Source organism: Cornus florida, unplaced genomic scaffold (genome assembly GCF_030987335.1).
Source record: "Cornus florida cultivar Cherokee Brave unplaced genomic scaffold, ASM3098733v1 CherokeeBrave_3.0.0_Hap2_Chr10, whole genome shotgun sequence".
Lineage (NCBI taxonomy): Eukaryota > Viridiplantae > Streptophyta > Magnoliopsida > Cornales > Cornaceae > Cornus > Cornus florida.
The window spans coordinates 113,979,639-114,123,817 of NW_026775580.1; the positions used below are offsets into that span (position 1 = coordinate 113,979,639).

Sequence of the window (144,179 nt, forward strand, 5' to 3'; positions counted from 1 at the left end):
TGCAACTAAGAGAAGTGTCTCTACCAACTTAGCTACATAACTCATTCCCATTGATCAAAATTAATAGTGGGAAATTATGATCATATACTAATAATTTCGGCAAGTGAAAGCGGAGGTGCTTAATAGAAAAAGACTCAAAAAAGTAGTAATACTCACGATGGAAGAGTTGAAGTGAATTAAATGCTTTTGATTGTTATTGATACGAATATAACAAGTGAAAAACCTATTGTTGAAGTTATTATAGTTGAATAACAAGTTTTTCTTAATAAAACTGATTGATTGTTATCATATTTATCTTTTAGCTTTTTTTGAAATCTTTCTTTTATAATCATATTATTGTAAAGTAATAATATTTTTTACTATTCTTTGTTTATAATTTTTTTCTAACTCACTCACATATAAATAGAGGTGGGTGTTTATAAACATGACTAAGAGAATATAATAAAAAAGTGATGTAACCATTTGGGTTTTGTGTGCCGTAGATATAAACTCTAGTAGCTGAACCACTACGTTATATTCGTGTGTTGTTTTATCTTATTTATTTCTTCAATTTTTTTTATTTTTTATATATATTTTAACATGATATCAGAATAGGCTTATTGTACCCTATTATAGATCACGATGATTTTTTGAGACCATATGATCAAGGGTTCATCATGTTATCACTGCATAGTTATGTTTTGTATGCTTAAATGCATATTGTTGGCTATATGCCAATTTTATGATGAAATGCTCATAATTATGTTCTTCACTCTTGCCGACTTTATGTATGTACAAATTGAATGTTATTTTCATACATGTTCCACATTGAGGGGAGTGTTAAATTTAATATACTTAAGTAACAAGTTTTTCCTATGACTGATTGATTGTTATCATATTTGTCTTTTGACTTTTTTTGAAATGTTTACTTTATAATCTTGTTATCGTAAAACAATGATATTTTCTATTATTCTTTATTCATAACTCTTTTTAAACTAACCTAGAAATAAAGGTTGATATTTGTAAACACAATTAAAAGAGTATAATAAAAAAGTGATGTAGCCCCTCCCTTTGGGCTTTATGTATTGTTCATGTAAGTCCCTATGGCTTTTGTTCTATGTTATTATTCTCTTTAAATTTTGAGTAATGATAGAGGAATCGAAAAGGAATTCCCGAATAAGTTCTGAATTTGACGTGGTTGACTATACTTATCACATGCTAAACAATTATTTTTTAAAAATTTTTTAAGTAAATAAGGTAGACAAAAAACATATTAAATTCGATACTTATTCGGGGCAATCATTCGGTGATTCTATCATTTTTTTTTTTTAATTTTTATATATTTTAACATCTACCATCTTATATGTTATAGAAATAACCAATTAAAAATAGTAAATTTGACCATTTACTTTAATAATTCAGTGTTAAAATAATTTTTCAAAAGTAAAAAGAAAAAGAAAAAAAAGAGGTGGGGCCGTGATAAAGGCGGAGACAGCGCCGACGGACTATTAATCAGCAGCACGTGATAACATACGACGCCGTGGCTCCGTGACAAACACTCCAAAAAGATACACTCCAACTGTGTGTCTGTGGTACATGTATGTATATATGTATGTATGTAGGTATAGAGAGAGAAACTGATAGAGACAGCGATGAATCGAGGGCATCCATCTTAAAACATAGTTTTTAGGGTTTTCGCTGTAAAGACGCACGAGAATGAACACGCGATGTAACTAACCAACCGTAAACGTACTTTGATTTGACACTTGCGTAGTTGAAAAAAAAACATTACTATACTGGTTTAATTTCCAATGTTTGGCTATAAAGGAAATTTATTACTCGAATTATACAGAACACCAACAGTTTACAGGAAAAAACATTGGAAAATAGTACACCAATGTTTGACTCCTTTATTTATTTATTTATTTTTATCTTACTATAAAACAAAAGTGTGTCAGAGTAATTATTTTTCTAACAAGTGCCATGATGTTTTGGTTTCATAATCAACTTAATTAAGAAAAACATACTTCATGTTGTTGTTTCAGTGGATAGATGTTTATAAATACACCAAAAGAAAAATGATTGGAGAAGATTCTTTCCTACATTTTAGACTGGTTGTAGGGTTCTTAGCCAAAGTCAAAGCTTAGGTGATAGAACTTTCAAATCAAAAGTTTAGGACAATTCAACCTCCGAATTGACAAACTCAATTTGATCAGAATCATGAACTTGAGTTAAGCTGGGATTTGTAAGTTTCTGGTTTGATTATGACATGTGCATATAATTGAGTAATTTCATTAATGCTAAGTTTAGTTGTATGAAATGGTATTTTAAAATTGTAATTTTTTATTCTATAGACACTAATTTCATCCAATTAGATAGAACATAACAATATTAAAGTTGAGTATGTTCGAGATGTATGATATTTTTGCCTAATTGTAGGTTGGGTTAAATTAAATTCTACCCAAGTCTAATATGAGTTTAAAAATAAAAAAAAAAAGTCTGTCCTACAACATCCAAAAAATCGGGTGGGAATTGGATTGTTTTGACAATTAGGGTTGCACCATTAGTTGCATTTATGTGATTTAGTGTGCCTAATTTAGACCTTGAATCAGATAAGCTCTTGTAAACGCCTATAAATAAACATATTCACCTGATTAATTTGTTGAATTAAAAGGTATTTGGCCACAATTTACTTTAGTATTGAATATACAAATATTATTCAATTTTTATTTATTTTATATAAAAAATGTATTATTTATGAACTACGTATTCAGATTCATTTTTCTCATCTGTTATTTTAAAAATAAAAATCAATTAGGTGCAAACAATTTTTTTGGAGAGGAGTGTGCGTCATTGTGAGTATTAACTGAAAAAAAAAAAATAATAAAAAAAATAAAAATCAATTATAACCATTCAATCTAATTTCATTTAAATCTGTAATGTGATCAGTCACGTGTGACAGTAGTAGTATTTTCACTTTATGATGCCTCCAAGCAATCGCCATGTACAGGGTAAAATATATGTTAGTACTGTAAATTTTCTGCATGAAGGAGGGGTGGAGCAAACCTCTGACTTTGGCATCAGACGGTGGTTGTTAAAGCTGATAAAGTGACGTAAGAGTTAGGCTCTCTACAGATGCACACCACAGTGAACTTGTCCGTCTTTATATATATATTTGTATATATATATACACACAGACACAGGTAGATACACCCACTTGCGCCGAACACAAACAAAAACCAAACTGAAAATTAAACTGATAAATGCGAATGGCGGTGATGAGATGGAGCTGACAGTAACGGGTGCTTGTGAACATTTTAAATCATGAAGCCAATTGAGGGAAAGTGAAGTCCACGACCCACCATCACACCTCTCATGGGCCCACCCCACAACAGCAACAAATACGGGCTGTTGTGAGTTATTTCCCTGATTGGCCCATTCCTCTCTTCATTTTTGCTACATCAAATGACATTGATCATAATCATATCTTTATGTTATCCCCTTTCTTATTTTCGATCTATTTCTACTTGCATCATATCTTATCTCCCCCTTTTTTAATTAAGCTATTTTAATTTTTTAATTTCTTTTTAACAATTATTATTCGATTTGTTAAATTCTATATGAATTTTGATTAATATACCTTCACCACACTTCGAATTTATGATTTGTTATCTCTTTACACTGATTAGCTAAATTTTTTTTTATCTATTTTATCCTATTTGAACAACGTCACCTTAAACAAATTCCTTTCTCCAATCACATGCCGTTCACTTTGAAAGAAGAATGCATACCATTAAACCGCAAGCCTTAATAATTTATTTACAAGTTTAAAAAATTCCAAACAAACATATTGTGTTTATGATAACCCTCTCATTTTGTTTAATTTTTTTTTTTAGTTTATAATGGCTTTTACATTAAGCCTATATATTTTAAGATTTTCTTGGTGAAATTGCACTAAACTCATCTGTGCGGTAGAAATTTTGTAGGGAATTTTTTTACCGAAGTGGTCATGTGCAATGCATGTGATACATGGATTGATTTTGACAAAAATACCCTTATGGATGCTCATTTTACCCTTAACTAATGATTTCGTAAAAAAAATATATCAACGTTTGGTTGTCACATAGGAGTAATTTGTTATTTTGATAAATTGAGAGTATCTGTTGTTAAAAAATAATAAATGAGTTATTTTGTAACTTTTTGATAGTGCTTTAGGGTGCATTTGGATACATAGGTATAATAATTTTTATTCATATTTGAATTGATAAGGGTAGAAAGGTATTGAGAGGGATAGATATCCATACCTCCCTATCTTTCCATATCATCTCTTTTCTCTCCATTTAACTCATCCAAACACACTTGAACTGTATAATTTGTTTTATTTTCTCTCCCAATCCCTCAAAATCATCTCATCCAAACACACAAGGGTTTAAGTGCAATTTGAATTTTTTTTTCTTGAGCTAAATTTATTAATTATACACATCTGTTGAATTAGTTTTCTTGGATTCGACAACAATTTGCTCTGGCACTTGCTATCACAAAAAAGATACAATACAACTACACATTGCCTATTTAATATGAGTTGGAAAAGAGAAACTCCTACTCCTGCAGACTAAAGTCTCCTTATCAGAATTTGTGTGCACCTCTCTTTAGAATACATGGTCATGTATGGGGAAAAAAATTTATATTATGGGTTAGATAAATAAATAAATATGCGCGTGTGACGAGGAAGAAAACATAACGATTGGGGGACCATAGAAACACCCATACCTTTAATTTGCATTTTGCTATATAATATAAAGAAATCATGTTCACATGGTGGCATGTGATGGGCATGGGATGTTTTTCTATCATTCTTTTCCTTTTTTAATTTTCATTTATTTGTTGCATTTTTTGTTTATTTAATTAATTTTTTGACCCATCTGTTGTAGGCCTGTAGCTAAGCTACCCCACTGCGCACTCACAAGAAAAGCAGGCATTATGTGGGTAAAATGCGCCATGTGTGAGTGAAGTGAACCCTACTCACCCCCCTCCCCTCTCTATAAAGCTGGTAAGACATAGATTATACATGCTAGTGTGGTCCATGATCATTTGTTTGGGCATGGTTCATCTCAACTCCTCCATTGCTCTCTCTCTCTCTCTCTCTCTCTCTCTAAATGTCATTCTTGTACAGTATATATCAACAACCAAATCCACTCATCTAAGCTACATAGTGGAATTAAGATAAGAAGATGAGTTTGTGTGAGATCTGAAGTGAAAATTTAAAAGAATTTTGCAAATCCTGTCATGTTCTTCCACAGCTTTCTTGAACTTCTTCTACCAATTTGATCACTCTGGCTAGAGAGAGATCAACCATGGAAGTTCAAGAAAGCTGTGGGAAAACATGGCAATTCAGGATTTTTTCTGATCAGATGGTGCAGCTGACCATGTGCTTTATCTGCTGCACGCAAGCCAGGTAATTGTCGTATATATCTGTTATGTGTGTGTGTGTATTGTGTTTGTTCCGGTGTGTAATTCAAACCCATTTCATATATATATATGTATTTAGAAATAGAGATTTATATTATATAATTTTTGATAATTCAGTGGAATTACTGCATTTTCTTTTAGAGAAGATGGTTGTGATGTTGAATTGTGATGTAGGTCCGAATTTTTCTGTTAAATTCTCTAATTTGGGTTGAAGAATTGCCTGAATTACTCAAGAAAATTATACTATAATATAAAAACTGAGCTATATATATATACATATATGTTGCAGGGAAGATTCCCTACTTTTTCCCTTTATCAACAATAACTGATAGTAAATCTTATTTGGCTTTTGTTTTTGCTTCTGTTTGTAATGATCTCCTACATTTTTGTGAAAAAGGTCAAACTTTGTCCCTATGTGAAAACCAGCATTTTTTACCCCTATCTCTCTACACATATAGACATACGTATATAAGTTGTAGAAGATATTTATTATTTACCCTTCTCTAAAACAATCACAACCATCATCAGTTGAGGTAAATGAATATGGGAATTTATATCAATACATTACAAAAAAATTCATCTGTTGTGAATATGACAGACCTGTTTAGCTGTTGATCTTAATTAGCTGTCCAACGTTACCACAAACCACAGAATTATTTGTTCCTCCTTTTGTTTTTTTTCTTAGTGTGGGTAATTCGATCTCTGGGACTTATTGTTAATTAATTGTTTGTATTGCATAAAATTCTTTGAATCATTTAAAATCGACAAATTATTATTATTATTTTTTTCTGGAATGTGACAAATTATTCTTGTCCTTTTCATAATTGTACATTATGTTAATGCCCAAAGTTTACAGCTAAATTTGGGGTCAGAATGGTATTTAAGCTTCTTTATTTGCATTTTTTATAAATAGATTTAATTTTGATGATAAACCCTGAATTATATTTTGAATAATTTTTAAAATATTTTACTTACATAAATTTCAATTTTTAGTTTGCATATAATTTTTCACTGCCCTTTTGGATGGCATTCAAAGACCTCAAATATTGAAAGAGGATCATCAAAGGAATCAAAGAAAACATCCAAAAGTACTGAATTTTCAAATGAAATTTGTATATCTTATAAACAACACAAGCACATACATTATATTCAAAAACTTAAACAATCATATGATTACACTCAAAAGGAATGTGAAAATTGCAGGGTTTTTTTTTTTCCTCTCCCCCATTATATGCAAAAAATGTATAACTATGAAGAAATCTGTAAACAGGAAAGGCAAAGGCTAACAAAAAAGTAAATATGTACATGTGTTCTCTCTGAGATGCATGTACTCCTCGATCAGTTTCATTTGTGAATTCAATTCTATCTGTTTACCTTAATTTAATTCTGTTGATCATTTTTTTTTTTAACTATCAAACTTCAATTGTTAACCGCAGATCAATAATTTAGAAATTCGCTGCAATGCTCGGCAAATATTGATCAATTGGGATTTCCCCAGTTGAGCACACAATGAGTGAGCTAACCATATGTAGCTGAAAAAACTCAGAATTGAGCTGCCCACAGGCACACCTTAATTGTTCTTGTACTTTTCTGTTGTTTTCTAAGTTCTCTTTCAATCATCTTTGAAATGTAAGTAAGAAAAAAAAATAATAATAAATAAATAAATAACTCATTAGCTGAATGAATTAGCATGTCATCACCATATTTGGCTCCCCTGATCAGTTTTAATCATCATAGTTCACAATCTGCGCGCATTAAGAATTCCCAAAATTAAAGCACAGAAGGAAATGGGAGGTGAAGTGTTTGATATGTTTTGCCAAATGAATGCAACAATTTTGAATGGTAGGTCCACAAAAATGAGTCTAAATAGGGCAGACAATGAAGCATGGTAGTTCTGTTTACCATGATGCAAATGCTTAAAATAAGCCCCTATTATTATTTCTTTCAGGGTTTTAGGCTCTCTAACTTCTCTCTATGACTATCTAAGTGAACACATAATTTTAAGTAGTAGCTACCTCTTAAACTAGAAGTCTAGAGCACTTGATTGGTTGGGATTTTGAAATATCAGCCGAGCGCTACCCAACACTTGTTGTGCATTTCCAGTTAGATGTCATGCATGTTATTCTCTGCTTCTATGGTTGGTGACTGGCATATTAGATAATAATGAAGAGTGTGTCAAGACTGCAATGGAACTGAACAAATTACGGCTTTCATGTGGTATGAAATAATTATTGTGCTAGTAGGGTGAATTGCATAAATTATGTCAGCTACTGTATTTAATTCTCTCTTTTTTTTTTCTTTTTCTTTTTTTTTTCTTTTTTTATTTAATTTCCCCTCCAGTGGACAATTTTCTATATAAAATTTGGCTCTCTGTCCCTCAACCTAATTTTTTAAATTTTCCACCAAAAATATTTAACCAGATATAGTTTTCTGTCATTGCTTAACTTTGATTATCTCAATTGTCCTACTAGCCATGATTATTCAGTGAATGAAACAAACGTGGATTGGATTGGGAATATAGAGATCTAATTATGACGAAAAGGGTCTTACATAGTTGCCATGACAGGCGGAGGTAACATTCTCAGATTAATCTGGGCTGTGCCTGATTTGGAAGAGATTTTAGAAGACAACAAGTACTAGTGAATGTGCACTAACCAATTATATAAATTAGTACTCAGTTTCTGTGGGTTTCAATGAGACAGATAAAATGAGCCACTGGTAAAATAACTCTTCCTTGTAGAGAGGTTCAATTTTCCCTATTAGACTTCAATCTGTAAACATTTGGAAAAAGACTTCAATCTGTAAACACAATAAGGAATTGGTTGCTCTCTGTTAGGTTTCGATCAATTCAAAGTTGTCGCTACTCTATTCAACCATTGGCGCCTTCTGTTTTGAGTTTGACGTATAGTAGTCTGCGTTTAGGCTTTGTTTTCTGGTGTACCCTTTTTGGTGGGTTCAAAACCTTGTGGCTTGTTTGCTTGTATTCTGTACAGTTCTCTTTCAATAAATTTTTCCTTACAGACAAAAAACGAAAAAAAAAAAAGAAAGAAAAAAAAAAGGAAGAAACTATTTCCAAAGGCTGTCTGCCCTAAAAACTGAAAGAGGAGAACCAATGTATCTGTACCCTCCACAACTAATTGAGGTACCAATAGCTTTTTTTATCCCAGAATTCAAGCAAGTTTTTCGCCTTAATGTGTATCAGCCATGGCTGACCACTTGATATATGTATCACATCAATCCAAACTCTACAGCTAATGAAGTGTACGTTTTGGCCAAGTATCATCCTTTCTACTGTATATATGATGTATGAATTCATGAGAAAGTCAGTCAGTATATACAAGTATTATTGTCTCACAAATGACCTTACAAGCATGAGCTTGGTACCAAAATGCAAGGATTTGTTTAATTGCCTTAAAGAATGCAAATGTTTACATATAAATCCATAAATGCCAACGATACTTTGTGTGTGTGTGTGTGTGGGCGCGCGCATGTGCGTGTAAATAATATGAAAATAGATGGATTTAGAAGAAAACATGGTTGAGAATAGATCAATAGCAAGTGAAAGAGAGAAGGCATGGAGAGACAATAATGGCGTCCCAATATGTTGGAGGAATAGAAGAGTCACGTCACTATTGGGAATTTAAATATTAATATATTGCTTTAGTTGATTGAACAAGACATGATACGAATCTAAAGTGCCCAACAACCATTGATGGGAACTTTGTCTACCATGAAATGGACTTGAGAATAGAGGCAATTTAACTTCCCTTGAGTTCTGTTTTTGACACTATTAAGGTTATTAAAAGAACAATATCACTATATATAATAATATGAACCATCTATAACATTGTTTTTACTTCTCTTGCTTACCATGGCCAATTAAATTTCAAATTTCAAAGAATAGCTAGCTAAAAAAGAATAACTAAGAACTAAGAAATGTCCAACACTTGGCTTTTCAATCACAAAAGAAAAATAACAAAAACAAAACAGACAAACAATTCCGGACCTTTTGACTTGGCCAAGTGGTAGGTAAAAATATATCAGACATTATTTTAATCACACTGATCCCATATAATTAATTAACTTTAAACCTTCATTATTACTTATAATCAAGCAATTGACCCTCTAAAGTAAAGCAGATAAAAAAATTATTCCACCATACATAATACTAAAAAAACAATAGAAAAGGTGCTTTTAAACAACACTTGGTGCTTTCTCCATCATAACACAAGAACATAAACTCTAATTAAGGAATCTTACAGCGAAAAGAGGAGAAGTTCATTATATACATATACATATATATATATGTTTGTGTGTGTTATAGTAATGAGCTTAATGCTCCGTTTGATAGGAAGGAAAATTAGATGAAAGGGAGAGAAGAAAGGAAGGATGAGACATCCATACGAAAGAGAATATGAACTTTTATTGGTTACGAGAGAAAAGAGATAATTTTAAATTATTTTTACTATTATACCCATCCCTTTGAAAAAAAAAAAAAAAGGACAACATTCCTTAATCAATCATAGATTGTCAATTACAAATTGTTAAGAAAAAGATAAATTGAAATGATCATTGTAAATTTTAATAATTCTACACTCCATTAAAATGATTCTTGTAAATTAAAAGGGGCACAGAACAAGGTTAAGAAATAGCTTGTGTAAGAGCTACAATTGTTTCAGCCGGAGTAGCGGTATTGGAAACATCCTTGGGGAATTGAATCAAACAAATAATGCTCCAATTGAAAGGTCCTTACCGGAATACGTTGGCAGCCACTTTGATTCATTCGTTTCCAATTTTCTTCGACTCATATATATATATATATCACATGAATCAAATCAGTGTATAAAAACTGCGGACATTAATAAACTGATTGATCATATTTATATGTGTATATCACATGAATCAAATCAGTGTATAAAAACATCACATGAATCAAATCAGTGTATAAAAACTGCGGACATTAATAAACTGATTGATCATATTTATATGTGGATCGTATATGTATAGAGTGATAGCATAAATTCATCATATTTATATTTGATCATATTTATATGTGGATCTATGTATATGTATAGGGTGATAGCAAGACGCGGAGAGATTGGGAGTTCTTCTTGATAGGGTTTTGCGTTTGTTTTCTCTCATGTCTTCCGCACAAATTTGGGCGGATTGAGCGGATGAATATTTGTAAAGGAGGGATGAGTTATCCTTCCTATTTTCCCCTCTCTGTGTCTCTTTCTTACCGAATAAAGAAACTTTGTTCTTTCCCTCCTATTTTCCTTCCACCCTTCTTCTTATCAAAGGGAGGATAAAAGAAGATTAAGATGTAACATCTTCATATCTTCATAAAACAATAAACAGTGGCCCATGTATGGATTCTGATTGCTGCTGTTAGAGCTCTGCCAATCCAGCTAAGTTTACATCCCAGTCGCCTCTGTAAATACAGCTATACAAGTTTAAATATACAAACACCCAAACGGCCACTTAATGCAGAATACTTGTAATCAAACACAAAGCTTTCTATGGAAGTAACTTCTTTTTTTTCCCCTTTTTTGGGCACAGGTCTTGGTATGATTCTTAATAAAACCATGTTTTAAATAGAATCCAAACAGAAAAACCATGTTTTAAATAGAATCCAAACAGAAAAACCATGTTTACTGAGAAAAAAAAAAAAAAAAAGAACAAAACAAAGCCCATAATCTGATCTTAATGCATGCATCATAGTCATAACATGACAACCATATGTTTCTTGCAGTAATCTAGACCAGCAGTTTTTTCCAACATAGTTGTTGTTACTATGACTAAGAAAAACCCTAATTTTTCTTGTACTAGTTTCTCTTCTGCAAAACTTTTAAAGTTCAACTGGGTTTTTTTTTTATCCCGAGGTGAAAAGAACAATTAGTTTGTCAGACTAACCAGATAGTTATGTTATATTCTTTTTTCATAAAAAGCTTTACCTAAACTTTGTAGGTTTCATATGAATGGCTTTAAAATTTGGTTGAAATAAGTTGGTGGGGAGTTCCATAGGAGAAAAGGCAATGCCAGCCCTTGTTGTCCATGTAACATTCAATACAAGGAAATTGTTCATTCTTCTTGTGCCCACAAAAAATGCACAAAACTGGTAAATTAATATTAGTGAAAATTTCAGTCATGCTCACTTATGGAGTAACACATGCTTTGAGTTAAGCTTTCTTTCTTTTCTAAATTATAAATGACAGCTATAATTAATTGCTTCCTAGATGAAGGAGTTGGTGACATGTTATTTTGGAATATTTGATGGTAGTCATGCACATACCTGAGCCAGTTCATCTTTTGGCTGCAATGGAACCTAAAGAAAAACCTTGCATTAGAATATGAAAAGAAAGACAAAAATATATCATTTACAAAGGAATTAACCAATATTCCCTCTACAGTCATAGCCATTCACTGAATCCTTCCCATCATTTGGATTTGTATATATTCATGGAGGGGAGAGAAAATTTACCACATATATATATATATATATTTGAAGGGTAAATTTAATTTGTTAAGTGAGTAGATATTTTGTAGCTGGGTAGGGGTGTGTGTATGAGAGAATAAATTGCATCATAGACGGCATCTATAAAACAGATTATCACTCACTGATCATGGTAAAAAACAACTCCAATAATTCTTTTTGCTAGCATTGACAACATGAACACATTAAATCAACCAAAAAAAGGACTACATATGTAACTGATCATTGTTTACATTAATCACCAAACTTTAACTCAACCAATTCCAAGAATTCTGTTTACCTGATAAGATTAAATCAAATCAAATCAGTAGAAGTTTGGAGGAAAAAAAAATTATGTAACTCTTCATTGAAAATTAGACTGATAAAACAAAATAAAATTAAAAGTAAACATCCACAATATGTACCTGCAAAAAAATCTATTGGATCTCCCCCATATCAAACGCTATGGTGTACCATGAAGTACCAATAGAGATGACACAAATCAGCCCATCTTATAGTACTGTACATGAAGATTCTACCCACTGTCAGTATATTGTAATCAGAAAAACTGTGAATTATCAAGATTGCATCAGATGATTCAGAGAATAGTGAAAAAGAATTCTACAAGTTACCGATATATAGGACAGATCAGGAAACCATGCAAATAATACCAAATCTGATGTTGAAATTTTCATTTTTCTTTGATCCTCTCTGTATCTTCCCACAGCTTTATTGAACCGCAACTACTGAATCAGGTATGATATATTGATGATGCAGTTCAAGAAAGCTGTGGAAGAATACAAAGACAACCAATTCCTCTATCTTTGGGTATGATGGGTGAAAGCTGCCATACATATCTCACCCTCAAACCCTAACAGGGTTTCTAGAGAGAGAAACAGGGAGAGAGATATATTTGTATAGAGAGAGAAAATGGGGTGTAGTGTAGGTTTAGGGGAAGGGGAGTGGGGCAGTATTTATAGAACGATTGAGGTCTTTTACCACCAATCCCAAGAAGAATAAGAAAACTGAATCTTTACCCTTTTTTCCACCTATTAATTAAAAGCTGACTACAATTCATCCCATTAACCTAAAACACAATTGTATAATACTGACATACCTATAAAGTCCATCAAAATATGTGCGGCCGGGATGCAACCGGCCGGATCCGACGGTTAAAGTTACCCTAATGGGGGCACAGTAAGGGTCCCACCCCAGATCTGTCCATTTTATAAAGGACGAAATCCCACCCCCTACGCGCCTTAGCCCTAATTGCATTGCAAAGTTTCAATTTTTTCTTTTTTTACTGTGATAAAGTACGTACTCACACTCAACTGATCACATGCTTTAAATTGACTGTTGCTCTAAAAGAGAAAAACCAATTAGAGCAAAAGTTTCTATGGTGAAATATGTTTAGTTTTGAGCCTGATTTGTAGTTGTGATTACTGATGTAATGAATTCAGATAAATATTGATATAAATTAATGATTTAATATAGATAGGTAACGATTTAATATAGATAGGTAACGATGTCGAATTCTTAAAAAGTAATTACGAACCATCAATTAATACGCCGAACCATGATTTTGTATATGTTCTTTGTATGAGAACATAATTAAAATCACATCCCCAAGCACCAGCAGGAGTTGATCGGATATGAGTAAATTTTGGGTCTGTTCTTTGTTTTTTCTTTTTATTGCCTAATCATATCCAATCTGTAAAGTAATTGATGGGATTGAATTCAATTTTCACGGATCAAAAAGAATCTGATTGGATTAATTTTAATATATAATATTTAATATTCAATTGTATTTATGTTAATGAAAAATGATGTCATAATGACATCTGTCATTCCATATTTACATAGAACAGTAGAATATCTCGTATTTAGACCTAATAAGGTGAATGGTGTACTTTTGAGAATGATAGAAAAGGCAACTAGAGCCCTAAGTGCCCATGTTTGAGGGGAGGGAAAAGAGACAAACGGGAGAAAAGATTATGGACTTGTTTAGTTCAGTTGTTTTTCATAACAATTACAAATATCTATTTGGTTTATTTGTTTCTCAAAAATATTGATTGAAAGCTCAGTTCTAAAAAGTGTGATTTTTTTTTTTTTTTTATAGAATAATAAAAGATAATTTTTTAAAATACTTTTTTGTCTAAACAGACTTTATTATATTTTTCTTTAGTAAGGGGAGATAGTAATGCTCTGTTTGGTAAAAAAAGAAGGAAGAAGAGTGGATGGAAGAGGAGAAAAAAGAAACAAATTATCTTTGTTGGGTAGAAGGTAGACAAGAAAGAAGAAAAAAAAGGTAGACAAGAGATAAGAAAAAAGAGGACGGATGACTCCTCTACAATTTTTTATCCTCCAAAAATGGGCGAAGACACCAAAGAAGAAAGATAAGACTATTATAAATGTTTTTAAATTACAAAACTTTCCTTAAACTCTTTTCTTCTCTAGTAACAAACAAAATAAGACATTGTCTTATTCTTTTCTCTTCCATCTAACCAAACAGAAAGAAGGAATGACACAATATTTCTTAACCATGTTTTATTTATCTCTTTTTTGACACAATCTCTTCTCTGTAGATGTTTTTATTTATCTTTTTCTCTTTCCATTTCATCTAATTTTCTTCCATCCTATCAAACTAAGCATAAAAGAAGAATCAAATGATGAATGAGGCATTGTTTTTCACCGATCATTTTACTTCTATTTAACAGTGATCCTAAGGGGAATGAGAATAGGTGAAGGCGTATGCCAAACTCCTCAAATTTAAGTTAAATTCAAGTCCTATACAATATTGAAGAGGTGAAGTCAAGTAATAAATGTGAAAAAAATAATAATAATAATGAATATATTTTTTTAGAAGTAAAACAAGAAGAAATGAATATTTAAGTGTTGTGCGTGAAGTGAAAAGTGTGCACACATTCTGTCAATGCGAGTTGGAATGAGTTTTATTTGCTTAAATTAAAATGAAATTAGTCCTAAATGAAATGAAATTTTGTTCTTGTTCTCACATGGAGGCATGTGAGCGTAACCTACCGTGGATTCGTGTGTAAAAGTGACATGCACCCCGTTTTTCCCGGAAGGAGGTCGCCCTGTCGGGTATGGCTGTTGTAGCCATTGCCACTTCTAACTTCTAACTTCTCTCTCTATCCTCTACTCGATACTAGCAGACTCCCATACCCTCCATTTACACAAAAAAAAAAAAAAATTATATATATATATATATAAAGAGATAAATATAGATTTTTAATTCATCGTTTGTAATATATCACCGAATATACATACAAGTATTTAATTCCTCCGTATTAAAATATATTTATAATATTTCACCCAATACATGTAGTCCTCTCAATATAATTATATACAGAAACTATTTAATTAAGCATGGGCAATGAGTACGCATATGTATAAATACCAATGTCTATGTGGAAAAGAGAAAAGATGGACACGTTAAGAGCCATGGAAGTTGCTGTGTAAGTTAGCTGGCAATCACTGATTTAGGATGTCTTTTCCATTAACCTAATCATCATTTGATTTGAAAACACTAAAGACTTTTTTTTTTTTTGGTTCACCACTAAAGACTATTTGTTTTGAGGAGAAAAGTGATAAGAGGATACAGTACTTATCCTCATCAATGATTATCTTTAACAAATGAAAAGATAGAGAATATGATAATAATTTGAATTCTTGTAGTAATAGTTGTAATTACTAAATTATTTTTCTTTTATAACTTTTGCCACGAAAAAGTAAAACGGTTGTGACCGGGAGGAACAGAAAACATTTCCCCCACCCTCCCTAATGTTTTCTCTTGCCATCAGTTTCCTCCTCCACATACTTGGCACACGTATTATTAGTGCAGATTGTTGAAAAATAATAAAAATGTTTGTGGAGAAGTAGTGCTTAATATATTTTTTTATAAATATAGATTTTTTTGTAAACTCATACTCTAATTTTATATCTGTCTCTGTTTATCGAGACAATAATTACCTTGGAATTCTTATTTTAAAATATATAAAAAATACCATTAGATTACAACACTTATATTATATTTCTTTTACAAATATATATACATACATATATATATATTTATAAATTTTATTATTATTATTTTAGTTTTGAGTTAAGCAAGTACTCACAAGACTTACTTTATGAACGAAAATGATTCTCAAGCTAAAACAATTAACAGAGACTCTAACAGGTTCATTTTTAGCCATTGGATGTATTTTAATTAATTCATGTGAAATTAGTGTGGATTCCACATCGCGTGGCCACAAATGACTCGGTTAGAATCTTCAGCTAGTTATTTCTAACCATATATATTATGTTTTTTTTATAAGTCTCACCTGAAGAAGGTGAGACTTATGATCCATTCATATAGATTTTACATCTATCATCCAGAAAATATTTTAGTGAAATATCATGTACAGTCAAAATTAATCACTATTGTCAACTAATAGAAGGATGAGAGCCAAGCAATACCACTAATACTAAGAAAAAAAGGGAACATTAGTTGCTTCGTATAATGGTGAGGTGTTCAATCTTTCTTTCTTTCTTTCTTTTTTTCTTCTTCTTGTTAAACAAGAATGTCAGTATGTTGTTACAAGAGAGAGAGAGAGGGTGTAAGATTCGAATATAGATTCGTGAAAACGGAACAGGAGCAACGCAATCATTCAGGCAACAAAATATTTATAAGATGTTCAAACTTTAAAATAATACAGCTCAACTCATGAAAAAGATATTCACTATGCTATATGCATGCCCAACTAATAGAAATATACAATTTTATGAAATTGATCCCACTTATTTTTAAATACTAATCTCAAGTCTCAACTAATACGGAGCATAATTTTTGTTTTGAAACGTGTGAGGCACCTAATATATACTCCTAACTGGTGAATGAGGTGAGAGTTTAAAAATAGACAGTAAAAAGTAAGAGTGGGTTAGATAAGAGGTAAATACATATATACCTGTGGTATACCCAAAATACAAACAAGTTATGAATGAGAAGCAATTTTGTACGTGTACAAGTCGGGGGACAATCGTATGGAAATTCATGTACTCTTTTGTCAGTATATCACTGAAACTATCCAAACACAGACACACATGCCCGACATGATTGAAAGTGGCTTTGTCCGTTTGATTTAACCCACAACTTTGTCTTTCCCTTTCCCAATTACTAACCATGCTTTTTCAACAACTTTCTCAAAAATAATTTGCCATTTTCAGTGGGCAGATGGTTTAATATGCAAATTATGTGACCAAAATATTTTCAACACCGTGGGCCTTGGAGCCCAAAACACTCCATGATTTGCTCTAAGGCCCGTATATGGTGTTCTTAGTCAAACACAATACATATATATACGTGTATAATACGCATAAATATATATATACACACATATAGATAGGATTTCAATTTCTAACCAAAATTTGGGTAGTAATGGACTCGAGGAGACAGTTGATGAAATGTGTTGTTTGTGGACATTGGTACAACAATTTAATGCATATGCAACATGCGAGTTTGATTATGTCTGAAATTAGTATGGAAGTTGAATGAACTCCATTACAAGAAGAAAAGGTCGGTATGGTTAGGTAACTAACAGCTGATCATTTGCATTTTTAAAACTGAATGATTTCGAAATCATAACCATTTTACAAGTTGTCTTAAAAAGATATAACGAATTCAGCAAGTTGTGTCAAAAAAAAAAAAAAAAAAAAAAAGATTTATATAAATATTTATATAAAGGTAAGCTATAAATATGTACCTGTGATTGAAGTCAGATTGTGAATGTGTGTGTAGACAGTGTAAATGTTACAAGAAAAACAAAAAAAAAAAAATACTTCCTATAAGATATTTGTGAAACATGGATGACGGATTGCTCAAATTTTATAATTATATTTTTTTTTTGTGTGTGTGAAAAAGCCATGAGTTAAGCTTTCTAGTGTCATAAAAGTCACTACTTACATTACATCTGTTTTTTTAATAATAATAATAAAATAAAATAAAAAGTTTTAGGAACCATCCAAATAGTTTTGCCTCCCAATAGAAATAGGGTTGGCTCAACCTTAACTCGAAATCGGGTTGGGTTGGGCCAGTCCGAATTCTATAGGGGAAACTCTTATCTTCTGTACTAGAGCTAAGTCCTAGTCGTAGTCATACAAATGACATCCCAAGTTTTCAAAATCAACAAATTATACGACAAAAGTGTATATGTATGTATATACATACATACATATATATATATATATATATATATATATATATCCTCATGTATATACAAAACAATAAGTTATCTACCACACAATACATGCTCAAAGTTCTCAACTATAATGGCATGTAATATGTCAAATTCATAAAGCGTATCAACATAACTACATCTACGACATCGATGCATAAAGTCCAATTATGTAAACGTACAAACAAATCCACATCACATATCGATTTCATAATGTGAATAAACATAAATTACAACTATATTATCAATACATAAAGTTCTCTTATGTAATTATAAATCAAGTTCTAATTTCATGATTTAATTATCAAAACAACTTCAATTATACAATTAAAGTCACATCAACAAATAGAAGTTCACTAATCAAATTAATGTAAAATATAAGATTTCAAAACATGTCCAAATGAAGTAAGTTTAACATATGTTGAAGATTAAGTTAAGGCCTAATTTAATATCATGTCTTAGCCTAATTAAATCAATTGAATAATTACATAGAAATTAATTAAATAAAAATAATTAATTTCTCTAGATTTCAAACCTACTCCAAATGACTTCAATTAATTATATGTCAAAGATCATATCATGGTTATTACATACATCAAGTCAAAAACATAATCAAATAAGTAGAGCAATTAAATAGAATTTAATTAAACTAAAATAATTAAATCCCTAGATTATAAAACAACTCCAAATGATTCAAAGTAATTATATACTAAAGAACAAGTCGTGGTCATTACATATATCAAGTTAAATACGTAATTAGATCAATAGAATCATTAAATAAATATTAATTAATTCATTTAATTAAAATCTCTAAGTTTCAAAACTCATCCAAATATTCTAAAATTAATATATGTTAAAGATCGCATCAAGACCTAACTTACAAAACTTAATTTAAATCAAAGCAACACATAAATAAAAATTAATAAAATTAATTAATTAATTTCTCTAGATTTCAAAACAACTTTAAATGATTTCAAATTAATACAAGTTATAGATCAAGTCATGGTCATTCCAAATATCATGTCTTAGCTTAATTTCATGCTAAGTACTACTACCAACAAACTTTAAATTAAGTTAAAGACATGCATACAAATTATATTAAGCTACAAAAGTATTTAAAACACTAAGATTATAAACATATATCACCCCCTACCTCAAAAGAGGATTGTTCTTCTTGAATCTAAGGGAAGCAAATGAGTTTCAAGAATTCCTTCAAGGGTTATGTAGAGGAAGGTGAGACAAAGTTTTTGTATTTCAAGCTTTTAGGTCAAACGTGAGTGGAAAGAGATCAAAACCAAGGTTTTAAGCCTAGGTTAAGCTTTCCTTCAATGGTGGCTAAGGGTTTTTGTGAGGAAGAAGCTTAATTAGTGGAAAAAGATGTATTCCTCCACTAACTAAGCTTGTTGGTCAAACACACACACATACACTACCTCTCTCACACACACAAATTGTAAGACAAATTTTGGAGCCTACACTTGTCACTAATCCAACCATCCATTCCAGGCTTAATCTTAAGCCTACACTTGTCAACCATCCAAGCCAATAAGTGCACCTATCCTAGGTCAACAAGTGGGTGAATCCTAACCCTCCACATGTCATCATCCAAGGCTCCCAAGTGTGAACCAATGAGATGACAACAAGTAGACCAATGAGAGTGTGACATTTGTCACACCCTTTGAAAATTACAAAAAGGTCCTTCACCAAAATATCTTCCAAATTAAATTGTAAAATGATCCTTAAGACAAAAATTAATTACAAAATTTAATTACATTAAAACCCCAAAAATAAATAATATTTCCGAAGAAATCATGCATTCATGCCCTTTATAAAAAAGTAAGCAACTAGCATGCTTTTCTACAAAAGTAAAAAATACACTTGTCATGAAAATTAAATATCATGGATGCATGCAAAACCGTAACAAAATCCGAGCACAAAAAGTGAGGTTATGCGAAGAAAACCGAAATTGGGAAAAAAACGAAAAACCAAAAAAAATAAAAATGCCGAAAAAATGAAAGTGTGAAAATGACACGGTCCTCACAAGGATATTGTCAATTCAAAAGAAAGAATCTCGAAAACTATTACCAAGTACTCGAAACAACACAAGGTGACAAAACCCGAACTCGAAAAGGAAAAATCAACGAAAAAAGAAAATCCATATAATTTGAGAAAATGGAAAGGAAGAAAAATGACCGAGTCATTACAACCTACCCTCTTTAAAGAGATTTCGTCTCCGAAATCAGGAATGCCCTGAGGAAAACCAAACTGGGACCGAACACAAGGTCAGACCAAAGGACCGATCATAAAGTGGTAAAGGACAACTCCAAAAACCTTAAGATCAAAAGAAGGAACACGAAACCACGAACTGAGAGACACCTCTCAAAACGGACCGAGAACTAACCCAACTTCAAACACCAAAAGTATCCCCAAGACAACGACACGTCGAAACAAGAACCCTAGTCAAAAGTGACATGGCAGAAAGAGTAGTGACCAGAACCCGCCCACAACGTACTCAAGTGCGTGGTAACAACGATAACATCTAGTGCCCACCCACACTTACTCGTTAATAAGGTAGCTTAGACAGCAACTAGTACTCGCCTACAATACACAACTTGGTACGGTAGCATGACAGTATAAGGCACTAACTCACAACTTGCCCCAATTTTTCGATACAAATGACATCAATGTCGAAAATAATTATTACCATTACGGGAACCAGGCATTTTATGAGAGTTGGGATAGCTAATCCCAAAACTCTGATACCAATATCATAGGCACCGGGCCTAAGGCCTTAAATCCTTAATGCAAGTAGAACCAGTAACTCTTTCTCAAGACCAGCTCCTACCACAAATGGAATCCCAACACTACATGAAATAAGATAACAACGTAATGGATAGCCCCACTGTTACCCGTTATGAGACATTAACAAGAAGACCCTCTATCCAAGATACCGACGAGTTCGATGGGAACTCTACATGATTCTACCAGAACCCTAACACAATGCCCCAAGCCTCCAAGGACAAGGGAGAGTAATTAATTGCACCAACGCAATTAATTATACGGAACCGCTCACATCCCAACCGTAGCTCGTAATAGCTATCTAAGGAAACGCAAGAAGGATCCTAAGCAAACATACCTATCAAATCCTAAAATCATCACTCTAAGAAGACAAGACACGAGAACCTGGTCGTTGAGGCTCACAAAGCCAACTCCTAACTCCCCAAGGAAGGACTCGAGTCAACCCTGACTCATCGCCCCATGACGCTAGAAACAAAGACCTCAATGATGTCATCACGTCAAGGTTACCACAAAACCCCAAATTATGATACCAACACCTCAGACAACCTATGACCATGTCATGAAGCCACGAAGGAAAAGAAGATGAAACGGTGCCTCCACGGCCCAGGTCTCATTCCACCAGACAATGACTGTAACTTTATGCTCACCTAAGCCCTGATGAGAAGACTCTCTACGAGTCGAGACCATGACGTTATAACCGTGAAAAAAGAAATGAGGTCAATAATAACACAAGTTATCATGACCGAAAATAACTCACTCCGTGAGTACATGAAACATATAGCACGTCAATGTATGCATTATACAGTCATGTTAAAACAAATAAACATATACAACATGCTAAGACGAATAAGGTAAGCTTCTAAACAAATTGCCACATAAGCACTTAAATATGAATTCACATCAAACATGTTAAAAAGAGGCACCTAAACACATAGCATGATAACATATGTGAAAAAAAACCATAGGTATGAAGACGCATGTCACATACCATCATGTGAGGCAACTAAAGGGAAATGTTTAAAAGCTTCCAAACACACAAGCACGTAAACATATTATAATACCAAAACATGTTAACAAGTAGCATATAAACACGTAAAACATAGCAACAAAAACATAATATGCACCCAAAACCCGTCGTTCTAAGGTTTTTGAACCTAGGAGCTCTGATACCACTTATGACGACCCTGATTTTTCAAGCCAGTGCATCCTATGATGACCCGAAATTTGATCCGATAACGGATCCCAAATACGAAAGTGAAAAAAAAAAAAAAAAAACCAAGGTCTTTAGAGATGTAGATCACCTCTAAGATACCAAAGTGACCTTCCATGAAGTCACGGAACTCAAAGAGAACAAAAGAGGAAACGAGGGTCAAAACAGGAAAACTCCGTTAATCAAGGATAAAATGGTCAAATTACAAATAAAAAGGGAAAATTTAACTCCAAGAAAGTCGAATGAGGTCCATGCAACTTAATCTAATCATTTCATAACATTCTAAAAGTATCTAAGAATATTGTCCAACAATCCCACAAAATGCCCATTACGGGTTCAAGCAAAATCCGACACTATTTCACTAAAATATTAAGAACTCCCATTGTAATTTGAATCTAAGAATGGTATTGGTACCATTGGAAAGCTGACTCAAAATTCTTAAATTTAAGCTCAAAAATGACCCCATTTGGATCGGAAATGAAAAAAATATGACCGTTTGAAATCAGAGCAACAAAGCTGATACAGAAACTAAAAGGCAGGTGTGTCCGAGGCATTTAGGTTGACCGAAATGAACCCAGACTCACCAAAAATCTAGAATTTGAGGAAAAATCACTTCGATCATCTGAAATGAAGAAACAGTCAACCAGTTATGACCCAAACAGTACATTAGCTATTGGAAAATGAATTTTTACTGTTCAATTAATTTTAAAAAGCCACCGGTCGACTGAAATGGTATTTCGGTCATCCGAAACACCTCGGATACTGCAGAAAATTCTGCTAAACTTCAAAAATCTGCAATGTAACCTATAAGATTCATTCTACCCTCATGCATAGGTTAAAAATCGGAATTTAAAGAAGTATGAGCATGTCAAGAAGCGTAATTTCCATATTGAATTATGTTGCAATTACTTAAGGCCTCATTACCAATCAATTACAAAATATCATATATCAAACCTAAAAAATTTCACAATATTGCTTCCAAGGGCAATTTACAATACTAAAGTACACAAATGTAAACGAAGTGTTGTTTGACCATTAGCCACACCTCATACATATAAAATGAGTGCCAAAAAGTGTACCTAGGTACACGTTATATACTTCAAAGTAAAAACGACATATTGAACCTAACTAAGTATTACAACTTCATAAGTAAAACTTAAATATGCTAACACTTGCATATGAGCGAAAATACATTAGAAGTACTCCATATTAACAAAACAACCTAGGGATGTTGTACGTCCTGAAACCACGCCTTCTTGCCTGAAACAAATCGCATTCAGCGGGGTGAGTAACTTACATTACTCGTAGGAAATGGACATGCGTATAACATAAGTTTTACAAGTTTTGCAAGTTAATATAAATTGATCCATGTGGTTCATGCCACCTAACGTCTATATCCAAAATGAGACTAAGGGATCATCCTAAACTACTTTAGCACATCATCTACATAAATCACAAGGTTAACTTAATTAAACCACATTGGGATATCTAATACAACACAACAAGTTATGACTTCTTAATATTATCAACTTGGAAACAAAAGTACAAAATTAACTAAAGTGGTTCATACCACCTAATGTCTATATTCCAAATGAGTCAATAGGATCATTCATAAGCTACATTAGAACAATTCAACATAAATCACAATATTTATGCAAGTAAGTAACATTGCAACATCCAACAAAACGCAATAAGATATAAATTCTCAAGGCTAGCAACTTGAAATTTAAAATGTGAAAGCAACTAAAGTGGATATATTTAACAAAATTGAAAAGTCCAAAATATCGCAACAAAGTATAAATTCTCAAAGTTATCAACTTGATATTTGAAATGCGAAATCAATAAAGGTGGATATATTTAACAAAATTGGAAAGTCCAAAATATCGCAACAAGGTATAAATTCTCAAAGTTATCAATTTGAAATTTAAAATGCAAAATCAACAAAGGTGGATATATTTAACAAAATTAAAAAATCCAAAATATTGCAACAAGGTATAAATTCTCAAAGTTATCAACTTGAAATTTAAAATGCGAAATCCACAAAGGTGGATATATTTAAAAAAATTGGAAAGTCAAAAACATCGCAAAAAGGTATAAATTCTCAAAGTTATCAACTTGAAATTTAAAATGCGAAATCAACAAAAGTGGATATACTTGGACATCGAATCGAATCAAACCGATGCAGAGTTACTTTCGAGTTACTAGCCCATGGTTAACCTTACCTATGTGCGCACTAGACTGTAGGGGGAACTCTTATCCCCCGTACTAGAGCCAAGCCCTAGCCGTAGTCATACAAATGACATCCCAAGTTTTCAAAATCAACAAATTGTGCATCAAAAGTATATATATATATCTTCATGTATATACTAATCAATAAGCTATCTATCATGCACAACAAAATTTTGAAAACACACAATACATGTTCTAAGTTCTCAACTATAATGGCATGTAATATGTCAAATTCATAAAGCGTATCAACATGACTACATCTACGAGATCAATATATAAAGTCCAATTATGTAAACGTACAACAAGTCCAAATCACATATCGATTTCATAATGTGAATAAACATAAATTACAACTATAACATCAACAAATAGAAGTTTACAAATCAAATTAATGAAAAATACAATATTTTAAAACATATCCAAATGAAGTAAGCTTAACATATGTTGAAGATTAAGTTAAGGCCTAATTTAATATCATTTCTTAGCCTAATTAAATCAATTGAATAATTACATAGAAATTAATTCATACAAGTTATAGATCAAGTCATTGTCATTCCAAATATTATGTCTTAACTTAATTTCATTCTAGGTATTACTACCAACAAACTTTTAAATTAAGTTAAAGATATACATAAAAATTATATTAAGCTACAAAAATATTTAAAACACTAAGATTATAAACATATATCACCCCCTACCTCACAAGAGGATTGTTCCTCTTGAATCCAAGGGAAGTAAAGGAATTTCAAGAATTCCTTCAAGGGTTATGTAATGGAAGGTGAGGCAAAGTTTTTGTATTCCAAGCTTTTAGGTCATATGTGAGTGGAAGGAGATCAAAGCCAAGGTTTTAAGCCTAGGTTAACCTTCCTTCAATGGTGGCTAAGGGTTTTTTGTAAGGAAGAAGCTTAGTTAGTGAAAAAAAGATGTATTCCTCCACTAACTAAGCTTATTGGTCAAACACACACGCACATACACTACCTCTCTTACACACACAAATTGTAAGACAAATTTTAGAGTCTACATTTGTCACTAATGCAACCATCCAGTATAGGCTTAATCGTAAGCCTACACTTATCAACCATCCCAGCCAACAAGTGCACCTATCCTAGGTCAATAAGTGGGTGAATCATCACCCTCTACATGTCATCATCCAAGGCTCCCAAGTGTGAACCAGTGAGATGACAACAAGGGGACCAATGAAAATGCGACTCTTATCACACTTTTCAAAAATTACAAAAAGGTTGTTCACCAAAATATCTTCCAAATTGAATTACAAAATGGTCCCTAAGATAAAAATTAATTACAAAATTTAATTACACTAAAACCCCAAAAATTAAAAATGTTTCCGAAGAAACTATGCATTCATACCCTTTACAAAAAAATAAGCAACTAGCATACTTTTCTACAAAAGTAAAAAAATACACTTATTATAGAAATTAAATACCATGGATGCATGCAAAACTGGAACTAAATCCGAGCACAAAAGGTAAGGTTACACGAAGAAAACCAAAATCGGGAAAAAGATGAAAAACGAAAAAAAAAAAAAAAAAAATGTCGAAAAAATGACAGTGTGAAAATGACACGGTCTTCACAAGGATGTTGTCAATTCAAAAGAAAGAATCTCAAAAATTGTAATGTTACCGATTTTTCCTATTTTCTAATTTTTGGAATTTATTCGATTTTTCTGGATTATTTTAACTCTTGCCTTGTTTTGCGTGCCATACGGGTCCCGAAAGGCATTTTGGTCATTTTTTTAGCCGAGGGTTTTAGAAGTGTATTTTTAATCATTTTAAGTCAATTAGAAGTAACGGTATCATTTTTAGAATTTCTGGAGGTCGGGACGATTTCCGGACTTGAGAACTTCTCTCGGTTTTCTCATCTTAAGTGAGGGGCGTTATTAACATTGCACATGTGTATGTGTAATTATATACATGTATGTATGTTGTATAAGTGGTATTAAATGGAGGGTAATATTTTATGGCAAGGTTGAAGTTATAAATAAGTTTTAGGGGCATTTTCGTCATTTTGACTCATGGATCCAACTAGAAAATTCTAGGGACATGAGGGTGGCTTTATTTTTTTGACCCACTCTTTTCTTCTTTCAATTTTCGGACCACACACACACCACAAGCTCTTTCTTCCTCTATTTTCTTCTTCTCTCTATATTACTCTCTCCCTTCTCTTTAAAATTTCTTCATACTAAAGAGGATTTAGTTTAAGCCGGAGTTAGCAAAGTGTAGATCGTTGCAAGGGTTACGTTTTGGTACTGGTATTGCAAACTTTTGGTGGAATTTGAGTTTGGAGTTTGGAGCTTGGGTTGCTATCTTGAGATAGGGGAAGTTTAAATTATGAGTCATATGGTTTTAGTGAGCTTCTATGCATGTTCTTAAATGAAATCTTGTTGTTGTGTAGCTTGCTTAGTTTTGTAGAGTGTTGGGATGTGGTGTTCAAGCATGATATATGGTTGATTATGTAGTTTGAAATGTAGTTAATGTGTTTTTATGCTAATTGTGCATAATATGCTATTTTCCATGTTGAAATGTGAAAGTATAGCTTATATGTTTGTCTTATGTTTTGTATATCATGAGTGATGATATTGATTTAAATTCATGAATGATATTTTGATGATTAATGGAATAAGTTCATATATTTTTTCCTGGGGATTGTGAAATTGAACTCATGATGAGTGAATGAGGGATAAGAAATGAATTGATGTGGTGGTGTAAGTTGGGTTGAGAAGTGAGATGATGGTTGTGAAAGGTTTGATGAGATTTGAGTTGGAAAGAAAGACGTGGGCAATTGCATCTCATGTGTTGAAACGATTTATGAATTCATTGAAATTAATGTTTGATATTATGTTGACATTTTCATGATCCCTTCTTCTTATTCTCCTCTTCTTTGGTTGTGGTTCTCGGGATTTTTAGGAATATAATTTAAGCTTTCTCTACTGAGCTGTTGAGCTCACCCTATCATTATTAACATTTTTCAGGAAGTTAGAGACAAACCGGTAAATGATGTGCATCCATGGACATTGATGTAGTTAGGAATTCACTTCCATTTTGTTTATATTAAAGCCATGTAAATTTTGGCCATGGAGGTCTCATTCTTGTATTTAATTCTTTGAAAATTGTATAAACTGAGACTTATGTAATTCGGTCTTTAAATGATGTATTGGGCTTGTGTTTGGTTTATTCGAATGAATGAGAGTTTAATTATGTTTTTATACTATCAAATGAAAGATTTGGGGTAGGTTTGAGCTTTGAATAAGGTTACATAAGGACCAAAGTAGTGCAAATATGTAAAAATTCAAGATTTTAAGCTTCTGGGGTATTTTCAGGGTTCTAGGTGTTTTGAACCGGTTCAGCCCCAATTGAACCGGTTCAAGGGGTGGAAATGGTTCTCGAGTGGGCATACTGCCCATCTTGAACCGGTTCAGGAATCTTGAACCGGTTCAAGTCTTCCAGTGCGTATTTTTCCCTTATCAGCTTGTCAGTTTTGAGCACACAACTTTGAATAGTCATAACTTCTTCATTCCGAAACCAAATAGGGTCATTCTCAAGCCCATTTTCAAGGATTTTAAGTTATCTTTCCAATAAGATTAATCCCATCTCCAAATTCCACTCATGTTGAGAGTTATGGTTGTTTTAGTGGAACAGTGTCAGAATTTACCTTGAACCGGCAAGGGCATTTTTGGGAATTCGTATCTGCTAACCATAGAACCTCACCAAGCATCCTGGAATAACTAGAATAGTTGTTTTAAACCTCATTTTACTAGTTTAATGAGGGATTATCCTTTCATATTGTAAAATTATTCCCGAGTACTTAAAATAACACAAAGTGACAAAAACCCGAACTCGAAAAGGAAAAATTAACGGAAAAAAAAAAATCCGTAAAATTTGAGAAAATGGAAAGAAAATGAAATGACTGGATCATTACAAGAACACAGTGATATTGGAAAATTTTCGAACACGAAAATATACCATAAGACCCACCCAGCATTTCCCGGGCGCAAAAATCGAAAAATGTTAAAATGACCAACAATGCATTTTTTGGAGTTCCGAATTTGAAGTAATGCCCCAAACAACTCTCGGGATTCACCCGGCACCCCACGGTGCCCTACACATAAACGAGGTATGAAAAATAAATATAAAAAAAATATTCAAAAAAAATTCAAAAAATTTTGGGACATTACAGACCCGCTGCCGATCAAGGTGGCACTACCCCTAGGAGGAGACTACGATCGGTGAGTTCGGGCTATTGCAGCCGTTCCTCCTCACAAGGGGCACTAAATGAGGGTCCTGAGGGGTTTGTTGTTCCCATATCTGCTTAGAGTCTGAAATTCTTCAAGCCAGATGATCAGAGTGGTAATGTTATGATGACTGCCCTAGATTCCATGTTCAGGAACGTACCCATTGCCCCATCATACTACAAGAATCTATGGTCCCCTATAGATAAACATATTCAAGACAAGACGGATAGGAGGGAGATGTTCACTCGATTTCCAATAATGCCATGGAGGTAAATTTTCACTTCCACTTTGCTTTGATTGTCATTTTTAATCACTTTTATTCATGGATTTCATGATTATATGTTGTCTACGTATACGATATTTGGGATGGCGACCATGTAGAAGGCCATCGAATCTGGGGACTATAAGATTATATCCTTAGAAGACACACCCAAGATGTTCTCCACTGACCTGGGAAAGACGAAGTCTCAACTTGACAAATCTCAGAATGAGAGAGATTAGCTGGAAATGCCCTAGGGGTTAAAAGGGCAGCACGACTTGAAGTGGAGAAGCAGCTGCAGGAGGCCAGGGCCGAACTGGTTCAGCTAGTTGACCTTCTTGGCTGGGTCCCCGAGGGGGTTAAGGCAGTGGTGACCCACTTTTCGTGGATGACTGCTTTGAGGTATACGAAAGGCTATAAAGAGCGGTTCTTTGACTACCCTTTACCTGAGAGGCCTCAAAGGGCCTTTGTCAATCTAGACGCCTGTGGCTAGGAGCTGTCCGTTGATCCTCCCAGGACCTATGTTGATCCAGATAAAGACCCATAAGAGAGGGTCTTTGAAGATTGCGTTGCGACTCTAGCTGAATTCCTTCCACCTCTTCCTGTGCTTCCAACGATTCCTACTATAGAGGTTTCCAGCCTCCCCTCTCAGGATGAACAAGGAACAGCCAGTGTGGGTATCACAGACCTGACCGTGCCCCCACATTTTACTGCAACCAAGGGGAATCCCATTAGCCTTTATTCTCCTTCCTCCAACACAGAAAGCCAAGATTAAGCCATTTTGAAGATTTTATTTTATCTTTATTTTGCTTTTATTTTTATTTTTATTTATGCTTCATTTGTATACGGAAGCTTCATGATGTAAAACTTCCATCATTTATAAAAAGAGATTTTTGTCTTTGTTGTTTGTCTAAATTCTCCATGTTTCTTTATATTTATATTAAATGAATATTTTAACAAGTTGTAGATGATCGGTTGGACTTACCACCTGCCTCTTTTACCTTCGCTCTTTGTAAATTTTCCTAAATGCTAGGCGATTAACCAATAATGTCTTTTGCCTCTTGATCAATTTTATGAATGTTTGGCGATCGGTTCATATTGTTATTTATCATCGATTTGGTAAATTTTTAAAAGTGTTTGGCAATTGGCTCATTGTGTCATTTGCCATTTATTTGGTCAAACGTTTGGCTGTAACAACCCGTCAAGTGTTGAAATTCAATTTATTTCATGACATTTAAATTGTCATAGTTGATAATTTAATTTTTTATTTGAAGACTTACCCAATTTACATATTTATTGGGTTTAGATTATTGTCACAAGGTATGCACTTGTATATATATATTTTTGATATATATATTAAGTTTGATTGAACATTTATTTTAAATTGGAGATTTACCAATTAGAAATTGGGTCATTGATTATTGAATTGGAAACTAGAGTTTAAATTTAATTTTAATTTCATTTCATTGATTTTAGTTATCATGGGGGATGGCAGCCGAAAATTGGTAGAAGAAAGAAGATTGAATATTTTATTTTGATTGAATTTACCCACTTTAGATTTTTAGTGGGAATAGACTTGGTTTACAGCTTTTGTATATATATATATATATATATATATATTGTAGCATCAGTTTGTGATGAAGGAGCAAGTTGGTTCCAAAAGTGGGTTTTGATTATATATCTATTTTGGTGATGAAGGAAGCTTAATTGATGGGCTGGCCGAGATTTAGAAAGAAAAAGGGAAAATGGAATTGGTTGTCCGCAGGCCCCACTTGTTATTTAAAAGAGTTGAGAATGGTTTGATTTGGTTATGATATATATATATATATATATATATATATACATACTTTTTATGTGCTGTGAGGTGGAATGCACTTGGACGAGATTTGAAGAGAGAGGCTTTGATATTGTGAAAATTGTGAAGATATTTCTGCAGGACCCACTGGAGACTTGTTTGCCAATTTTCCTTGGCTTAGAAATGTTCACGTGGTCTGTTATAGTTGTTGGTTAAATGGTTTTTGGAAGGTGATAAGATGAAAAGGTGAAAATGGTGACAGCAAGTACAACCGTGGGAAATAAAAAAAAAAAAAAAAAAAAAAAAAAAAAAAAAAAGAGGAAAGAAAAATTGAAATTGTGAAGATGATTTTGCGGGTCCCATCAAAAACTTTTTGGCGTCAAATTCTTTGGCTTGAATTTTCTTCACGTGGGCTTAATTGTAACTAACCTTTTGCACTACTTTTGACTAACATAGAAATTGTGTCTACACATTATATTCTTATTAGAGTTTTATTGTCAGTGGAGTAAGAAGGAATAAAAGCGAGCAGCCAACATGATATAGAAGAAAGAGAAAGTGGCGGGTCCACTATTGACATTTTGATAATTGTTTTGATATTTTGAGTTGATATTTGTGGGCTGAGCTTTGTAGTGTCGATGGAAGATGTCTATTTATTGAAGGTGGTGTGCAATAAGTGGAAAAATACCAAGAGAGAGAAAATTAGAGGAAGCACAACACACAGCCGAGACACACACATACAGAGCCGAGAGGGCTGAGAATTTAATTCAAGCTTGATGCTTCATTGATGATTTAATTTACAGTGTAGGGATCATCATACCTTGAATGGCTTGGATGATTTGTTTCAAATATTTTATGATTGCTCTTTTGTTTAAATTGCATATACCTATTTTTGTTTAAATGTATATGTATATTTTTTTGTGAAATTAATTTTGCATGAAACTTCTTGAAATCCTTGTTATGGTTTTTCCTACTGTCTCACCCCCCTACAGTTTCAGGTACCAAGGATGAACTTGGATTGCTAGTAGCGGGCTTAGGTGGAAGAGTTGGAGTTGAGGAATTAAATTATTTTATTTAGAAATTTTTATGTATTTATTTGAGGAAATTGATTTAGTATCAATTTAATTAATTTGAGATGTTGTCTTATTTATTTGAGGAAATTTGATTGATTTTGCATCAATAAAGGGTATTTTATTTCTTTTGAGATCCTGGGTGTCTTTTATGAAGTATTTTGATTTAATGAAATCGATGATTTTATTTAGAAAAAATTCGGGGCGTGACATTGGCGGTTGACTAGTGATGCCACTTGCCATTAGTTTGAAAAATTTTACAAGTGTTTGGCAATCGGCTCATAGTGCCACTTACCATTGACTTGATCAAATACTTGGCGGTCGACTAATGACGTCATTTGCCACTGATTTGATAAATTTTCACAAGTGTTTGTCTATCAGCTCATAGTGCCACTTGCCATTAATTTGATTCAATACTTGGCGGTCGGCTAATTGATGCCATTGGCCACTAGTTTTATAAACTTTTACAAGTTTTTGGTGATCGACTCATTGTGTCACTCGCCACTAACTTAGTCAAACACTTGGCGATCAGCTAGTGATGCCATTGGCCACTAGTTTGATAAATTTTTACAAGTGTTTGGCGATAGGCTCATAGTGCCACTTGCCACCGACTTGATCAAATACTTGGCGGTCGGCTAATGACGCTATTTGCCATTGATTTGATAAATTTTCACCAGTGTTTAGCGATCGGCTCATAATGCCACTTGCCATTGACTTGATCAAATTTTTGGCAGTCAACTAATGACGCTAATTGCTACTGATTTGATAAATTTTCACAAGTGTTTGGCAATCAGCTTTTAGTGCCACTTGCCACTGACTTGATCAAATACTTGGTGATCGGCTAATTGATGCCACTGGCCACTCCAATCTGATATGTTCAAATTTTTTAAAAGACTTCTTTCTTTCAACATTTTTCTTTCTCTTTACAGATTTCTCGCTGCTCAATAATCTTACATTCATGCAAATATACCCTTGAAGGAAAAAGATTAGCCAACGAAAACTTAATTGATAAAGTCATTTTACTGGGATACTGACCTATGAAGAGCCCGAACCTTTCCACCTGATCCCCTCGATCGGTGCTTGACCTGATTGAGCGTTGATCTGATAAAACTCGCTGGGAAGATTCTGTATGTCTGGGCATCATCCTCAGTGTCCAACGTTATTTTCGGCTGAGGTTTGGTATAAGTGTTTGGTTAGACCCTTAGTTCCGTCGAACAGGGTGAACGTCAGCATTTAGAATTTTCTGGGCTTTGGGGATAACAGTATCTCTTCCGTGAAGGGAGAATCAATCGTTCTGGCGGACGACCGGGCGGTTTCGTTGTTCATCGAGGGTGCCCTCTGTTCAGGTTACTACTTGCCAGTGGCTTTTGGTTATGAGTGTTCACCTCTGATTGACTTAAATCGTTAAACACATTGTCTGCAGTCGATTCCTTCTACCGTGAAGGAATAGCCTTAACGTTTTTTATCTCCTCTCCCAGTTCGAGCCTGTTGAGTTGCGGGTCCATATGGATAGATCTTGCCTTTTCTGCCATCTGGTTGAAGTTTGCTGGCTCCACTCTCAGATCTGTTATGGATATGCGAGTCCTTTTATTCCATCCAGGATCCGAGCTCGGCGTTCTCCCATTGCAAAATTTTAGTGACCTGCATTAGTTTATCATGTGTTACCTGTTGGCCCTCTTTTTATTGGCGGGAGCCTTTTTCTCCGATCATGGTTTCCAATCGGAGTTGTGTTATTCGTTACTAGAATCGATTGATCTTTCTTTAGTTTGTGGAATCGATGGATCTTTCTTTAGTTCCCACAAACGACGCCAGATGACGATGCAAGAAATAGTTCTTTATATTAGGAAAGAATTTTCTTACATTCCAAAACAGCCCTCCTTCATTCTCTCTCTAACTTCTATTTATAGAAGTTTACAATTGCCCTTAAGTTCCTTTTTGGCTCTCAGGCTTGGGCCTTTTCTGAATTGGGTCTCCTTTTCGGGCCATGATGGGTGTAAGGCCCACATGGAATGCATGTGGAGTCAGGCCTGGCGTCGGCCTTACTGTGACTGAGGTTGAGTGGGCCGAGCCAATAGAGGACTGGTCTTACCCAAGGCATTTGGTTGGGCTTGCGGATCCCTCTGTTAGATTGTCCCTAAACTGAGAATACTCATTGGTTTTATTGGTCCAGTCCAAGGTCAGTCTAGCCCCTTTTCATCTGAGTTACTTAATTTAGAAGGTGGGATAGGCCACATTCAGCCCGGTGGATTTTCTGCCCCTTCAGAAGCATATTTGGTAACGTCTATTTGTTGCAAAAATTTTGGAAACAAAAATATGAAAACATGTTTGGTAAAAAACATATTGCAATTTTTAAAATTATAATGATTAGTTTAAAATTTTCATTTAAGAGTTTTTTTAATATATATATATATATATATATATATATATATATATATATATATATATATATATATATATATATATACTGTTCATTGTTATAGTACTAAATGTTAGAGTGCGAAAACATATAAAAATACCAAAAAACATATAAAAATACTAAATTTATGTTTCGATTTTTTGGCACTATTTAGGAAATGTTTCGGAACTGTGTAAGAAAAATAGTTTCTACCAAACACGTTTTTTTTTTTTCACTCTTTATAGCTACAATACCTGACAAAAACAAAAATAAGAACAAAACCCAAACCAAACAAAACAACCTCAAAATCGAGTTAAGCTCTAACCGAGATAAGGAGGTGTTTGTAGTCAAGATAGAGAAAAGAGTCGAAAAAATATAATTTGATATACTTACCAAAAAATATATATACAATTTGATTTTAAATGTTTACATTTTAATTCCCATCGAGTTCTATGATTTTTATTTTATTATTTGTTTTTTTTGTCATATCCAGTTCCATGATAAATTAATGTCAATATTAAGGTTGCATATAGTTCAGATGGAGTCGATTTAAAAGTATTTTGAAATCAAACTAGTTCTAACTCTTCTATAAAAATTTGAAATGACCGTGAAACTAATGAAATTGAATCGTGAAAAAACGATTCGGTTATACTATTATGGTTAGTGGCGGATCCAAAGGGGGGCTTGAGCCCCCCCCCCCCCCCCCCCCCCCTCCCTCCCTCCCTCCCTCCCTCCCTCCCAAAAAAAATAAAATAAAATAAAATAAAAAAATAGTATAGGTATATTTAGCCCAATGTTTTAAAAAAGAAAAAATTAGTAGTAATATTAGCCCCCAATTTTAATCCATCCAAACAAGCTCAATATCTAAGCCACAATTTTAAAACAAAGGCCCAACCAAATAGGCCCAAGCCAAACAAGTCCTAAACAATCACTAAGCCAAAGCAAAGAGAACTCCTAAATTCTTAATCTTGCACAAATCAGAGAGCTCACTCCTTCTCTCCCTCTAAAGTCTAACCCTATTTCCTTTAAAATTTTCTAACTCTTTAATCTTTCGATTCCTAATTCCCCCTTATTTAATATTAACCCCCCCCCCCCCAAATAACAATTCCTGGATTTGCCCTTGATTATGGTCTTTTTACAATTAATTCTAATAACTAGCTCAGCCCAATAAGCCCAATCAATCAGAATTTCTTTTCGGACAAATATACAATTTCATTAATATTGAAAATTAAACATTCACATCAACACGATCTATAGAAGCTTTCTCCAATAAATGTAGAAGAAGCTCATCGCCAAATATTTTTGTAATGCAATGCAATACTATCAGATAGTACATAAAAGGCTTAAAACAAACTATTAATTTTTAAGTTTATTATATATATATATATATTTCGGTTTGATTCTGTTACATCCAAAATTAAAACCCAACCATTTATAGAAGTTTTGTATTTTAGTTTGTTTGTTCCACTTATATTTTGTTTTTCATCCCTAGTCAATTTATGTGTGTAAATTGATGTATCAAAGTCTATAATTAACAATGTTTTCCTTCTCATATTTCTCTTACCAACCTACCCGTTAAATCATTAATAAAGTCAAAGCATGAAGAAAATCAATTTAAATTTTGGCCTAGTAAGTCCGTTTCTTTTTTCTATTTTATTTATACGAAAAAGTATAGGTTTAGCATGTAACACATCTCCAATGGACCATTAGAGTAATAAAGAGAAAAAGAAATTGACAAGGCATTGCGCGACTTGTACTTTATTGCTAATTGTAACTTAAATTTAAAGGCTTTTACAAATGTAGGGCTGCAATTCGGACAGGTTAGGCGGGCTTGGCACTCAACTCGGGCTAGGTCCATATACAAAATCTTCAGCCCAAGCCCAGCCCATACATAATTTGTCAAGCCCGAACCCACACTAAGCCCACCTCAGAAAAATTTGTGTGTATAAAATGAATCAATTAATGCTGCACCCATGACTTGAACCTGAAACCTTAAGCATAAATCCCAAGGACACTACCAACTTGGCTACTACACTCTTGTAACTTAAGTATAATTATAAATATATATAATATTTTCGAGCTCAAGTTGGGTTTCGGGCTTCATCAATATCAACCCAAACCCAGCCCGAATTGAATTCGGGTTCAAAATATATAACCCAGACCCAAACCGAAATTAGAAAAATATTATCCAAGCTCACAAAAGTTCGAGTTGGACTCGAGTTATTTCGAGTTGGGCAACCCAAGTTGCAGCCCTATACAAATGGACTACTCATGGTTGACTAAAGGGATACAATCAACTTTAGTGAAGAGGTGAAAAAAAATAAAAATAAAAATATATAATTTATATATATATATATATACTGATTTAAGAGAATTTTAAAATAGAACAAAATACAGAAAATCCCCCTTGACTTATAAAGTTTTTCAGTAAACCGTCATATAATTTTTTACCAATGAACCCTCTAGACTTGTTACCCTTTTCAATAAATCCCCCTCATCTAATTTTTACCAAAGAATCCTCCTCAACTATCTAAAGGGATAAAAAAGTTGATATTTGGACCAAAATGCCCTTGTATTTAAATCTTAATTTTTCTGAATTTCAAAAATTCATATATTACAAAACGTATATCGAAATATTGCAAATAATATATGCACGGAAAGCTTATAAAACAAGGGTTCCATAAATATAAGATTTGTTTAACAAAACTTCATAACCAGAGAGAAATAGACATTATAAAAATCTACTGTAACAATCTTATTTTATTTTATTTTTTATAAAATACTCGGGTTATTTGCAAGAAAATTTTCAGAATTATTCATTTTCATATGGAGTATAAAATATAAAAAAATTAACCTCCATAGAGAACGAATATTCATTCTCTATGTAAAACTATAAAATAATGAAAATATTTTGACGTAAAATATCTCATGAAATCGATTTCTATTGGGGCTAAATTTTTTATATATTCGGCTCCATATGTAAATGAATAATTATAAAAAAAATTTTGCGAATATGTCGAGTATTTTATTTTTAAAAAATAAAATAAGATTGTTGGAGTAGATTTTTAAATTGCCTATTTCTCTCTGGTTATGAAGATTTGTTGTACAAATCTTATATTTCTTAATCCTTATTTCATAAATTTTTCGTGCATATATTATTTACAATTTTTAAATGTATGGTTTGTGAGATAGAATTTTTGAAGTTCCGGAGAATTAAGATTTAAATAAAAAGGCATTTTGATCCAAATATTAACTATTTTATCTCTTTAGATAGTTAAGGGGGGTTTTTTAATAAAAAATTAGATAGAGGGATTTATTGAAAAAATGTTACAAGTTGAAGAAAATTATTTGATAAAAAAATAGACAAGAGTTTACTGAAAAATGTTACCTTATTAGAATGATATCTAACTCGTTTCAATAGGTGTGGAGTGGGATAGAGATCCCAAGGCCGCCAAACATGCAAAATTGACATTCCTATTGTATATTGATTAGGTTGATTTTACGAAAGAAAATCCTACTCAAAAATCATATACAAGTTAATTAAGTACAAAGCTATTTTTAAGTTTATAATTGATACAGTTTTGTTTAAATTAATTCACCTATAAAGCCCATTAGACAATGACGTTTAATGCATGATGATTTCAACACGTCTTGATTCTTCCATTTTAGTGAGAAATTATCACAAAATCAGGACAATTATTGGGTATTTTATTTATATTTCTGAATGCCTGAATGTGGTTATCGATTGTAATTACTAAAATACCCTTAAGACTTTTGAAAACCCATGAAAGAGGGGGTGGAGAGAAAAGTCGAACCCAAGTTGGACCATATGTCTGTTCCTAAGATTGAAATTACACAGACATCATTGGGCTAATTGGTATTGTACAAAGAAGCATCGATGTAGGCCCCTACCATACATAAATAGTCCACTGGCGTTCGTTCGGTGGGCTACACGTACCCATCTAAAAGTTTAATGAAGTAAAACCCTAGAGGTGGGCTGTGGTCTGTCCGTCTCTCCAAATATATCTACCCTATATATACATAATAAAGTGGACCTCAAAGTCCAATCCAATTCGCTTTATTTTTTATCTTCCCCAATCTTATCTCTTCCAGAGTCCCAAGAACCAACCCCAAAAAAGTCCAATTAGGTTTCTCGGGTTGAAGCCCAATTCTCTCTCTCTCTCTCTCTCCGTCTCCTCGCTCCCCCTCTCTCCTCCTCCCTGCGAAACCCTAGATCGCACACAGTTGCAGAGATCTGAAGGTCGTCGTAAACACACACAGATCGTGTTCGCCTCTGTGTCTCTCGCACAATCACCGGTGGTTCGCGTAAGAACCCTAACCCTAAACTTAACCCTAGTTTTCTATATTTGGCTAAAACTTGAGTCGTTCTTTGTTATTGTTTTTTTGTCCTGAAATTTTGTGTTCGTTTCGGTTTTATCGTGTTTTATACGAACCTGTGCAGTTTTATTTGATTATTTTTGCTGGGGAAGTGTTGTGTATTAACTCTTCCGCTTTTCGATTTTGTATTGAATTTTGGTGTTTGTTGATCATAGCCGTTTGGGGTTTTTGGTTTTATGTAAATTTGTTTTTAGATTTCCTTGAAGCCCAAATCGATCAATTCTTAGATCTATTTTGTGTTCTGTAATTGTTTTTAGCCCACTGAAGGGTCAAATGTCCATTTTAACCCTGACCCATGTGTCCGTTTATATGGGCTATGAAAGTGGGTCATTCACACAATTGACGGTAAGTAGCTTATGACTTGTGATCCATGGTGCACCTCATTAAGTGGTTGTCAGGTGATTCCGTCTAGTTGGATCAACCCTTCCGAAGATGAAGAAGTTGGGCCCAGCCTAACGCTGGGCCCAAGTCAGTTGCCTTGTCTTCTTGTTTTTATACTCTGGTGTTATCTGCTGAAGGTTTGTAGCCTGAGTGATCTCGATGGACCGGCTTACTCAACTCTTAGCTATTTGGCTCTGTGACACCTAATTTGCAACTAGTTAATTTTGTAAATTATTAATAAAGGCATTGTAGTTTAGTGGTATCTTCTTTCTCTCTCAAAGTGAAAGGTGAGAAGTCAGGGCCAAATGAGTGCTTGAATGTTCAAAATAATACTAGTACAATTTTAATTTAAATTAAGGACACAACATGAAGTGCTGGACATGTGTAAAGAAGTGTCCGTGAAGTGTTGATAGTATATTTGTCAGATCTCTGACACTAACACAAGACCTTCGTAGAATTGTTTATGCTTCTTAGGTACATCATAATTTTATTATTGTGATTACCACTACCTAGTGCCTATAGTTGAGAAAATGTGGTGAAAAACCTACATGTGTGGCATTTCTCGAGGCAGTCCTTTTATGCATTGGAGGGTCATGCGTGGAGTTGTAATTTGTGATAAATGGCTTATAGTAATTTATGTATGTATCCAGTCCTTTTAATGCAGGTCTATAAAGTAGTGAGTTTCCCATATGATTGATTTCCTGGTTTCTTAATTTGTATTTGTTAAAACTTTCACCTAATGTGCTGATTGGCCGACTGTATATCATTAAGTCTTTATTATAACATCACTACCTTTGTCGTTATTAGCATGCCAAGGTTTGAAATTCTGCGACAATTTTTGGAAAAGGAAGGTACATGATAATTCATCTTTTAACTTTTTATCAGTGTCTAGAATGATACGCATGATCAAGCTCGAATAAATTATTTGTTTAGTGAAGGTTTGTAAGTTTATTTTTGTTTGCACTTTTCAGCATTTTCAAGGACCTGAGTATTATAGTTAGCACTGACATTTCGTTCGTTTACCAACCATGCATGCCTCTATTTGTTGCATCTCTTAATACCTTGTATATTCGTTTAGGATTTATCTTTTTATTATTGAGATATAGATTCTGCATATGAATAACTAGCAAGATATTGTATTATTGGATGGGGTGAATGATATAGTTTATTATGCTTGATCCTGTTGCATGCTTATCTTATGGCTAGAATAGCACTTAACAGCTCTTTGAAACTTTCCCTGATTATTTCCTGCTGAGACAAGCAAATATATATATATATATATATATATATATATATATTCATTTATTAAAATCTTTTTGTATGCTATGTGCAATGGAGTCGTAATATTCACAGCACTACTTAGTCCCTGTTCAGATGGTTTTGTGTGATCCACTTGTGTGTGTGTGTGTGTGTGTTCTCTCTCTCTCTCTCTCTCTCTCTATATATATATATATACCCGTGATTTTCTATTATCTTTGGAGTAGGATACAATACTGTTTTTACTAATGATGAGAGAAGGTTTATCTTCTTGTCTAGTTTTGTTCTGTTGATTTCTTGCAAATCTATTTCTAATTTATTTTTATTTTTTTCTGATTTCATATTGAATATTGGCCCTTCAACTTTAGTTCCTGTCACTCTCAATCTGTTTGGGACCTCCTCCTTTTATCATTTAACGGGATTAGGTTCTCATTCAATCTTGTTTTTTATTGCAGGAATTTTATAATTTCATAAATTCCCACAATTGGCCTTGTTGCATAAAGGGAATTCATTTCTCGAAACATGATGGAAATTCATTCTGAGAACAATGAGCTGGTCCTCGCAGAAGCACAGCCCGACATCCCCACTGAGAATAATGAACTGGTCATCCCAGAGACGCAGCCCAATAAGCGTAGGAAAAAGAAGTCGATAGTTTGGGAACACTTCACTATTGAAACTGTAGGTGCTGGCTGTAGAAGAGCATGCTGTAAGAAGTGTAAGCAATCATTTGCTTACAGTACAGGTTCAAAAGTAGCAGGTACGAGTCATCTCAAACGCCACATTGCCAAAGGCACCTGCTTTCTCCTGCGTAACCAGGAGAAGAATCAATTAAGCCCATACAGTGCACCTTCAAAGATGGGTGGAATTATGGGTACTGATACTCCAAAACGGCGCTACAGAATGTCTGGTTCCCCTTACTTTGCATTTGATTCGGACCGTTGCCGCCACGAGATTTCTAGGATGATCATCATGCATGACTACCCCCTTCACATGGTTGAGCATCCTGGCTTTGTTGCTTTTGTGCAGAATCTTCAACCCCGATTTGATATGGTGAGCTTCAACACCGTTCAAGGTGATTGTGTGGCAACTTACCTTCGGGAAAAGCAAAGCCTTCAGAAAGTGATCGAGGCGATGCCAGGGCGAATCTCCCTTACACTGGAGTTGTGGACTTCAAGTCGAACTGTAGGCTATGTGTTTCTGACCGGTCACTTTATTGATAGTGATTGGAAGTTGCATAGGAAAATTCTCAATGTCGTAATGGAACCATATCCTGATTCAGATGCAGCTTTCAGTCATGCTGTTGCTGCTTGCCTCTCTGATTGGAGTATGGAGGGCAGGTTATTTTCCCTCACTATAAATCAAACACTGAGTGAAACTGCTATTGATAATCTTAGAGCTCTGCTCTCTGTCAAAAACCCACTCATGCTCAATGGTCAATTGTTGGTTGGGAATTGTCTTGCTCGTACTTTAAGCAGCATTGCCCTGGATGCATTAGGTGCAGCACATGGAACTGTCAAAAAAATCAGGGATAGCGTTAAGTATGTGAAAACTTCTGAGTCCCATGAAGAAAAATTTCTCGAGCTCAAGCATCAACTTCAAGTGCCTAGCACAAAGAGCCTAGCTCTGGATGACAAAAGCCAATGGAACACAACATACGAAATGTTGTTGGCTGCTTCTGAGTTGAAGGAAGTTTTTTCTTGCTTGGATACTTCTGATCCCGATTACAAAGAAGCTCCGTCCATGGAAGATTGGAAGCAAGTTGAGATTCTCTGCACATTCTTGAAGCTCCTTCTTGACACTGCTAACCTCCTAACCAGCACAACTAGTCCAACTACTAACACGTTCTTCCATGAAGCATGGAAGATTCAACTGGAACTGGCTCGTGCTGTCACAAGTGAAGATCCCTTTATCAGCAACTTTACTAAACCAATGCAAGAAAAATTTGACAAATACTGGAAGGACTGTTGCCTGGTTTTAGCAATTGCTGTTGTTATGGATCCCAGGTTCAAGATGAAGCTTGTAGAATTTAGTTTCTCGAAAATATATGGTGATGATGCTGCTACATACATTAAGATGGTTGACGAGGGAATACATGAGCTCTTCCTTGAATATGTGGCACTTCCTCTGCCGCTAACCCCAACTTATGTGGAAGAAGCAAATGGTGGAACTGTCAAGTCAGGGGATCCAGGTATCGGTGCTGATGGTCTTGGGCTCACCGACTTTGACGTCTACATCATGGAGACTACTAGCCAGCAATCCAGGTCAGAGTTGGATCAGTATTTGGAGGAATCCTTGTTGCCTCGGGTCCATGAGTTTGATGTCATAGGCTGGTGGAAACTGAACAAGCTCAAGTACCCGACGCTCTCAAAGATGGCTCGTGATATTTTGTCAGTTCCAGTATCTACTGTTGCCCCTGACTCGGTGTTCGATACCACTAACAAAGAGATGGACCGCTACCGGTGCTCTTTACGACCAGAGACTCTGGAGGCCCTTATATGTGCTAAAGATTGGCTTCATTGCGGTCCAGTAGAAATGTCAAATGCTCTTGTGAAAATGGAATTTCCTATCTAGGTTCAGTGTTCTTCATTTTCTTGTCATTTGTCTATTATTATGGTAGTTGTCTGTGATGGTAGTAGGTTGTCTTTTACTCCTAAAACTGTAACTCAATTCTCCTTATTGCATTCTGCCATTAGATGTTCTGTAGGCAGGCATTGTACCATTCTACGGATTTATTTTGATGCATGGACGTTAGAATTTACTTTCGTTGTTACTTGTCTTTTTGGTGTAAATGCTTCCTTAGGTGCTAAAGGAGTTCCACAGGTGAAAGGAACACGGAAGGGACCCGCGGATTGATTACGGTTTGATACTTGCTTCTATTTCTGACTAGATGTTTAAATTTAAAGGTGCATATTATGAATTGGCTTTGAATGGGGTTGTTTTTTCCTATTTTAATTTTAGAGGGTGTATGGTAATGTTATCCAGGCGTTGGAGGATACTGGGAGCTGGATTTCAGTTGTAGATTTGGTGTTAGGGTGATAAATTTTGATCTCTGCTCACCCAGTGGTCACTTGCAGGGAGAGATCTAATCTGTTTGGAACCGCGTCTATATATATATATATATATATATATTATATTAAAAGAAAAGAGTTTAGGTATTTCTGGAATTTGTGGTATAGAGGTGGTTGTGATATGTGCAAACGTGGCCTCTTCACACTTGTAGTTGCGATGGGTTGGTGGTATCTCTGGCCGGAGACATCCTCTCAAGGTACCTATTCGGTGCTCTCTTACTTAAACTTAAATATTTCTGTTCCTGAATTTTTCTAGTGTTGATAAGAGGGGTTGGCTGAAGTGTTATGGGGGTAAGTATGCTGATTAATGCATAAGACTTGACCACCCTACTTTTTGGAATGAATTTTGCCTAGACCCCGGTAATTTTTGGCAGCTAATTAGAGCAAGGCAGTTGTAGTATTGTGGTGGGTTGAATCTATCTATGCTCAATGAGCATTTTTCCATTTGTTATGATCATCATGAAGCTAGAATGTGGTTGGTTTGAACGACTGCTTCATCTGCCACCTACCAACTTCCTGTTTTCCTATTTTTCTTCCCTCTTTCAACCACGGTTATTTTTCCCAATTTGACAGGAGAGCTAAATGAAGGCTCTCAAGATGGAACCTTGAGCCATAAAAGTAGTATCTGCTTTGATAGAGAATATGGTGGAATGGAACGCCTGGCTGTTTGGCTTTGTGGACAAAAATTAAGTGATGGAACTAACATATATTCAGAATTCCCACATTGAAGTTGCAGCATATAAGTAGCATTTTGTCAACTCTTTTATTTATTTTTTGTTTTTTCACAAGTATTTGGCCAACTTACAGTTTATTTTCTGTTTCATTTTTGCTTAGTCACATAATATTTCGGCTTTTTAGTTCCTCACAGCCTTCCTTTTCAGTGAATAGGTCATTTGTGAATCCTCTCACCCACCTGGTAAGATATATTACGCAAAGCAAAGGAGTCTCTGCAACCCACGGGGCAGACATTCAAATAAAGCTAGAGTTTATTCAATTTATTTGGGGGTGAAACAGTCAATTGGAGTATTAACAAATAAATTAAAGCATAAATGAGACATAATAATCTTCGAAGACTTTCGTTGCCTCCACAAGGCTATTATTGATTCACAGGTACAAGCTTTACAAAAAAGGAAGGAAAAATGATTTGAATTTCTAGATTCTCTATTCCTAGCCATTATCATATAACAAGGGAATCATGATCCCAAAAATCAAAACAAATCGCCAAGAGGAATGTTCCTCTTCAACGTGCTTAATTTGCAATCCATTATAATTCGATCTCAACAATGTGAACTTTCTGGTCCTCCTCCTCCTTAGGCATGCCATCCATGTAGAAGGTCACCAACCCAGACTCTGAATCATATACAACATCAACCATTTTTGAGCCTATTGTGCATTTTCTTGGCTTGGCCGATGAGTAGGCACCAAACCTGCCACACCCTTTAACCTCAATGGAAACTATTGCTACAACTTCTGTGCTCAAGTTCTCAACCTTATGTGCAGCTACACCATTTCCTTCTCCTTTGCATTTGGCACCACCCTTGACTTCATATTTGAGCCCTTCAATTGCACCACCGGCATTGAACATGTCAATGAGCCCCAACGGAGCAAAGCTGAACCCGGGGGCTAAGACCTTGATGGGTGTAACTGTAAATATGTCGTGCTCTAGGACCTTGAGGGTTACGGGCTTGGCAGCATTGTAAGGAAGAGTGACAAGCTCACTACTTCGGTGGCAATAGGAAGCACAATCCCCATTCCATTCAGGATCCATAGCAACATCAGAGATGAGATGGACATCGCGGCCCTTGATGAAACCTGTTATAGCTTCAGATTGTGTCTGGTGAAATGTGTTCTTCCTTTCACTGCTGTTCCAGGCTGCACCTTGGCAATTGTAGACACCAAGAACTCCAGTGTACTTGTTCATGTTCCATATCTTCAGCAAACTAAAACCAAACAATTTTTGGTTACAAAATGTTTGTGTTTCACAAATATCTAAACTACATTATTAAATTAGGCCCAATTCAATTACTCTTTTTAATGTGTATATATATATATATACATATATATATAAGTGCTCACCTAACACCATCACGGGCCGGGTCGGAGAATAGGCAATCCTTGGTAGGCCGACCAGGCAATTTAGGTCGGAGAATAGAACCATCTGGTAAAACAAGCTTCTTTAAGATATCAAAGTTGTGGTTCCCAGGTTTGTCACTGTTCAAAAGTGGGACTCGACAATATTAGCCAATTGAGATGATCAAATAAGCAACAAAACAAAAATTGATCATAAATATTCTTACAATGTAAGTACTATTTATTTTGAGACTGGATAAAAAGTGATTAGGTGGTCAAGATTTCTCACCTGACATAAATGGGCCCACCACTTATGGCCCTGGCTGATGCATGGTACTCCGCGGCAGGATGAACAGAGTGGAACATATCCCAATCAGGCAGCATGAATTCACCCAGGAACACACTGTTGTATGCAACTGCTGCTACGTGGATGGTGTGTGATGCAGGATCACGTGGATAGAAATCATCCGAAGCTCTCACCACAGCCGTTTGTTGAGAGCTGTATCACAACATTCAGTAGGGCACCACACATTACAACACTTCAGTTCCAAAAACAAAAATTAAATAATCCTAAAAAACAACTTAGTGTAAATTAAAAATATATATATATAGAAATGTACCAGTAAAGTGCATCAGTATTGTGGCTCATGCAATCAATGCATCCATTATCAGGAAAATTCTTAGCAACAGAAGCATCAAGTGCCTGATGATAGAGCCTGGTCAACTCAACCCTACCACCCAACCCATCCCCAAGTGCCTCCAATATATTCTGCACGTCCACCTTAACACCATCTACACCCGCAGAGGCCAAGTTCTCATGAAGCTCATTATAGAACTTGTGCACATTCTTGGGGTTCACCAGCCCCACACCCCATTTCATCATCTCTTCCTCTGTCTTCCATCTGGGCTCATTCTCCATTATCCCTTTCGTCACCGTCGGATACTTGATCAACGCCCCATAATCCTCCACCCCTGGCCTGACCCCACCCCAGTACCCAACCAGCGCATGCCACGCGTACACGTACTTCAACCCATGTTTCTCCTTCACGATCTTCACTATGTTTTCAATCCCCACCGTCGGATCGTCCTTCTTTTGAAACTTAGCGTTTTCCTTTATCCCAATCAACCTATCCAATGATTGTTCTGGGTCCCGATCATAAGATTGCCACCCATCGTCGATGATCACAAATTTCGGATGGGTCCCACCAGCGCCGAGGCTCTCGATTCCGGCCTCTACCCCTTCCTGGGTTACTTCCCGGTAAAACGCGTCCCATGTGCACCACCCGAAATAGTCAACGAATCCGGGTAATTGCTTCTCGTGGCGTTGACGAAACGTCTTGAGGTGCAATTTAACGGCTCCGATAGCATCACCGACGGTCCTGAACGGGTCCGTACCAGTACTGACGAACACGGAATGAGTTAAATGCGACGACGTCGTATCGGGATCGCCACTCTCCAGACAAAGCTCGAGCTCGTCTTGCGGATTACCTTGAAGGCAAGCTCGAAACGGTCCATCAATCAGAGGGAGGAAAACGGTGTAAACAATCTGATTGTTTTCGTTACCGCCGTCTGATTCGAGGTGAGACCCATCTTTGGTTTCCATCATCAAAAACTGAGTCTCCAAAGGTATGTCACGCCCTTGATCGCCCATTGCCTGAGATAACCACCATAACTTGAACCTAAAGCAGGCGAAGAACCGGACGTCGCGTAACGTCCCGAGCGACACCACGTGACTGCTTTTCTCTCCGTCGAAAGACGCGCCGAGAAACACACCCTCCACCGGAACGGAGGTCGAACCGGACGTGGCTATCACATTGTCCGGTACGTTGGCGAGGATCGTCCGATCCTTCATGATCAGCTTCCTGTCAGCAATGCGTACCGCCGGCGTGATCGTCATGATCTCTCTTTCTCTCTCTAACTTTATCTCTCTTTCAATGTAGACTGACTGATTAAACTTGGAGGATAGAGAAATACGAGTATTAAAATTAGCTAATGGTTTCTTAATCGTCCGCTTTGTTATGCGAATTGGGTTCGTGAATGGGATTAATTGAGGCGGCAAATTTAAATTTATAGGGGTGATCCGAGAACTACTGTGGGTTGAAAGAGCCACCATTGCTAAAAAAAAAATTGGTGACTCAATCGGTTTCTTCTATATCTATATCTCGTTGTCTCTGCGAGCAATATTGGGATTTACAATTATCAGACGCTCCTAAATGTCAAACCCTTAGTTTGGTCGTTGGATCTGGCGGCGGATAGCATTGCCACGTCTGATCCACGTTTTACCACATCCGGACGCTTCTACACTCAACTAAACATCCGGGCGTGGACAATCAAACCCAAAAAAAAAAAAAATAGTAATCGTTATTTTTTTGACCAAAGTTCTCGTAACAGAAAACAGAAAAACTTAAGCATCATTGGAGGGGATAGAGTGGATGTGCCACCTGTTCACTAAGGTCCAATTTTTGTATACGGCAATAATTAAAGTGTTGATCTGTTTCCACGTCACCGTGCGCTGGCTTGGACCAATGAGAACATTGGGCACTCACGCCACTTGGGTGCTGACGTGTTTCTTCTGAGATCATAACACTTTTTTTATTTGGAAGATGCGTAGATCATGACAATCAGCTTAAGAACTCAATTATGTGATGCGCACATTAAAATAAAAAATATATCCAAATACATATATTATTTTAGTGCAGCTAAGCATTGCATTTTTTATTTATTACTGATCATATTAGCGGTAAATATATCTTGGCGTTCACGAAACTAGTTGGACAACGGACCCACCAATCTCAATGATTGCTTATATACAAGGAATTTGCGTAGGGCTCACTTGGTGTTTAATTTCCTAAATTAAGGGATTAAGATGGCCCTAAAACTAACTACACAACTTGAAGGGAGTAGTGATTCAATCACCCTTGCCATCTTTTCCCTGTGCCTCCATTTTTATTTTTATTTTCTTCGGACACAGAGAAATATTCATTGATTAAAATTTGAGATTTTAATTAGTTAGAACCTCCACATAATAATACTAAGGAGATTCACAATGCTTTCATCGATAATAAAATGAACTTTTATTACAAACTTAATCAAAAAAAAAAGTTGTGAAATTCAATAAATTTGATAGAGACAGATTAAAATATTCAAAATAATTGCAAAAACACGAAAAGGAGAAAACAAATATCCAGTTTTGAAGATTGTTGGGTAGTATGCTGCAACAATTGGATGGTTGAAGGAGATTTCGGTCAATTTAAAAAAAAAAAAAAAAAATTTAATATGTCAAAATTTAAAAATAGAAAGAGTTTTTAAGTAATTTGACATTAGAAACAACACGTAGTGCAATATATTGATTCAAATTTTTATTTAACAAATTTAAATAAAAATCAACTCATAAAAAATACAAGATATGGATGATGGGGTACATGCCTCTTGACCTATAATATTATTAAATTAAAAATATGCAGTATTACATTTATATTATTATTAATGTAACAGTAACATGGTGTCTAGCCATAATTAATTGCTTGCACGAAAAAGTAAACAAAAGCATGCTTAGAAGGACGTGGACGACAATAATGGAATCTTTTCCAGTTTTTACGGTGCGACATATGATAAATGAGAAACGTGTGCTGTAAACTAAATTTCTATTTCTCTACACAGATCCCTATGATGTGAAGCGTGTTGTATTTGTCTCGTCCCATAAACGATACCACCATCAGACGTTTTTTATTGCACAAGTCACGTGCTTTCGGCCGTATGATTCGCAAAAGACCACACAATCTGTGATAAAGACTGGTGAAGAAGCACAGACCAACGTGGATATTTTGAAACGAATAAGACTGGTGGTCGAGTTTTTTTTTCTTTTTTCTTCGTGTTTTTCAGGGTTGAAGCAAATTCACACGCTCTCTCTCCACATCAAGAGGTGGCAAGTAGGGTTGACCAGTCATATTGTTGTTGTATGGTCGTAGTAGATCTGTTTAATAATGGTTTCAAATATTTTAATAGCCTATTAGTTATTTAAATATAATTTGAGATAATAGAAAAAAAAATTTATAAAAATAAGAATAATTTGGACAATGCCATAATCTATTAAAATAACAAAAATGGTTATACTAACTTTATTAAAATAAATTCCGAATTAATCAAGTTCACCTGACACGCGACATAATTAATTAAACAAGTTTAATCGAATTAAACACGTTGTGTTTTAAAATACAAACATGACATTTTGATTAAACAGGTTAATATAATTATGAGTAAAGTACACAGACACCCCCTGAGGTTTGGGGTAAGGACAAGCAGATGAAAGTTTGGCTATTTTTGGACAATCACACCCCCTTGTTAAATTTGTCATCCAAACAAGGCCTTAAAACATGTGAAAAGTCCATTTTACCCTTTTCTATTTTATTAATTTAAATTATAAAATTTTAAAATACTTAACGGACAAAATTACCCTTATATATATATATATATATACCCCCACACAACAGTGACCACCAGCACCAACAATAGATCCACTGATCGTCAATCTATTCAAAACGACGCCATTGGGAGTCGATGACGGAGATTCTCCCGGAGCTGAAGAGAATGACGGAGGCACGGCAATACTGGAGGGAGACGAAGCAGGAGCGTCGGAGGTTGGGAGAGCAGGCGGAGAAGCAATCAAAGAGGTCGGGGCAGTACTGCCTGCGGCGGAGAAGACGACAGCGAGGACGACAAGCCGAAGCGCCACACCCGACCATTCGGTCTTGAATTAGTTCAGAGGTCCCGTTATTGATCAGGTGATAGATGTTGGGCGTCGAGGTCTTGAATTGGTACCCAAATCAAAACCCAATTGATGAAATCAGAAGAACAACTGGGTTGTTGGTGAGAGCAGGAGCAAAATTTTCAATTGATTCAGAGGTTTGATTGGGGTGGGATTGAGATTGATATTCACATCATCAAAACCCATCTTTCCAACCAGCCTATACTGGTGGGATTAAGATTGAGCCGCACCTTGTCGGCTCCCTTCGCCGGAACCTTTTATGCATAATGAAGAGCATGGACTGAACCGGTAAAATACTGCCCGGCGATGGCTTCACGGAGAGCATGGATTGAATATACCGGCGGTGAAGCTAGACTGACCGGCGAGGAGCGGGCCACGACTGTCGGCAGAGCTCTCTGCCATGGAAAAGCCGGAGCTCTGTGGAAGATCATGCGTAGGCGAGGAGTGGGCCACGGCCGTCGGCGGAGCTCTCCGCCATGGACTCGTCGAAGCTCTGTACAAGAATCATACGCCGGCGAGGAGCAGGCCACAAATTATTATGTGTATATACAGATTAGAGTCAAAACCATTATGTGTATAAGCTATATTTTGGCACCATAACTTCTCCAAATTCAATCCACAAGTCTGAAACTGCTCCGTCGGTCGGCGACACACAAGTCTGAAACTGCTCAAAACCCATCATCATGAAGCCAACGTCAAATTCAGATTATTATGTGTATACTCAAAACCATTAGAATCATCGGCAATTCCGGGAAAATTATTTAACAATTTGAATGCGAAATCAGAACCATTATTAGTAAAGAATGATATGGGCATCAAATCAATACCCATTATAAAGCAAAACTCTGTTTTTCTTCATTATTTATTTGAAATTCTTTCTTCTATAATTTAATTTTGCAATAGACAAAAAAAATAAGTTGATATATATTGGTTTATAATTGAGACCAGACCAATAATATATATACTCCGTATATATACACACACATTTTGGGTGTAATCCGAGAATGAATTATTCCAGAAGATTTACATATATACCAAAAAGGAAAGAAAGAAAATTAAAAAAGAAAAAATAAATAACAAATTATATTTGCTAATGAGAAATTTTAAAGATGGAAACAATTTTATTGACTATTAGTTTCAATGTGTAAAAATAAAAAATAATAATAAAAAAAAAGGATATGATAAATTTCGTTTAAAGAAAAAATAGAAAATTCTCTTTACTTTCTAATATATATTACTTATGATCATATTTTAGCAACCACCGAACAAACTGGGCACAAATTCTCATCCCGAATCAACTCATCGGTCGGAGACACACAAGTCTGAAACTGCTCCGCTGAAAAAAGCTATATTTTGGCACCATAACTCCTCCAAATTCAATCCACAATGGTCCCTCTTCTCCCCATAAGCGCACCAATCTGTCCCACCACCGCAACCCTTTCAAAAACATTAACCAGAGCCTCCTGAGATTGTGATACATAGCACTCCTCTTCTTGTGTGATCTTCTTGTAAATAGCTGGATAGCCGATGATGTTTACACGCTCAAGGCAACGGGTTATCATAACTTCGACTCTAATTTTGGCTCTAATTTCGCATTCAAATTGTTTATTATTTTCCCGGAATTGCCGATGACTCTAATCATACGTCGGCGGGTTCCTTTCCGTTGATTATATGTGTATATACAGATTATTGAGAGATAAATATATATATATATATATATAGGTTAAAAATGTAATTTCAACATTCAATTTGGTCAATATAAAAGTCAAAGGGCAGAAATGTCAACTCATTACCATTGGGGTGTCTTTGGTTATTATATCAAACTTGAGGGGGTGTGTTTGTCCCAAAATAGGCTAAGTTTCATCTGGCTGTCCTTATCCCAAACCTCAGGGGGTGTCAGTGTACTTTACCCTATAATTATAACACGAACACAATTAAGATAAAATCAATCTTATTAATTTGTCATGATTAAATCGTGTCAAGGAAGCGTGTCAATTTTGCCACCTTTATTATTTTGTATTTACAATCAATTCATCTCTCATTTGCGCATTTATTTACTTACAGTTTTGTCTTTTCTCATTTAATCTTATGATATATCATCTAATTCAACCCATTAGCATATTTTCACCTTGCAGCCCAATTGGATTTAGCTTTTGTTAGTTAAATTTACAAAACATCTTTGGTACGATGGTTGAACCTAGGATTGCAACTTGGGCTAGCTCAACCTAGCTCCGTCTCAATTTAACTTCAACCCGAATTGGGTTGGGTTCAAGGGCGGAGCCAGGATTTTGAGGTTGGGGGGGCCAACATTATAAACAATATTACCTAGCTAGAACTTTGGAAAAAATATATATATTACGTAGGCAAAAATATATTACTATTTATTATATTCATACAAAAATATATATATTTAAACTTTTTTCAATTTATTTAAATAAAAAAAACTAGTGATTTAAAGAAATTTTTTATCAAACTTTCTGAACAAACACAAATAAGATTTATGGCAAAATTATAAAAAAAATTCAATTAAATAACTCTCTTTATTTACCGAAAAGGAAAAAAAAAAAAACAAAAATAACTTAAAAAAAAATGTAACAATTGAAAATTTAACAAAAAAATAACAATGATAAAAAAAAAAAAAAAAAAAAAAAAAAAAAAAAAAAAACACAAACAAATTAATAAAATAAAAATTTAGATTCTTAAATCATCAATTTTTGTTGATATTCAAAACTTCAAATGAAATTTTTGTTCTTGATTTTGTAAAAATTAATTTCTTAAAGAATTCTTATAAAAGCATTTCAATCAAAATGAATAAAAAGAAGAAAAAAAAAAGTGATGGAAAGAATCATGTATGAGATGGAATTTTAGAATAATAAGGTTATGGAAAGAATTGTGTTTGTAGTCACATTATGGGAAAAACGGTATTTGAGTTGAAATTTTAAGATAGTCACATTAAATTTTTATGTGAATTAATTTTTATCAGGATTCTATAGTCGTTAATTAAACCACTATATAAACTATCTTTTGTTAAATTCTAATTAAAAAAATAATTTTTTTTTTTGGGGGGGGCTAAGTATAGATTTTATACTATATATACTATATTATTTTATTTTTAACTATACTACAAAAAAAAATTCAAAAAATTAGGGGGGGCCATGGCCCCCGCCGGCCCCCCCTTCCCTCCGCCCCTGGTTGGGTTGAGTCGGGTTGACGGGTTGATTTTTTTTTTTCTCCCCCCCTTCCCGAAAATTTATATATATTATATATATTTAATTATATTATTATAAAAAAACAAAATATTTTTAGGGCAAATCATTTCAGCCTCCCCTATCGCCTCCATCTCTATTCTCTGAACTTGCTCTCTTTCTCTCTCTTTCTCTTTCCAACTGCAAACTACAAAATTTACAAGAATCAGAAGTTCAAAACCCATATATTTCAGTTTTATCTATCTGTTTGCAAGAATCAAAAGTTCAAAGCCCATATCGGCATATCATTTCAGATTGTTCAAAAAATCAAAACCCAGATCGGCATATCATTTCAAATTGTTCAAAAAATCAAAACCTAGATCTTTCAGTTTCCATCGCTCGCTGTTCCAGTTCGGGTTCGCCATTCGCAAGCTTCAGCCGCTGTCTTTCAACTCTCAAGCTTGTCCCCCTCTCTCTGTGCACAGGCTAACTTGTATGTATGGGTTTTGTTTTAATTTTTTTTTTTTTTTATAAATCAATTAATCAACATCTGTAAAACTGTAATTCTTGTTTTACAAATCAATTGATCATGGTCTGTAAGAGGGGCGGCGGGGACGGTGGAGAGAGAAAGGAAAAAAAAAATTATTATTATTAATTTTTGTTTTGGGTTTTGGGTTGGGTTCAGGTTGATCCCAAGCCCGAGCCCGACCCGAATATGTATAGGTGTTGACAAAACCCAACCCAAATATGACCTTGATTTGTGAATTTAAAACCCAAATTTCAAAAATTCGAGTTGGGTTGGGTTAGCCCGCCCAAGCTGCAGCCCTAGTTGAATCACCCTTTTTGTTATTTCTCAATTGATCATTTTTATCTTGTTTATTTAAATAAAATAAATGAAATTATAGCAATTTCATCAATTATTTAGGCATGTAGAAATTATACATACAATAATTTAGGGGTTCTTTTTTGTGGTTATACGAAGTTAAAGTTTTTTTTTTCCGCCATCGGTCCTATACAAAAAGTAATACCTTAATGCACAAAAAGTGAAAAATGTAAAGGGTTTCAATAAAAAATAACTTGGTTCAAAGCCAAAAGATTGATTTATTCTCAAGCTAGTCAGAAAAATTATAGAGAGAAAAGAGACAAAGAGAAAAATGAGAGATTTGACTAAAACTTGATGATCAATCGCGTCAGGACACTGTGCCTTACTTATAGAGGTAGGGCACGTGTTAGTCATGAGATAATCATCGCTCATATTAATTAAGGCTCATCTCATACTAATATCCTTTTATGTGTGGAAGCGTGGATGTCTCGGTCCCATAAGTTTTTGTGTTGCAAGAGTTACTTATTTCCACCTCCATCCCACGTGGACGAACCTCTTGTTTAATCCTTTCATGCCACATTTTACCCTCTTTTTTTTTTGTTTTTCTTTTTTTTTTTTTTTTTGTTTTTTTTGCCATACTATGACAAAAGTGTGCTCATAAGATTCACCATAACCGCTTATGATGCCATAATTGCACCTGGATCTAAAATATTTTAAATATCTTTATCAAAATTAAACAAAGTAATAAACATTTGTAAAATGAATTTCATTAGAATTATATTATAACGACAAAAGATGATCAAAATTTAACTTACAAATTCATCAGCTCATTGCATAAAAAAATGGTACCTATGTGAGAAAATGTGATACATAAATATAAAAAAAGCCGTAAGTAACTACACACAAATAATAACTAGATCAATCTGTCACAACAGTAAAAAAGGCAAATTAATGCACAATGTTTTATTCCAGTCATAATTAATTTATTTAAAAACTTAAAACTTTGACTTCACGCGACCATAAAAAGGAGCTCTAAGCTAATGCATTTGTAAATTTTCCTTAAAAATTTGGGTTAAAATTATTAAACTCCCCTCTACTATAAAAATCATGCATAAGACCTTAGTAGAATTAAAAAAATAACCCAACAAAACTTATCAAAAGGAGCCCTAAGCGAATGCATTTGTAATTTTTCCTTAAAATTATAAAACTCCCATCTACTATCAAAATCATGCATAAAATTCCAGTAATATTTAAAAAAGAAAAAAAAAAAAAAAACAAAAAAAGAAGAAGAAACCTTTTAAATAACAAAACTTATCAAGTTACCTCAAAACCAGTGGCAAACTCGTTAAATTAATTATAAAACGTCAAATCTATTTAATATTAAATTAAAAGAGATAATTACTATTTAAAAAATGCAAAAATAATATTGGGGTCGAGAAATGAGTCAACGACTCATCAATTTATAGGGAGATGTCGATAACACCTCAATTAATATTTAATAATATTATGTATTAATTTCACTGACACCCCTTTAGGTTTGGTCAAATACACATTGAAACACCTTTCCAAAATTACTATCATTTAGATCCAATTTTACTTTTTCAATACCGTTAAAAGCATACGAAAAGACAAATTTACTCCTAAATTTTAATTCATATTAATTCAAAATATCAACAAACTTAAAAAACAAAATTGCCCCCGTTTATTTCCCTCTATAAAATTCACACTCTCTTCTTTCATCTCCTACCTTCTCCACACCCATCTTCCTTTCCAAAGTCTCAGACCCACTGACCACTCACCTCTCTTCTCCACAACTCATGTATATATGCGTATGTATACAATCTTATACATACAATCGAAGGTTGGTGGTTTTGTGGGTGTCCTGTGTCCACTCCCTCGTGTGACCCACTAACCCAATATTTTATAAGAGCATCTCCAATAGAGTTGCCATATGAGCTGCCAATTAAAAATATAGCAGGTGGGTTAAAATTGGGCTCTCCAATGGACTATTATATTGGCTGCCAAAATTTGTCTTTGCCATTTTTTTTGCCAAATCTAGCAAAATAAATAGCAATAGCTATTTATATATTTTGTGCCAAATCTAACAGAAATATATGGGTTTTGAACTTTTGATTACAAAACAAGAATTACAGACCTTGATATATATGTGTGTGTGTGTGTGTGTGTGTGTGTGTGTGTGTGCGCATACACGAAATCAAGCTTGAGAGTTAAGAGAGAAAAAGGGGGCAAGCTTGAGAGTTGAGAGACAGCGGCTGAAGCTTGCGAACGGCGAACCCGAATTGGAACAACGGGCGATGGAAACTGAACGATATGGGTTTTGATTTTTTGAACAATCTAAAATGATATATGGGTTTTGATATAGGTAATAGGTTTTGAACTTTGTATTCTTGCAGACAGATAGATAAACTGAAATATATGGGTTTTGAACTTCTGATTCTTGTAGATTTTGTAGTTTGCAGTTGCACAGAGAGAGAGAGGGGGGGCAAGTTCTCAGAGTTTAGAACGAGAATAGAGATGGAGGCGATTGGGGAGGCTGAAATGATTTGCCCTAAAAATATATATATTTTTAATAATAATATAATCAAATATATATAATATACATAGACATATATATATATATATATATATATATATATAAATTTCCAAAAAAGAAAAATATATATATTATATAAAAAAATTAATTCACAAATAGTGGTAAAAAAATAATAATAAATTTGTTTTTTTGTTTTTTTTTTTGTCCCTTTTTGACCAAATATTTTAGATTTTTGCTTCTTTTTAATTAGGTTTAATTTTAGTTTCCTTCTAATGTCTACAATTTGACTTGAAATGTGTATAATATTAATATTACTGATGCAAATATGAATGGTGGGAATGACAGTTGAAAAAGAATAGTTGTTGTGTCAAAAAATAGCATTTTGCATAAAATGTACCATTGGAGCAAAATTGCTAAAATGTAGAATTTTGACACTGTAGCGCATGTCAAAATATAGATTTGGCATGTGAAAATGACTTTTAGCATTGGAGATGGTCTAAGTAAGCAAAACTTGTTTTTGAATTGTGACCTGATGCTATGGAATTTCTCCTTCTTCTTTTTTTTTAGTATGAAATTATATTTTGTACAAATTCAATTTTTATGTTGTAAAAAATTATGCATACCCGGTCATTTGCCTCTAATGAGTTCTATGAGTTTTATATGCATTTATTTTTAAATTCTACATACTCGTTCAAATTTTATATTCTATATTTAAATTTATGTTCTTCAGTGGTCTGGTGATATATGTGTGTGATGGTGTTTGTGTGTGTATATGTGCGTGTGACTGGTGGGGTCATAATGGTGATGGGGATTGTGGTGGTTAAACGTGACCCATTTTTTGTTGTGCAAAAGGGCAAGATAAGTATCATATTATTATTATTATTATTATTTCAAGCTTCATAAATGAAGAATAATGGAGTTGGTGGTGTTGATGGGTGGAGACAAAAAGAGTTGTGAAAAGAGAAGCTTGGATAGCCATTTTATATATTAATTAATCATTTTATAATTCAAACAAAGTCAAAAGGGTAATAGTGTCATTTTACATGAAAAAGTGTTTTGATAACACTAAAAATAACTTTTGGGGTGCGAGTGAAAAACGGACTAAAAATTTGTAATATGAATGATAATAATTTTCGCAAGGTGTTTCAATAAAATATTTGACCAAACATAAAAGGGGTGTTGGTGAAATTAACTCTAATATTATTATAAAAAGTATTTAATTTTTTTTTTTAAAAAAATATTATAATTTTAAATTTAATATTAAATAATAATTATAAATCTGACATTTTACAACTCATTTAAATCACAAATTTTAGGGTTAACTTCAGTTACACCCCCTGAGGTATGTCCAAACTTCAAAGAGACCCCCCCATGTTTGCAAAAATTCAGTCAGACCCCCTACTTTTTCTGACACACATCAGTCACCCCCCTTAGTCAACGGTCAAAGCTAGTCAGAGTTACTATTTGCCAACATTAGCAAAAAATGAGCTTTTAATGCCCAAATTGGCCCTAAACGGTTCTGTTTGGCTATAAACATTAACGGTTATGTTTGGCTTCAAGTTACAAAGCAACTTAAATGTCCAGATTGCCCATGAAGTCCATGTTAATGCCCAGATTGCCATCAACTCTCCAACGGTCATGTTTGGCTTCTATAAATAGGAGATAGCTGGGCACAATGTTTGACACTTCCTCTCTTCCTCTCTTATATTCTCCTATTTATAGTGATGTCTCAATCAAGCGTAAATAGTCGTGAAGGTAGAGGCAGAGGTGGCAGAGGTTGTATACAGTATATGAACAAGATTTGTCACTGTGGGGATTTTGCTATAATAAAGGTCACAGAGAATGACAAAAATCACAACAAAAGAAGATTGTATTATATTTGTGAAAATCAAACATGTAGTTTTTGAGAATGGTGTAACCCTATAGATGGTTCTATTACTGCTGCTGTTACTAGTGTTGGTGCTATTGAGGAGTATTCACCTGCAAATCAACTTCTGCTTGAGGTTGTTGCTGAATTGAGGTTGCAGAGACAAGCTATGAATTCAAGGTTACAAGTTATTGAAACAACTATTTTGTATTTGAAGATAGTTGTATTTGTTTGCTTCTGGTTATCTATTTTTGCTATTTATTTCAAATAAAATGATGCAATAAATATTGACCTATATTGAGTACATTTACCATAAAAAGCATCATTAATTTATTACCACTGCACATGCATTACAACCACAAAGCAAACATCGCTATTACTGAGATCCTAAAACCATTAGAACATTCTGAATTAGTTAATATTTAACCAATGTCAACCACAACTTACAAGTTTCAAGTTTCAAACAAAGCTGGTCAATATTTAATACAGAAATCCTAAAACCATTAGAACATTGGAATCAAAAACATCAAAAACCAACTCACTGTTGTGTGGTGAATAAAACCCAAAGGAGTCCCCAACTGCTAACAGTCTGTGTTTCTTTCCTTAGTACTTCTTTTGCTACCCTCTCTATAATTAAATGCCAGGATTAGAATAGTAATGCAACAATAAATTAATATGTATAAGGATAAATATTAGGTAATTTATTGCTTACCCATGGTGGAGGATTAACACCAATACCACTCTGACTTAGCTGTCTTCCAACTCTGCTACCACTCTGAATTGGTTGTGAACAACTTCTCATATTCATATTTGGCTGAGAATCACTACCCATGCCACTCACAGTTGGTTGACAAACACCACCCATGCCACTTACAGTTGGTTGAGAAGCACCACCCGTGCCAGTTATAGCTGGTTAAGAAGCACCACCCATGCCATTCACATTTTGTTGAGAACCACCACCAATGCAACTCGCATTTGGTTAAGAAGTTCCTCTTGCACGTACATTTCTTCCACCTCTTGCACTTCCATTTCTTCCACCTCTCCTAGCAGTTTGGGACTGAAAAAAATTTAAACAAAAAAAAAAAATAGTTAAGTATAGTATTGGGTAATCATAGAATTGAAAATTTGTTATAGTGAACATAAATAAAGACTTATATTTGTTGTGTAACACCAGAAGTTCCTGCTCCTTCTGATCCGTGAGTTTGAGAACTTATGTTTCCCTAAATTAACAATTAGAAGGTATATAAATTAGTAATAAAAGAAAATTTTGAAAATATAGCAAGTTTAAAATTGACTGAAACACTCACTGTTGCTGTTTGAGCTCTTCCTCTTGCACTTGTAGCCCTCCCTCTTGCTGCTGCAGCTCTTTCTATTGCTGTTTGAGCTCTCTGGCAAGTCCTCCTATTATGATCAGTTTGTAGGCAATACTTGCATGTTACAACTGAAGATTTCTTAGGTATTGCATTTGCAGGGGCAGGTTCACCTTGTTCCTTTCTTCTATTTTTTCTTGATCTACCATGTAATCTTCTTGGTTTAGGAGGGTACAAGTCAATTGATGGAGTTTTTGGCCAGAACTTCTCATCCATCAAAGGATGAATCATCCCACTGTGGGCAAGTAGGTATGTGTCATTGGTGTAACAAGGATCACAAAAATGCTCAGAATCCTGCCTATTCCATGAAATAGCACCAGCTGCATGCCTACAAGGTATCTCTGATATCTGACATGCTTTACATGAGCAAGTCCTCAAGTTTAAATTAACCACACTTACTCCCACTACATCATGAACTTCAAACCCATCCCTCCCAACAGGACAACCTCTACACCCTATTGATTCTTGAATGGATTTGTTTAATTTTTTCAAAGCATTTGGAGTCAAATTTCCCTTCCAAGCTAAAGCTTTCTGATACCTTTTCTGGATTCTCACCATTAATTTTATCTTAATCCACTCAAGCATATTCAAGATTGGCTTACACCTATAATGACCAACCCAATTGTTGAAGGATTCAGTCAAATTGTTTGTGATATGGTCACTCTTTGATGTTTCACTATACCCTACCCTAGACTATCTTTCAAAAGGCCTATCCATTAGCCAATCATGAGTTTCTGTGGAAATCTCATTCATGTGATTCATTGCACCATTAAATTCAAGTTCATTGCATGATCTAGCAGCCTTCCAATAAATTTTTTTCAACAACAAGCCAGGATTATCCTTCCTAAAACTGTTAAACAAGTGCCTACAACATATCCTATGGCTTGCCTTAGGAAACAAGTTAGAAATTGCAACCTTAAGACCCTGAAATGCAAAATAAAATAAATTACAAGTAATAATGAACAATTTAATAATGAACTATATAATAATAAACAAGTTAAAGAAAAAAATTATACCTTTTGCATATTAGACATAATTGTCTAATGTCTGGCTTGTGCATCTGCACCAAGAATATCCTTCAAATTATCTAAGAAAAAAGTCCAGGTCTCCTTTCCTTCACTTTCTACCATAGCATAAGCAATGGGGAATAAACCATTATTGCCATCAAAGGCCACAGTTGACAAAAGCATTCCACCATGTGGGCCCTTTAAAAAACAGCCATCTTACCTAATGAATGGCCTGCAGCCTTTTATAAACCCAGACCTAAAAGCATCAAAAGCAATGAAAATCTTTCTGAATCTATTGGTTCCATTGAATTCAGCATCATAATAATCAAGTGTGACCAAACTGCCAGGGTTTGTCCTCCTAATTTCATTCCTATAAGAGGGCAGTAAACTGTATGACTTCCCATGGTTACCCTCAATCACATCCAATGCCTTTCTTTTTGCTCTATAGTATTGTTGTTTCTTTGCCCTAATGTCATATTTTTCATGCAGTGAAGTTCTCAGACGTTCAACTGTCATTTGTGGGTTTTGTTTGAGTTTCTTAAAAAACTTCTTTGCAATCCATGTAGAATTGACTAATAGATTTTTATCACCCCCCATACAATAATGATTATCATTGTATGTTTTTATCATATAAGTCTTACAAGGTTGTGGGGAGGCATGGATCCTCCGTGGACAACCTTTGGCTTTGCAAACACAAGTTATCCTTGAACTCTTATTTTTGGTCTTTCTAATTTGAAACCCTTCTTGGATTGTACAATCTGTCAACACCTCTTTGAAATGTTTCACATTTTGAAACAATAAATATTGTTCTAGTTTCATAGGTTGTCCTTTCACCTCTACATAGTCCTTCATTTTGAAAATTTTATCCCAATCCTTGCTCTTTGATCTATTTCTCTTTGGATATTTCACACCAATCTCTACACTTGAATTAGAATGTGCTTCATCATTTGACTCATAATCTGACAGGCCATCCTCACAGTCCACATTGTAATTTTCATTATTGTAGTCTTCATCATTGTATTAAAACCCTACGTATTCATCATCTGAGCTATCAGTGTCAGTTTCAACACAATCAGTATCACCTTCTCCATCCAATCTTGATTCTCTTTCCTAAAATCATACACACCATCTTTCTCCACATCACTATCCTTTTCCTCATTGTTTTCATCACCCACTTCCTCATCATATTCTTCACTCAGTCCCTCACTATTTTCAGCATCCACTCCACAATCTATATTCTCATAAGGGTCATCCATATCAGTTGATATATTTAAGGGTTCAACTTCTTCTATCTCAACATACACATTAATGTTAATTCTTTCACTATTTAAGTATAACATGTTTAACAAATCAGCTTCATTCTCAACCAACATCTTAGAATAAGGACCAGGAACATCACAGTATATAGAATAGGTAAACCCCAAACCCCCAGGATAATCCTCAAGAACAGTTCTACTTATATCTTCCAGGAAATCATACAAACCATACTTATCAGAGTCTACATGATTATTAGTTCTACATTTTGACTTGTAGTGTATGTGAAAATTATGATAAATATCTCTTATCACTGTCAATAATTCAAATAACAAGAAATATAAACAAAAATGGCATAAATAAGGCACTGGCCAATTGAAACAAAAAATTACAGACAAATCGAACAAATTCATGCATTTTCAAATTACAGACATTTTAACATAAATTAAACAAATTAATGCATTTTGAAATAAAACCCCCAAATCGACCAATTTACAGACATTTTAACATAAATTAAACAAATTCATGCATTTTGAAACAAAACCCCCAAATCGTACAATTTACAGACAAATTGAAAAAAAATTAAGATCCTAAATTTACAGACAATTTGCAGACAATCGAACAATTTAACAAACCCAACAAAGAAACTTAAAAACTAACCTTAAAGCCCCAAATCAAGATCCTAAATTACAGATATAAATTTAACAAACCCTAAACCCCTAAATCAAAACAACCGAACAAAGAAACACTAAAAAGAAACCCATTTTCCCAAACCCGAAACCCCCTATCAACTAAAACCAAAATCAAATTTTAAAAGACAAAATTCATACCTCCAAATCGCGAAATTTTCTCAACAGTTTCAAATCAAACAAATGCTTCCCCTTCAAACCCTCAACTATCTGTAGATTTGTTGTTTGATCAAGCATATTCGGTGCACGTATCAACCAAAATCGATGTCTTCACATACGAACCTAGGGTTATATCTTTCTGTTATCTCTTCTCTCAACCTCTCTATCTAGGGTTAGTTGACAAAATGAATTTTCAAAACTTAAGTTTGGATTAACGAAGTAAAGTGGATCCAAGTGTTTGGCCACTGTGATTACAAGGTGTTTGGTTCACAAGATAAAACAAAATTGGGTTAAAGTTATACAAACTTTGGTTTGGTTAGGTGTATAGAGAAAAACAACAAAAGGGTAATTTAGTCATTTATTATTTTTTGTCAGCCGACAATGTCTGATAGGGGTCTGACCGAATTTTTACAAATATAAAGGGGTTTCCTTGAAATTTGGACATACCAGGAGATGTAACCCAAATTTGAAGTCAACTTTAAATTTTGTTTACATACTTACAAGGACTTGAACAGTCGACTCCTGTGGCAAGGCATCTCCTTTTTATCTGTTTTTGGCGCGAAGACTGCACCCCAACTCATTACCCTCCAAAGTAGGGTTTTACTTCATTCAAAATCAGCGTCCCTTTACTCCATCCTCCAAACCCTAACAAAAAAATGGAGAAATTCTCAGGCCAGCTAGAAGAAATCAGAACCCTTTTGTCTTCAAACACCAAAGCACACAAACCCTTTGCTTACTCAACCCTCTTACACCTCCAAGAACAGTCCAGTACCGATCCTTCTTCGATTCAATTGCTCGCAGATTCATCACGCGCACTCCTCTCTCCCATTCTCACAGACATCTCGGATGCCGACGAAGAAATGTGAGTTTTACCCAAAATCTTTGATTTTATTTTTGATCATTTATAATGAATTTATTTTATTTTATTTTTTGAATTTCAGTGCTTCACAGGCTTTGAAGTGCCTGGGATTCATGATGTACCACTCCTCCCTCGTTGTTGCAATTCCGAGTAAGTTGGGTGGTTTTTCTTTTTCTTTTTTGGTTCTCTCTTTGTATGCTGTGGAGTTGATTTTGTTGGTGCTAAATTGGAAGACCAGTGTGTTGGGAATTGCTATATTTGTACTTAAAAACAAAAGTAGTGTTTTTGGATTCAAATTTCGAAATAACTACACACATTTTAAATCAAGTACAATGTAAATAATATTAATAACGAAATACACACAAATCAATTTTACAGACCAAGTAAAAAAGAATAGGGACTCCAGTTGTTGAGTAAAACTTCAAGAGGAACTCCCATCCCATCACACACACCTACATTCGCCAGGAGCTTTTATTATTGGCATTCAACAAGAGATGATTGCTAATGTCTAAAAATGCTGACATTATCTTGGGCTTTGAGACCTGAAATTACGAGCATTTTGGGTTTTCTACTACATTATTTTGTCATTCTATTCACCCAACAATGACAAAGGGAAGGTAGGATTCTAAATTAAACATTTGGTTTCTGGTTATCCAGGGAAGGATGCTAATATGATTGTGGATTTGTTGGTTAAAGTCATTCTAACTACCAAAATGAAGGTAAAGTGAAATTTTTAGTTTCTGATAGATTATTGTAGCTTTGGCTTTGATTAGGGGACATTAGAGGATTTGTAACATGTTTATCTTGTTGATCACAGTCCGTTTGTAACTTAGGAGTGTGGTGTATATCAATCCAACAGTTGAATCCATTGTTTTTGGCTGAACACTTCCATTCTTTGTTGGGGGCAGTTGTTCATGCACTTGACAATCCTATTGGTTCCTTGTCAACAACATTTGAAGCTATTCAGGTACAATTTGTGAACCATCTCATTGCATTTTTTATTTACTTAATAGGGTATGGTATGATCATTATATTGGTGACAGAGTAGTACCGCAGCTGCTAAGCTCATCTGGATGTTTATAGTCTGACATCATCAGATTTGTAGTGGGATATGCACGGTTCTTAAGTATTTCCAGTGGCAGTGGTGCCTTGCAAGGAGGTCTTTGTGTGTACAAACTGAATACATCCTCAACATAAGCTTCATAAATAGTTGAGAAACAAAAGGAATAAGCTAAAATTGTGCTCTCATATACTCATTGTTTAGCATTTTCAAAAAGAATCAAGCTAATATTTTCGTTTTAATAGTAAATTTGTCATGCATTCTTTTGCATAACAATTGCATATGTCAATGGACGTTGTAGCTTTGACACGAGATATAATTGTTAATTTCTTCTGTTTATGTCAATTAGCAGTCTATTAAATTCCCTGCCCACCTGGCTATAGTTTGATATTGAATCTCTTCACCAATGGAGCTTAAGTATTCACAAGTTTTACCACAGACAGTATTTTATTAATAGCATTTTACGTCATAATCTCTCTGGTCAGCTGAATTCTGCTCATTTCTTGCTATTCCTCGATTTTAAGACATGTTAAGAATGCAAATGTATGGCCTAATTTTTGTAGACTCACTCTTCATGCTACTGTTATAGGCTGTAATGAAGCTAGCAACTCAGTTAAGTGAGAGGATGAGAGACGTGTCAAATATATGGGCTCCTCCAATATATAGAAGATTTGTCAGCATTGATAAAAGGGAGAGAGATATGTCAGAAAGGTGTTTTCTGAAGATTAGCTCTACAATATTTCCTCCCACATTAGCTCTCTCCAAGGTACTACAGGCTATTGTAGTTTTCAAATTCTATCTGACCTATAACTCATTAATATGTTTAAAAATAAAAATTTATGTATAAAGAGGTGCATTCACGGCATGAAAGGCATATGTGAAATAATATGCTACCTGTAGTGCTACAGTTTAGATACTAAGAAACTGGATCTGTTTCATGTTATGGCTCATGTGATTAAATATGTTACCTATATCTATTTAGTCATCATAGTCTTTGCTAACACTTTAATTGTAGGTTCTATTATGAATATTTAGGCAATCAAGAGGGTTAATTTTAAAGTATACGTAAGTCACACTTATGCAGGATGTTGGGAAGGGAAGACCAATGGTGACCTAAGCTTTGATACTATTTTTGCACAAATTGACTGCTCTCAGAGTTGAACCTATGTCCTCAGAGTATCAGTATAGCCATTCTGACTAGATTTTTCCAAGTCATAGAACTATTGGATAGTAATACCAATTTACAACTATCCTTCTAACACACACAAACACCTTCTTTTTTTTTCCTTCATTTTTTAATTTTTTCATTTTTTAGGCCAAAGACCATTTGTAATGAATCATCATATAGCAGTACCGATATATTAATGAAGCTAGTACAACAAAGACTTTCTTTAAATGGCAACATTGAGACATTCATTTACTTGATCATCATATTTGCCACCTCAGGTACCTATTTTCACAATTGGCTTGGCTAGTGAAGTACTTGCTTAAGAAATGTTCCACTTTTTCCTTCTCCTGACATGCCATATTTTTTCTAGTTTTTTTTTGTTGGGCATGGTCTATGTTTAGAAAATCATATTCTTAGTTTTATTTTTTTGCATGCTCCTGTGTTTTTGTTATTTCTATATTCATGTGTGTATAAAGGTATAAGGTATCTTCTCTTCCCTTTTTACCTTGCATGTTTGGTAGTGATATGTGCTGCATTTTTGTGATATGTATGTTATGTTCTACTTGCTATAATATGTTCCTATATCTGATTTTTTTTTTTTTTTATCATGTCAATTTTTTTGTCATTGTATGTGATTTATATAAACATAAATATTGGACCTTGGGTGACGGATGGAGGACATTGTGGATGGGGTGAGAAGGGTGCTTTCCGCTCCCACCTTGTGCCGTAACCCCAAACTTAGTTATCAAGTGATGACGGAACCAGTCTTGACATTGAGTCAACTGAAGCTGTTTCTTGGTCCATAATCACTTGATGTCTCTTTAATTAATCAGGCATATACTGCTTCTATGTTGTTTATATATGTACACATATAATCTAAATAGTAATTTGCTAATGGATTTCTGTGATGGGATTCTCAATGTGGATTTTGAAAGAGTCAAGGGGATGAGCAAGTGGAAGCCCGTCAAGAACTGCTTCATAACCCACCAGTCACCACACACTTTTGTGGGCAGACCGTCTTCAGGATCATGGGTCCACAGACTCCACACACCATACAACGTGGTAAATTAACTGTTCATTGAACCAACCAATTTATTGGGTGGTTTAAGCAGTAGTTCGATCTTCTCCCACTTGAAAGGGTTGATGCATAGTCCTGGGTAGATGCTAGATACATTATAGACAGTCTTAGACCTTCCTCAAACTATAAATAATTTGGGGAGATGTACATGTCTGGTGGACTGGCAATTGAATAGTAAAAGAAATGCAAAACAAATAATTGTAAATATATGATTTTTTTTTTTTTTTTTTTTTTTTTTAATTTTTAAATTCTATTTATTTATTTTTTCACGAAGTCTTAATGTTTATCTGATGACATTTAGCAGTATACATCCTTGAAAATATGTGTGATGTTTACTAATAACATTTTCTTTAAAAAATTAGGTATGTCAACTTGGTTGCTCCTTAGATTAAGTATCTTAGACCCCAGTAGAAAAACTTTATTGACATTTCATAGTCTTGGTTTGGATTTGTACTATATGTTGGTTAGTAGTCGCTCATCTCTTAACATTAATAATGGAGATATTCCAATTCAACCAGCCTCCCAACTTCTATCTGAAATAGGAGAACAGAGAGGCTAAAAATTTTGAACATATTGACATTCAACTATTCAAGTATTGTAGTTCCAGTTGTAAAATAAAAATAATTATATCATAGTATCAAACACGTTGGTGATGCTATATGTTGGGGTTTTTTTTTTTTTTTTTTTTTTTTTTTTTTTTTTTTTGTGGTAAACAAAAAAACAAGATTGAAATTTGATGCTGCCCAGGTTGGTGAAACTATATATTGAGGTGAGTTTCAAGAAATATGCTGAATTGAAGCATTTTTTTTTTTTTCCTAGTTGGGATTCACACACACGGCCTCCACTGAGGTTCGAACCCCTGACCTCCCTTTGGGAAGTAGGAGCCTTGTACCGCTAGGCCACAGGCCTGTTGGTGAATTGAAGCATTTTGCAATATAATGTGGTGCTTATTATATTTAACTTTTCTAAAAGTGTAATATATATATATATATCTTAAACAGGCAGTCGCGATAGATATGAAGAAAAAAATGCTTCCTGGCATGAAGGAGCTGCTGAATAATGGTTTGAAGATTCAAACTATGAAAGCATGGGGATGGTTAATTCGCCTGCTAGGACCTTATGCTGTGAAGAATAGGCATTTGGTCAATGAAATTCTGAAAATTCCAGAGCACACATTTTCTGATATAGATCCACAAGTCCAGATTGCCTCACTGGTATTCCTTTCAGCTCTAATAAGTTGAGGATTTTGTTATAATTAAATCTATCACATGGGAAGATATGTTTTCAAACCTTTTCCCTATGTTAATAGTGCCATTCTCAGTCAACAACCTGATGGCTAAGTGGTGCTGAGTTGGCCTGGATACCTTAATTGGTCGAGGACTTGAGGGTTCGGGACTAGGATAAAGGGAATTATGGATTCTTCTATTGTGCATAAGCTGCTTAACCCAGTCTATGTCCATCTTATGGGGGTACCGGCATGGGATAATTAGAGGAAGAAGTAACGTTTGTTATTATTTTGAACAAAGTGGCTATCTTGATATTCATGTGAGTTTTCCTATTGCACTAAACTATGGTTGAAGGTATAAAATGAAATCAACTATGGCATATCTCCATAATCTAATTGAATGTATATCTGGGCCACCCTTACTTTACTCTTTTCATTTCCTCTTTTTTTTTTTCTTTCTTTTTTTCCCGGTTCGGAGGTAGGATATGGGTTTCTGGAAAATTACTATTATGTTACAAAATGTGATTATGGGCTTCTGGAAGATTCCCATTACTTTTGAAGATGCAAGAAATTCATTCTCCTTTCTCTCTCTAGAATTCTTACACTTCAATAGAAAAATCCCCCTTCTTATCCACCCGTAATGGTCTATTTATAGACCATTACAAATATTCTAACTAACTGATTACATAGGGCTCCTATTCAAGGGTTTTCTTCCTTTTGGGCCTGACTTTCCAATGGGCTTGATCTTCTTCAGTGGATCCTCCATGCTCGGCCCATTCCGTGGTGCTTTTGCATGGGCCATACTTCAATTGTTTGACCCGATCCCATGCCAGCGAGCTATAACCGGCCCATGCCACTTATTGGATCCTTAACTTTCTGTACCATGAGGTCAATCTCTTAAACGGGTGGGTATTGGCTGAGTTGATTTATCCAGCTGGAATGTTTTTGCCCAAATATTGGTAGTGAATGTCATCACAGACCCAAAAACTTGTACATTTCATTTTATTTTTTTTGGCTGTGGCTGTTGCTGTGCCCCAACACGGTCTGTTGAAGGGATTCTCTTACAACCCTGAAGTCAGCTAATCTGGGAAAGTATAACATTACTAAATACTAACAACTAGCCATTCTCTTACCCGATGCGTGTTTATATATTTATTCAAGATAATTCACTTTTCCACCTATTGGATATTTTGACCAGGTTCCCTTTCCAAAGAAAAAATAGAAATATGTCTTGGTTAGGATTTATTTTCTAAGTTAAAATATTATCAAATACTTCCTAATAACATTTTCAACCTCTTGGCCCGGTTATTTTGAAAAATAAATAACGCGCCTTCAAATTGCAGGTTGCCTGGGAAGGTTTGGTTGATGCTCTCATTTTCACTCCAGAACGAGTACCTGAGATAAATACAGCTCCAGAGCATTGCATTCAACAAGTGAAGAAATCTATGGGGAGCAATAGTGGAACCGAAGCAGATGGATTTTCGAAAAGCATAAAGCTCATAATGACACCCCTAATAGGAATCATTTCAAGTAAATGTGATGTGTCTGTTCACTCATCCTGCTTGAACACGTGGTCTTATCTACTACATAAACTTGATAACTTCGTGAACTGTCCTTCAGTGATAAAAACTGTATGGGAGCCTATTTTTGAAGCAGTCTTCCGAGTTGGACCTGAAAGTAGGAACATCTGGTCATGGAATTTCTGCCTAGATCTGCTCGATAACTTTATTTTAGCAAGAAGTAAAATTGTGGATGATGACTTGAATAACCAGGTAAATGGTCATTCATTAGACAAAACCCCTACCAACAGACCTCCAGTATCTGGCAAGTGCTCACAGATACATTATCCTATTAAATGTTTGCCATGGGGTCTTAGTCAGTTGGACTTCTATATAAAGATGATTTACATTATTGTCACTCAAGGATCAGCAGTGACTGTCCCCGCTGAAATCAGAAGCTTGACATGTGATGCTGCCTTAGCGATATTTGGATCTGTTCTGAAAGGAATTCAATCTGTCTTGAAGAATCCAGCCATTGATTATAATGAGGTTATGCAGTGTTTGAACGCAGTTTTAAGGTTCATAAAGAATATACATGAAAATGTGACTTCAAAAGACAGTGACATTGGTGACTTGCACCATCTTTCCCTTCAGTTTGTAGAAATTGTTGCTGAGGAGTTGGAACCTTCTATGCTGGGATCCCCTCTTTACAAAGTGGCATTAGACCTTAAGTACATTGACAACTTGCAATCAGTTATTGAAACTAAGAAAGCAAAGGTACTTGGTATCTGCTTTTCAGTTTACATGGATATGGTTTCACCAATTGTTTATTTAACCACACTCTATTTCTGTGGGGTGTTTACCTTAGCTTCCGGTACGTCCAAAGCAGAGTTCATATTGCAGGGAGTGCACAAATATGTAAAGTTCATATTGTCTTCCTATGATCCCTTGGAAAATCTCCACACCATTTTTGGTTTATTGTATAAACACATGGGATTCAACTGCTTAAAGATATGGATATCAATAGCAAAGAGTCTGAAAGACTACATAGACGGTGTAAAGGATTTTCCTCTATTGAAACCGGAGCCTGGAAGTACTGGTCGTCTTGCAATATGCCATCTCTTGTCCTACCCATTTGTTGTATGCTCTTGCCCTCAAAAGCAGTTGACCATGGTGGAATGTAAGGGCCCCCTCGAATCATATCTCGTTTCCTCACAATCACAAAGAAAGCTTGAGCTTGAAGATGTTGTAGACGTGTGGAAGTCGCTTTATGTCTCTGTTGATCAGGCTTTGCAGTTTGAGAGTTCAACCTCAAAAAGATTTGCTGAGGATCTGACTTCATTATTAAATGGGTGCCTAGTTGATACAAGCATGATTGAGTGTGGCACTGAGCTTGATCCAAGCATCAACCACCATGATTTTGATCTGCCTTCTTTATATGGCAATGCTGTGATATGTGTTTTTGAACATATTCTGGCTTCAGGTGTAAGTTCTAGTGGAAGTAAAGACAAAGATTGTGGTGACTATAAGAGATTCAGTGGCATCAACAATTGCTTGGAATTTGCTGCTAGGTTAGTGCAATATTTGATGTTGAATATTGAATAGTATATGCCAAACCCCAAATGGTAGTGAGGTGAGGCATCTTCCCCTCACTGTTGTGACAGGTTTGATGCATGCTGTCTTTGACGCTTGGTCCCCACTTGGGGAAGGCTCCTTTGAACTCTAAGTTGTATATACAAAAGAAAAGTGCTTTTTTTTTTAGTACACTCTTTAAAGCTCAATGGGTCCTCTAAATCAAGGATTGAGTTTCAAAAACGAAGAGAAGAATATAGTTTCTGGAAAATCAGTTCCAGAAGTTTAATGTTGAACTTTGTATTAGATAATTGTTGAGAGAATGTGAGAGGCTTGCTATTTTTCTTTTCTTGTTTTTTTTATTCCTTTTTGGGTGAGAGTGGGAATAAATTTTATTACACATTATTAGCCCATGTGAAAATTAAATAACTTGGAAAATGAAAGGAGATGATTACATTTTCTCCGGCATGTTTCCACCCTTTGTTGCTAATATTTCATCTGGCATTATACAGATTCATGATGCTGTCATGGACACTAGTAGAAACAAACCCACCAACTGTTCTTGTTCTGACTTCAAGGTAAGTCATATTTGTCAAGCTCTCTGTTAATAATTGTGTTGCGGTATGCTTCATTGAATGGGAGACTTGCAGGGTGTTCTCTGCATTGGTGCGCTTTGTGGGCTGCCTTTACTCAAAGGGAGAAATGCTTTCATTTATGCAGGTTTGTGTTTCTCACTTGTTATTTGCTGTATTGCCACATTGGCATTGTACCAGAACAATAATGTTTGCAACAGATATAAGAAGGAAAGTTCTAAAAAGATTTTGTACCAGTCTTTTGTTTCTAGATCTTTTTTTGGTTAATATTTTGAAGCATTGCATTCCTTGCATATAAATTCAAGCCATTCTGGATGTTGATGAAAATGTTACTCTAGAGCTTCATTCTCCACTTTTCATTGACTTTGCATTTTTTTTCTTTAAAAAAGGCATCTGAAGTAGGCCAGAATCAACAACATTCATTCTTTCTTAAATTGCTTTCAAGCATGTCAGTATATTGATTTTTTCTTTTCAATTACCCATTCCAGATAATATCTAGTCCTCTGCTTCAGTGGCTATCACAAAGTGATGTACCATACGGGAACATTAATCATCAACTTCAACTCTTATGGGCCAAAACCCTTAATTGCTTACAGAGGAGTCGGCCACCAATAATCTTTGATTCATCATTCCTTAAACTCCAAGCACCCCTCCTTGAAAAGACTCTAGATCACCCAAATCCCGCCGTCTCTGAGCCTACCATTACTTTCTGGAATTCCACGTACGGTGAGCAAATCAGGTTAGATTATCCTGAAAGCCTACTCCACGTCTTAGACAAGCTCTCCAGAACCAGAAGACTAAACCTCTGCAGCAGAAGCCCACCATTCTCTGATAAAGTTCACTCTAGCGTAGAAGTAATTACTGCTCCACAGAGATACAGGGTGATAGCAACACAGAACAGGAACTCAAAGAGAGTAGAATTGGTTGAGGATACAGTGAATGGTCTTGAGCGCAATGATAAGCTGCATTTGAGTTTAAAGAGAAAAAGACCGGAATTAACCGAGCATCAAAAGGAAGTTAGGCGAGCGCAGCAAGGAAGGGAGAGGGACTGTAATGGACATGGCCCTGGGATTCGAACTTACACTGGTGTTGATTTCTCTCAGGGGAATGAGTCACAAGAGAGCCAGGAAATCCGTAATGCGGAATCCATCTTGGAGATGCTAAGAAAAACCGGTTAACCTTTTGGATTTCCAGCGCTTGTTTTACATGTCACTTTCAGCTCACTGGGATGTGCAGCCAAGCTATTGAATGATGCTCATCATGCCTGTCTTTGTCAATTTTATGTGGTTAAAATGTAATTAAATATTTATTTCAATCTTTGTACGATATGTTGCATATAAAATGGTTGTACTGTTGTGCTAGGCACCGTCAGTGTTATTTAACATAACTGTGAAACTGTTGAATTAAGATGGTTTTTGTAAACTGGAAGGTGATGCAAGTGAACCATTTTCATTTCGCAAAGCAATTTATTGCAAGATCAATTGTCTAGTTACTTCTCTTTTCATTCAGCAGTTCGTTGTATCTCAATTTTTCTAGTTCAGTTACACTTATAACGAAAGTGTGTTACTAGAGCTCGTTCACGAACAATTTAGGATTCACTTGTTTAAAATTTTCCTTGATTTTGTTCATTAAGTATACAAGTCAAGTTTGTGTGTTTAACTTTTGAGGTTGTTTAATAAATGAGTCCATGTTAGGTTCATAAAAACTGGGTCCGTGAATAAGCTTCGTAGGCTTGTGTAATCTTGTCAAAGCCGGGCATGGACCTATTATATTGATTTTTATTTTATTTTAAATTTTAAACTACTGTTTTTTTTTTTGAATTATATACCTTTAAAATTTTAATATTGCCCCCACTAAAAATACAAAAAAAAAAAATAATAATAATAATAATAATAAAATATAAAATATAAACTACTATTGCTCCTCAGACAAAAAAAAAAAAAACTACTTTGTCTGTCCTTGGTCAAAGGACTTGAACACGGGCTCAAATCAATTTAAATGATATTGAAGTTTTTTTTATAACAAATTTGTGGGACCCATTTAACATCAGGCTACTTGCTATATGCTAATATCTATGGAACTAATAAAAAATTGTCAAAAACAGAAAGACCATGTAGCAATTTAATCCTTAGTTAGTAAGTTTTTTCACAATTTAATTATAATTACTAGAGTGATTGGATGTACGCTCTAAAGATTTATTTGTTTATTTATTATTATTATTTTTGTTAAAAACACACAACACTAGAAGAATTCAATAGTTCAATATTAATAGCTAGTGACATTGCTGTGGAACTACACTGTCTATTACAGGAAAACGTCAAATGAAAGTAGCAATCTTTACAAATTTACAACCGTTCATTACGAATTAACATTAATTCGACTCTACCTGACATCATTTTATAATAATCGTAATGCTTCTAAAGTAATGTCCATGTGACAGTGTTGATAGTCTTCTTTAGTAACTTAAGATCCTTTCTAATGCTCATGGTTTCCTTTTATCTAGTTTTGACATAGTCTACTTACAGAAACTTAAGATCATTCCTATCCAACATATCTGATTTTGTAAATTAGTTTTTGTTAGTTAGTTCAAAATTCAAACTATAAACAACAAAATCAAAGAGGTAGAAAATAGAAAAAAGAAAAAGAAAAAACCGCTAAAACCATTTTGTTCTTCATAATGAAAAAAAAAAAAAAGAAGAGAAAAGGAATCATTTTTAAATTTTCTCCCCAAATATTTATAAGCGCACATCAATGGTTTTTCATAAAATAAAATAAAATAATAATAATAAAAGAATCCACATCCACAATTATTATTTTTTGTACCATGAAATTGTGCTTGAAATTATAGCATGAAAAATGATATATAGTCCAATTAATTAGATTATTTTATGTGAATAAGGACTGACATCGATGTCAATAATGTAGCTGAGTTCAACATCATTTATTCATATTAAAAGAGTTGTGCTACTTTGTACTCCCTATCATAATTCTATTACTTTATGAATAATACTTAGGTCCTTATTAGGAGGATCTACAACATACTTACTGCTAATACTGTTGATGTTGACCGATAATAAATTGATAGGTAAAACTTTAATTACTAAATTATAGATGATAATCAAATTACTATCTCTGATTTGGTAAGTGAATATTTACCTACCATATTTGATTTGGTAATTAAAGATTACATGTTAATTTATTATTGGTCCATATCAGGGTGAGTATATTGTACAACATACTGCACCGTTGATGAGGATCTATAACATACTTTAATTAATTTATTTATTTTATATAGGACAAAGTAAGAAAAGCACCCTTATTAATGTTTAAAATTTGGAAATATATAACCCCTAAGGACTTTTTTAGTATATAAGTGCATTAAGTTTGAAAAAATTATCAAAGAAGGGCTTGAGTCACTGTTTGGTTACAAATTTAGTCAGGTGCATTGCACATGATAAATTATAAACCAATTAAATCCACCTAAGCATACACAGAATTAAAACAAATAAATCATATAAGCTATAATAAGAAGAAGAAAAAAAAAAGGGACACTTTAGTTTTTTCAATATTCAGACCCTTATTTGCTCAAAAGTTGACTGTTAGGGATTTTTTAGAATGTACAAGGATTATATATTTTATCTGTATACCATATGAGTGCTTTTGGTTCGCGACCCTTATATATATGTATATGTATTTGGATTTAGGGGTGAGAAATTTTTACTAGTGTGGGTGAGGTAGTTGACACTGAGGGATTGATTTAAATTTTAGATTCTAAATTTATTTTGGACAAGATTTGGGCAAATTTTTTACTAACACATAAACTTAAAGATCTCATAATGCAAGAAAAGTTTATAATTTTTATATTTTAAAGGCTGTACTTTATTTATGTAAAATAAAATTAAAATGAGATGATTTATAATATCATATATATTAATCTAACTCTGACACACTTGCATTAATTTTTTTTTTAATTCTCACAAGTTTTAATCACCCAGACTCCCCCCCCCCCCCCCCCCTAAAAAAAAAAACCTTCTTGTCAGATGGAATGGTTTTATCTCATGTCAAATGGATCCAAGTCCGTTTATTTATTAGTAGATTGATAAAAATTTGGACCACTTGCAGAATCGAAAAGACCCTAAAACCTGTGCCATATCAACGGGGATTAAGATGAAATAGATTATTCAAAGTTCAGAGTTGACCTCAGTTGTGTTAAAACTTGGATTTGGGGTGGGTGGATACCTTGGCCAACCCAAGTTCCACCCTAGTTGGATTTAAGATCATAAATAGAAAGGGTTTGGATGGAAACCCGACCCGAACCATATTATAATGGGTCTGATCCCCAAACTAGTTAAAACGAAGAAGGAAGAGTTCTTGCACTCCTAATGGAGTGCCAGCTCTCTTGCTTGTCAACCGTACGATCTGTTTTCTAACACCCATACAAACATTGAAGCTCAATATCAACGGTCTATATAATAAAGTATTGGTGGCCCGAATTTGTAGACTAGCATCGCTGACGCCGAATTTGCTTATCTCAGACCGAGTGCCCCCACTAAGGCGAGCAAATTCTTAAAAGTCGCATCTCTCTCGACTCTACATTCTCTCTCTACATTCTCTCTCTATCCGCGTTCTCTTTCAGTTCGATTTCTCTCTCTATCGACGCATTACAATCGACATATACACAAGTGCTGCTATTTTCTCTGCATCGAAAGCTTAGGGTATCGCAATCCCAATCTATTCGAATTTGCTCAAGTGATGAGAGATACAATCATCAGAGTATTTGTATCGTAGTGAACTTAGGGTTTTTGGTTTTACGTAGTTGTTTCTGTTAAATCCTTAAACCTGGTTGGTCGATCTGTGAATGGACTCGCGAGATTCGTCTTCGTCGTCTTCGGCGGCCGCTAACAGAGATGCCTCGTCGCCGGACGGTGACTGCGTTTTATCTGTCACTGCTGCGCTGGCGAAGGACGCCGGATCGTTGTTTCACTCAGGGAAGTTCGCCGAATGCGTTGACGTATTGAATCAGCTCTTGCAGAAGAAAGAAGATGATCCAAAGGTGATTCTTTCAAAATATTTTTGGGATTTCGAGTCTTTGAAGTTGTTTTTAGTTTTTTTAAACTAAATTATATTTTTCGAATAGGTTATAATCATATCATTGTTTGTTGCCGTAGTGCGTTTTAACATCCTAGTTGTAGTGAATACAGTTGATTAAATGTAAGATGAATCTCTGATTATGCGCGGTTGGATTTAATTTTTAGAAATGTTCAGTTATTCAGTATAAACGTATTAGTTTTGATTAATTTCTGATTACAGAAGAAGCATTTTTGTCCTTGCGTATCATGTACACTGTTGCATGACCATGTGTGGTATTTTCAGTTAAGCAGTTATTTGTGGTTATTGACTTGGAATTCTTAATTTTGAGGCCTTCTTGTGGAATGTTTAGAGATTGGTATGATTGAGGGATGCGAATTTACATAAAGTTTGTTTTACGGGTTTCCCTGAAGCAATGTTAAGATAAATGTGAAACTCAGGAGCTGTGAGAAATCCGGGCAAAGGTTTGAAAGGTGATTTGATTGCACCACGCTTCCTCCTGCCCACATGTAGATCCGACTTTCCGCAAGTATGTTCCAGTAGAGCTTAATTTGGAAAGTAAATTGAAATGGTTTAGGAATTGTTTGTTTTGTTATGAACTCTGAGAACAGTAAACAATATTTAGAGAGATAAAAGAAGAATGCCATCAAAAAATTGATTTTTTCAACTCTATTCATCGTAGTACTGTTGTTAGAAATCTGTCAATCCAATAAGTTTTCAAAACTGTCTGAGGATTAAAATCTACATAGCACTGAACCCAATAGGTTCTTAAATTTGTAGACTGTGGACATGCAATGCATTGATGATAGATTAGCTATACTCGAGTTAGTGGCTTTTAAATGGGGGGAACATGGAATGCTGGATCAAGTTAGCAACAGACGATAACTCTTTGAAATTATTTTTAGTGTATACCTAGTCTAAACGTATAAAAAAAACTTAAGAATATGCTTAATACAAGATGGTTTCATGAAGACGGTCTAGTGCAATCATGTTAGTATCATGAGTCAAGAGAAGTTCAAAGCAGTTTATTTTTGGAAATTATGATAACCTTATAGTCTCTCTCTCTAACAAACAAAGTCTAATTAAACATTTCAATAAATGGAATGGGCATTTTATAAAATTTATTCTTGATCCTTGGTGGAAGGGGAAGAATTTATTGCGAACATTTGATCACAGACTTATTAGAAGGATGGCTCTCAACAAGAACGATACCATCAGTGTTCTCATCAATAGTGGAAGCTGGTGCAAACTTTTGTAATTTTAATGAAGAAGTGGAATATGTATGGAATGTAATAACAACTCATCCAATTCAGCAAGGGAAGATCAAATAATTTGGCAACATGGTAGGTTCTGTTTTAAAACAGAGTGGAAACGATTCAGAATATCTTATCCTAAGAATGGAACTTTGGATGACCTGCAGCCTATTACAGTACTTGTTTAGTACTACAAAACAAAATTCCATCTCTCAAAGATCTTCAAATCAGAGTTATGAATTTAATTCCCATTTGCCTTAATTGTATGAAGGGTGGGGACTCAGTCGAACACCTCTTCTATCAATGTGAATTTTCTCAGACAATGGTTGGTAGAGATATTCAAGTGAAGTTGGGGGTCCTATCAATTATTTTACTTAGTTGAGGTTGGGGTTCCCAATAAATTTTAAAGGAAAACAATTGAAGCACAGATTATGCAGAATGATTTTCACTTTAGAAATTTGGAACATATGGAGGAACAAGAACCAAATTTTACAGAAGTACTGGATGCCTGTTAGAAGAGTAGTTTGGGAAGCTATTGAGTCCAAGGGAGTTTAGTTAATCATTGGTTGGAAGGGAGGAGTAATCACCAGATGGGGATTAGGGGGATAAAAGGGACTAACAGGGGGTGTTTTTTATCTTACTGGTGTCCTTTTGTTTGTAGAATTCTGTTGAATTTGTTGTTTATCGCTGCTAGTTTTTGGAAATGGGATTTTTTTGAGCATTTTGTACAGTAAGGGATGCCCTTGCTTTGTTCTTGTTGTTTTTGGTAATAAAATTGCACTTAGGAAATGTGTTTTCTATTTAGATTAGTGCTGATCTAAATGTGGAGATCTTGATATGGGAACTCATTGTATGTGTTATGCTCTATATTTGGAGCACATGTACAGCTTTTCAAATAATTACAAAACTGAAGCTAGCATTTATTAATTTGAATGGTTAATGGCATTTATTATGATCGCTCCTTTTGCTCCTGCATTTCATTTGTGGTATTGATTCATATGTTTTTTCTCTTCCCCAGATTCGTCACAATCTTGCTATTACGGAGTACTTTCAGGATGGTTGTTCAGATCCGAACAAGTTGATCGAAATGCTTAATAATGTTAAGGTATGCTTCAGTAGGGTGACTAATGCTCTGTAACAGATTTTGGTAATTAAAACCTTCTTCTTTATTCTCAAATGTTGTGTACATAATAGGAGTTTTATTTCTGAAGTTTATATGGAGATCAATGTAGTTTTTTTTAATAAAAATTTAAGATATAAGAGAAAGTTCTTGGAAAATGAGGAAATAAGATATAAGCTTTGGTATATAGGGCAGAGAAATTACAGGAATGGGTTAGGGATTATTGTAGGTGAATATTAAAAATGGATGCCTTGGAGTTTTTTTGATAAGGGGAGATGCAACAATATCAAATTATCGAGAGTCATTTACATGAGAAGTGACAATTAAAATAATGAATGGAAATGCACACTATGTAAGATTAGGTGAATCTATAAAATGGGAGCTTTGGGATGTTTTGGAAAAAATAGTAAAGTGACCCTTCCTTAGGAAACTTATTATTTATTTATTTAGCTTTGACAAGTATGACATGTGCATATAGATATAGCTGCATTTAAAAGCAGGGCTCGACCCTTGCACACAGTACATTACTTGAGCAAATTATGGCGTAACACATGGTCTGAGATTTAAGTGGCTACGTATAGAAAAATAGCGCAGGTGATGACAAAATACATAAAAAGTTGGATAAATTAGCACAAGGACAAGGACGTGATACAACATGTATATATTGACACGTGGAAGCCTAGAAGAGTAGGATACGGACATGGCGTGGGCACGATTATACATAAATAAAGTTGTTATTTATATGCATCTATTTTAGAATAACTTATTTCTAATTTCTATGTACATAATTTAGAAGATGAAACAACTGGGATATCATATTGATTAGGGTAAAATGCAAAATAAAAAACCCTTAACTATTGGCCTACTGCAACAAAGCCCCTGAACTATTAATTTGTTGCAACTAAGGACAATCCGGCAACAACTTGACTTGAAATAACAAAAGACAAATGTACCCTTTATTAAAATGACGTAGTTTTAGGAGTGTTGAAGTTAAATGGATGACTTGGAAAGGTCTAATCTCATAGACCAATGAAAATTGGACACCACAACAACACTTATCCCTAGGTCAAACAAAGTCATCTCTAACCTTTTGCAAGTCATCCCAACGCAAACCAGATTTATTGTTAAAAAAAAAAAAATTCCAAGATTTCTCTAATCTCTGTTACTTAGTTATAGAAACACATTAGTGCAATACTTTCTCTCAAGAAACGGACAGCGACGCTCCGGGCTAACGTCGTGATGGCTACTCTGAAGGATTCCAGTGAGTTAGGACAGTAATTGGGAGATTGAATCCCTGATATAGATTTTTAGAGAGAGAAATAATGAAAGAAGATAGAAAGATATCAGGGTAATTGATCTCGCATCAATTGCCTCTGCCGGTTCGTTCATGGTAGAGACAGACATTGTCAAAGTGGGTCTCTAAAAAAAAAAAAGAAAAAAAAAGCCCAATCTTGAATCTCAATCTCAATCCACAATGGAAAATGTTACAATGATATATATTGAAAGTGAAGTTTGTGCTACAAAATGAATAGATATTGATGATTTCTTGTGACCCATCTCAGCAGTTTGTACTGTGAATCAACTCCTCTTCTCATAAATTAAAGGTCAGATGGCACCATTCTTTAGCCCTGTGCTTTTTTTTTTTTTAAATCAGAAAGCATGAAGAAGATGAACAGTGATTGAGGGCATGAGGGTGTGTTTGGGTGTAACAGTATGTGTATGGGTGTAATGCTGACAATAAGGGGTATTAGTGTCTTTTCATTCTCATAAGGGCATTATGGTCATTAAATTGTATATTGTGTGCCACATCATCATTTAACAGTAAATTATGAAAGAAATCTTGCCGGAAGGGGCAATCTGCAACAAAATAGAATAGTTCAAGGGGTTTTATACAAGTTTTGTAGTTTAGGGGGTTTTCTGCTAAATTGCCAATAGTCCAGGGTTTTTTTTACACTTTACCCTATAGATTATTATATTAACTATATATGCTGCTTTGCTCCTACATTGTCATTATAATTATATTTTGTCCCATAGTGTCATTGCATGCTTGGCTTGTAGTGACCATGTGAATAATGTCAAATTGTTTTTTTTCAAAGATTAAATTGCTGGAACTTTGAGGTGTGTTCATATTGTTTTCAAGATTGTCGGATGTGGCTACTCTTAAACGTGGTAGTGTAACATGACTTATGTTGGGAGTTTCTGGAATGCCTCAGCCAACTGTCCGAGATGTGTACGTTAAATGTTCAAAATAATGAAATTTAATTCTAAAGTGTGGACGTGTTCATGAAGTGTTGGACACATGCCCATCCAGGATTGTCCATGAAGTGTTAGTGGTCAACACAACTATGACACCTTAAAAGTGTTCTTGCTTGTTAGGCTATGGATTTGGAGAACGAAATAAAGACAAATTTAGATTTTAGAGTTAGAAATCTTATGTGTTACCACTTACAAACACATGCTCTCTAAACAAAGATGAATATTTAAGAGAAAGTTAGAGAGTTAAATGAACTTATCTTGCTAGAGTAGTTAATTTTGTATTGTTAGAATGGCTAATTAAAGAGCATCTAAGGATTGTAAAGTAATAGTAGGAGAGGGTTTAAGCGCGCAGCTATGGGCTTAGCTCTGGTGGAATCTCCTCCTTTCAAATGGGAGGTTGAGGGTTTAAGTCCTAGTTGGACTAAAGAGGTGTGTGTAAAAATGAAAAATATATTCTAGTTCTTGTTGGCATGTTACACCAAATCTAGCTTGCTAGCAGATCTAAGAAATTAGAAATGCAATCTTTAACCTATCTTATACGGTTCAGATTGATTCGATTTAGGCGGCTTCGTTGGCTCGATTTTAATTTTAGATACAAAGATGTCAATAAGGAAGTTAAAAAAGTAGAGAGAGAAGCTAAATATAGAGCATACAATTATTTCTATTTTAGTTTAGGTACAAAATTTGTGAAGAACATATATAAACTTGCTAAACTGAGGGAGAAGAAAAGTAGAGATGTTAAATATATTTTAAAAATCAAGAGTGAATATCAAGCTTTTTAGTTGAAGACAACAAAAATAAAGATGAAAAAGTTACTTTGAAAAATAGTTAAATGAAATCATTTAGGAAATTTAGGTTTGAAGAATATGGTAACCTTAGGGATACCATATTTTTTCATAGGATTAAGGATTGCAAGGTTCAAAATGTATCAGTGAAGATGAAATTAGGAAGGGTTTTAGGACAAAATGACATTCCTATTGAGATTTGGAAGTGTTTAGGGGATAATGGCGTGCCTTGATTAAAAAAATTGTTTAATAAGATGTGATCGACTGAAAGAATGCTTGATGAGTGGCTCAAAAGTACCTATATGTAAAAATAAAGAGATAAACAAAGTTGTATTAGTTATCATGCTAACATAGACAGACTCCACATCAGAATCATACCTATGAATCAGCTTTATTGAGTAGAGTTGCATCTAATTGTCTGTTCCTTCTCTCTACTTCATCTTCTGTACCTAGGATCAAAATATTATTATCTCCTTGTGCAATTCTGTAAACTTTTTTGCATTAACAAATAAGTTGTAATTTTGAGGTCTTTATTTGTTATATTGGTGCATGTCATGTACTTTTTTTACCTTTACTATATTATGTTAAATTTATTGTGGAAGAAGATGATGCGTTTTTATTTTAGTTACTTCTTTTTCTTACATTTTGGTTAATTATCTTTTTTGATATAGAAAAGAAGCGATGAACTTGCTCATGTATCTGGAGAACATGTAGATGCTGTTAGCAACCTCGGAAACAAAGCTATATCAGGATCTAAAGGGACCAACAGTATGGCTCATCAAGTCCCTGCAGCAAATAGTTCCTCTGTGGTTTACGCTGACGAATTTGACACTTCTGTGACCATGTTAAACATAGTATGTTCACTTGATGTTGCCATAGTTAATTGATCAAATTGCAAGCATCTAGCCATTTACTAACTTATTTAAAGGGTTCAAATCCTTTTTCTTTTTTTCCTTCTCGTTAATTTGGATTACATGTCTGTTTAAAATTGATCTTACACAGGCAGTTATCTGGTTCCATCTTCATGAATATTCAAAGGCGTTCGCAATTCTTGAATCGTTATATCAGAAAATTGAACCAATAGATGAGGTACATAGACATTAGTGTTAATCATTTCGGTCTAATGTCTGAATTCCTCTGCTTATATTTTCTTTTTTCCTAATTGTTACATGCAGGCAACAGCTCTTCATATTTGCCTTCTGTTTCTGGATGTTGCATTGGCGTCCCGTGATCCATGGAAATTTGTAGTAAGTTTAACTTCCTGGATTTTGACTAGTTTTTTTTATTAAAAGTTTCCACTATGTCTTGAATTTTTTTTGTCAACGATGTGTCAGGGATGATAATTTATTGTTTTAAAAAGAATGGACCATGACGCTTAAGCCTCGTTTCTTTTTATGTGTTTAAGCTATTGCTTTTCCTTCTACTGGTACATCCATGTCTTGAGAAGAGACTTCTCTCATTGATTTGTTTTGAACAAAAAAATGTATCCATTTACTTTGGGGTCCCTTGCTTGGAGAATGGAGATATAGGATTAATATTGCCATTAGATGCTAGTCTCATTAATCTACAATCGATTCGAAATTTATCCAGCTTTTGCTTTATAATGTTAAGTTTAGTTTCTCATTTCCTATATAAAAAATATGTTATATATGGTCACAATAAATTTGTTTTATTTTTCTTTTATGGGTTTTTTCCCTTTATGGTTATGGCAAAATATAGGGGCCTAAGGGCCTTTGTTTATTTCTTAATGCATATTTGTTCCCTGGAGAATTGCATTTATACCTCATTGCCGCAACCAGTATCACCACCCATCATCGTCATCATCATCTTATTCTTCATTTTAAAATTAGATTTAGTTAATTATATTAATTGATATAATAGCTGAGAGCAGCCGCTTTGTGCAAAAAAATGCCGAATGTTAGTCCATCTTCTGCCTTCCCCTCACAACACCTTGCATAGGCACCACCACACTGGGTATTAACTTTTTACAATTCCTTACCTAATTCCTTACCATGTTTGTCTTCATCTATTGGAAACACTAGACAAAACTTGGGCTTTTATATTAATTTTACAAAAAACTCTTCCGTAGTTTAAAACTTACATACGTGCCCTCATTTTAAACTAGCTCATCACTTCATAACTAGGTGGTTTGAATCATGTAATCTTCATCATGCCATGTTTTTTTTCAGTAACTGGCATATTATGGTTATGCTTCCGAGTCAACATGCAAGTATTTATGCTGTATTTTAAATTGCTCATCTACTTACCAATTTTTTATATTTTGTTTTTGAAATTGATGTTCCTCCTTCCAGTGTCTTGACTTATAGAAAATTTCATCATCTGAGGTAAAATAATACTTGATAGTATGAAAGATATAATGCCTTTTTATTTAGCATTTAGTGTTTAATATTTTTACTCGTTTGTACTCTCTGTTAAGAGATTGGCAGATTTAATGCACCATTTTATTAACTAGTCTAAATTTCCAAATTGTGTTTTGATTTTTCTGTCAAGATACATGTATAATTATAGTAATTAGTATTTGCAGGTATGATAAACTAGTGTTGCATATTGGATAGTTGACGCATATGATTAGGAAGACTGCATATGATATTGGCCACATGATTAAAGCAAGAAAGATCAGGTGGATTGGCTTCCTGTAAAAGTTTTCAGATGGTAGTATGTAAGACTGTCCTTGTTAAATGGTGCAAGTGTCCCAAATTTGGATTTAGATTTTGGGGGGAGGGCACATGTTCCATTATATTGATCTGTATTTTTTATTATGATGTTATGTTGGTATATCTTGGATCCACCATTCATATGACGGAGCATTGAAGAGTGTGTTGCCAATACGTTCAAGGAAAATAGGACCTTGTCTCTGGCTTCGGCCTTTGTATAGCTCTTGGGACGCATTTCCTGTTTGAACTCTTTCTAATACATTTTACTTATAAAAAAAAAAGGTTCAAGGAAAAATGTTGCTTTTGGAGTGCTGAAGGTACCAACTGGTTTGCATATATTGTCTCTAGGTGATATAAGAGACATCAAATCGGATCCTTCCTTGTTGGGTGTTATAAGTAAGGGAAGCTGTTATCCCCCACCATTTTGCTTATATTGACTTTGAAACCTCCCCAAGAAATAGAATGAGTTAAATAAAAATATATGCTTTTAGAGCGTTATCAGTTGTGTGATGATACATGAATTGTATGTAATTGTAGCTTGGACGAAGATGTCGGGCAAAGAGTGGCAATTGGCAAAACCAGAATTCTGGTTGAGGCTGCATGGAAGGACGTGTTGACCTTGAATCTAGGCTCCATTTCTTTGCGTGTAAAATATTTTCTGTGTTTGGTTGTCGTTAAATATTTAAGAAGAAAATAAATATTAAAACCTAACAAAAATAACTTATTTATCAATTTTCGGCAAGCTATTTTACACGCCCTCGACTGACTTTTGCCAAACACCGAAAAATAAAAATAAAAGAAAATATTTTACCTGAAAAAAGAAAATATTTTCCTCGGAAAATATTTTATGTCGAAACAGACGGAGCCTAGAAATTACTTTTCTTTTATAAAGCAAAATGTTAGAAAAAATATATGAAATTCTTGAGTTCTTGAGTTCCTTTGCTTTCAAGTTTCAAGCATTAGTAACCTCCTTAAGACCCTCAGCTCTTATGCACTTTAACTCCTAAGGAACCTCCTTTTGCTAGATAACATATAGAGACTAGAGTTTGAAGGAAGGAATGAGAAGAATAATTCTACTGTTTGATTTAGTAAGGAATGAGAAGAATAATTCTACTGTTTGATTCAGTTTTCTCAATACAGTTCCCAAGAATTCAGAAAACAGACATTTTTAACTGTGGAAACTGTCAACCAATCAGATTTTTGTACAGTTTTCTAATTTTCAGTTCTTAGCTTAGAAAACTGAACCAAATAGGCTATATCATCTTGTCTTTGTGGTGAAATGTCAAGGTCATATAACTTATGATACTCAATAAGACCTTTGATTGAGGACAATAAAAATTTCTTGCTTTAGTGAGGTGCGATAGCCGATCCCTATTTCCCTCTTTTGTTTTTAAATTCAGCACATGTTCCATTCTGTCTCCTATCTTCATATTTTCTCATTCCCAAACTCAAATTCATATGTGAACAAACTCTTATTCACGAAGCAAGGCCACTGCCATAATCCTTAATCTTAAAGATTGTGCTGCATCAGCTTTGATATTAGAGAACTAGGATAATGGCAAAGCACAGCTGAACTTCTAGAGGAAGACTTATTTGTGCTTAGCAAGAACAACTTTTCTTCGAGCTTGTTGACATGTCGGAGAGCATTGAGATCCAACCGAAGGAAATCAGAGGGCAGTGGTAATGGTTCCATCCAAAGTTTTGGTGCTGAAGACACTAATCATGATTCTGAAACATCACAACCCAATGAAGATCTGAAACTTCAGTGAGTATTGAAAGGGGTGAGCAAGGTGGGCACCTATCTTAGGACCGATTCAAGGAATTAAAGAGACATGATCAAGCACTTCAAGGCACCATGAGTGATTTCTGCGTTAAGTGCTGAATAGGGACAGATTTGAGCAAAGAGTCCATGTGAATATCATCAAGAAGGTTCAAGTGACTGACTTTGGTGATGGGCTTGTAGACATGGAAAACACCCATTTCAGTTGGATTTATGATGAAGTTTGTTATAGGTTTGGTTTCATTATTTTTTCTCTTTAGCTGAAGGGGGGACATATTGTTGGCTATATAACTATAGTTCTTAGGACCTATCTGGATCTATAGTTCTTCACTCAAATATAACTTTATGAGGTTTTATTCTTAAGGCGGATGCAGTTTGCAACACAGTGGTTTGGTTGCCAGATTTGCCTCTCGTGGAGATCATTACTGTCCCTAGAAGTTCACTTTGCAATGTTTAGTAACTTTTGACCATTGTCTTTGAAGCATCAACCTATTCTTTGTGGGGATTCTTGGAATGATTCATTGCACTTCTACAAGCTACGTGATGGTCTTTGACATGTTCCCCGCCTGTCTTGGAATATTAACTTAATGTTTTCCTCCCTTCCCAATCATCTTGCAGATGTCTTATTTCCTAATTACATAAGCATTAGATGGTAGACTGTCGCAGCTGGCAATGAATATGCTAGTGAATATCTTCACCAATCCACCATTGTTGGTTCTAACAATCCTAATCTTCTTTCCCTTTCAATATTTGGAAGTCTTTAGTTCCTCACCACCAAAGTCAAAAGTTTGAATTGTTTGCAACCAATGGAAGGCCAACACCTCTTTCATGCTTAAAAAATGTCGTACATTGCATTCTGTGTTTTGTGCTATTGGATCCCGAATTCTCTTGTCTTGTCCGCGGACTTCTGCTTTGTGGAAAAGATGTTTGGCTCGGCTAAGGTAGGTTGGTGTGCCCCAGATCACACATCCCTCTTCTTATGTGTTTTTCTAGTTTTGGCATGGGAAAAGGAGTTCTGTGTCAGTGTACTACTTTGCTATTACTTGGTACATTGGGATGTAGTGGAATTGGAGAATCTTTGTATAGAAAATTGCAACATGGTTAAAAGTTGGGGGAAACGCAGAAAAAATCAAAGAGATAGGACAGCAACAGACAGCATAAAAAAATAGTGCAAAGGAAACCATATCTTTTCTTTGGGTGATAAATAGTTCAGAAATATGGAATGCGGTGGTGGTTGATATAGCTGATTTTGATCAACAAAGTACAAAAAATTGTTGTTGCCTGGGTGGAATGTCGGAGAATTATTGAATAACCTAGATTATGGTTATTGTGTCAAAAGGTCAGACAATTGGAAGAATTGTTTGAGGACTTCTTGGAATATATACTTTTTGAGCAAATTTGCTCTCTTCTGTAGTTCTAAATACCTTTTGCTTGTACAAGGTTTGGCATCTTCAATTTCTGAATTCATTTGTTGTTGTTATTCATTTGGTGCTTTTTTAGTGTGCCGATATTGAAATCAAATGTTTTGGTTAAGACGTGATGAGCACATGGATCTGAAATTATCTGCTTTCTTTTTCAGTTCCTATATTCTGGTTTATTTACTGAAGTGATTCCATTGTGATTTCTTATCATCCAGGATGTAATTAGCTATGTGGAGAAAGCTTATTGTGTCAACAGTTTGGTCAGTCAAGGTGACAATGGAAGCTCCATGCAGCAACAATCTTCAAATCTAGTGGGAAAATCTTCTTCATTTCCAAGCAATTCATCTGCCACCGATGCTTTTAATTCTGATTTGGTTGCTAGTGCAAATGCCTCTGAAAATTCTTTATCTAGAACTTTATCAGAGGAGACTGAATATGAAACCTTATTGTGGACACTAGCACGACCGTCTGGCCTCCAATCTTCGAATGATTTTTCAAGGATCCCAGCTGATCAGTGCATTTCAACCACTGATCTGAGGCTCAAGTTGCATCTTTACAGGGTTCGGTTTCTGCTTCTTACTAAGAACCTCAAGGCAGCTAAGCGTGAAGTTAAGATGGCTATGAACATAGCACGTGGGAAAGATTCTTCCATGGCTCTCCTCTTAAAGTCTCAGCTTGAATATGCTCGTGGGAACTATCGTAAAGCTATCAAGCTGTTAATGGCATCAAGCAATCGGACTGAATTGGGGAATTCGATCATTTACAACAACAATCTTGGGTGCATCTATTATCAACTTGGGAAGTATCACACATCAACTGTATTCTTTTCCAAGGCATTGAGCAACAGTTTGTCTCTACGGAAGGAAAAGCCCTTAAAGCTCTTGTCTTTCTCACAGAACAAATCTCTCCATATAATATATAATTGTGGTGTGCAGTACTTGGCTTGTGGGAAACCAATACTTGCTGCTCGCTGTTTTCACAAGGCTAGTTTAATTTTTAACAACCGGCCTCTCTTGTGGCTCCGAATAGCAGAATGTTGTCTAATGGCGCTAGAGAAGGGACTTCTGAAATCCAGTGCAGCTCCATCCAACAGATCAGAGATTAAAGTTCATGTTGTTGGAAAGGGGAAATGGAGACAACTTGTAATGGAAGATGGGACTCCAAGAAATGGGCATGTCGATATTGTTGGAAGGGGCGATTTGTTTTTGGGTGATGATAGACAGCCTAATCTCTCGATGTCCTTTGCAAAGCAGTGTCTTTCCAATGCCTTGTACTTGTTAGACTGTTATGAGTCTAAGTATTCAAAGTCAGTATTGTCTTCAAGTTCCACCTTGGAGGAAAATGAATCAAGAGAAACAGCATCATCTAAGAATACAAACTACAAGAGTGTCTCCAGTGGTGATGCAAAGGCATCTAGTCTGACAGCTGGCTCTGGTCAGGCTAATGCAAATGGGGATGTGAAAGAACAAAAGGTTGGAAATAGTCCTAATACTGCGTTACAGAACTCCATCTTGGATTATGAAAATAAATGTAGAAAAGAGAACCATATTATCAAACAAGCTCTTCTAGCTGACTTGGCATTTGTAGAGTTGGAACTGCGAAACCCTTTGAAGGCCCTGTCGGCAGCAAGGTCTCTCTTGAGCCTTCCAGAATGTTCCAGAATCTATATATTTCTGGGAAATGTATATGCAGCTGAGTCTCTCTGCCTGCTAAACCGTCCAAAGGAAGCTGCTGAGCATCTCTTTTTCTATTTGTCGAATGGTAGCAATGTTGAACTGCCGTATAACGAAGAGGACTGTGAACAATGGCGAGTGGAGAAAACCATGGATTGTGAGGAGTTGAATGGTGGGTCAGTGACTGCCAATAACTCTTCACTCAATGAATTACAAGGTTTTATGTTCCTTAAGCCTGAAGAGGCACGGGGAACTCTTTATGCAAACTTAGGTGCCATGTCTGCAATCCAGGGAGATCTTGAGCATGCTCACCAGTTTGTGATGCAAGCATTATCCACAATACCCAACAGTCCAGAAGCCATTCTTACTGCCATTTACTTGGATCTCATGTTTGGGAAAACTCAAGAAGCTCTTGCCAAGTTGAAACAGTGTAGTCACATTAGGTTCCTCCCTGACAGCTTACAATTAAATAGTTCTTGTTAATTATTGTATTGGTGGATTTTAATTGTTCATGTCCAGCCCACCCCTCACTCCGTGTTAGCAGGTAGATCCAACAATCCTTTTTATGAGGATCTGTAACATATATATAGTTCAATCAGGGAATAAGCCTTTTTTTTTTTCTTTTTTTTTTTTTTAAAGGAATTTCAATTTTAGGTTCAGTGATTGGAGGTGTGGCTGAGATTATTTTGGTTGTCACAGATGCTCAATTATAAGATCTGAGGTGTAGTTCTGATTCAGAATATTGTCTTTTAGTGGCTAACAGGTCGGGATTCAAGAATAGGGAGGTCATGTATTTTTCTCGAGAAAAAGAAACTTTATTCATCCTAGATGTCAAAGCGTGGTCATTTTTTCCTACTACATTTTATTTCTCTTATTTGTTTTTGTGTGTCAAAATGTACAATTGTACTAGTCAAGGTTGTACTGCTTCTGCCCATGTTAAAACGATTCAATGGGTAGGCAAAGTTAAATGTGTGATATGGCTTTCTCTGGAGTGGCCAAACCTTGCCCCCACTGCAGGGACGGAGTAATTTTGCGGAGGACTCGACTCTACCTATGGCTATTTTATATATATATATATATATATATATATATATTGTTTCTTGAAATCTTATAAGCTTTGCGTCTTGGCATGGTTCTGCGGCTTCTGCCTAATTTTGAGGTTAGCTTGAAAGAAGAGTAGGATTGTACCAATTGCGAATATACTTTAGATGCTTTGACTTGTGTATTGAGAAGGAAGTGAAATGTGTCTTCTTTAATATAGTTTTGATAATTTTGTTGGTTCAGTGGTTAAAGTTTGAGCTATCAGGTATGAGAATATAGTGGTTCTCAATATGAGAATGATTATTGTGTTTAACGTTGTCAATGGTTAGGTTTGTTTCAGTCAAATCCCTCATAAAAGACAGCTTTATTTTGTTTAGCATGTTACAGGTAGAAGCACATGAACTCAAGGGACAACCTCTCATTTAATTTCCAAATTTTGAAGATAAATCGCTGCCTAGGCATGACCTTACGAAGCTTGCCTCTCTTGTGTTCAAATGAAAAGCATCCTCTATTTTTTTTTCTTTTTATTTGCTGGGTGAAAAAGTATCTTAATATTTGCAAGTATTTCTTCAGATTGGCTAGGATTTCCTTGCAATATTGTTCAATTCACAACATTTGAAGTGATTCAATTGCGTACGATTTACAAATCATAAGCATATATATATATATACTGAGAGCGAACCAAAGCCCAGTGCCAGTCAGATGATAGCAACATCCCAACTTTTTGGTTCTTTCAACCCCGCTTGTCAGTCATTCATACTAACAAAATGGCAACGACGTAGTTTTCAAATTTTTATCTTTACAATAACCTTTAAGACGGTAGATTTCAAAATTTCATATTTTACCATGAGCGATTGGCCCATTCATTGGGGAGTTAGATTTGGAATGATTTCACTCTCACTACACTCTCCCAAGGGACTTGAACCAATGTTTGTTGATAATATTAATATATGTTCTTGCTCCAATAGGCTTTTCAGATTACATTATCTCTGGCAAAAATCACAGAAAGGAATCTTTAGATTTCAAGCAATAGGAGCCCAGCATCAGACCACCACATGTTTTTGTAGGCAGTAAAGACAAACAAAGTTCATGTGCCCAAAACTTGCAAGTGGTCCCTATAATACTCTTATAAGCTTTTGCAATGTCATGGTATATATATATATACATACATATATATATATGTCTTTTCCATTTTTCTTCTATATGGTTTCGAGAGACTTGGGTAAAAAACAGGTGTATGAGTCCCAATATTACCCCATTATAATCATAAGTTCAATATTACCCTATTATAATCATGGGAACTTATGTTAGATGAAAATTATTATAGCCTACCATTATTTAGACAATTGAAGCATGCATGCTTTTATATTAATAGTAAGTAGCAGGGCACCATCTTTTTTGGGATTGTCCTGTCAAAAACTTTTGGATGGTTCTGTCATGTCTTAGATTAGTAAAAATATATTTGCGTCGTTTTAAATTAAATATTTACATTTTTATTTTTGGTTGTCTCAAAATAAATGTTTTATTTGAAAGTCAAAGTACTATATTTTGTAACATTATCAATTTAACCTTCTTACATTGAATTTATAAAAAGTAAACCATACGAACATATTTGATAATTCATTTACTATCAATATAATAAAAAATATTAAAATCCATCATTTTAAAAAGTTAAATTCCTGAAAAGAGACATTTAATTTGAGGTGGAGAAAGTATATGAAAGGATAAGTAGACACATACCAATGCCCCCGCAAAGGCTCTAACACCCGTCCTCTCTTTTGGAGGAAAGGGTTTGTATCCACGTTTCCCATTTTCCATTTGGTGATTAGTAAATATCTTAACAAAGACTATGTCATTCCTTGGATATGACAAAATGTTATGATATACCTTCAATGCATATTGGTATTTAATTCATCTTCGTAACTTTGTTTTGTATGATGTCTGGCGTTGATATTAACCTCTCAAAAAGTTTAATTTACTTATCTGGAATTGATGACCACACACAAGAGGCAATCACTTCACTACTTGACATTGAAGTTGGTATTCTCCTAGTGAAGTATCTTGGGGTCCCATTGATCACTACCAACTTAAAATCATAAGATTGTAGCTTGTTGATTGACAAAATCACCCATAGAACTTTCCACTGGATATCTAGAACCTTCTCATATGTAGGATGACTGCAACTGATTAAAGTTGTGTTAGTCTCTACACAAAACTACTGGTGTAACATCTTCATCTTACCAAAAGGAGTTATTGATGAACTCAACAAGATTTTCAGATGTTTCCTTTGGTTAGGACCAAAAATGAAATCTTCTGGTGCAAAAGTTGCTCGGAGTAGGGTTTGTAGACCTAAAGTTTCAAGTGGATATATCGGGGATTCCTAACTTGGAGGTTGCAAATAGAGCAGGCCTTATAAGGTACATTTGGGATCTATAAACAGATGATTTAAATAGACTTTGGATCAATTGGTGCCAACCTCTCCTCGTTAAGTCTATAAATCTTTGGACCCTCAAGTACCCACAACCTTGTTCTTGGAGTTGGAGGAAAATCCTTCAACTTGGGCATTCTGCAAGGCTACCATCAAACGCACTATTGGGAATGGTGCTCACACATGCTTCTGATGGGACAACTGGGCTCCAGGAGGTCCTCTAAGCTCAAGATTCCCACACAATGATGGCACAATAGTGGATAATTTTATTGCAAACGACACCTAGTTATAATTCCCTGACAGTATCACCACTGTCATACCTTAATTGCTCTTTTTACCTCCACCATGCTCAAACCAGAATAAGACACAAAGAAGTGGACTACATCTCCATCTGGTTTGTACACCTTCAAGCACACAGCAACACACCTTGCAGGCGAGTTCCCATCTTTCCCTTGGCACAACTTGGTTTGGCAATCTCCCATAATCCCAAAAATGAAGTTCAATCTGTAGCTGGCTGTTCAATCCAGATTGCCAACTCTTGATAGCAAATCAATGGCCCAACATCAAAACATTTGTGCTTTGTGCCAAAATTCAACTTAATCACATTCTTTAATTATTTTTTCGTATCACCTATTTGAAGATTTATCATATACAAATGCCATATTCTACACTACAATTACAAATTGGGAAGCTCTGGTACTATGGATCAGCAACAAATGGAAAGCAAACACACCTTACAAATTTGCACCGCGAATTATGCTTATCTTCAGTGGTGTATCATGCCTGGGAAGAAAGGAATGCTCGGATTTACAGAGGAGAAAAGGCTACGCATAGGGTAGTTTGTGCCAAGATCTGTTCTACCATTGTCGTAACTCTAAAACTGGGGTTTCTAAGAAATTGTTCATCAAGTAGGTCGATCCTCAATGAATGGAACCTTTCTCCATAGTGTTGTCGTCCTCCACCGCGTCCACCGGATTAAGCTGTGTTTCACAGCTTCGCGAATCATGGCTGCTTCACCAGAATGATTTTCTAACAACTACCATTAACGGTTAATCATGCCGTTAATGGTGGTTATCTGCTTGAATTAGTGGCTCGGTTTTGTCCTTGGGTTGGGCTTTCCCTTATTTGCTTTTCGGCTTGTATTTCTTTATTTTCTCTGGCCTAAGGCCCACCTTGGTAAATTATCCACTTATTTATTGAAGTTGCTCAACTTTTCGAAAAAAAACAAAAAAAAGTTTGTTTTGTATGTGGTTGTATAATACTGTTGGTTAAATATGCTTTCAATCCTTTTCAGAGCGCTGAAAGGATGGACTACTTTATAATTACATGATGTTGATGATGCATGCTAAGATTCAATCACTGTAGGAAATGGGCCCCCTTTTTTTCTTTCAATTTAATTGTTTATCATTAAGTTCTCATTAAGTACATAGATCCCAAGTACGTCTCTGCCACATACAAGTATTTGTTTGGAAATGACCGAGTTGAGTTGAAAGGCTGTTGTCAGGAGTAAAGTTAGGGTGAAAGTTAAAACTTTATAAAAGTTCCTTATCACTTGCACTTAATTGAAAGAACAAAAAAAAAAAAAAAAAAAAAACACTCTGCATAGTTCACCACAAGAGAATTGTACGAAATGAAATGACTTTAAATAACAATAAAAATAGTAGGGGTATCATTAAAAATAATTTTTATGGGACAAAAGTGCCCTTTGGTAGTTGGAAATTAACTTAAAAATTAAATTTTTTATTAAAATCATATGCTCTATTTATTTGGATGAAAAATATTTTTTATAATATATTTTTTTATTTTTTAATATTTGGTTGTCCAAAATCTAAGTAAAATATTTTATCAAAACCTAACAAGAAATAATTTGTGCTTTTGTTCAATAATGTTTTTTCTAGACCTTTACCAAACACCTTAAAATAAAAGTAAAAAATATTTTACTTAAATTTTTTTTATATAAGACTATTTTTTGAAAAAAATATTTAACTTAACGGATATAAAATTCGGACAAACCAAAGTTGGCTTAAATAACATTTTTTATAAGCAAATTATGATTGATATTGTAGGAGTACTAGGAGATGTAGGCCTCACCACTAATGCACTTTGAAATTTTTTTTATACACACATGAATTTAATTATGAGTAATGATACAAAGTCCGAAAATAGACATATCTAATTTTATATAATTAAAGACTAATTATCATCATGACATAAGAGATATTAATAATATCACTAATCACTCACATAAATGAGTCAAAATTATTTAACTTTGGGATTTGAAATCTATCACCTTAAATTTATACGGAATTATCGGATGAAACACGAAAATCCGCACCAAAGAGAGAGAATATCCAGGAATACTAAAAATGAGTTAAAGGAAAGCATCATTGATTTCTTCCAAATGCTTACAACAACACACACATGAATTAATAATCTCTTAAAAATCATTTGTGTACAATAAAGCCAAACATCAGCAGTTCCAATCAAGAAAAGAAGAGAGAAAAAGAGAAATTGAAGATTCGACATCCTCTCATGTCGATTTCTTCCACGCGCCCATCAATCTAGGAACCTGCAAACCCATACATCATAGAGCAATGACTTCCATTATCTATAATTCAAATTAAAGCAGTATTTAAAAAAATCTGTTCAATTAAAGAAAACACACACTGACACACAGAGAAAGAGAGGGTACATCCAAAATACAAGTAGCACTGCACTATATGAAGTTAAAGTAAATTTAATACACATATTCCATAACCATATACTAATCTGGTTTTTAACCATTTCTATTCTTCTCTTTTTCTATTTTTAGTGTAAATATTGTAGCCTCATTAACTAAAACAAATTTAAAAGCTATAACGAGGGCGTTCTCATGCCCTCATGGTCCCAAACAATTGAAGATACACTCATTATAGACTTGTTCGAACTAAAATGGATATATATGAGCTAATGTTCAAAACTGACAACAAAAAGAGAAAAAAAAGAAAAGAAAAGAAAGGAAACCTCTGCATGCCTTTAGAAAAAGTAAGAACATTAAGGAATCTAAAAAAAACATTAATTAAGGTTAGGGTTTTAAGTGAAGTGAAGTACCTAGGTAACTGAGATCTAGATAGAGCAGGTGTAACCAGGAGGTGGTGTCTTCCCACAAGTGACAAGAAGCTGAAGAGCAATTGGGACAAAGATGCTAAGATTGAGAAGCTTGAGCTTGAGAGTAGTGCACAAGCACACTGCAGCTTCCAGCTCAACAAGTCCTTGTAGTACTGGGCAACACTCATTAACCACTGGATCACCAAGACCAATGTGCACCAACCCACCAAGAAGATCCACACAAGCTCCAAGCTTAAGTGTGTCAATTGGGCATGTAGCTGCTGGAGCTGGAGTTGGAGCTGCAGGTGGCGGCGGGCAAGGCGTCCCTGTCACCGGTGGCGTAGTCACCGGTGGGTTCAGGACCGGTGGTAGGGTAATGGGTGGCTTTACGATTGGTGGTAGGACAACCGGAGGTAGGGTAATGGGTGGCTTTACGATTGGTGGGAGGACAACCGGAGGTAGGGTTATGGGTGGCTTTACAATTGGTGGTAGGACAACCGGAGGTAGGGTTATGGGTGGCTTGACGACCGGAGGTAGGGTTATGGGTGGCTTGACGACCGGAGGTAGGGTAATGGGTGGCTTGACGACCGGAGGTAGGGTTATGGGTGGCTTGACGACCGGAGGTAGGGTAATGGGTGGCTTGACGACCGGAGGTAGGGTTATGGGTGGCTTGACGATCGGAGGTAGGGTTATGGGTGGTTTCACGATCGGAGGAAGGGTGATTGGAGGCTTGATAATGGGTGGGATATGTGCCTTAGGAGGCTTGACTTTGGGGGGCTTGTGCGTGGGAGGGGGCTTGGAACATGAGCCACAACCAAGAATGGGGGTTACTGAGGAGATGAATAGCATGGAAATGAGAAGGAGAGCTGAGATCTTAGAGGATTCCATTTTCAGGGTTCTTCTCTGCTTTGGTTTGTAACAAAGAGAGAGAAGAAATGAAGTGGTAGAGTTTCTGTAGATGTATAAGGTGTTATATAGAGCAAATGAGTGCGAAGTGCAATAAAAATAATTTTTTAAAAAAAATAAATTAAAAAAAACCCCTAGAAACCAATCACGTGAACATGGGGTGGGCTGATAGGCATCTGCCAAATTTTGCTAGTTGGCAACTACCTTGCAAATACATGGATCCATATGAATAATTATTCCTACTATATCATTGTGTTTTTATTGCAATTGACACTGTTTTGTCTCCTATATTTATCGGGAATATGTGCTTCTATTGCGCATTGAGTTTGATTAGAAACCTTATACTAGGAAGGTAAAAGCCGCACCAAAATACATACCCAATTGAACCCTTGCATATATATATATATATATATTACATTTCGTTTAAGAGTACTTACTGATGTAGGTCGCGTTTCCAACACAAAAAGTAAGAATATACGTACAATTTAGTTTAATGCTCAAATTATTCAGTTATCTTAAAACAGTTTTCAATTACTATAAGAATATAGAACAGATTTTAAAGAACAATAATAGAAAACTCTGTAAAGAGGTATTAATTTAACTCATTTTTAATAATATATACAATTTCAAACAAACGAATTTTCATACTGTATTCTGTTTTTTAGCTGTTTAAGAATAGAAAATTGCTTTAAAAAAAAAAAAAACTAAATAAGCAAGCCCTCTGCATATTTCACGTTACATACTTTATCCTAATTTTTCAACAGTACAACATATTAGTACTAAAATAAAAGTGATAAGCAGAACAGTAATAAGCAACCGCTGCATCAGTGGTTATTCCTCTAATTTGTAATTCTCATACAACCCGAGCCTAAATAATTAAGTTTTTTTTTAATATTGGAACAAGACAAATGAGTACGTAATCCAAATACAAATCCATAATTATAAGTAAATGTTAAGCTTGAAATGAAGTTGAATGGACAACCATGTTACTAGGGGTACGATTCATCCGTTGGTTGGAGGACGTACACCATGTCTCAGCTTAATTATTTAGGCCTTCCATTCTAAATTTTATGACACCGCACGTGCTCTGTATAAATCATCGATAATGATATTGTATTCTTAAATTAATATAAGATCATGAACTGAGATTGTTACACTAATAGTCCCTTAATTTGTATTAGTAATAATTATACATTATAAGATCTATAATTCCTTCACAGTACTAGCTACTTTCTTAATTATAATATTCTCACCTGCAAACTCAATCTGTGGAACATTATAGAAACAAAGGGAGATCAATACCATGAGTTAGAGAATTTTTTAATATATGTTAAAAACAATCACAATCTTTGGCCAGCGGAGTAATTAACTAGCTAGCTATATAGGAATGCATAAGTTTGAATCAGTTAGCTAGTGCATACTATATATAGAGTGCTCAGATGGCTTTTTCATTTCATCACTAATTTGAATAGTTATTGTGCATGTAGAAAATTCTTGATTTAAAATTTTTTTTTTTTTTAAAATGTTTCCATATGATCGATCATGTTAATTAGCTTTTATTATGTAAAGCTCAAATTTGATAGAATTATTTACATAAATTTGTAGCTAACTAGTAACTTTATTATGATGCGATTATCTTTCAGCATTTAAATAGTAAAATTGCTGTAATTTTTGTATAACTTTTGACTATTTCGCATTGTCATCCCAATTGTTACTTGTCACAAATGCCTTCACTTGAGCATATAAACATCATAGTCGATCATAACATTGATCACATATATAAATACATACAAACCATAAACCACCAGAGAGAGAGAGAGAGAGAGAGAGAGAGAGTTGTGTTTAGGTAGACAACACTAGACCTATACCAGGGCTAGCATGTCAAATGGTGAATATATCATTAATCCCGATCAATCACTAATTGATACATAAATAAAAAATTAAATAAAAGTAGAACAAAATTAACACAATTTCTTCTAGTGATTAGTGTGATAACTTCGCACAAGAGAGAGGTTAATTGGGCCGGAGGTCACAGTGGTATGTATAGTGTCCGTCCGTGAACGGTGCATGTTATCCTGAGGCTGGATCCATCGCTTTTGCCTTTTTGTAATGTTGTGGACCCGTGATTCTTCTTTTGCATCTCTCTCCCTCTCTCTCTCTCTCATCCATGTGACAAATAATTGTTCACCCCACACATTCATACATGTAGCATACTAATGTACAAACATTCATTTCGTCCATACTAGTAATGTGAAATTAAAATAGAGGAAAAAACATGGATCCAATATATGAGAATGTTAAGCATTGGGCATTCCATTTCTTCCATCTTGAATTCATATACATAATAAATAACACATAAATGAGACATTTAAAATGCACTCTCCAATTATTAATTGTTGTAATTAACTCCTTTCACTGTTAGGTTGACCGTTAAATAAGACAAAATGTTTCAATATCCTTCCTAAAGAGAGAATTTAGGTCATTAATTCTTTTAATTTTTATTATTATTATTATTATTTAATGTTAGTGCACGCTTTGCTTAACTTTCAAATTTGATTGTGGTGTGAACATGCACTTTTGAAAATTGGAGAGCTGAATTGCAATAATTGATGATTGAAGAGTATATTATGTAATACATCAATAGTTGAGAGGTGTTTAGTGTACTTCTGTCTATGTCAATAAAGGAACCTTTTTTGTCACTAGATTTTGATTTTGAAAGAACTTAATTTAGAGGATCCATCCATGTGTTTGTAGGGGGCAAGGAACGGAGACCTGTGGTAGAACGAACGGGAAGGGTACGGAGCATTTATCGACGGAGACTTGTGGTAGAACGGACGGGAAGGGTACGGAGCATTTAACCATAAACGGGTACGGGTACGAGAGAGTCCGGTAGCTGGCATTGCCATTTTTATCTTGACTTACCAAGGAGACGTTAACCCTTTAACCACCAACACCACGTATTGGGTGCAAGGACAAGAGAGCTGCTTAATGATGTGTGTCGTGTGTGATGGATCCATGCGGGTAACAGTTTGTGGACTCTTCTTCTTCTTCTTCTAGTCCACATTTTTCTCTCCTAAATGAATGGTTATAAAGTTTTTCTTCCATGAAAATGAGAGATCTTCATTGTGTTTCGTTCAATACCACTATGTGGTCAAATTAAGTACATCCCACAGATGCTAACAAATTCTTACCACGTTGATCAGTGTACTGAAGAATCTCACTACATTAAATGCATGAGGCGCATGATCGAAGAGAGAGAAAAAGTGTGTATGATCATATATGGTCATATGAATTGTGTTTTTTTATTTTTACCAGTGTAGCGAATAAAAAGCAAGAAGTACGTTTAATAATATTTGATGTGTTTTTTAATAATACTAAAGTCCTTCTAAAATTAAGGCTAAAATTGAAAGTATCAAAATTATGTTTTTGTTTGCTTCCGCACGGTATAAAAAAAAAATTCATTCTTTTAAAATAACATTTTTAACTAACCATTCAAATTTTCAAACTTGCAACAAATTTTACCAAATATGCTTTCATGTTTTTGCTTCTAAAAATCTTATAACAAATTTATATTACCAAACAAGCTTCTAAATAGTGTTAAATACACTCTAAAAATAAAAACATTACTTCTGCTTTGGGTCAAAGCAGAAACACAAAGCAACTGTGGTTGTCAAACGGACCCTTAGTGTAATACTCCTAGTTTTCAAAAGGATATAAAAGAGATTTAATTATTTATTTTATTGTATTTTATGTGCTTACGTGATTATGTGCTTATGTGGCTATATGATTATATTCTTATTTGTCATAATTGTTTATGTGATTTATTTGATTTAATTGGGTGCTTGTGTGGTGAATTAATTGGGTATTTTACTTGCTTAAATGATGTGTGATTTAATTGTAATTAATTGTTAGGATTAAATAATATAATTGCTTTAGGTTTTATTTTATTTTATTTTAATTTTTAAAAGGAGTTGAATTTGGATAGTACTAATGGACCAACACAATGGGTCGCATGGACTGCTTGGATGGAAAGCTAATGGGTACGAATAATTATCCATGGAGGATTGTGCATATATATAGGTATATATGCATATAAGGATAATATGTTTAGCTAATTATTATTATTAAATAGTAATAATAATTATATTAGTTAATTTATATATATATATATTTATGTATCCACGTACATACCCTTATATATATATATATATATATATATATATATTATCTTTTTTATTTTATTCTTTATTTTTCTTTTTTTCGCCATTACGTTGGCAAGGTTGGGGGAAAATAGAACTAGGGTTGTATATTATATAGTATATATAAATGTTATATGTCTGGAGGCTGGGGTTTTTACGTGGGTTTGTAGAGGCAAAGAAAGAGAGCAACAAAGAGGGTTTTAGAGAGAAAGCTAGGGTTTTGGCTAGAATTGAAGGCTGAACCAAGGAAGGAAGGATTAGGGCTTGCTCGTGGGTTGAACCAGGAGCAATAGAGGGTCTTGATGACAGCTAGAGATTGTCGGAAAACCTAGGGAGAAGACAATTAAAGATTTCAAACCGAAACCTTAAAGGCAAGTTCTTCTTTTACTCTCTCTTTTAGATTCGTGTTCTATACATGCCTAGGTTTATTACAGGATTTAATGGAGATAAAGTTCATCATGTATGCATGCTAAATCAGATTAAAATAGGGAGTATATTAATGAAATTGAATTTTCTTGATGTTGATTGTTCTTGCATGAAATCTAATTTTAATTTGTGATTTAGATATGTATGGACTTTATATAATTATTTGGGATTGTTTGGGACATAAAACAGAGGCTTAGGACCATTGACGGGGTAATCGGAGGGCGTCGGAATCAGAGAAGAAGAGGAACAGCAGGGACAGAGCCAACTCCCTTGGGGATGAAGCTGGCTCCCTTTTATTTTTATTTTTGGCTCTCAGAAAGGGAGATAGCCGGCTCTATGGAATTGAGAGCTGGCTCCCTTATGACAGAACCTACTCCCTCAGGTCGAGAGCTTGCTCTCACAAGGATAAAGCTTGCTTCCACGAGGACAGAGCTTGCTCTCAAGGGGACAGAGCTTGCTCCATCGCTGCTACTTGGATATTTTGGGATTTTTGGCTATTGTTTTGAGGTTTGGGATGTTTTAAGGCAGTCTAGGTTATTATGGGTAATTTAAATGACTACAATGAGCATGTTAAATACCTATAATGCATAATTAATAATTATATGCCATGGAACGATGAACAATATAAAATTTTAATTAAATTTGCATATTGTTAATGGATGTTTTAATTGCTGAAAAGTATTCTAGTAGTTTAAATTGATATTGTATGATTTTAATCATGTATTAACAGTATAATGTGCTCAATTAATTATCTGATTTTGATTATACTTATCTCTGGAATAATTGATGTATTGTTTTAGTTCTTCATCAATTATTGGATGGAATGGAGGAATTAATTGCTTAAAAATATCTTAGCAATTAATATGGATGTTATATGATTTTAATCATGTATTGACAGTATAATATGATCATGTTATTATCTGATTTTTATTATGCTTGGTTTTGGAATTTATTTATGTATTGTTTTATTTCTTTTATCAATAATTAGATTGTATGGATGTAATGTACCGGTGTGGGACAGTAGCATTTTAGGGACGGATTAACTAAAGAAGTTAAGTCTTACCTAATTTTGTATAAGGGAATGAATTAACTAAAATGTTAAGTCTTTCTTATATTCAAGTCAGGTCAGTTGAACAAGTTGAATGACTTGTAGATGATTAATTGTAGATGATTAATTATAGATGATTACTTTTTACTGGATGTTATATATATAATTATGGTGTCATGATATGAGTTTGAGTTTCAGGATCGTGATTAGGGTGTGTATACTATCTGGGATGGATAACTGGTTATAGTAGATATCTGTGTGCCCTGGTAGGTCTAGATACTCATGCTCACTTTATGTGCGATTTGCATGTTGTCTTCTATTCAGGTTGAGGCAGACCTATAGTCCAGTGAGCGTCCTATAGTATGTATCTATATATATACAGACTATTAGTTATTATGAATTGATTAGGATGTATACGTGTATCGAATCTCTGCTTGGACTGTAATAGAGTATAACTTGTTTGTGGACCCGACCCACCATTATTTTTCAGGTGTTCGTTAGGAGTAGGGATTGTTCGTGCTGAGAAGGGATAATCTACTTCATTCTTCTAGATTATCTACATAGGAGTTTCCTTTATGATTCAGTATCTAGTTGCAGACCGTTGTTTACTATTTTGAGATTTTCTAAAGGGTCCACACAATATGGATTTCCAAGTTGTATTATTGTGGGATTAATTGTATAGAATAATTTATTATTTAATGGAATTTTATTCCGAGGTTTCAATTAATGTATTATCATTTTAGTTTTCTTTCATAAATTTATTTATTTATATTTATTTTGTACTCTGTATTCGATTATTACCGATTTGTTTTTGATATTCTCGGGTATTCGGGTGTGGGCCTGGCCAACCTACATCCGAAAATCCGGGGGTATCACACTTAGTCATATTATTGTTGGACATTGGTGTATTTTAGGAGTATAGAAAAGAAAAAAAAAAAAAACCAATTCTTTAACAAATCTGTATTAATTACTTACAAAAAATAATTGGTTCATTATTAAGATGTTTTTCTTACTTTTTTTAACATTATGTTTTTATATTTCTAATTGTAAAGTTAATACAACTATGCATTTTTTTTTTTTCATGCTTATTTCTTTTGAAAACTGTCATTTTGAATTTCTTTAGTAATGAGTTTCTTTGTCAAATTATGCATGGCTTGATAATCCAAACTCCTCCCCTCGAGTGTGAATGAGAGAGTGGATTTGAGGAGTTTAATTTGCTTAATTTAGATATCATGTGTGAGATTTTCTATAATTTTAATCAAAAAGCTCAATTTGTCTCACTAATAAATTTAATAATTGTCGATTTTGCCATAACAAAATTACTTCTAGTGCATTAAACACAATAAGGTACAATAGTGAAGTGTGAACTGTGTGAATCTGCACAAGGTAATGTTGTACTGCGAATTCTCATACGATTTACGATGAGTTGATTTACTCTACTAATTGTTTAGATGTTCCAATAATAAATGAACACATTAATTTTAATAACAAAATAAGAAAAAAAAAACCTAATCTTTCAGTCCGGTAACTGACGCGCTCTTTAACCCTATGTATTTGCTCTCTTTCACTCCTGGCCTTCACAGATTCGCTCTCCTATATCCACTATTCTTCTTCCTCTCACAAGCTATAGTATATCATCAATCAATAGCTTCATTATTGAGAATTCTCATCCTACTGGGTGTTCAATGGGTTTGTAGATGTAGCTTGATTGGATTATATAATTTATATTATATATAACATCTAATGCGATATAAAATATATATATATATATATTTTTCAGTAAATAGACAAATTGATCACGATTTTTTTTTTTTCCAGAAATTAATCAGCTAGATTTTTTTTTATTGATATTGTCAAAGCAGAAACTTGAAAAGCTACATCAGTTACGTTCTTAATCTTCAAACACACATATTTAATTTATTATTGGAACACATAAGCGGTAAGTAGCGTGAAGTAGGCAAGTATTAGCCAAACAAATATTAAAAATTAAATATATTTGTATACAATTATGAGTGGAATCATTTTTAATTTGAATTCAATGTAATTTGAATTTATTTCTCTAATTTATTATTATTATTATTATTATTTTCAACATGGCAAACTTAAGTTTGAGTTCAATCAGATATTACCCAACCTTCTAATTTTGAAGGGTGTTATTTATTCTAATTTTCTTGGTTGCATTATTTGGGCTTTGAGAATTTGCAGGAGGATTTTTAAGCAAATAATGATGAGAAAAATTAAACTCATGCATGTGAAAGGACTTGCTAAGAAGACCTAGTGGCCGTTTGGTTGGTTTGGCTTTGTTGTTGTAATGGTAAAAACATTTTTATAAGTAGAGTCATCATAATAGTGTTATATATTAGGTGTTTGATGATACATTATATAACACTCTTTACAATTAAAACACTTTTAAATTTGTTTGGTAATAGAATTACTTAAAACACTTTTGTTACTATTTTTACTGTTTTATTCATAGAGTAATAAACGTGTGCATTATCGAAACATAATTTCATTCCCTCAAATCAATAGCTCGAAAAATATTCTTTATTAAAGGGTTAAACATGCACTCAAATTGGGCTCTAAATTAGGGGTGGCAAATTACAACACGACGCGACAATACGACACGAACCCGACATGAGTTAAAAGAGTTTGGATTTAGAATAAACAAGTTTGGGTCATAAAAAGGTCGACACGATTAACTCGTTTACTTAACCGTGTCGGGTTAGGATTGAGGAGTTCAACTCGTGTAACCCGTTTATGACCCATTTAACTCAACATGTTATAATCGTGATTATGACCTATGTAATATGTTACTTGTTTAAATCCAATTATTATGAATAGTTAAGTCATTTCAATATAAACATTGTTTATACCTTATGATTTTTCTTTTTATTTTGAATATTTGGGTTAATTATGATAATTTTTTTTCTATTATTTAATATTTGATTAAATATTAAGTGTCTCGTTTTGATAAATACGTCATTAAACGGGTTAATATGTTTATCTATTTAATAAACTGATTGGGTTAGTGTTGAGATTTTTGACACGATTATTAAATGGGTTGGGTTTTGATTTACCTATTTAGTATAATACCCTTATATTGACACGACACAAACACGACCCACAAACACAAATTGCCACCTCTACTCTAAATATAGAAAATGTGAAAAATAGAATTGAATATGAAACCAGATTACAATACTAATTTCTAAATATTCAATATATATATATATTTAATATAGATGTGTGTTACAGTAGACAAAATGACGGTGATAGAGTGCAGCTAAACATTTTTAATTACTCATATATTTTTGTCCCAGATAGACCCTATCGTGGACCCTTAAATTGGGTTTTGTTCGAATTGACCCATATTGCGAACCCTAAGCCGTGGGCTTGTAGAGAGTGGCCAGATTTTCAGAAACAAGGCTGCACTAGCGACCCTTAAAAAGTCGGCCTGTTTGGGCCCATATCGTGAACCCTCAAATTGGGTTTGTTCCAATTGACCCATATTGCACTATTGTGAACCCTTTAACCGTGGCCTTGTTCAGAGTGACCCATAATTCCAAATCAGTCTACTTAAACTCCGGCCAATCTTCCCTCGAGTGTTCCTACGATCAGAAAAGTGGTGAGAGTGAGAATTGAAAGAGAGAGAGGGAGAGGGAGAGAGTGTGTCAAGAAGATCTATAAAGATCGTGATTAGGTGGGAACGAGAGAAGTGAATCGAAACCCTACGAATTCGTATCTACCGAATGAGGTTTGGTATTCTGATTTTAAAGTTTATATCACTTGTGCACGTGACTGTATATATAGATATATTCATACATAATATTTTCATCTATGTATATATTTGATTTTCTTTGAATTTTGATTACCGAGAGAGTTTGTGTTGGATCGATTAGTTCTTTCTTTCTTCTTCTTCTTCTTATTTTTTTTGGGCAACATTTGCTTGGGTTTCGATTTAGGGTTTGAAAATTGAAATATTTGTAATTAGGAATTTTCAATTCTACTTTAGAAATAATGTAAATTATGAATGGACTTACTTATTGGAAAATCCCTCTTTCGACTTCTCCTTTCATTCCTCGGGAAGAGGGCAGTCTCGGGTTTCCTTGGAAGGAAGTATGGTGCACGAAAGGTCCTTCTAAAGTTGCGTTATTTGGTTGGACGGCGGTTATGTGAAGATCACAATCAATGAAAAAACTTTGAAAGAACCTTAATTTTATAATTAGTGATGAATCGGCTACTCGCTTGTTGTTGCATTGTCTGGTGGCAAGAAATCTATTGGTCGTTTTGCTTGCTCTTTTGGGTTCGTTGGTGATGTTTAGATTGGAAGGGTTTTTTGCTTGCTAACCCTGATACATGGTGGATTATTTGGGTGTGAGGAATAGGAGTATAAGAGTCCTTTTAAAAGGATAGAAAGGACTACTTGTTCTATTAAGCATATTATCTAAGTATTTTTTTAATTTTTTTTTTCAAATAATCGAGAGTGATACTCCCTTTTATTGTTTTTTCTTTTTTATAATTTTAAAGGTTATACAAAAAATGCCCCTTTTGCCACTAAAATATGACTAAAATATCTCTTCAATAAAGATGGAGCTTGAGTTCGAGAAGGAATTTGCAAGGGTGCTGAACCTATCCTGTCATCTGTTTATTCACTTTCTCCTAGTGTATTACTTCCCCCATTTAGATCTCCCTTCTATTTCCATTAATAGGGTGCCATACATTGTTTATTCACTTCTCCTAATGAATTACTTCCCCATTTCGATCTGCCTTTCATTTCCATGAATCTTTTTAATTTAGAAGTGGTTGTTTCTATCAATTTAAAGCTTCTCATTCCTTGCCTGTTTGGATTGCATCCCAGGCCCTTGGGTCTTAATTAGTGTGGTTGATTCTCTTTCTTACTAGGGACCCCCAAAAAAATAAAAATAAAAATAAAATTAAAAAAATAAAAAATAAAAAATGAAAGTTTTTGTAGTAGTATTGTCGATCAGCTTAAATTTCTGTTAGCCCAATCCAATAGCAATAAAATTGCAGCCCTCTTGTAATATAATACTAGCCCAACAAAATTACATAAAACATTTAGTTACTTTATTTTAAGCCCAATACAATAGCATTCTCCTCTAATATATATGTATAATACAATATAACATGATATATATATATATATATGTATAATATATGTAATATAACCCAAAGTTACATAACAAAGCATAGATTTGGAAAGCACCAGATGATAAACGCAACCAAGTATCGGTTGTATGAATTCTTGCAATGAGAGTTCGAACTACTTATTATCACAAAAATGGACTGGGCAGAAGATAAAAATTAAATATGCAAGTCCATTCTCCCCCCTAATCCTCTTTCATTTGTTTCTATTTTTCTTTATTAAAAAAATTTACTAATTTTTCATTCTTCAAAACCCTAATCCTATTTTTCTTTTTTGGTTTTTCAATACTCTTTTCTATATTGAATATACATATACATTTTGACATATTAATCTTAATCCTACCCTAAACATTTATATTTTATACAATATATGTATATATTATATATACCTTGTACATATACATATAAAATAATATTAAATTAATTGATTTATTATCGCCATATCTTCAGCATGAAAACGAAAGAGGTGGCGAACAGTGTTTGTTTGGGGATTGTAACTAAAGCTTTGAGCAAAAGAAGCAAGAGATACAGAAGTGCAGTCCGATAGGATTCAAAAAATGTCCTTGATTCTCACCCTGAGGGAGTGTTCAAACTGATAAAAGAGAGAGAGAGATCTCTGTGTATTTCATATATGATCACCAAACCTAATAAGCCTATGTAGGCTTATTTAAAGGATACAAGGTTAACCTAATAACATAAGGGCCTACCAACTATATGTAATTACATAATGACCCAACATCTATATATATATATATATATATAAAACATTCTAACACTCCCCCTCAAGCTGGAGAATATATATCAAATAATCTCAGCTTGGAACAGATAGTTCTTAACCGGTTATGACCCAATGCCTTGGTAAATATATCATCTAATTGATCTTCAGACTTCACGAATGGAGTAGAGATGCTCCTACGTAATATTTTTTCTCGAATGAAGTGACAATCAACTTCAATATGTTTGGTCCTCTCATGAAACACATGATTTGATGCAATGTGAACTGCTGCTTGATTATCACGTAACAATGGAGTAGGAGCTTCAACTGTCAACCCAAGTTCTTTTAGAAAATGTTGTATCCATGTCAACTCACCAGTGGTATGAGCCATTGCCCTATACTCAGCTTCAGCACTAGACCGAGCTACCACCGTTTGCTTTTTACTTCGCCATGTAATAAGATTTCCTCCTACAAATGTGCAGTAGCCTGTAGTAGATCTCCTGTCTGAAGGAGAACCCGCCCAGTTGGCATCTGTAAAACCTTCCACCCTAAGATGACCATTTGATTTATATAGTAACCCAAAACATGGAGCTTGCTTGAGATATCGAATAATCCGAAGAAGAACAATCCAATGTGACATCTTAGGGGCTCCCATGAACTGACTTACAACACTAACTGCATATGAAATATCAGGTCGAGTGATAGTGAGATAAATTAATTTCCCAACAAGACGACGAAATCTGCCTGGCTCATTAAATAGATCACCCTCATCAAACACAAGTTTTATATTTGAATTCATAGGAGCATCAACCGGATGACCACCCAACATACCTGTTTCTTCTAATAAGTCTAACATATATTTTCGTTGGGATAAACTTATACCCTTCTTAGATCTAGCAACTTCAATACCCAAGAAATACCTAAGTTTACCCAAGTCTTTAGTGTGTAATCGATATTGCAGAAACAACTTCAACTTAGCAATGCCTTCAGAATTATCACCTGTGATCCCAATATCATCAACATACACCACAAGAAATATGAAGTCAGCTTTAGTGCGCTAGTGAAATACCGAATGGTCGGTCTGACATTTGTTAAGACCAAATTTTAATGCCACCTCAGAGAATTTTCCAAACCAAGCCTGTAGAGATTGTTTCAATCCATACAGTGCCTTTTTAAGGCGACAAACAGTGTGAAGAAACTCCCCCTAAGCAACAAACCCAGGTGGTTGCTCCATATAAACCTCTTCTGCTAAGTCACCCTGCAAAAAGGCATTTTTGACGTCTAACTGAAACAGAGGCCAATGTCTATTAGCAGCAAGAGAAATCAAAACACGAATAGATGAAATCTTAGCAACAGGGGCAAACGTCTCATCATAGTCAATACCATAAGTCTGGGTATAACCTTTGGCAACAAGACGTGCTTTTAAACGCGCAACGGACCCATCTGGAAGATACTTCACAGTATATACCCAGCGACAACCAACAGGTTTGGCATATGGAGGTAATGGAACAAGATTCCACGTGCCATTCTGATGCAAAGCATCTTTTTCATCTTGCATTGTCTTCCTTCAGCCCGAATCAGACAAAGCATCCTGTACAGTCTTAGGAACAAATGTAGTAGACAACTGAGAGGAAAAACACGAGAAGGATGGCGATAAGGAATTATAAGAGACATAATGAGCAATGGGATGATTAGTGACACACGAGCGAATACCTTTACGAAGTGCAATAGGCAAGGAATCAGACACAGTGGATTGTGTTGGATCCAAAGACGATGAAGACGATGGAGGTGGCACGACAGCAGATGGCTTTGGTCTTTGAGTGTATACCTGTAACGGGGCAGGCGAAGGAGATCTAGGTTGAAGAGACAGTGAGGGAAGAGAAACCGCAGGAAGAGGCGATTCAAGAGTGATATCAAGAAGTGAATCAGGATCTGAAAAATATGGGATGGATTCACAAAAGGTTACATCCGCGCTAATAAAATACCTTTGAGAAACAAGACTATAGCAGCGATAATCTTTATGAGAATGAGAGTAGCCAAGAAATACACACTTTGTGGCACAAGGGTCTAGTTTATCAAAACCAGGACCAAGATTGTGGACATAACATACACAGCCAAAAACTCTAGGAGTAAGAGAAAACAAGGGAGAATCAGGAAATAAAATAGAATATGGAGATTTGCTATCTAATACAGATGATGGCATACGGTTAATAAGATGACAGGCAGTAAGAGCAGCATCACCCCAAAACCGTTTAGGCAGACGCGTATGAAACAAAAGAGCACGGGTTACCTCTAAAAGGTGTCGATTCTTACGTTCTGAGACTCCATTTTGTTGAGGAGTATAAACACATGAATTTTGATGAATAATTCCTTTATCACTAAGATATGTATCAAAGGGGGTTGAAGAATATTCCTTAGCATTATCAGAACGTAGAATACGAATTGGGCATCCAAACTGAGTTTTGATTTCTTTTTGAAATTTTTGAAAAATTAAAAATAACTTAGAACGATCTTTCATTAGAAACAACCAAGTCAGGCGAGAATAATCATCCACAAATGTCACAAAATAATGAAAGTTATTGATTGAAGAATGTTTTATTGGACCCCATACATTTGAATGAACCAAATGAAAAGGACTAGAGACACGATTATTAACCCTAGACTTGAAAGACACGCGATGATGTTTACTAAGTTGACAAACTTCACATGACAAGAATTTCAAATGACTAAGACTAGGAACTTGACGCTTCAAAACTTGAAGTGACAGGTGACCAAGCCGACAGTGCCACTGGAATGGAGATAGAGAAGACTGAAGAGCCACAGGATAAGGTTCCAAATCAAAGTAATATAAGCCACCAACTTCATGTCCCGCACCAATCACCTTCTTCGCCTTGAGATCCTGAAACACACAATAAGTAGGATAAAATGTAACAGAACACTTGAGAGGAAGGTACAAAATTAAAATCAGATAAAAGAGAAGAACATCCAGTCATATGGTCGGATGCTCCAGTGTCTATGATCCAAGGACTGCTAGTGGAAGACAATAGACCTGACTGGGCAAAGGTAGTCGTGGAAGATGAATTAGATGCTTGCTTATAAGACAAAAATTGAGTATAATCATCACGTGGAACAGAGACTGTATCTAATTCAGCTACATTGTGAGATCCAGAAGCAACATCATTCGGAGAGGAGGAAACTTGATTTGCATAACGAGATGGTTTGCCATGAAGGTCCCAACAAAAATTCACAGTATGATTAGAAAGGCCACAATGAGTGCATTTCGTGATTCCCTGCCACGGCCACGTCTTCCCCGTGAATCACAACCACCACGTGTGGAGCGTCCCCCACAACCGCCACGGTAAGCACTATGGTCACCCTTTGAAACTACCAATGCTGAACGCTCACCACTCTGCCCAGTATTCAAAGTTGAAGTACCATTAGCAAGTGTAGCACGCTGAAGTCGAGAAAACACTTCAGCAAGAGATGGAAGTGTGGGATTGCCCATAATCTGTGCACGAAAAGACTCGTAGACTGATGACAAACTAGTAAGAAAACGAACAACATTAAAGTCCTCACATTGTTGTCGCATACTACGAACATCAGCGGTAATGGGCTGATACATATTCAGCTCCTCACAGACTCACATAACCTTGGAATAATACTTTTCTATACTGTGATTACCTTGTTCAAGATTGAAGTACTGCTTACAGAGCTCATAAACACGAGTGATATTACCTGTCCCAGAATACAATTGCTGCAATCTGTCCCATATCTCCGTGGCAGTGTCCAAATAAAGTAAGGTTGAACTGATTTGGGGTTCAATACTATTTAACATCACAGAGATGATCTGAGCATCTTCCTTTTCCTATGTATCAAAAGAAGCATCAGTGGCCTTGAGTTTACCTTTAGTCAGATGAGTACCAAGACCTCTACCTTTGAGAAAAATTACAACCAATTTAGCCCACAGTATGTAATTCTTCCCATTGAGTTTAACTGAAGTCATGGGAGAATGAAGATGGGATGTGGAAGAAAGCAAATCTGAACTGGACGCCATGGTGAACCCAGCAAAAACAGAGAAGAAGAAAAAAAAAATGTAGAATATGTATTTTGGCCGAACCTAGGAAACGGGCCCGACCTTGGGAAATGGGTCGGAACTGGTCAAACGGGCCGGGTCTGGACTATCCCAGGTTTAGTAAACCAGGGTTAGAATAGCTTCACTCCTGCAGCCAAACACCACCCTTCTCTTTCACAATCAGCGCCGGCGAGAACCAGAACTCTGCCACCGACAAGAAATTCCAGCACCCGAGATTCGCAATGGAAAATCAAGGCTAGTACAAACCCTAGCCCTTGCAGCGGTGACGGCAACCTAACACAAGTAGCGATCTAACAACCGAGCGGAACCTCTGCAACTTGCGACAGTCAAGGAAGCCTCGGCCAACAAAACAAAAGGCTTTAGATCTGAGAACGACGGACAAGAAGCGCTGAACACAACGACAGCTTCAAACCTCCGGTTCTGAACAAAACGACGGCTAAACCTTCAGCGAAGAACATAATCGACTTCAATCTTGATTTGGATTTTGTAGAAGAACAACCCAGATTCAATCACAACTACAATCTTAGGTTCCTATTGTTTCGTACCGCTCTGATACCATGTTCAAACTGATAAAAGAGAGAGAGAAATCTCTGTGTATTTCATATATGATCACTAAACCTAATAAGCCTATGTAGGCTTATATAAAGGATACAAGGTTAACCTAATAACACAAGGGCCTACCAACTATATGTAATTACATAATGACCTAACATCTATATATATATATATATATATAAAACATTCTAACAGGGTGAAAGTTGGGCTTTTCCACTTTAGGATAGGCTTAAGTATTATTATTATCATTATTGTGCAGTGGTTGCAAACTATCGTGCATTCTATTGATCTATTTTTAATTTTATTTATTTATTTATTATTATTTTTTGTAATTGCCTAGATTTATTTTCGTGTACATAATTATAGAGAGTGGAATGCTTTTGATTTTTAAATAGTCTTGTCTTACATCTAACTCATGTATGGTATTTTAAATACTCTTGTATTACATCTAACTCGTGTATGATAAAATTTCTTTCGCCCCCCCTATTGTAGAATCCTGGTTCCACCCCTGCTTCCCCCGAGACTTTTAAGCTCATATGTAAGGGTCGACTTGTCTTATTTTTTGTCTAATGGTAATGCAAATAACTAGATAAGAATCAGTTCAACTTTCAAGAGCTTCGGCCATTTTTTGCCTATCTATATCCAAATCAAGCGTTGATCATGAATGGTGCAGTTCACCTTTGAGTGAGTGTGTGTGTGATTACAGAAAAGTAGTGTACTCTGCACTCCCTTTTTTAATCAATTTATCTTATAGTTGTGACACATGCTACTATCACTCTGATTGTTTATTTCACTCAAAATCTCCTCAGGCAGATCAACGCATATTGGCTTAGCCCCCTTGATTTCAGATTGCTGTTAGCAACATTGTGAAATTTCTAGAATTGCATTATCTATGTTTAAAGTAAAAATATAAAATAATAACTGAATGAAATACCAAACAATATAATGGTCATTTTGCCAAATAAATGGCTTATGCAATGCACACGATTGATTTCCATAATTTTCTCTTTCTCTGTAAGTAAGCAACAAACATATATTTTGTTCCCCTTATAGCTTGAACCCTTGACCTCCCCAAAAGGGAGGTCGAGGTTGGACCACGCAGGGCAAAACAGTGATTTTCATCAGAGCATTTTTTGCAAATTGATGCAAAAGTATTGTCTTTGTAAAATTAATCTTCTAGCAGCATCAAGTTTGACTAGGTATTGGCTATTCACTAGGAATCGTTTCGTAGGATTTTCCTAATCACTAATGTGGTTAACTTCTTTACTGAATTGTTCATCTAGCACTGTCTCCCTAGTGTGGTCATTTTTTTTCTTCAAACTTTTTGGTTAAAATTTACTTACCTAAAAAAGTTCTTAAATTCTAGGTTGTGGATATTGTATTAAAAATACCATATAATTAGAGATGAGCGAGATATTATTTTTGAATTCTAAACAAGTAACTATAACCAGGTTCAGATCATTTACTGAATTCCTAAATACAGAGACAGTAACATTATTACTGAACCATCCCTCTTGTCGCTAAATGCTTATATGGTTCGTGAGTATGTTGTTGAAAACAGATGACTAGAAATGTGCATGGTTTTAATTTTGAAATTTAAGCAAGAAACTATAATTGCGCCAAGGTTTAAAGGGTATCCCTCACACAGGCTGCCAAAATGGTAAAACTATCTGACTTTGGTTAAAAACTTTTTAATAGCAGTAGCAGATGTTTTGAACATTATCACCCTATTGCATCTGGTCCTTGTCATTTTCATTTAGGCTTTTGAGTCTGTACTTGTTGTTAATAACATGAAATTTTTGTTTCAATTTTATCAAGGGATTCTGGATTCTTCTACCTTTTCGCAAAACATTTAATTTGCTCTCGGTGAAGGGTAGCAAGGTTATGTTAACACCTGAAATTTGCTGCCAACATTCAATATCCAATCTGTTCTAGACTTCTAATATTTGGCGTTGTGAAATCAAAAAGTTCGTTTGCCTTTTCTTATTTCTTGTACTTTTTTTTATCATCCGAGAACACCTCTCCCTTTGTTTTGTATTCATAGTTCTCTTACTAAAAGAAAGACTAGTGCGTTTTGAAGTGTTGGACTAAATTTTGATATTACTTCCCAAATGCAAGTGTGCTGATTATTTTATCACTATCTTATCTGCTTATAACTGTTGACATGATAGTTATTAGATAATGTATGAAAAATAAAGTTCCAATTCCAATTCTTAAGCAAAATATTACTAATAGTTACATCATGATGCACTTAAATAGTTTTTAACAATTGGGGTACTTCTAAGTTCTTGTTTTCTTGGCAATGGCTTTTTGTTCCGTTTACAGGTCTTTTGTCTGCTAGTAACCTGGATTAACATGGTTACTTGCACGTGCTGAAGCTTGGTGGAGGATTATCATATTTTGGAGATATGTGGCACGGGGGAAAAGAGAGTTTCTTTTTACCAGGTCAGACAAATTATCCTAAAAGGTTTCAGGAGGCTCATATGGAGAACAAGATCCTCCCACCTCCCCCTGGTGGGAATCATGATATAGATTTTCTTGGTGGCTTATCAAAAAAAAGGAAATTTACAGTTATGGATCAGCCAGGTGCCATTCCTTGCATACCATGGGAGTCAAACGTACAACAGTCTAGTTTTGTTTCAAGGGTAACTGCCCAAAGGAATACTCATGGACCGTGTTTAAACCAAGAAAATTCTGTAGAACCATTTACTTTCAGGCGTAAATATGAAAAAGATCAATTTCGATATCAAAATAATATTGCAGATACATGGCAGACTAGTTATGGGAATACAAATAGAAGTGAGATTGACAAAATAAGCAGCCCTTCTTTAAGCATGCCACCTCCATTTTTACATTATAAAGGATCCTTCCCCTCAGTTAACATGTCGTTGGGGGAGACCTTCACAGCTTCAAATCGACAACCCCAGGCAGTAAATATGTTGGACTGGAATGAAGCTTATAAATATTCGCCCTTTTTAAAATCAAATAATGGACATACAGAAAAAGCTCAGATTGATCCTGGTTCGCAAGATTCAATGAGCTTTGGGGTCAAGAATCATGTAGTCACAAATAAAGTGCCACTGGAAATGTGCAATAATGTTTCTGAATGTTTGAGACCTATGGAAATTTTGCAACAGAACTTTCTAGCACCCAATAGGTTTTCTGATGATTTGAATGGAAGTACGTGTGCTCAAGAATCCAGTAAGTACAGAATTTCTTGTGCATTCAATCAAAGTGGTCACTGTTCTTATGATGCAGAAACTAATGATGTCTTAATTGTAGGAACTGTCTCTTTGGGAGCTTTGGTTTGCACTGAGCAAAACGAAAATCATAGTTTGCTGCAAAATGAAGTACAATTAGGCAATGTTGCTTTAGGTAATCATTTAAGTGACGCATCTGAAAATAAAGGAGGTCACGAGGGTGGCAATATCAAAACAGAGGATAAAACAGAAGTATTGGATGTGGATAATTTTAAGTCTTTATTGAAAGAGGACTTTTCGCCAAATGGGCATAATCCTGCCAATGTCGTGGAGCATGGTCAGAAAAATGACCTGAGTCATATCTCTCCCAAATTAGATGAAAAGAGTAATTTACATTCTGGGAAAGCAGCTTGTACATTGGCTGAAAAGCTTTGGGATGGGTCTCTTCAGCTAAATTCGTCAGTCATTGTGTCTGCAGTTGCCTTCTTTAAAAGGTTTCTCCAGCTACTTTTTTTAATAGTTTGTTTTGATTTTGAAACTATTATACCTTGACCATATTTCTTTTCTTGTATATGAATCATTATTGATTTACATGGAATCATTGTAACATTTCTGTTTGACAAGCGAAAAAAATTAATAAGTGCTGAAAGGGATAATTGTAACAAATATAATAATTGTTATGCATATTCAAAATTTCTCATTGTTATAAGTATTATACTTATTAGATTGGATATTACTTTTTATTAAATTGAGGATGCTGTAAAAAAGGGATCTCTAATTGAGAAGAAAAAGTAAAACAAAGAAAAGTGTAATGGAAAATTCAGTTGGCGGTTGGGGGGAAGTGGTATATCCTTTGACGTATATTTGGTAATATGATTGATAAACACACTTTTGTAAAATCAGATCGGAAGCTATCATGGTCTTGTTTGGTGAGAATTTATGTTCAGAAGTCCTATACGGTACTTCTCATATATACTAAATTGCTACGATTGAACCAATTTTCTTTCCCTTTTGGTCAGGAAAGTGTCGAAAGTCTAGTGATGCCAGATAGGGTCTGTTGGCTTTCATTATTTAAATGGTCTATTCGAAGAGAACTTATGTTTAGAAAGTCTGTGTGTTACCTCTCTTGTGTACAAAATCACTACAATTATTGTATAATTCAAAATTAACTTATGTTTATAAAGTCTGTGCGTTACCTCTCTTGTGTAATTCAAAATTTTCTTTCCCTTTTAAATGTGGCATCCTTTAATTTTATGGTGCAGACTATAAAAGGCCAAAGGCTAGCATTCTATGTGCCTGATTGCTCAAATAGTACTAGATCTTAAAAGGAAATTTAATTTGTTAGCTATTAAACAAAGTAGATACTTGTTCAACTTGCCCATTAGTTCTTTAAAATGTAAAGAAGGTCTTATGGGGCTACCATTACTTTAGGGTTTCTTGTCCAAATGCCCAATGATTATTTGTTGGTTTTGGTTTTATAAACAATTCAATATTAAATAAATATCAGAAGTCCTATTCCTTACCTCTCATAACAACCAAATGAGCAGGAGGATGGCACAATTCCACTTTTCCTTTCATTCAAGGCCTTAAATTCTATACATTTAAGAATAAAGGTGTGCAAGTGTTCATCTTAATTCCAAATCAGCTCAACTTAAGTTGGCAGAATCTTGTAACTTTTGCTTCTCTCTCTCTCTCCCCATTCCCATGGGAGGGTAGGCAAAATGTCCTACTTTTTGCCAATAGCTATTTTTCCCTCTTTTGGTCAAGTTTTTCATACAAGTTATAGGCGTAAAAATAACGGTTGTTGGAAATTAGGTAGCAAATTGTAGGAGTTGTGGTGGTGATGTTTATGTTTTCAATTATAAAACCACTCGCAATAGAACGAATCCTCGTAGGATATGGCTATATTGAGGGTGTCGAACCTCAAGGACCGTGTTGGTATTGTTAAGTGTAAAATTAATCATAATTCAATTCAAGAGAACAATGATTTTGTTGTTTTCTATTTCAAAATTGCAATAAAACTGAAAATAAACTAAATTAACAATGGATGAGATCAAAGTGAGAAGAACTTAGAGATTAACTTCACCACTAGCCTCATAACATGGTCAATTGTCTCGACTATAGGGAATTCACACTTATGCATATTCGGGAATCATGTGGCTACAAGCGCACTTCAATTCAATTAAGAAAGTATACATGAATAAACACTAAGCCATAACTCATCTTCGGTTGGCATGAATTGCCTACCTAACTACTCTAATCTACCATGGGGTACAACTGGTCTTCCTTAAGCATGAATTATTAAAACATTTGTTCATATATTTGTTAAACACCATTGCATGATAACCACTTCTACCATTAAGAGAAGCCCTTAGCCGCCAATCTCTTACAATAAAAGAAGTTTGAATTCAATTAAAACAAGATTAATTTTATTAAAACTGATTTTATTCATTAAAACCCAATTGCTTAGTACAACTAATTCAATTGCTCACAATCATGCAACCAATATACATAGAAAAATCTCCAAAGTTAAGAACAATCAAACCATGCTACTCTGACTAGGGTTATATCGATTCCCTAAGAAGGGATTTAGCTACTCATGGAGAAGGAAGATATCATCGTTGTTGCAGAAATGTTGTTGCAGAAATATTCTCCATGGACCGCCAATTGGAATCTTTTATCTTTAAAACCCTAAAAGCCGCTAAGAGGTAGAAGAAGAGGGAGAAGAAGAAGAAGAAGCTTCAATGTGTCTTCTCATCTCTTTTATAGTGGAGAGCAAGTCCTAATCCCCCTTGGATGGGCTTCACAACTTTTGGGGACTATTAGGCCCATAAAGGAACAAAGAAGAGAGATTCTACAACTTTCCCGCAGCTTTTGGAAACTTCTGGGAGGTTAGTGCTCGAGTTTTGACCTTTAGCGCTCGAGCACTAGGTCTCAGTGCTTGAGCTCTGGCTTCTGGTGCGCTAGCACTAAGCTTCAACACTTGGCCATTCTTTTTATCTACAATTTCCGAAGCATTTTTTCCTTCAACACTTAGTTTTTTTCCTGAATTTCTTTGATCAGTGCTCGAGCACTAAGAAGTTGTGCTCGAGCTCTAGGGCCTGAATTTCGTCAAATCTTCCTGGTTGAGTCCCAAATTGACCCGAAAGGCTCGTAGTATCTTCTTAAGCATCGAGAACATCGCCATAAGCTTCAAATCCATGAAATTGTCCATATCTTCTGGTAAAGACCTACAATTAGCAAATGAACAAAAACAAAATGTAAGAACCAAGATAAAGGCATCGCTAAGGCATTAACATATGCACGTTTAAGGGCTTGAATATGAAATATTCAGTGCTTATCAAGTGGGTTCTATTTGGATCATTCAACAAGTACTGTATCATCTGTCTAATTTTCAGGAGAGTTCTTTGATGCCAATCAATGTGATTTGCCTTTATTCTTTTGTATGTTATTTGTAGGTTCATTGCATGCTTTGCAAACTATTTTGAGTCAATTTTCCTCACATTTCTTTTAGTAGACACATGTTGTTATTTTTTATACTGAAATTATGGTTTTCATTTTGTTGTATATTCCATTTTACACATGAAATTTTATTTGTTTTGTAATTTGAGCTTGTTATTGAGTTTACTTTATGTTTTAAGCTGTTTCCCATAATTATAATGTTGAGATTCTAATTTTAGTAATATTTGTAGGTTGCATATTGAAGACTCATACTTCTCTGTTCTCACATGTTCCAGTGGAACTTCTCCAACACATTAATATTAGTGGACATGCACGTCTTATTGGTAGGAAAGAAGAATGGGAGTAAGGAAAAGGGGAGGGAAACAATGATAGGCTTTCCGTTGTTTGATAGAAGGAAAATGGGGAGGGAAAGGAAAGAAGGGTTTGACTCTTTTTTTATACATTTTTTTTGCTCTGTAAACAACATATTCCTTCCTGCTGAACCAAACAAGAAATGAGACACCTTACTTTCCTAGGGATTCTGATTACCCTTTCTATCTATTGTGCCTACTGGTCATTTGAATTTCCCTTTCCTTATACCAAATAAGCAATAGGGTTTTATTTGACCCACCCTACTTACTTTTTCCAACTTGGATTAGGTGATATTTGAGAGAGGCTTCTAGTCCTACTCATGGACCACTATGTTGTTGGAATCCAAAACTGTTAGGTTATTAAGACTTAGTGTTGGCAAAATTCGTACCAAAAGTTGGATTATGTAATTCCGATTTTGTTATAGTTATCATCAAAAGTTAGCTTAGTTACAATTAGATTTTGCTCCGGACTCATGGACTTTGAACACAGTATTTGAAGGATAAGAAAGGGTAAAAATGTAAATTCTCATCTTTTTTTTTTTGATAAGTAAAAATGTAAATTCTCATCTTACTAACCAAGTAGGGTTTCATTTAATGTATTCATATCATATAACTTGCTTAGAATACATAATATACACTAGACTACATAATATACCATAGATAGGCCCAATACGTAGCCTCCAAAAGGCAGTAGGGTAAGGAAGAAATGGATATGTAAGGGAAGAGAGAGGAGAATGAGAGGCAAGGTGTACCTTTCCATTTTAATACAAAGAGGATAATTCTTGTACACACAGGGTTAAGTTACTTTGTGTGTGACCAGTTTATACTTAATTTCTGCTCCTAAAAATTGTAATTTTCATTGCTGTGTTTATAAGATATACTCCCTCTGTTCCAATTTAATAGTCCCTTTTCGGTGTTGCTACTTTTCAAGGGGACATGCACTTAATGCATTATCTCTTTTAAAATTCCCAAGTTACACTTTGAAGTTTTATATATATATATATATATATATATATATATATATATATATATATATATTTATGTCTTTTAGCAAGCTGGTAAAAATTTCAAAACGTAAGAGGTTATTTATGGAAAGATACATTTATCTCATTGAAAATTTTGAGGCAATCAGATTCTAAAATCCTAAATTCATTTCAAAATCTATACCCTAAAAAGCTCGGTAACGAATTCACCGCCGTATGGCTGACCCCTTCTTATTTTAGTTGTAAGCCTCACATTTAGTAGTCCCTTTTCGGTGTTGCAACTTTTCTAGGGGACATCCACTTAATGCAATGTACCCTTATAAAATTCCGAAGTTTCTCTTTTGAAGTTTAAATTATATATATATATATATTAATTAGCAAGCTGGTAAATTTTCAAAACTTAAGAGGGTATCCATGGAAAGATGTATTTATCTCAATGAAAATTTTGAAAATGGTGCAAGCAGCGTCTAAAATCCTAAATTCATTCCAAAACCATAACCCTAAAAGGCTCAGGAACGAATTCACCACTGTATGGCTGAAATCCTTCTTATTTTAGTTGCAAGCCCTACTTTTCCCTTACTGAGCAGAAATTCTTGCAATCTCTATCCTAAAATTAGCCTTAAAACTTCAACAGATTCAAGCCTTAATCTGTCCTTAACGCATAGCCTAATCTCACCTTCTCATTTATAAACCCCAAAGATTGAAGTCCTAGCCTACCGCATTTGATCATAGGGCAGCAATGATTCCCCTGCTTAAGCCTCTGTCCTATGTCACTTTCTTTTCACAAATCAAAAGGCTTAAAAGTCACTTTTGTGCACTCCCTCTTGGAATTTTTCTTTTTCTCTTTGTTTACTTTCTGTTTCAACAAGATGTGAGAGCTTGATTTATAGAATTCAAGAGAAGATTTATAGAAGTTCCAAATGTGTGAGGAGAGGAAACATTTGAAGAAGATGTGAGAGTTTGATTCTGCTGTCGAGTTGTGAGAACACAGTGATTTGAGAATTGCATGAAGCCCTTGCAGTGTGTGGGAAAATCAAAATTGGGAGGTTTGGGAAGGGACCATTAAACCTTGTCCTCTGTAGATGGGGATAGGGGTAGTAGGCAATTAGGATTTCTTAGCTCAGGATGTGGCTTGAGATGTTTTGCAGAAGATACCACAGGTTATTCAGGATTATTGATATCACAAAAGCATTCTGATCAACCTCTTGGAAGTCTTCTTTTTCTCATTCTCCACTTTCTGTTTCTTACCACCTGTTCTTCTCCTCTATTTTCTTATTTTCAGGCCCAGTTATTCATATAGACACTTTAGAAGGGGGATGATGTTCAGAATAATGGAAGGCCAATGAGTGATTAGAATAGCTGATTTACTTAAAATGGGATGCATTCTCAAATCAAATAAAGGACATCATCTCCAGAGCATCATAAGTTGGTAGATAAGAGATGTCCCTAAGGATAGATTTCACCCGAACTCTTGGAGGGTGCTTCAAAAACAGTAGCTGCACTTGGATAGAGAGATTTCGACCCTTCCCAGCATCCCTACAATCAAGCTCTTATCCATCCGATTTGATCTCTATACGTATCCCTCTTTTAATGCCATGTTCGAGTTACGCCATGAGCGCTATTAAGATCTCGTATTTGCTAGTTTCAAGTCTCAAACTAGAGTCTTTAGTCTAGTATCTAAAACCTGCTTTTCTTTTCTCGCTTCCGCTCTTGTACAAGAACGGGATATTAGGGTAGACACAGGTGATAAGAACTAGTTTGAGGTACAGGTTCTCCCCGTGCTGGAATGTGTGACAAATTAGATACTGTCGTAAACTCGTAATGATGTTCTTTAAATTTCACACCAGTTTTTCAGTGACGTCGTATGACAACACCAGGGGTATTGTTGAGGTCAGGTGGATTTGGGTCATCTGACTCATCTGTCACTGTTTACCCAAAAATTTTCATAAACTTTTGGTTTGTGGTTTCCTATCTAAATATGATTTTCTCCACAAGAACGTCACAACACTTCCTCCTCATTATTTGACCTAAGACTTATCTTTTGGCCACAATAACTTCTTAACTTGGAACACGAAGTTAAAATAACAGTGACAAAATAAATGATGGCTTCAAATTGATGTTTGCTTAAAATTCGGAAACCTGTTACACATTTGTGTGCCTTGTGTGAAACAAAAGGCAACATGGAAACATTAGCATTTGACAGAAGAATGAGCAATATATCAGGAAAACAATACAACTGCTTCTGTCAGCATTTAAATCATTTATGAACTGGCTTATTAAATAAACAAATGTGGGTGAAAAATTAGCCCTCACTCCCTTCAGAGTAAATGCATTATAGTGTCTTTCATGGTTCTCAAATCCGTTGTAGCAATGGGTATGGATATAGCTTACTAGGGTTTTGCAACAACAAAAGATTCTCCTAGTTTCGTATCCAAGGGCATGGTGGAAAGGAATTGTAGGGACCTAACTTAGATGGATGAGATAGTAATGCAAAACAAAAAGCACTGTTGGTTGTTTATTTATTTATTTATTTAGATGGGGTTGAAAAACGAATTTTACCTGTGTGATCTTGTTATTTAATGAGATACTTAAAAGAGTTGGTTGCTTACTTGCTCCATGTCTCTTGGCACAGATAACATGCTTGTGCAACATTCTTGGTGCCAATGATTTTGGCATTGTTGAAATTGAATACTGAAATACACTTGCATGCATCAACATATTTATATGATGGTTTCCCCAATGAATTATGTACTACAGTTACAACATATGGAACCCTATATCATAACATGAGCTAATATGCCTCTTGATATGCTTTAGTGTTGAAGATTTTTCAACAAGATGATGTGATGCTTTTTCTTCCTTTTATAGGGAGTAATCTCCTCTTTATTATTTTTAGTTTCAAGTTAAGCAATATAACTTGGGATGACATTCAGTATTTCTTTTTATCAGGTGTTGGATTGTCTTGTTTTATTGATTATCTTGGTCTTATGCAGTTGTATAAAAAGGAAAATTGGTTATTTTATGACCCAATAGCTCCACCTAGTGTAATCTTTTGGTATTTTCTACTTCTTTGTAAGGGCATTTTTACTTGGTTTTGCTTGTTCTTTCCCAAGTTTGTTTACATGCATTCACTAGGATATTTTTAGCAGTGTAGAACATTGTAGGAAGCATTGTTTCAATTTTTTTGTGGGGCAATAAGCTTGTGACCTACGAAGCTATATCCCTTGTATTTTTGTAGGTTGAATATATAATATATATATATATTTAACTTCGTCAATGACATATTTCTATGTAGCGGTGAGAAGTTGCTTGATGTCAACTGGTCTGAATTTCTAGAAGTTAAAGGGAAAGTAAGATTAGAGGCTTTTGAAAAATATATACAAGATCTTCCTCGCTCACGCAATCGGGGATTGATGGTAAGATATTTTCTTCTTTCTTCTGCGTATCATAATGAAATAGACTATTTAAATCATAACCAAGTGCATGAATAAACCATATGCAAGATATTTTCCTATGCAACTGATATTGGAAATGAAAAATTACCTTGAGGCTGCTAGAATTGGGCTTATAACGCATATCACTCGACCCATAAAAAGAGAGATTCAGATATATGCTAGAATTTTGGTGATGAACACAATAGCTGTATTATTAAATTTTTTGCTTCACTTAGACATCATGGAATTCAGGAAAATTATTTACATCCTTTCTTGGCATTTGCTTCATTGGCATAATTTTGAGGAATGCTTTGTTTTCAGTTGCAGCATTTTATAATTTCTTTACTTATGATCTTAGTTGTGTTAACTAAAATTTGGTTACTTTTTAATATTTGGGGGATAATTTGTTTTTGAATTATGTTTTTCTAAGGAAAATTTTGTTCATAAAACATGGTCACATGACTCCGCACCTTTAGACACGGTCACATGACTCCGCACCTTTAGACATGGTCACTTCTCTAATACTCGTTGGACACGTGACCCTCGCACCTTAGACATGGTCACCATGGCCTACGAGGGTTGGTGTTTGCCATAATAGCATCCATTTCTTTTTCTTTTTAAGAATAGAAAATGAGAAGGACTATAGTTTGAAGGATAATTACCTAATAAACTAGGGGATGAATTTATAGATTTCCTTTAAATGGCTCTTAATCAATAAGAAAATCTCTGGAACACCTTATGAAAAAAAAAAAAATAGTAAAATAGGCCCTTTTACCCTAGCAACCAAAAGAGATGCCTTGTTTTTATCAATACTTTGCAACACTTTGTCAAGGGGACATGGAATGGACTCCTTGGTATCCAATTCAAAAAAGGATATATGTTCACATTGGTCATGACAAGTTTTACGCTGGTTTTCAAGCTAGAATAAGTTGTGTGGAGTCCCTATCTTGTTTTGTTGTGTGAATTTTTTATCCTGTTTATTTTCATTTGGAACATGTAAACAGCATACATATATATATATATATATATATTTATATATATATTTTAATCATTTTATGCTCTTCTATATCGACCCTCATTGTCTTTCAATAAGCGTTCCCATTAGTTTCCTTCCAAGTTCTGTACTTGAACAAATTTTGAACAAAACACACTGTGCTCGTCATTTTTCCTTTGTGCCCATGTGCCTTTCATGTTACAATGTAGGACTTTTCATATTCTACTTTGACGAGAGCATGGGCTCTGCTGAGAAGTAAAATCCTCCAGCAAACTTGACAATGTTCACACCATTGTTAAGCCCCACTTTTACGTCTATTAGTTTTTGTTCCCAAGGACTATTAATATTAGAGGTGAAGCTAAAATTCTCCAGGATGATCATAAATGTTTATCAACAATGTGAGGTGAAGTCTTCTAATAAGATGTGCTATAATCAAAATGTTTTGTACCAAATGAAGAGTATACTAATCAATGCTGGTGAAAAAAATGATGTCTATTATTAGGATAAATTTATTACTAGTGCAACTTGAGAGAGTAATGCATTTCTGTAAGTGATATCTGCTCAAGATGTTCAGTATATGCACGAAGCATCCCAACGCACAAAGTGAGTAATGCATTTCTAATTATGTTACTAGTGAAGAGGTATGTGCTTTGCACAAGGACATGGACCTCAATATAGGTTTCTTATATGACATGATGATATGGTAATAATTATACCGTTTTCAAGTACCACTAGTTACAAATTTAAGCAACAAAAAATAAAGCGCGTTCTTCTCTTTTTAACATTTTTTTTATCTTTATTTTCCTCGTCTCTCTTCTTTTCTTTTTTGTTATATTTTTTCATTCTTTTCGGCATTTAAATTCAAGTTTTTTCCCCTTCTTTTACCATTTCCAAACATTTTAAGTAAATACATATCAGATGTCACATGAGATTGGCCATTGTAGCCACAAGTAGTGCAACTTGTTAACAACAATATTTTAATCATACTGTTATGGTTCAAGTACCCACCTTTAAATTGAAGCCATGTCTTTCTCGATGATCGAGAACAACTTTTAAAGGGATGGCAATGAACTTCTAAAATGAGATTGAATTGATATATGATGATCAAATCTGAAATGTAGATGGCAATGAACATCTAAAATGAGATTGAATTGATATATGATGATTAAATCTGAAATGTATCATGGGGCGATGCCTTCTTTAAAAGCTCACCATACGCTTCTTTGACAATTTACTACTGATTTATGCACACTTGATCTAGAAGTTTATGCATAAGCCACCGATAAATTATTATATAACAATTACTAAGAATCAAATATTGATTAGATAGATTAATAGAACTCATTTATCAATTGAACTTAAAGGACTAAATAAGAGAGTTTACTGTGTACGCTTCCTTCCTTCACCCTTGATATTGAATCAGTTATAATATCTTAGGCGTAGACATTTTTCTTATTCATATGTATGCTATTAATTTATCCGAATCAGGGTAGTTGCCCTTTCATCATTTTGTAACTGCTCTCTTGAAGTGACTAGTGCCAAAAAAAAAAAAAAATTTGATTAGTAACAAATTTTTTTTTTTGTTACGTCACATTGTGAAAACAGCTAAGGACAAAACAAAAAAATATCTAATGCAAGGAAATTTAATAAAACATCACATGTTGAATCAGATTACTTATTTCTACTACATTGTTTACTAAATTTGAATGAGAAGACCACCATGATTTGTTGAATTAGAAAATTCTCTCTTCAACATTTGTTGAAAGAATCTAATACGAAATTTTCCAAATTTTGCTCTTTATGTCAATGTACACTTTGAATTTGCTATTGACAGAAATGTGCACATATGGATGTCGTAAATGATGAACATAGAAATGTGAGATTAGTTATAATGCCAAAATGTGGCGTGCAGATTAGTGAGCATACCTACTAATGCTAGGAACAAACCTTTTTACTCGGAAGAATCTCAGTCAATTCGTTGGAAGGGGAAACATCCTTTAAGTTACCTATGAAGTGGAAATTGACTGTTTTAATATTACTCTCACTAGGTGTCTTGTTCCTAAGAAACATCCAATTGATTCCCATGCAATGAAGGAAAAGAGTTTGAACAGACTTGCACTCCCTAACCTTTACATACAAATTTTAACATGTACAAATGATTATATTGTGCGTAATAGTGTCTGTGGTAGTATAACAGGTTTGTTTTTGAATTAGACAAAGTTACTTTTCTTCTATTAGAAAGAGGTTCTTTGAAATGTCAATTTCATTCTTTTGACCTATATATCATAAAATGGTTGAATGCAACACACATAATTTATATAATTCCCTGTAGTTTGGAAGAACATATTATTTTGGGAAATACCAATCTCCAAAGAAAGCAGAGGCCTCTGTGGTTTAACCTATCAATTGATCATTCTTTAAATTTATTTTTATTTTTTAAAATTAAGAATGAAGATAAGTGCTCTAATTGTTCCCATTCTAGTATAGTTTTCATCCGGTTGATAAATGGTCACATAAATTTAGTGAAATCATTACATAGGGAAAACCATATTTTAACAGGAAAACAAATGCAAAGAGGTGGAAGTCGAGCATTTGATAAAATACATGTAAATCTAGTTGCTCATTGCTTGGTTTCTGACAGATTATAAAGGAAATACATAAACTGTTTTTTTCTATATTTCAAAACTAGCAAATATCCAAGTATCTTGGTGTTAGTTCTATTGGCTATCTTGAAAAATAAATCTCATAGAATTTTAAAATGTATTGTTTGACAAAATTGAAAATTAAGATCTCAAAATGTTAGAGCTGATTTTTAGGTGCTAAGTGTCACAACCGTACCGTAGGGTGGGTTTAGATGGGAAAGGGTGACAGTCCACTCTAAAATCAGAGCAGCAAGCAGTAAAAATTCATATAAAATTCAATACTCGGACGAAAAAAATGATATAACAATGTGACTTCTAAGTGGTAAAAAGTTTCCCAAAGAAATCAGTTTTTGACATTAAAGAAAGGTCTGTTGTAGTGTAAGAACAAGGTCTTAAAATAAACCCAACAATGAAATCTAATCTCTTTGGAATATTTGGAGTGAGGAAAAAATTTGGAGGCTTAGGTTTTTAGAAGATAAACACAAAAAGCTATGTCTCTGAATTTTTTTGTAATCTTTAGAGGTCAAAAACAGATATAATGTGTTAACCTAACCTTACGTAAATGAGTTGCAAAAACTACGAAATTTATTAAAAATCATTTAGCTATCCAAAACCGAGAAATTTTACAGGAACCAACTTGACATATACAGAAACACTGTGAAAAATGTGTTCAGAGTCACTCCAGCACCATGGGGAATTCCTCACAACAACTACTTATAAAAGTCATTTCAAAAACCTCACTTAATATTTTTAGTTCAACCGGTCTAAGGACAACCATACGCGTGTCTATTTTAATTCCCCAAAAGTACATTTTCAATACCCAAGTACGAGTAATGAAAGTTAAACTCAAGTCCCAGCTGCTCATACAAGATTCATCAACAACTATACAAAGCATTGTATTAACAAAAAGTCTTCTTATGACGTATAAAACATAGGGCTTTGACATACAAGTACTGATCCTTCAAGAGTTCCCTAAAACTAATAAGTTATACAAAATTCAACAAAAAAAAAAAAAAAAAACTAATAAGCTCTACACAATTTAACAAAAGATTCGTCTTCAATTTTTAGGTCTCAACTCTCAATTGCCAAGCAAGACAAGCAAAACATCTCCCAAAAAGCAGCATCATAACAAAAGTAGTATAATCCGTGTTACAAGTCCCAAAATCTTCATCATAATACATTAGGCTCCCTTGGGGTAACATCACTTGAAATAGTAGGAGTGAGACAATGCCCGCGGAGAAAACCAACTCATATCACAATGAGATTTTTAGAATAAACCATCCAAATTTTCGAAAGATATTGTTTTGCAAACTATGTATCATGCCAATAATACTTTTGTTAAGGAAAGACATTTAGATTTCAGCAGGTAAGATCAGCCCATAATTTTCATTTCTCATCTCAACAAAATGAATGCATTTATCAACCAGGTGAACTCGAAGAGGAATCCACAAGACAACCTTTGCACCAATGTGACCCCAACCATCAGTTACCCACTCAAGGGGATTGGTGGTCCTCCAAGAGGAATTCCACTGGCCAACTTTTCGCATTGGCATGGCCCCAATCATCAACTATACAAACAAGGGTCTACCACGTGGGTTTAGGGTATGTCACCAAAGGGTAGCTTGTACCCTACTTACTTCTTTAGGGAATTTCACATAAGATGCACATCCAAATCTTATTGATTTAATGCATTCACCGTCAATATACGCAACAATCATTTCTCGAATCATTATAGCTCAGCTTTCAAAATTCAAGTTGTAAATCAAAAGCTTTTCTTACAAATTTCCTATTCAAAATTTTCAGCACTACATGAATTTGACCAGAGAAAGTAGTGGAAGAAACTTGAAACATAAATAAACCGTTCATAATCAATTTTCAGAAAATAATCATCCATTTAAACTCATAATAGAAGGCATGCAAGTGAAGGTTTGTCACAATAAGTATGAATTAACATAAAATTATTGAAAAATGTTTAAATTTGTTAAAGTATGACGAATACATAAAAAAATTAAGACCTACAATTAAACCATCCATTACATTTACTCATGCAAAGTAACGATATAGATTTGATCAAATTGACCTCCTCCCCCATGCTTGACAGCCTTGACCTCCATCTAGGACTATTGTTTGACCTCCCTATGTGGCTCTTTTGTTGAGGTTCATCCCTTGCTTGATAGCCACATAAGTAATTATGTCATAGATGAATTTACATTCTCAGATTAATATCCTCTCTTTCTGGAGCTTAAACTTTCAGAAGAGCTAGCCATAAATTGTTTACAGACAATCCTATGGAGTGTTGACACTTCTATAGGTGTCTAAAACTGTGGAATTCATGGAATGCTATCTTAGACTACTGAGTCGATATTCTTTTGGGGAATAATTGCTATTATAGGAAAAGGAAAAACAACCATTGTTTCTTCTTTTCCTTTTTATTTTTAAATAAATAACATAACAAAATCAAAAGAAAAGAACGCACCAATAGTTTTCTGTAACGTCATTGTGAAGTTCTTTGTGCACAACTTATTACCAAAATGAACTATTATGAAAAGGGAAAAATGATAAAATGCACCATAACTGACAATGATAAGTCAAAATTATCTCTAGAGAATAGCTTGTATTGTTATGGGTTTTATCACCACTCGGATTATAATTTAGATGATGTAGTTACACATTACATTTGGGAGAGAAAAAAAAGAAAAAAGAATTTCTGTACATTTGCTTTGAGAACACATAATGATGTGCGAAAAAGAAATTCATATAATTCCACTCAATTTGTCCCCAAATAATAATAGTAATAATAAACTAGTAAAAAAATAAATAAATAATCCTGCACTAATTCAAAGATTGCCTCAAGAATAGGAATGTGATTATTTGGTGCAATGGCAAAAGCTTGAACTGGTAAGCATGAACAAGGTTTTGAGTCCAAGAGAAGTAATTTGTGCAAAATAATATTAAGGTAAGGTGTGTTTCTGATTGACCCTCAACATTCTGCACTGAGTAATGGCCTCCCTTAGTCAAGTAATGGCAAACAAGTAAAACAGCAAAAACTGTACAAATAATCCTTATTCAAGTGAAAATATAAACAAATAGTAATGCAATCAGCTCTGCAAGAAAAGAAATAAATCTGAAGAAGGGAAAAAAGAGAGCTAATTCAAGCTAGAAAAATAGTTTAAACACCCACAACTCAATCCCAAAGAAAGGGAGAGGTAAAAGGCTGCTACAGCAGGCTGAAAATATTGATAATACATCAAAAAACTGCTGAATATAACTTGGAACAACCCTTTTATAAGACACAAGGATGCCCTATCAAGGAATTAATCCTAGTCCGTCATATAAATATAATCTAACAGCTAGAATTCTATCCAGAAAAATAAAGACGCTAAAATGACAAAACAGTCCTTAATTGGTCGCATGACTCACTTAAAAGGGCACATGAATTATAAAATAAAAACCAAAATGACAATAGTATCCTAAACATGAAATTAAGACAGACTTAACAGTTGTATAAATGACTCTAGATCAATAAACAATCACACAATCTGATTACATCATCAGCTGCCCCTATTAATGGAAACCCAGCCTAGTCTTCTAAGGATCTTTAACTATTTGAAGAAAGTCCTCTTCCATTTACACTGCATCAAATAGTTTGAGTAATTGAGAAACCAAATCAATGGAAAATAGTTATAAAATTCAGTAATTGAGAGACCAAATCAATGGAAAATAGTTATAAAATTCATTAAACTTGAAGTGTAATCAACAACAATTAGACCAAACCAAATCAAAGAGAGTTAAAAATTTATAAAGTCTGAACTCTAAATATGATCAACATTGTGATCAAAATGTTGGAGAAGATATAGACTGCAAAATGGATAATAAATTGATGTATTTTTCCTCACATTACAGTACTTCTCTAACCTATTTCAAAGCAATCATCAATTCAAAAGTCCTAGAGAGAGATGGTTCAAACTTCAATTTTTTTCCCCAGAATAACCTAACATAATTTATACCCAATACCAAAATAGTCAAAAAATAAAAGCAAAATCTGTAATATAAGAAGAAAGCATGAATTTTATATACAAAAGAATCAAAGCAAAGGGACTGATTTTGTATAAAAACTTCTAGAAAATGGAGTGGGTGTGCAAAGTCCCGTGGTATCTTTTGCTATGGGAAGAAGAGGAGACTAAGTTTCAGAAGGGTTGCATGAGAGATTCCTTTGAGAGAGTGGGAGGATTCTGAGGGAATGCTGGAAAGCTAGGCACTGCAATGGAGAGTTTTGACAAGGTAATTTGAGGGCAAAAGAAACTGCATCTACTTATAAAAGCAACGAGTGTCTAGCCAAGAAAAAAGAAAAAAGAAAAAGCAATGAGTATCAGTTTTAGGCACTTAATTACTTTTTCAAACTACCACTAAGTGAATACTTGTTTCACAAAATTAACAAGTTACAAAAGCGCAGTTCAAGGAAGCATGAACAAATACACTCAATTAAGTGGATGCCTCCAAGATCTGGAAAAAAGAATTGATTAGAGGTTATTGATGTCATGTATGAAGTTTGACTTCTCAGTTTCATCAAGTAATCAAATTATGTTTACAAATGCAATCTTGTTGGAGTTCTTCGTCTGCTCTCTGGAGAGGTTCGACCGTCTGAGTTATCTTGAAATCTTGTTATGTCATATTGCTAGTCTTGCATGTATCTCAGAGGCTTGTGTCAGTGGGGTGTGATGTGTATGTTTTCAATGATAAACCACTCGCAGTAAAATGAATCCTTGTAGGATTGGGCTATGTTGAGGGTGTCGAACCTCAGGGACTGTGGTGGATTGTTAAGTATGAGAATAATTCTGATTTGATTCAAGAGAAAAGATTGATTTGTTGTTTTTATATTTCTAATTGCAAAGAAATTAAATAAAACTAAAAATAAACTAAGTTAAGTGAGAATAGATATCAAGAGAATGGGACCTAAGGAATTGATTTTACTACTAATCTCGTAACAATGGTCAATCATATTAAATCTGGAGAAATTCATTATACATATGTTATGAATCACGTGGCTACAAGCTCAATGATTAGGTCAAGAAGATAAATATATTAACACTTCATAAGTATAATCCATCTTTGGTTGGCACGAATTGTCTACCTAAATACTCTTAACTAAGGTGTAGTACAACCCATCTTTCATTTGCATGGACTATCAAATTATTTGCTAACATAAACAATTATTACTATTGCATAACAATCATTCCCATAATCACAGAAAATAAGAACGATTTTGGTTCAATCAAAACAAAACCTATTTCTAAAAAAGACAATGATTTTTATTAAGATTAACTTTAAACTTTAAAGCACAATTGCAATTGGTACAACCAAAGCAATTCTCACAGTTATGCAATCCATACATATATAAATAATAACCCAAAAATAAATACAATCAAACCGTGTTACTTGGCTATGGTTACATCAATTACCTAAGAAGAAGTTTAGCTAAGCGTGGAGAAGGTAGAAAGCTTCATCGTTGTTGGGCATGCGGACTGCAATTTCTTCTCGGGTTCTCCTACTTCAATCTTCAATAAAGCTTCAACCCTAAGCCACCAAAACTCTCTCTTGTATCCTCCCCCCTTTGTTGGACATCTCCCTGTATATATATATATATATATATATATATATATATATATGTTGTAGGGTTTCCTCCCAAAGAAGGGAAATAGAAAAAGTCTGCCAAAAGAAAGAAGCTCAATTAGTCTTTTATATTTTCGTTAGTTTGTAACGCTGTTTTGACCTGTTTGGAGTACGAATCTCGAAAATGCTATTAGACACAAAAACGACTGTCTTCAAGTCTTCTTTCCAGAGCCGCTAAGTTTGCCCAATTTCAACTTTTGGGTAAAATGTTATGCCCAAAACATTGAAGCGGGTTTAGAATTTTCTGCTCAAGTTGTTTCCTTATTTGAATAAGAAAGGTTCCTTTCTTCATGTAATGACCCAAAACGAATTTTGCTTGCTGGAAACTCCTTTAAAAGTCTTCTAGAATTATCCTTGAATGATCTTGGCCATTAGATCACCTTGGATACTCTAGCTCTCGCGGTCTCCATCCGTTGATTGAACTCAAAGACCCTAAAAGCAACGGAATTGACTGAATTTGATTACCTGAAAATGACAAAAATAAAAAATAAAAATAGCATAAGTACTACTATGTAAGCATCACTAAGTTTAAGGGCTCAAATGTGCTACTTTCAACGCTTATCAGAGTGTTCACCTCCTAGTGGAATGGGAAGTTATAGGCCAAGATGCACGGACACTTCTATGAAGTGCCATGTCCGTGTCCTACTTTAAATATAATTTTTATTATTTCGGACGCTTGACTGAAACATGTTCCACACTTGGCCGACACGTCTCAAACACTTGGTCAACACATTCTGGACACTTGACCAACACATCATACTCACTTCTCTTTATAAGACAAACACATGACAGTCTTAGAAATAACATTATGTGCATATATCAAAGTGTCCAACCTCCTTTTCCTTAAAAAATTGACATTAAACACATGTCAAAGTATGTAATGGAAAAAACATAATTATAATGATTAATGACAAAATAGGATAGTAATATCATATATAATATAATATATTTCTTTTGATATCCGAATAGCCTCAATTTCTAACTTATATAACTTTAATATAGAAATTATAATTAATTAAAGTTCTATAATTGTCTTTTTCAATAGAAATATAAATAAATATTATATTTTTATTAGTCGTGTCCACGCCGTGTCCGTATCCTACTTTTTTTTAGTTTGACGTGTCGGTGAATCTGTGTTGTATCGTGTCTGTGTCCCATATCTGTGTCCATGCTTCTTAGGTTATAGGCCTTTGCTGCCAGAATAGTTTTAGGCATGCCTATGACTTCAAGTGGAACTTCCTGAATTTTTCTGTGATTGGAATGAACCTACCAAAAGCACTAAATTAATTGAGTGATTGCACATAATATTGAGATTGAATGATTAAATCAAAAGTGAAGAGAATAGTGGAACAGATTGTGGGCACTAGCGGAGTTTTGACCAGTTTCCAGAGCAATGTTTTGTCGATCATGCCACTGCCTAAGTACAGATTTCACAGTTGCATATGTGAATCGCCATATATGAACTACATGTCCATTTGACAACTTAGTGTGGTGATTTTTTTTTATGCTGAAAAACTGCAAATTTAATCACAGCCACCATGAGTTGCCTGGGTTTGAGTTGACACAAAGCTATTCCCTTTACAAGTGGACTTTTTTTTTTAATGATATTGTGTGACCAAGGTTGCATATGGTTAGAGTTCATATAGAGGGACTGTTTTGGTTCTTTAGGTTGTTTAAGCACAGATGGATCATTCCCTTTTTTCAGTTATCTTAATTCAACCCAACCCAAATGCCCCAAATTGCACCTATGGTCAATTGCGCTGACCATGAGAAAGCTTGAAATAGAAAAATATTAATTGTTTGTGCATCAAGCTTCTCTTTACTGTTAACAAATTCTATGACATTTCCTGCTGCAAAATGCCACCTCTCTGCACACTAAGCTAGACCAATTTCCTTGTCAACGTATGTATTGGAGGTTTGCCTTGATTTAGAGACTGCTAAGGAACAGTGAAGCTTCATTTGAGTGGATTTTTGGGACTTATTAAGGATTTTCCTGATATAGGTTCTTGAATTTCAGGTTGAGGATCATAGATCCTTTTGTTACAGAAACAAATTAGGAGTGATGTTGACAACTTGGCTGATTCAAAGCAATGCCTATTGTACCCTCTTCAAATTCTACTAATTCACCTGCCTTTACTTCATCAAGACCATGAATATAAGCAATGCCATCGCCTTTGTAGGTTCTAGTTTTATTTGTGAATGAAAGTGAATTATTGTTCAAAGGAGCATTGCAAAGACCATATATTTTTTTATACTCATATGGTTACTCGAGGAACATTGATTCTTGCTAGATCATTTTCTTAGTTAAAAATGATGCAATGATGCTGACACTTGAAGGCAGGAGTTGTGGGAGGCCATAGACTTGTTATTCCTACTGACAAGATGGATGGGGATAAAAATTCTCTTTTTTATACATAGAGCACGAGGGGCAATGCTTGCCGTGGCTGTAAAAGATCAAGTATGAGGCAGCGGATTTGTGCAAAATAATGCCAAAAGTTGAGTCTCTCGAGAGTGGAACGACTTCATTAAGCAGATTTCCCACTTAGCGCCCCACTTAAGTTGGACCAGTGCTGAATAATGGTGGTTTCTATCTATATATATACATATATTTTTCTACATGGCAAATTTCATAACTCATAATGCAACCCAGTTTGTGGGCTGAGGGATGAAAATCAGGCTGCTTTGTTTGGTGGATTCTGACTTCGGACAACTTATTTCTAGTGTAACTTGGAACTGTGTGATGATGCTCTGCTACATGCAACTTGCAGTCTTCTTATAAATTTTCTTTATATAGAAACGTGTTAGATGCGTTGCAAACTTGCAATATCTTGAAAAAATAACATCTTGCACATTTATGTAATTATTATGTTTGAAGTGAAGATGTTGAAAGAGTACTATCTTCAGGTTATCTCACTTTGCTGGAAGGAAGGAACTTCTGAAACTGGATTGAAAGGCATGAAAGAGGCAAGTACAGGACACTAGAAATCACCAGTATTTTGTAACTGCTTGTTTTGATTTCTCTGTTAATCTGATTATACTTGATTCTTCCTTGTTTCTCACTGTTAGATTGCTAGAGGATATAAAAAAGGTGAGAGGGTTGGGTTTGCACAGCTATCACCGGGTGTCGATCTTTACATCTGTCCTCGCAGTGATACCATAATCACAATTCTTGCGAAGTATGGTTTCTTCAAGGGCATGGCAGCTGTTGAAGACAACCAGGACTCCTTGATAGGTTGTGTAGTATGGCGGAGAAACAGATCGTCTTCGAATTCTGTTGCAAGTAAATCAGAAATTAAGAAAACCTCCTTGCCAGAGCAACCCTCCCCTTCAGACTCTGCCGCCCAGCAAGTTTTGGAAAGAAAAAGGTCTCCGACACAAACTGCTCAAGAATCTATCCCAAACGAGTTGGTACCAGCTTCCTCAACTCTTGACAGTCCAAGAGAAAAGGATACTGAAAGCAAGAATGGTGGCTACAATGAAGTCCAGTTTGAACTTGCCAAGTCTTTCTCCAGTGCTAATTCCTTGATGATTCCTTCGGTCCCTAGCGACTCCTCATCCATTCTAGTGGGACACCAAAGATCCCTGTGTTCCAACTCCACCACTTTTGAGGTCCCCCAGGGACAATTGTTGCAAGTTGGAGCTCCTGCTGCTCACTGCTCAGGACATGAACAGCCTAGAGCGAGTTTGGAACTTCAGAAACCCGTCGTCTCTCTCCCAGCTGATGTGTTGCAACAACCTACGCCCACATCCGATGATGATGATCTTCCTGAATTCGATTTCGGAGCTGCATGTGGGATTTCTCAAACTAAAATGGGCAAGCCTTTAGATGCTTTGGCGTTTGACAGTAAGCATCCAACTGAAGGAATGGATGGATCAATGCCGCCCAAAATGACCATTATGCAAACAATGTCAACTTCCAACCAAAGGTCAGATCATTCTACTGTTCAACGACTTCCTTTAGCTGCCAGCCAAGAAATTCCAGTCCGGAAGAATATTGGTGAGCCTGAATCCTGGACCCCGCTTTTGCCCAATTTGGATGAAAAACAACGTATCCAAATTAAAACTACCACAGCTTCTGTAAGCGGTACTTATGCCCCACCTAAGAATCTTTTTGATGACGACGATGACATGCCTGAGTGGTGCCCTTCGGAGAGCCACAAGCCAACGTTGGCAGAAAACTCAACTCTAAAAAATTTGCCTCCAGGCCTTCCGCGACCTGTACTACCTTCTCTATTCCAAGCTGCTTCTCGGCCACTGTTTCATTCCCGTGTATTCCCTCCTGCATCTCATTGTCCAATAACCGTCACTGTGAAAGCACCACAACCAAGACCTTTCCTGAGAGGTCCTATTTCTTCAACAACATTCAACTCAAATTCAGTGTCAAGGTCTCACCCGAGCCCATTTGATGTCAAACTTCCATTCCATCCTGCTGATAAAAGAGGTTGGAGGCCATAATCATCAAGAGTGTAGCGAAATTTGTTGTCTGATAACCTTGGATCCTCATGTGAGGTAGTCTTGTCACATTTTATAAATATGCTTCCTAGAGAAATGACTTTGAAAATGTGTACCGTTCAACTTGTACATGAGCAGGAACTAGGAAGCTGATTTTCTGTCTCATGCTTTGGCAATCTTTCAAGTTGTGCTTCTGTTTCATGTTCTTTATGGTCTTTAATGTTGTTTTACTAAACATTGTTATAAGGTGCACAACAGTCGTCATCATCTTTGAGCTTATATATAAGGTGAGGCTTTGCCATGGCGAGACAATACGACTGTTGCAATATGGTATTTAGCTTTGTTTTTCTGTTAAAAAAAAAAAAAAAAAAAAAAAAAATCTTACATATATGGTATTTTACTATCTTCATCAACTGTTACATTTGCTAGTTGCTACTGAGCGTTAATATGACTTTACTTGATTGAGGTGTCACTAGATTTGAAAAAAAAAGGTTTTTTTTTTTTTTTTTTAACTTTTTTTTTATGAAGAGTGGAAATGGAAGAGAGGAGCACGGAGTAGGTCTTCATTGTTTAGCAGAAATAGTTAACCAACGGAGTAGGTCTTCATTGTTTAGCAGAAAGAGTTAACCAAATCCAATTCTCTCTCGATACGTTCCTCAAAAAATTCGATTCGTGCGGATTCTTCCCCCAACTAACGAGACGATCTTGGCAGAATTGGAAGTGAAGGGAATGATTTGGTTTAGAAAAATGCTATATTGTGGAGAAATGAGAAATGAGAAAGGATAAATGTAAAAGTGACATTATTATTCTTAAATGTTTTGCATGATATTGAATTAAATATTTTGTCAGGTGTCATGTATGTAACCAAATAGCCTATTAATCAAAATTTGGCTAAATAATATAATTTTTGAGGTCTATATATATATATATATATATTTTGATGCATCATGAGTTTGAGGCTTTATTTCTTAGAGTGAAGGTATGGACCATATATGCGTGAATTTTATATTTGATGTGTGATAAGAGATGATTAACTTATTATAGATTAGCAATGGGCTAGTGGCCTAATGGTACCAGTCTCTTACTTGAGCATCAACTAAGCAAAAAAAAAAAAAAAAAAAAAAACTTATTACAGATTAAAGTAAATTATAGACTCATTACATAAATATAAAAAAGTTAAAAAGGTCACTTCATATTGATGCAAATTGTAATACACAAATGCTCATTGGCAAATAACTATAAAAGTGGCTACCGTATGAAATAAATATCAAAGAATGATACCTTGAAAAATCTTGTTATTAAATAAATTAAAAAATAATTTAATTATGTATTCTTATTATAATGTGTCACCAAACATCTAATATGATTGTTATTGACAACAATTTTTTAATCACTTTAGTAGCAAAAACGCATATTTTTATTCTAACAACAATGTCAAACGAGTACATTGGGTGTATATTTGGATGGGTGATAGGTCAAGTGCAGAAAACACTCTTAATGTATACTCCACGTAGCACTTTTATCCCCTATTTAAAAAAGTGTGCTAATAACCTTTTTATTCTTTTAACATTGTGCGGAAATACCCCTCAAAACAAAATCTAACATAAAGTAATGCTTTAATAACCGTTTTACTCTTTTACTCTTCCAAAAATGTCCAAGAGGGTTTGTATATTAATAATCTCACATTATGGGGGTATTATGTGCACATTTAATCAACTTTTAAGGATTTTTCTCACCTTTCCCAAAAAATAATAAAAATTCTCCATATATTTTCTCTAATAGTGTATTGTCTCTCTATGAGTTGAGAGTTATACACTTCTTAAGATCTAAGGCCACGTTTACTGGTCAAATATAAATAATACATACATATATATATATATATAATCCAAAATTAAATTTTAATATAGTTATTATTTTTCATTAAATATATAATTAAAAAATTAATCCCATTTGATAATTGTTTTTGTTTATTGTTTATCATTTAAGATTAAACATAATGAGTGTTTATCTGTAACTTTTGTTTATCGACAAACAAATATATTGTTTGATAATGTAAAAATATTTGTCTTATTTTAAAAACAATAAACAAAAAAATATGTTTGTTAACCTTAAACTGTTTTTAAAAAATTCAACAGCAGTTTCAAATAAATTATAAAAGCTTATATGAAGTGCCCAATTATTTCTTATTTATAATGGCTTTCATGTAACAAATTGCCACTCCAATTAATTTTTTTTCCCCGGAAAGTACACATTGCTTAAGTAATATTTAAGATATCCAATCTAAAGACCCATCAAAATAATAAAAGCTTTTATGAAGTGCCCAATTTATAGATTTGAAGTCCGGGACCTCTGTTCTAGTCCAGTACATAAGTGTGTGTGTGTGTGTGTATACACACCCCTAACTCTTTCTACTTTCTCTCTCTATATGACTATATGAGTATCTGTTACTGATTTGGATTTTTGGTGTGACTCGCAGCTACTATCATCTCCGATGGGTGGGGTTTTGATGATGAACGCTAGTGGCTATAACAACTCGGTGACAGCGCTATCGGAGGAGAAGGAGAGGTTGAAGATGATCAACATCTTGCAGGAGTACAATAAAGGATTCTCTCTTCATTGGACTCCTAAATCCTATAACAAGGTTGCTCCCTCTTGGTTATCTAAAGCCACAAAGGATGATATTTGTTTTGCGTCTTAGCTCTCTGTTTTTTACATTTCAGAAGAAAAAAAAAATACACATCGTTTTGACGTTTATAAAATTGGCATGTCTGAACAGTAATTATATAAGTGAATTTATATAATTGATAAACATAAACAATATTAACAAACATATTTTTCTTCAAAATCTGTTTATAAAAATAATAAATTGTAAACCTAAATAGCTACCAAACGGGGTAAATTAAAGATAAGTATTCATTACTCATGTACACACACACACATAATTCTTTACATAGCAAAAAATGGATGTTCGAATTCAAAATAATAATAGTTTTTAGGATAAAGTGCAGGAAACACTCCTATAGTATGCTTAGGGTGCGTATCACACCCCTCATGTACTAAACGACATCATTTTACTTTTGTGTCCATTTTCGTCATTTCACAAAATATGGGTTGCTTGATTTGCAACTCTGAAAACAGTTCTCAAGAATTTAGAGAACAGAAAACTACTTTCAGAAAATTATAAAGACAGGTTTCTGAAAACAGAATTTTTTATAACTGAGTTTTCATAAAGAAGTTTTTTAAACTGATTTTTTTTACAGAAAACTATTTTCAGAATTACAAATCAATCGGGCCCTATATATTTTAGGTGATTTTGTAATGAATTAGAACATCCAATTAAATTGGAGTGATTATTTTATCAAAATGGACTTCTTTTTACTTATCAAGAAAATGGATTTTAATTTTTTTTTTACTCATACACCGGCTTTGTCTCTTTGGGAATTTAAACCCTACCATTTATTTTAAAAGGTAGAGGAGATACCATTAAGCCACAAGACTTTTGATGACTGCTAGAATTCAATAGTAAAAAAACTAACGGTTAATAGCTCTTACCATGTTTATGAAAAAATATCAAGAAGTTTTTAAAGTTAAAAATTGGATTACGATTGGTTTGTCAGCTAAGAAACTATATAAGTACTTATTTTCAGTCTCCGTTGTTCACCAATCCAAATATGGTTCAAGTCCAATTATGGGTCAAGTGCATAAAACACTCTTATAGTATGCTTACAATGCGTATCACACCCTTCATGTATAGAAAACACCTAAAGTTTCAATTCACCTTAAGTTTCAATTCAGTGCGTATCACATCCTTCACACCCTAAAGTTTCAACTTGTGCAAATAGGTCCCTTGACACATTTAAGGTAGAATTTGCCTAAATTATCCTTATATATGCATTTTATATATTATTTAAAAAATAAATAAAAATAAGGAAAATGAATTGGAAATTTTTGGATGAAAATCAATAAATTAAAATAAAAATTAGATTCAATTTGAAACCCCTTAAACCTTGGATTACTTCTTAAATACCATGATTTAAATATTAGTGTAATGGTTGTAATTTATTTACATATGTATATATATTGTGGTGGAAAAAGAAGTAAAGAAAAGTCAATTTATGAATTTTTTTTTTGGTGGGACCCATTTTCTACTAAATGAATTAGTAGTCAAAGGATCATTTCAGCCCATTCTTTCTTTCTTCCCGTAATCCTCTCTCTCCCTCTCTTGTTCTTCATTTTTCTTTTTCTTTTGTATCAAAAACTAAAGTTTCAATTAATCTCTCATTTTTTGGAGTTTTTGGGAGCTGTTTGCAGTAAAACGGAGAGCACGGCGAGATCTACGTGTGAGTATAAGCAATTTCAGCCTCCCCTAGGATTTCGAGTTTTGAGAACCATTTTGAGGGTTTTTCTACAATTTGAGGTAGGGGTGCTCTAATTCATATTTTCTTTGATCTTTTGTGAGTTTTCCCTTTTAATTTGATTCTAAGCATGTTTGATTTTAGCAATTTTGCCTATATTGTTGTGGTTGTATGTAATTAAGGTGATAGATGTATTATATGTGTTAATTGAACTAATGATTATGATTATATACTTGGTGGTGAAGATACATGCTTAGTATTGACATTTTAGGTGCCATGTGATTTTTAATTGTTAAGAAAAGTGATGTTGAAATTATGAAAATAAATGTTAGGATTTCCCTTAATAATGTGATCGTGATGTAGATGGAATGTATGTGATTTATTGTAAATTTTTCTTAAAAAATTGTCATGATGCTAGATATATGATGTGTATCTCTGTGTGTGTTATGTATAAATAATATATGTGTGTATGATTTGTTGATTGGATATGAAAAATATGTTTTTGTGATTATGTTCTTGTTTAATATGTGTAATTGTAGAAACTTTGTTGACTTAAAGCATACTATAAATTCATAAGAAAATTCTTCTTTAGTATAGAATGTTGTTAAGGTTTGATGATGTGAAAATTATGGTAAATTATGAAGCATGAAGCATTCATGTATCCATTAGGAAAGAAAAAGGGGAAAAGTAATTTTTTTAAAAACCAATGAAATTGTTTTGGAGAAAAGTTTTTGAAAAGTATTTGTGAAAACCCGGACGCCTAGGAGGCGCCTAGCGGTCCGTGGTGTTAGTGTGGTCTAGAGAGGGGACTAGGGAGAGACACTAGTGTGGTTGAGCTAACCAGGCCGGATCCGACGCCTTGGAGGTG

General features: G+C 34.5%; 6 protein-coding genes and 3 long non-coding RNA genes across 9 annotated transcripts; 6 read left to right on the plus strand and 3 right to left on the minus strand.

Annotated features, from left to right (window-relative positions):
- Positions 1-4,705: 4,705 nt before the first annotated feature.
- On the plus strand, positions 4,706-7,798 carry LOC132277326 (uncharacterized). The gene is made up of 2 exons (XR_009471013.1): positions 4,706-5,434; positions 6,885-7,798. It is a non-coding gene; the product is annotated as an uncharacterized LOC132277326 (long non-coding RNA).
- Positions 7,799-10,027: 2,229 nt separating this feature from the next.
- Positions 10,028-12,849, minus strand: LOC132277325 (uncharacterized). Its single transcript, XR_009471012.1, has 2 exons — positions 12,553-12,849; positions 10,028-12,440 (listed from the first exon to the last, which is right to left on the minus strand). It is a non-coding gene; the product is annotated as an uncharacterized LOC132277325 (long non-coding RNA).
- An 18,539-nt stretch (positions 12,850-31,388) lies between these two features.
- Positions 31,389-31,895, plus strand: LOC132279988 (uncharacterized). The gene is made up of 2 exons (XR_009471437.1): positions 31,389-31,495; positions 31,684-31,895. It is a non-coding gene; the product is annotated as an uncharacterized LOC132279988 (long non-coding RNA).
- A 6,302-nt stretch (positions 31,896-38,197) lies between these two features.
- Positions 38,198-42,950, plus strand: LOC132277328 (zinc finger BED domain-containing protein DAYSLEEPER). Its single transcript, XM_059779168.1, has 2 exons — positions 38,198-38,482; positions 40,648-42,950. Exon 2 carries the CDS (start codon positions 40,715-40,717, stop codon positions 42,761-42,763), a length of 2,049 nt encoding a protein of 682 aa, XP_059635151.1. The 5' UTR covers positions 38,198-38,482; positions 40,648-40,714; the 3' UTR covers positions 42,764-42,950.
- Positions 42,951-44,320: 1,370 nt separating this feature from the next.
- On the minus strand, positions 44,321-47,539 carry LOC132277327 (probable galactinol--sucrose galactosyltransferase 6). Its single transcript, XM_059779167.1, has 4 exons — positions 45,951-47,539; positions 45,620-45,829; positions 45,337-45,471; positions 44,321-45,200 (listed from the first exon to the last, which is right to left on the minus strand). Exons 1-4 carry the CDS (start codon positions 47,441-47,443, stop codon positions 44,525-44,527), a joined length of 2,514 nt encoding a protein of 837 aa, XP_059635150.1. The 5' UTR covers positions 47,444-47,539; the 3' UTR covers positions 44,321-44,524.
- A 15,989-nt stretch (positions 47,540-63,528) lies between these two features.
- Positions 63,529-73,531, plus strand: LOC132277329 (uncharacterized). The gene is made up of 10 exons (XM_059779169.1): positions 63,529-63,865; positions 63,945-64,012; positions 64,520-64,581; positions 64,680-64,829; positions 65,512-65,688; positions 68,170-68,382; positions 69,737-71,463; positions 71,977-72,042; positions 72,115-72,184; positions 72,546-73,531. Exons 1-10 carry the CDS (start codon positions 63,660-63,662, stop codon positions 73,233-73,235), a joined length of 3,429 nt encoding a protein of 1,142 aa, XP_059635152.1. The 5' UTR covers positions 63,529-63,659; the 3' UTR covers positions 73,236-73,531.
- A 3,051-nt stretch (positions 73,532-76,582) lies between these two features.
- Positions 76,583-90,848, plus strand: LOC132277330 (uncharacterized). Its single transcript, XM_059779170.1, has 6 exons — positions 76,583-77,110; positions 79,417-79,503; positions 83,231-83,413; positions 83,562-83,648; positions 83,735-83,806; positions 88,651-90,848. Exons 1-6 carry the CDS (start codon positions 76,916-76,918, stop codon positions 90,589-90,591), a joined length of 2,565 nt encoding a protein of 854 aa, XP_059635153.1. The 5' UTR covers positions 76,583-76,915; the 3' UTR covers positions 90,592-90,848.
- A 5,096-nt stretch (positions 90,849-95,944) lies between these two features.
- On the minus strand, positions 95,945-97,612 carry LOC132277331 (repetitive proline-rich cell wall protein 1). The gene is made up of 2 exons (XM_059779171.1): positions 96,668-97,612; positions 95,945-96,146 (listed from the first exon to the last, which is right to left on the minus strand). The coding sequence occupies exon 1, from the start codon at positions 97,550-97,552 to the stop codon at positions 96,683-96,685; it is 870 nt and encodes a 289-aa protein (XP_059635154.1). The 5' UTR covers positions 97,553-97,612; the 3' UTR covers positions 95,945-96,146; positions 96,668-96,682.
- A 9,173-nt stretch (positions 97,613-106,785) lies between these two features.
- Positions 106,786-139,161, plus strand: LOC132277333 (uncharacterized). The gene is made up of 6 exons (XM_059779172.1): positions 106,786-106,997; positions 116,095-116,970; positions 117,052-117,463; positions 125,060-125,180; positions 137,409-137,468; positions 137,571-139,161. Exons 2-6 carry the CDS (start codon positions 116,178-116,180, stop codon positions 138,957-138,959), a joined length of 2,775 nt encoding a protein of 924 aa, XP_059635155.1. The 5' UTR covers positions 106,786-106,997; positions 116,095-116,177; the 3' UTR covers positions 138,960-139,161.
- The last annotated feature ends 5,018 nt before the right edge of the window (positions 139,162-144,179 follow it).

What these genes read in the sequence shown, in the direction of transcription:
- LOC132277328 (XM_059779168.1), top strand. Translation starts at nt 40,715, where the DNA reads ATGATGGAAATTCATTCTGAGAACAATGAGCTGGTCCTCGCAGAAGCA.
- LOC132277327 (XM_059779167.1), bottom strand. Translation starts at nt 47,443, where the DNA reads ATGGTGGCTCTTTCAACCCACAGTAGTTCTCGGATCACCCCTATAAAT. An exon ending in AATACTGATGCACTTTACTG is followed by an intron (nt 45,830 to 45,950) that starts GTACATTTCTAT and finishes GTTGTGATACAG; the next exon opens with CTCTCAACAAACGGCTGTGG. An exon ending in CCGGCCCGTGATGGTGTTAG is followed by an intron (nt 45,201 to 45,336) that starts GTGAGCACTTAT and finishes GTTTGGTTTTAG; the next exon opens with TTTGCTGAAGATATGGAACA.
- LOC132277329 (XM_059779169.1), top strand. Translation starts at nt 63,660, where the DNA reads ATGGAGAAATTCTCAGGCCAGCTAGAAGAAATCAGAACCCTTTTGTCT. An exon ending in CCTCGTTGTTGCAATTCCGA is followed by an intron (nt 64,013 to 64,519) that starts GTAAGTTGGGTG and finishes CTGGTTATCCAG; the next exon opens with GGAAGGATGCTAATATGATT. An exon ending in TTCTAACTACCAAAATGAAG is followed by an intron (nt 64,582 to 64,679) that starts GTAAAGTGAAAT and finishes TGTTGATCACAG; the next exon opens with TCCGTTTGTAACTTAGGAGT.
- LOC132277330 (XM_059779170.1), top strand. Translation starts at nt 76,916, where the DNA reads ATGGACTCGCGAGATTCGTCTTCGTCGTCTTCGGCGGCCGCTAACAGA. An exon ending in AGAAAGAAGATGATCCAAAG is followed by an intron (nt 77,111 to 79,416) that starts GTGATTCTTTCA and finishes TCTCTTCCCCAG; the next exon opens with ATTCGTCACAATCTTGCTAT. An exon ending in AAATGCTTAATAATGTTAAG is followed by an intron (nt 79,504 to 83,230) that starts GTATGCTTCAGT and finishes TTTTTGATATAG; the next exon opens with AAAAGAAGCGATGAACTTGC.
- LOC132277331 (XM_059779171.1), bottom strand. Translation starts at nt 97,552, where the DNA reads ATGGAATCCTCTAAGATCTCAGCTCTCCTTCTCATTTCCATGCTATTC.
- LOC132277333 (XM_059779172.1), top strand. Translation starts at nt 116,178, where the DNA reads ATGTGGCACGGGGGAAAAGAGAGTTTCTTTTTACCAGGTCAGACAAAT. An exon ending in GCAGTTGCCTTCTTTAAAAG is followed by an intron (nt 117,464 to 125,059) that starts GTTTCTCCAGCT and finishes ATTTCTATGTAG; the next exon opens with CGGTGAGAAGTTGCTTGATG. An exon ending in CACGCAATCGGGGATTGATG is followed by an intron (nt 125,181 to 137,408) that starts GTAAGATATTTT and finishes TACTATCTTCAG; the next exon opens with GTTATCTCACTTTGCTGGAA.